This window comes from Acanthaster planci, linkage group LG10 (genome assembly GCF_054643075.1).
Source record: "Acanthaster planci isolate LZ-2023a linkage group LG10, COTS_SCS, whole genome shotgun sequence".
NCBI classification, from domain to species: domain Eukaryota; kingdom Metazoa; phylum Echinodermata; class Asteroidea; order Valvatida; family Acanthasteridae; genus Acanthaster; species Acanthaster planci.
The window spans coordinates 17,573,156-17,684,114 of NC_141786.1; the positions used below are offsets into that span (position 1 = coordinate 17,573,156).

Genomic DNA, 110,959 nt, shown 5'->3' on the forward strand with positions numbered 1-110,959 from the left:
ATTTATTTATATTATTTACTTGTATTTGTTTATTTATGTGAGTGACCTCTGCAAGTGGTGGGATCTGGGCAAAAATACAGCGGTAGACTTGCCCCTGGAAAGCGTGCGACCTTTTCCCGCTTGAATTCCAATATCGAAGAACTTCAATCAACGCCAGACCTCACGCCGGATATTAAGAACGTCCCAACTTCAAGGATCAGCGTAATGAACTAAACGGTTTCCTTAAAAATCAAGCACAGGGCGCCCTCGTCCGTTCTCGTTTTCAACACGTTTATGAGATTGATACCAGTTCTGGTTACTTTTTGAACCGCGAAAATTTTTATTCTCTGTCTAAACCTCCCTGCAGCGTTCGTTTTGCAAATTGCAGTACATGTATCACCGGGGAGGACGACAAAATAAAGCCACACTGCCGTCCATCACGCATGATCAGGTTTGACGAGCAGTTAGAATAGTTTCATTAACGCGAAAGGGACAAATACCTTTTGCTGTATAAACCAGCAACTTATCCATTTAAACCCCAGAATATGTACCGATGGCATTATATCTGGGGACTGCTTTTAACACGTTGTGTTCATTTACAAGGACAACTCTTTTTTCTCTACGTTCACGTGAATTTAAAGAAGTCATTGTAACGGATTTAATTCCAATTTAACTCCCACGTGGCTTATTGTTATAGATGTCCCTGTTCTTTGCCTCAATGCCCATTGGAACGTTCCCGAAGACGTTTCCCATTTTATTTTCTCATCCCCCAAAAGAAAAAAATTCCCGAAAAGAGAATTTGTTCCCGACCAGCCCTTATCCATGACCCGGAGCGCTTAACAAAACGACAGCTGCGTAGAGTCTGACGCATCAAACTCGTGTAGGTTTTAAAATTGTCCGCGTACTTTTTTCGCCGAAAATTCAGGAGCTGTCGTCAGGGCTCGGGCGATTCATATACAAAGCTGTTACGGCTATCCTCATCTGTCGTTACTCTGCAAAGTTCTGTGATCTGCATATACTCAAAGTGGAAGGACACTCAGTTCCTTGCGCAGTGTCATTTTAATGGATTACTTTTAATACACAATTCTTGGTTTGATATACGAGTATTTCTATATCTATTCACATGTAAATGAGTTAATTTATACAAAATAACACTGGTGTTAATAACAGCATGAACCGCCAAGGCACTCCCAGTATGCCACTTTGGGCATGCACCATCAGTTTTGCCCAGTTAAGGACCTTCATGTACATTGTATTCAAATGATATGCTTCATCTGTCATTTACATCTTTTGTGCCACACACCACATTTGAAACCAGCTAAGAGTCTTTGTTTCATTTACAATTTTAATCTATTGTGTGGTAATGCCTGACCTCAGAAAAGCGTACAGCAGGTTGACACGTCTTATAATGTGCACTTAGGCTTATTTGATGTCGCTGACTAGCATGATAGCCTACGGACAGCACGACGACTATTACCCGGGTTACAAACTGAGTCAGTACTTTACGGTGGTATAACGCTTGTACACGCACAGGACATGCGTGCGCGTTAAATAATTAAAAAACAGCTCCTCAGTTAGTGGGTCTGGTTCCCAGACCAATGATGCCGAAGGGAGCTACAAGAGAGGAACATTAAGGTCGAGTTTGGTTGGTTGCCACAGTTACAGAGTTTAAACAGGTTTCCAAATATCAACGGTGTGTTGTTTTCTGTGACTAGTCGTTGTCATAATACCTTTTGTACCCGAATTAAAGACACTGTGACAATTAAGCTCTGTTCCATCAGCAAACACGAGCCACCTCGCGCTGGCTGCTACATGTATAATGTACACGGAGAATGAAACATCAAGCGTCATAGCAACAGCGACAGGAATTACACAGGCTAAAAGGGCCCCAAGGTCTATTTTGACTAATCGAGCCATATATATAATCCTCGTTCATACGCGAAGCAATTATAACTTCACGGTCTGTTCATCTAATGATTGTCGGTAGGCGCCAATCACCATTACGACGGGTACACGTGAAACGCAGCAACACCACCACAACCTTCAGACACCAACGATGAAATGCACAGACCCTACACAGTATCGACCACTTTAAACAATGCCAGACGCATTCAAACCATCACGGAACACATGCATACTTGGTAGATGAAAGTCACGTACACATGTACACTCTATACATGTAGAAACCAGAATACATTCGACAAGAACCCTTCATTGGATAAAACATCGTAGACCCACTTTTCGTGTCGCCCGCCTCGTGCTAATCACTCCCACAGACTACCACAGCGGCCCGAAACGTACATTTTTTTAAACTGCGCATGTAAAATAAACATTCCTATGGATTTGATCGACCTACGTATATACCTGTGATAAACGATAACTCAAAATAAAACACAGTAAAATGTTCAGGCCGAACTTTCATCTTTATCCAAAGTCTTCGGCGTTTATCCTTGGACCGTTCACCGCTGATTAGAACAAATTACCCAACGTATCTACATTGTAAGTTTACTTATTTATTTGGCACTGCAGCATGATTGGCCTGAATTTCCAATTAATCCGTACAGTATAAATGAATACTCACCTGCTGCATTATGATCATGTGATTTCAAATAACGTTTCCTACACAATCCAGATGGATACCTAAATAATAGTACTCATTTATGAAGGTGTACGTATTGGATCACGTAAATTACATGCACATTGATTGTGTAATGTGACATTATGCAGGGACAACTCTCAAACAATCATGCATCCATACAGGAAATTTTACGGAGTTAAAACGTCTTTCCGTAATTGTGTGCGTTGCGTACTTGATGCGTTCATGCGTTGGACTTTCATGGACACAAAAATCAACTCCATTAACATGACAATACACGTGTGCGTTGCGTTCGGCCGTCAAAATCGCCCCGGGAGCGATTCAGACATATACGCAACGATTGGCGCGAGTGGCCTATACATATATACCAATTTAAAATGTGTTTCCTTCAGCGGGACAAACGGAGATTTGATTGGTCGGAATCTGCGTGTTTCTGTAAGAACTCATTCATTCAAGAGTGCCAATTAAAAATGACTACCATACATGTACGTGCAATTTTGCCATTGTTTAAGCAGGTTCTATGTAACGATCTTGAATCCGACCGAGTCTTCAATTTGTCAAAGCACTCTCCATTAGTAAGTTAACTTTTCGTCGTTCAACTCGCGCCTGTATGAAAAACCAATCCTCGGTTCATTCACAGTATAACGCAAAACACTGGCCGTCCAAGGAAAGGGATAACTGATCCACTGCGCATGCCCTTACACAACATTAGAAACAAGAAAGTATCACCATTACTGAATATAATCTATATGAAGAAACAGAAATAGGATAAGAGAGTCCGAATTCTTGGACTCGGACCCACGGGTTCACCTGTGACTGTGTGAGCTGGCGAACGTGAGAGTGAAGCCTTTGAGGACTACAATCTTGGGGTGGGGTTTGAGATGGACTTCGGACTTTTGTGCGACTGATCATGACCTATCTTGCACTGACGTGACTGTCTTTGGAGAGTCTGGTGATGCGCATGTACCTGACTTGTGATGGGCTCAGATCTGGCTTGTGATAGAATCGAGATTAACTTGTGATAGACGTGAGTGACTAGAGACTGACTTGTGATGGTCTTGGGATTGGCTTGTGATGGACTTGTGACTGACTTGAGATGGTCTTCAGATTGGCCTGGGATAGACTTGCAACTGATTTGTGATGGCTTCAAACATGTCTTGTGCTAGACATGTTTCAACCTTGAGACTGACTTTTGGTTTTGAGGTTGGCTTTTGAGTCTTGCAACTGATTACGACTGACTGGTCTTGTTACTGGCTTATGCTAGACTTGTGACAACCTTCTGATTGACTTGCAAATGACTGAGACTGACTTGTGATGGTCTTGACCGAGATTGACTTGTGATGGTCTTGAATCGACTTGTGGTAGACCTGTGACTGAATTGAGATTTGATTTGTGATGACCTCAAGATTCACTTTTGATTAGTGACAGTATCGAGATTGAACTGCGATAACTTGTGACCAAGATGAAGTTTATTTGCAATTTACTTGCAACGATCTTAACTTTGTCTACTGAAGGGTTTGTGACCGAGCAGGGATCAGCTGCACAGGCGTGAGACTAAATCTTGACTGACTCATGATCGACTTGCAATTCACTTGTGACTGGCTTGGGAATGGTATTCGAGTGGTTTGAAAGTGATGTCGTGAAATTGACTTGATTTTAATGAAACTAATTCACGGTCTCGACTTCAACGTGATTGTTTCGAGATTGACTTACTTTAAAAGTGGACACTATTTCAACAACCTCACCACGTGCACCATCGGCACAACAGATAGCGCTGCACATGCAATGTTTGCCGGGGGAGGGCTGTCAATACACATGCAACTATGATTCAGAGTTGGCAGTCGCAGACAGGCATCTCACTAAAGAAGCACATTTTGTACAATTAAGCTACTATGCACCTAAATACACAGACATGACAGTTTTTTACAAATGCTACAGAAATACCCTTGGAGATGAATCTTTTTTATTTCACGTAGAGAGGTGCTGTTATGACAATCAGATTTTTTCGACGACACCTCCTAGACCCTACTTCTGGCCAGGCTGACACATGGGCTCATGCGACAACCTCTGAACAGCCACTGTTGCACTGTCAGTTGCACCTAAGTATCTCCTGCTTAGCTCCCTGCTATTTACACACAGCCCACAAAACGAATATCCACACTGTAGCACTGTTTTCCTCTGAACGCACTCCCCAAGCTCTTTCAGAGATCAGCAACTCCTCGCGAAGAATGCAAACGCACACCCCTTGCTCACCTGAGATATTTCTCTTATCCTCGTACGAGGGACTGTCCACATTCTACGAGGTGGTTGGTCACCTTGACGTGGGAGGCTTTTGGCAACGGGCTGCAACGACACTGGCAATGAGGTTGGAAGTTGTTGCCAACCTTTTGCAGAAACTCTGCAGTGTGATCGCCTTGTTCCCATTCTTCCTGCTTCTGTTATTCTCCAAGTCTCTGCACCTCCTACACCCAACTGCAAAGGGCAACGCCGTCACAGAAACAAAGTCACCTTCGTTGTAGTCTCCTGTTTCACTTCCCAAACATACAAATTCTTATCCACGCAGCTTCCACAGCAGCACCATTCTTCTGCGGCCAATGGCTCACAGTTTTGAGAGAAAGATTACAGTAATAATTCACAAGGTTAGATAGATGACTCTTTACAATATGTACATTGGCCATTTCAACTTCAGCTGTGCCGATAATTTATTCCCAGAAATGGTGAGGCCTGAGTACCTTTGGTGCCCTGTGACAAACCCCACAACCTGGGAAGTTGCCCCGCAACTTCCCCAAGCACTGCAGTCCGAGGTTCAGATGGGCACTGTAGATACGCGTATGTGATGGGTGCATCTACAAACCCAGGACCTCGTCAGGTTACCCTCTGCTGACTCCACTCTGTCCACAGATTCAGGTGAGACCTGTGGAGCATGCATGGAGCAGACAGCACATGTAATGAAACATGTCAGTGACCTGCATGTACAAAAGGAGTACCCTTGGTTATTGCTGCTCTGAGCCCACTGGAAGAGATGCCTCTGCCAGCTGCAGACTGGTGTCTTTGAACTACTCCTATCAATCTGCCCAAGGCCCTCCGGGATCCAGACCTCAACCATGGACATGGCACTCTGCCCCTACGACGCACTGGCCAGTGTCGGGTCCTCAAGTATCCTCCCGAGGCGTTGCTCCAACTGCACAAATGTGGGGCGAGCGTGTTTATCCAGGTGCCAACAATCATTCATCATGGTGTAGATGATCTGTGGGCAACCGGCTGGCTTCAGGAGCCGCTTGCCCTTACGAAGGAAAGTCTCTATCTCCTGGATGGAAGCATTTTCACCTGCTTCATTTTTGTACCTAATACAAAAAGAACAAATAAGAATATGATCCAGTTTGTTTACATACAAAGGCTTTCCATAGTAGCCATCTTTCAAGGCAGTTCTCTTGTTCCACAGTGACACCTTCTTTGTACATATTAAACCCTGTAGGACAAAAGCACTGGCCTGCAAGATGGCAGCCATGCAAACCCTCTATTAGTGTTTTGACATGCATGATTGCAGTATAATTATATATTATTGCCAATGTAGAAACATGAGGGATAGTATAAAACTTCATGAATATAAGAATACCAAAAAAGATAAAGAGAACAAGCTGCTTGTATTAACAGTGACTGGGCTTACTTAGGTCGTTCGCCGTAAGAGAACATTTCCCACAGAAGAACCCCGAAGCTCCACACATCACTCATGCTGCTGAACTTACCATGGCCCCAGATGCACTCAATGGCATACCTATGTAATAAAACAAGAAAACGGGACCACACTCACTGAACGCAATCATGTTTCGGCCATCTTGAACTGAAAATGAGGCTACTTTTCCCGAGGGAAACCAGAGAATAAAAATATTACAGCAACAAAATAAAAGTTTATTACAAATTTGCACTAGTTTACGTTAAGAATGACTTAAGTGACTTAAATACATGTATATATCTAACTATTCTTAACCACATTTTAAAAACCAAAAGGGAGGTTTGGAACTCCAAATAGTGAGACACCACCACATTTAACTCACTTCACTGAAAAGGATAGATTCAAGGAACAAGATCAAAAATTCTCTGTAAATAGGGTCTACCCGGTTTGTAAGCATTGTCATACATGTGCACCCACCACTAAATTGCAAATCCCCATTAAACACAAAAATTGCCATTACTTTCCGGTTCCATGGTTCAATGTAACGCTATGTGCAGTGGGCGTGGTTCAAAAGGAAGCGGTATCACACTGCCACCCATATTGAATTGAGAGTGAGGCTTTTATTTTGGGAGCCACCCACAATGAATTGAAAGTGAGGTTACTGCGTTTTTATTGCAGGAACCAGCGAATAAATAAAAGTTTGTGTTATGCTGATGAATAATTTAAAGTTGTGATTAATTTATCTCTAAATAAGCAACATTCAAAACAAGCAGAAGTGATGCCTGCAACCCAAAATAGCCTGGCACCATCTCATTCAGCAGATTACACTGAATAAGATAGACTCTTGGAATAAAACCAAAACTGGTTTCCATGGAAATAAGGTCTACTGATATTTACTGTGTTGCACACAAAATGTTGCATACATATTTCACCAGTTGAATCCTGGATATCTTGCAACAAAATTGCAACTATGTGAATAGGCGTTGAAGCGTCTACGCAAGGCAATTTTTCATACAAATCATCTTTTCTAAATGAGTTGTATTTTGAATTTTTGTTTTACTTTTTTAAAAGGTACATGACATGTTAGTGTCTTTTTGGTTTTTCTGCAGATGAGTATACCGATACTCTTGAGCAATACTGCGATGTCATCTCTCGAAAAACAAGTTTAAACGTTACGTTGATTTGTGTACATAAACATACTGACATTCCTTCTATATTTCGCTGGCCTAAATGTCCTCCTTGTTGATGATTTGCTGCACATTAAAGTGCTCAACGATAGACCAGTGAGTGACTCTTTCTCCAAATGCTTTCAGTGAGCAGATTTTGGTTTCAAAACAAAAAAACCTGTAAAACGAACAGACATCACAGCAACAATACCCCAAGTGGTCTTGGAAAAGCATGAATGATTTTAATATTTGAAGAAAGGTATATTGTTTACTATGCACGTATACTTCCCACAGCGATGTTAAAAAAATCTCAGGCACAGGAGAAGAGAATCGTGTTGTGTAATGAATGTATGACAAAAAATCTATTGCTTGGATAAATTTGAGAAAGATACTGACATGAATACAGGAAGCTGTCTATCACGTCCAGATGTCTGATAGTAACCCTCGGTAGTGTACTTCCGGGCAAGGCCAAAATCACTAATCTTGACCTCCGGTTCTGTGTTAACGGACGCATCAGATGCCACGAGGACGTTACGCGCTGCCAGATCACGGTGCACTACGTTCCTTTCTCCCAAGTATGCCATGCCCTTCAAAACATCAAACAAGGGATCACAAATACAAATGTTACGTTCCTTGAAGCATCCCACCAAACCTCTCAGGGTTTCAGGCTCAAGAAAGAGTCCTGAGATGGACATTCAGAGACATTCAGTGCAACACACGTGACCTGCTCCGGGAAAAGGCGATGAAAGTTGTGGTGCTCTGCCTTTCTACACAGCGGCCCATTCAAAGTTGAGAGGTTGAAACTTCTTTTTTGGTCAGAAAAAAAACATCTTTGGTCAGGATTTGTGAACAAAAAATATCTGGAGGGAACATGTTGGTTGCTAAAAAGATTGAGGGTGACTGTTCTCATCCTATTTAGACTCAACTTTTTCAAAGTCTGTTTTCTCAGTTATGTTGAAGTTTGTAGAATTTGGAGAAATAGCAGATCAGTATCTCCAGAAGGGATGGTCTGTGCTGCTCTGTCATATACCAAGTATAAACTTACACAGGGGCTTTCCAGCCCTGTATATCAATCTTCCCCCGCCACCTTGGTTTTAAAAAAGAGACCTTTTTGCAGAGCAGGACACAAGTTTTGGGGAATGGTATGCGATGAAATCCGGGCAGTGAATTGAAATGCAATGTGCACAGACCGATTCTGCAAGCAACCCACAAAATGTGACCAAACAATACATGCATGCTCCACTTCAATGTCACACAGCATGTTTCAACCCTGTTCCCAATATTTTGGTCACACTGCGTGCGAATACAGTTTGGTACATGCTGGACGGGTTCCCTTCCATATATGATGGCTGGTACCCACCATTCATGAAAACAAAGTACAGGTATGACGGTTTTGAGGATGTATTATGTCAATCTTTGAGGGCCACCGCACACAAATCCATCAGTCGGTGGAACCAATGTTGTGCAAAAGTGGACATTAATATGCAAAGAGATGCCATGAAAAATTGAGATCTTTCTTTGAACGTGACGCACCAAGAAAACAAGGCACAATTTATACAATCTCAGTTAACAAATATTGAAGCTTTCTGAAAATGAACAAATGAGGTTCAATTTCGGCCAGCCTTGGAACATTTTAACGAAAGAATTATCTCAGTTTTGGTCACATGACCTTGGCGGTGACCTCACATTCTCTCCAGGTGGAGGGTATCCCTTGGTCCAGGAACCAGACTAGCGTGTATGCATATTGGCATGTTAAGGTCGCGGCTACGATTGGCCTACGAATGGACTCGAGGTCACATGAACCACTTTACCTGCGCTACTTGCTGCGCAAAAGTCAGCATCGTTGCCAGGCTGACTACTTTGTTGCCAATCTTCTTCTGTTCTAGGAATTTATTGAGCGCTCCAAGGGGGAGATACTCCATAACGAGACGCAGAGGATTGCCCAGTCCGGCTAAGTATGTATAACAAATCAACACAACATATTGAGGAATATGAGCAGCAATTAAAGACAACTCACTGTAATCATGGCGCACGCTCGAGAGATTATTGCAGTTGAAAATAAGTACAAAGGTTCAGGCTAATTCATTTCCATAATATCAAGTCAATGAATGAAATATAGCACAAATCATACAGCAAACTAACTTGGAGATGGTGTAGGCAGTGCTATTAAACTTGACTGTTCAATACTTTCAACTTGACAATCGTTCAACAGTCAACACACTGTCCAATCCTTCAACAGTCAACACACTGTCCAATCCTTCAACAGTCAGCATGACTGTCAAATCCCCAACAGTCAACTCGATGGTCCAATACTTCCCACAATCCAAAGTCAGTCGGTCATTGGACAGTCAACATAGCTATCCAATGCTTCTAGTCACTATAACTGTCTAATCCTTCAACTGTCAACTTGACTGTCTAATCCTTCAACAATCGACATGACTATTCAATTCTTCAACAGTAAACATGATGGTTCAATCCGTCTCACAGTGATCAAAAGTCACTTCCAACAGTGATCAGGTAACTCAGTCATTGGGCAGTCAACATCTTTCCACAGTCAAAATAACTGTCCAATCCTTTCAGTCACATTGAATGTCCAACAGTCAACATGACGGTCCAATCCTTCCACAATCAAAAGTCATGTCAGTCATTGGACAGTCAAAAAGGCTAACCAGTCCGGTGACTGTCCAATCCTTCAACTTTCTACTTGACTACCTGTCTGATCTTTCAACAGTCATTTTTGACTGTCCAAACCTGCAACTGGCAACATGACCGTCCAAACCTTCAGTAATTAAATCAAGACTAATCTTTTTAATAACAGGTTTCCCCCCCAACACCGACACATATTAAACACTGTATACTCGGTGCTTTTCAGAGAGCTTATGAAGAAATTCACAAGTTTCTTCAAGTGGGACTCGAAAATACAACCTCCTGCTTGTAAGTGCAGACGTCTTAACCACTTGACCACCAAGCTTGCCCAAGTTAGCTGGCTGGTCCTTGGCAGATTTAGCAGTGGGTACTGTGAACTATTTCAAGATGCACTTTTCTCCGGGGAGATGTTAAATTTAATTCCAGTTTTTGCTTTTACAACATCTCAGACTAAGGGCAAAAACCTCGTATTTAAAAATGACACCTCCCTGATGCAAGGGCAAAACCTGTAAATAAAGTTAACATCTCCCCAAAACAAAGTGCATTTTGGAAAAGACTAGTCTTGGTAATAGTCAGAGACAGGCTTTGCTCATTGGTAAGAAGGTTTACTGGTACCCACCTTCCATGACCCCTAGCACCTTGACAATGTTCTTGTGGTTAAAGCTGGACAACTGTGCAATCTCCTTCTCAAATTGTTGCAGTTCTTGCTCATTGGCCCTGTTTTCTTTGATCTCCTTGATGGCCACAGGTAACTTGTTCATGGGCCCTCGGTTCCAGTGGCCGAAATACACGAACCCAAAGTTACCCTAAGAGAGAAAAAAGACACCCTCAAATATTCATCCCACGAAGTTACTCTAAAGATGTACAGTGATAAATGTGTCCCTTGTGGCTGTCAACAAAGAAAGCCTCAAGTATTTCTCCCTCAACAGAAAGGAAGGTGTAACTCGCTTGCTTCAGCTAATCCATACTCCAATTTTAAGAGAGGCCCATTTGGAGGGGTATACGAACAAATATGAACAAAGTCCAAAATGATAAACTGCCACAATATCAATCCGACCTGACTACCCACTGTTGTTAAAAAACGAGGCTTTACAACCAAATGTTACTGCTCTAAGCATGCTGATAATACATGACAAGAAACATATGATTTATGTCACAGCTTCGGCATGTGTGGCTGTGGAAAAAAGAGGGTTTGGTCCAGCTGGCTTGCACAGTGTAGTGGTCTAGTAGATAAGGGAAAGAATAAGTATTGAGGATGTCCCTCGTTTGAATCCTGGCGAATACATTTTTTAATATTTGTCTTTCATTTTTCTAGTCTGTTTCCTGTTAGAAAAGATCAATTTAGCAAGGTTATTTTACTTACCGCCTAAATTTGTAACGTTGAATTTTGTTTGTTTTTCTGCTGCATCAATGCATTATCGACTGGAGTCCAATGCATCAGTGTGGCTCCCATTTTAAAATTATGCAATAATATATTACTGGCACAGTTTAACACAGTATTTTGCTTTCAAAGCCTCAGTTGGCAACAGCACCATACAGTGGAGGATAGTCAGATAGGGGTACTCTCGCGGCTCAGCTTTCCAGCCCTGTTTCTGTCCTCCCAAAATCTGCCAGTGTCTTAAATGGCCTGTCGACATGACCTTCACGACTTGGCCAGCATTAGACACAGGACTCAGAAGATGCAAAGCCAAACAACAACTGGAAGCAGAGGCCACCAGCATGACAGAAACATTGTTCCTTTGTACAGATTATTCAAATGCCCAAAGCCGTGACTATTTCACCTCTTCACTTTGTAATTTCTTTGGTAACAAAATTACTGCTATTGTCAGCACTCACTGGGCCCACACTCATGACCTTCACAAGACCACACAAGACCAACACGAGACCTTCAGTCTGAGTTCAAGCCACAAGCTGTTCAAATGAACTGCAACAAAAGCATTCCTTTGTCACTATTCACCCTGTGACTTGTGCCTGTTCTAGTACCTGGTCTTGTACCTGGTCTTGTTGTAATGACCTAGACTACAACACTGACTCATGGAACAGGTTGTTGTGATTTGTGTTGTCTTAAATGCACTGAGTATTGCACTCTGGTGAGGGACAGTCAGGTTAGCGTTGTGGCTCTTTTCTTGCCCTCTATCTCTGCAGCTCAAGTTCAAATTTCACCAGTCCCCACCTGCTTCTGTGGGTGTTACCTGAACATTTCTGAATAGTCTTCTTAATTAGCCAGATTGGTATCTAAAAAAGTCAAGGTCAATCAGGAACAAAGTGTTCGCATGAGTTGACCTACAGCTGCGCTGACAGGGAAGATTGGGCTGACTGTTCCCCCAATGACCTCAGTTTGGGCATGCACTGTTGGAATGCCAAACAGGATCAGTGTCACTTCATCCTGTAATTTAGCCAGAACTCGCTGTTGGATGAACAGAAATAAGTAAATGAAAACACGATTAAGTACATGTATATGCCACAGTGACCATGTACGGGTACTCACTTCCCCAATGGGCGGTCCTATTATCTCCAACGTTCCCATAGCAATCTTTTCAATTCCGCTGAACTTCATCAACCGACCGCTGCTTGGGTAGATGTCCGCCTGCAGAAGTCAAAGCAGTAGAAAAGGTGTGAAAACGTTTTTCCCTGTGTGAAAAGGTGTGAAAAATATTCTCCTACTTCAAAGAAATGGAATGAAAAAGTTTTTTCAAATATGCCAAAGGGTAAAAAAAATTTTTACCACTACTTGTTTTCACATTTTGTGGGATCACATACATGTATGAATTCCCCGGGAAGAGAAAAAGTGGAAAGATTTTCCATTCTAAAGTATAATTCTAATTGCAAGCTACTGCATATGACACTGAAAACATCAAAGTAAGAGTTTACCTGGTTGGAGCTTTGGCCTGGGTAAGTTGTCATCAAATCAATGTCAGCAAGGCCTGCAAAACCAGACGCTACAGGTAAGGAACAAACACACAAAACGTCATTGGTACAGAGACTATCAGTGCCTGTGAACAGATGAAGTTTCACCACTTTCTACGTATAGTCAATATAATCAATCACTGGAGTGGGGTTTCCCCCTTACCCGTCACTGGATAGTTTCAAACCTTCACTATAACCAATCACAGGTTTATGGTCTCTCTCCCATTTCACCTTGCCAGGACTATCATATCAGTGCCGACGCACAGACCAAGTTTCAGAGCTTTACCAATCACCAGATGCTGGTCCCTCCCAATCAACTCATTTACATCTGGATCTACGGTGGATTGATACAGTGAAAGACTGTTGCAGTATGAGCCTAGGATGAACCAAGAGAGGGTGCAATTTTCCTAGCAACAGGGGTACAAAATGAATACTCCCCATCAACCTAGCCCTTTTCAACCGATGCGGGGGTGCTTCTGCTCAAGGCAGATAGGCACACCAAAGAGAAAGAAAGCTAGAAGACTGGCAACACTGGTGAAAGTGGTTTTCAAGAGCAGCCTTGAAACTTGCCACTGATGCAGAGGTTGCTGTCCACTGTTGTTTTAACAAAACCAGTGTTTCTGCACAGGTACATGTAGGTACGACAGCTTTCTACTTCAAAACATACACCAAGTATGATTTCAGACTTGCTTTCCACTGCATTTGTTGTCTCAAAGGAAGACAAAGACTTTGGCTTTTATCTGCTTTTTGGGGGGGTTTACAAGGTCTTACAAAATGTTTGGGAGGGTGGTGCTAGCTCCCGAACCACTTCGATGTAATTGTAGTTTGAGAGTTCTGTATGTAACCGTACGGTGCATTGCATTGGAAAGTCAACACCGTGAGTGGAACAAGGGAATTTTGTGGGAAGAATTCATTTTCAAATTCAAACTCATGTTTCTTGAGGCTTGAAAATTACTTCCATTTGAGCAAAAAAAGGTGCGGAAATTTCACTTGTGGGAAAATTTACGAAAAACCTTCCCCACTTTGAGAGAGGTTTCTCAAGGTTTCCGACATGAAAATGAATACCCGGGGAAGACGGAAAGTGTTGAAGGAGAACTTCCCGGTCCGAGGTTGACTTTCAACTGCAACATACTGTGCGCCTTGATGCTGACATTAATTGGTTCAGGTTTCTCAACATCTCGCCCACCTTGCCAGGAGATGTCCATCAGTTCCTCGTCGCTCCCCCCGCTCTGCTCCCCTTCCGAGAAGTCCTCCAGGATTGGTTCGGGCCCGTCTTCCTCATCGCCGAGCACCTCCCACTGCATGGCAGCCGCTTCATCTCCTTGTTGGATTTCTAATTGGGGCGACACACCATGAGGGGAGCTTGGTTGACTCACAACAGGGTACATGGACAATGGCATTTTACACAATCCTCAGTTGGGCAAGGAATTCCGGGACAGCTTCAGTCTGTTTCAATCATCTCATGGTACATGTGTTTTCACTCATTAAAGTATAAACAAAGACATGATGCTCAAACAATAACATGACCAATGGGAGAGTCTGAGAGAACAGTCCTAGTCATTTCCTAACTGCTCCAACAAAATTATTATTAACGCCATTTTTCAAAACATTTCATTACAATTTTCAGGAAGAAAAACACGTCAAAAGAAGCATATTTTGATTTTGATTTCATTTTTCATGTTCTTTGGGGCCTAAAGAGAACACAAATCTTACTACTTTACTCCTAGTGCCCGGTACATGTACATGTATCAACTCAGCTCAGGAGAATGGACGCGACTTATGCCCCTGCCTGTGGCTAAGGCATTAGTCATGTTAGTCGCGTCCATTTTCCTGAGCTGGTCTTAAAGGAACCAGGAAATGAATTTTTCTTAGAATCACTTTTTGTGTGTCTCTGTACTCTTCTTCCATGAATGAAGACTGTTTGGCTTTCATGAACAGAATGGTGCACTTTTTCAAACATTAAAAATTGACCAAACATTTCTGGACAAGTGAGGGCGCTTTTGCTCTGATGTAAATCCAGGAAGACATGGTTCAGGTTGCATGTTTTCATGTTCCAATTGTGAATCCCAAATTTGCTATCTGGGAACATTTCTGTGAAAAGGAATTTTGCTGGATTATTGCCATATACTTACACAGCAATAAATTGCCCCCCCCCCAATAAAATCTGGCATAACAGTGGTTGCAAAAATCTAGAAATTTTCTGTGCACAAATCAGTGCAACACTGAAATTCAGTGCCTTGGATGACGCCATAGTTCTCCTCATGAATATGCAAAATAGCATTAGCATCAAACAAAAAAGCACCAAAGTATGAGTTAAATTTGCAAAACAAAAATTTAAAATGAGTTTAATTGAAGCCCAACAATGCAATTTTAAGGGTTTTAGTAAAATGTATAAAAACCATTTCTATTTTCTGGTTTCTTTAAACGAGTGTTTAAGACCAGCCAAGCACATATTTGTTTCCATTCATAAATACCTTTTTATTCAGAGAGTCCAAAGAAGTCAACAAACGATGGATTTCCGAGGATTTTGTTCCAAAACTTTACGTTCATTTTCCCGAACACCCCTATTCATTATATGGTATATTCCTTTGAAAGTTGTCCAATGGAAGCCTCTTCAATGAACTAGGTACGTGAGGCGCATTGTGTGCACACAGACTCCTGACCAATCAGATCTGATTACACTGTTTCATATCCAGGTGCCAAGGTGTGATTTACCCAGGGGGCATTATCTCTTCTCAGTGGGCATTATTAAATGTTAATACATGGTCAAGTGACGTGCTTTGACCAATAGGAATACAGTTCCTGCTGATGCATTTCGGAATATTCTTCACAGGCCCTTAACCCTAAATATCCAGTATCCATCAAATTCCAACAGCAAGTTTTACTAGATTTTGGCAGCCTTGGTTCCATGCCTGATGAACTTCTTGTTGCATTTTGTTGGACTTGGTAACAAAGTCCCAGGGTGATGGTGTTGGATTTGGTGTAAGTTGAGACACACAGGGATCATTGTGTGCAGTGTCTGGCTTGCTGTACCAATTGTTGGACTATGCTTGATTTTGTCAGATTTGGTACTGTTTCAGTGCAAGTCATCCTATTCTGCATAGACCCATCCATACCATATCACTCAAACTCCAACGGAGTCATCGTGTTGGAGTTTATCAGGTTTGGTGAAGTGACCTGCATGAACAAGTACATACACAAGTACATGAACCTGTTGAAGTTTGTTGGGTTCAGTATGCTCCCTAATGCAAGAGCCTAGGGGGTTAGGATGAACTTGAAAACAGCATATTTTTAATTATGATTAATTAATTTATTAACCCTCCTATGGTTTTACAGCACAAATGTGCACAGATGCCCACAGTCACTGGTGAGCATGTAGTTTCTATATGGAACTCAAACATGCACAGGTTCAGTGTGTACACAGTAGATTGCCAGCTCAAAATGACCCAGGGTCTTTTGTGCAGTCCTCTTCACTGCATTTGGTTTACTGCACAATGATGCACATGAAACAGTGAAGCACAGTTCTTAGGCAGCACAAAAGTGCAATCTGATATTCCTGTGAGGGACAGTTAGTGCAGTGCACAACACGACACAGCTGTGCTTCTTTGAGGTGTTTACCAAATGACCCAAAGAGTGACTTCAGCATAGGAGGGTTAATTTATTTCGCTGCTGTGACACAGCATGACAACCCAGATGAACTCACCCATGAAGATACGGTTCAGCTCCATCATGAGGTGCTTGAAGGTGACACGGTCAGAGGGAACCACGTGCCAGCAATTCTTGATGAGAATGTTCACAGGCTCCAGGGAGTGAAGATTCAACGGTGGGAACTTATGCTGGGTGTACAGCTGAAGGACCTAGGACATGAATAAAACATAACAACTGTAGTGGGTGTACAGGTGCAAGACCTTGGATGTAAATAAAAAAAAAACTATGACAGGTGTACAGATGCAGGACCTACGATGTGGATAAAACACAAACACCTGCAGCTGGTGTATAGGTTCAAGACCGAGGATGTAGATGGAACAAACCTATGGTCGGTGGACAGATGCAGGACCTATGACATGGATACAAGGAAAACACCTGCTGTGGGTGCGTACGGTACATGCACAATGTAGGTGCACGAACTACACATGTACCGTAGAATGCGGATAAAATTAAAAAAAACAATGGTGAGTGTACAGGTGCAGGGCCTTGGACGTGGATAAAAACACGTGCAGTGGGTGTATAGGTGCGAGACTATAATGTGGATAAAACAAGAAACCTATGGTGGGTGTATAGGCGCAGGACCTAGGACATGAATAGATAAAAAAACCTATGGTGGGTGTACAGATGCAAGACCTATGACATGGATAAATTAAACACCCTCTGGTATACAGGTGCAAGAACTAGGACGTACATGTAGATAAAACAAAGAAAGAGAAACAAGTGGTTGAAACAACCTTGTCCAAACAGGTTTAATATTTGATTTTTACATCAACTAGTTCCGAAAGCAACATTCAGTTAATTTCTTGGGACAAATGCCTTTCACTAAACATTTTGTTCCAACGCTGTCGGCAAGTGGCCATGAAAAATTTGGCCCGCCGCTCACCTCATTGTCCGACTTGTCCTCAAACGGAATCTTCCCGTAAGCCAGAATCTGCCAGAGGACCAGTCCAAAGCTCCACCGGTCGCTCTCCAGCGTGGGCTCAGCATTGGCTCGTATCAGCTCGGGAGGCAGCCAGCGAACCCTTCAAACGAGACGTTATAAGAAGAATGTTCTCAGAAAACTGAAGAAATTCATCACAAAAGAGATGAAGTCACTCAATTTTTGCCCGAGTCACATCTTGGATACGTTCAATGTTACAAACTTGTCATCTGTGAGCTGTGGTGCTACTCACTGAGCACCGACGTGAATCACATGCACAATTATGAGTGTAAAAGACATCAACCCTAACCCCCAAGGCCCTTTTTGCTAGGGGGCCCTCCAAAATCCTCCAATCGGGGGGGGGTGAAAAAATTGGATTCTCCACAATCCTCCAAAATCCTAACAACTTTCTTGAAAATGTTACTTGGAGGTGTGCCTACTGCATCAAAAATCCTCTGGCAATTCCTGTCATTATGTTGAGGCAGTGTGAATGGCATTCTTGAGCAGTGCGGTTGATTCAAAAGAACTATCGAGCTGAAGTTATGGATGACTACGCAAAAAAACACAAGGTCTCAGCCACGACCTTCACTCGTGGCATCCTTTGCAATAAGCCATACACTTCTGCCATTCACCCTCAATCCTCCAAAATCCTCCAAAACTGCCCGAAGGATTTTTTGAGGATTGGGGAGGATTAGGGTTAATGCGAGAACCAGCTGGTTCTAGACGTCAAGCTTCGGTACCCTACACATGTATGTCAACCAGTTCAACTCTGACCCTGTGTCTTTTGATTCATTTGTTTTTCTATATACTGTTAGTCAGTCAGTTTGTCTGTCTGTCCATCTTAGAATTTCAGTTTCCTCTCTGTTGGCAAGCCATGGTAATACTTGCTCAACATGGCGTCGCCCACTTTGACCTAGACCATGTCCGGTTCGTCTGTTGATTCATCTGTCAATCATGTCAATACTGTTTGTTGGTCACTTTCTCTGTCTCTTTATCTTACCATTTCAGTTTCCTCTCCATGGGCAAGCTGTGGTAATACCTGCTCAGCATGGAGTCACCCAGTTTGACTCTGACCCGAGGAAGGCCTCTCACCACCAGGGTATTGTGGGCCGATATACTACCGTGAATGATCTTCCGTGATTCCTGACATGATCATGGAAAAACAATTCCTGTCTTCAATGTTTCAAAATACCAAGAACTCACTCACTGATAAATAACCGACTTTCTGAAAATAAAGTTAATCAATTAATCATGATGCGTGTTCAGTTTAATCCACCACTTATATGTAGCAGCACCACAGCTTGATCCAAAAGCCTGCGTGTCTTTCTTGGCACTTCAGTGCATTCCATTTCTGAAAAACAGTCCAGTGAAAGTTGAACTTTACAAAAACTATGGTTATGAACATCAGATATTGTTTTGACTGTTAACTTCCCAACAAGCAAGACATACAGTGAACATGACTACCATAGGCGTTAACCACTACCAGCCGGGGACTCCGAAATCGGAGCCGTATGGTTTATATGGGTGGCCGGGGTCTCCGAACTCGGACAAAGGAAACAGGGCCCTGTAACAAAAGACCGTACTCCGAACAAAAGACCAGGCTGCTGGGCATTACCGGCATTTTTCACTCTCAAAAGTGGTGATAATCCAGCGTTATTTTGAAACCTTATACCAGGGTTTGGGGTATTTAGAGCAAGCGGATTACCACCGGGGACAAAAGCGCTCCACCACCGCAGCGATGAGCCACACAGCACCGCTGCATGCTAATCTGGCCCCTATTGAAAAGAGGTCAGCAGTGCACTGAGCCAGGTTCGTGAACAAAAGACAGTTGTATAACACCGCACAATCTGGGCTCTGTTTACAAGGCTGCAGGCCTGGCTGAAATATTCAGGCATCAATGAAGGTCACCCGTCAACTTAGAGCAGTGCCTAAAGATTACTCCGTGCGGCTATAAACGACTGTTAAATGGAATGATGAATTGTTGAAGGATTTTGAAAACGGAAAAAATGATAGTCATGCCGGCCCAGCATCCTCAATGTTGAAAATTGCCCCGGCACGAAGTGGTTAACATACTATTACAAACGGAGCAAACTGACTGGAAAGGGATTTGAACCAGCAACCTCCTCAATAAAGTGCAGGTGCTCTACCAATTGAACCGCCAGGCCCTATGTTCACAGTTTCTCCGATCTGTCAATATCTGTGCTCAAGGGGCTCTAGTCAGAGGCAGTAAAACCTGAAACATTGTATCCCTGGGTATCGTTGCCCAAAAAACAGGGATCACTCCGACAAGAGTATAAGTACACGCTGCGAACATCTTCTCCCTTTAAAAACCATTTAAGCATACATATATCATATTGCTGTGAATTTTCCTGGGCTGTTTTTTTTTTTTTTTTTCTCGGATCGTCCAGCCCTTCAGTGAGATTAGCAGTTCATGAAATGCCCATGAGACAGTTCCTTTGTTGAGTGATCAGTACAAAACAAATCACCATTTAATCCCCTATAAGCCTCGAGCTGGACCAAAAGAGGGGGCTATTTCCTTAGGGAAGGCGTCCAAAATATTTTTATCGGTGCACTGCGATCTGCTTCCTTGCACCACACAGCACTGCACGGCACCTCACTCCAGCCGCCCGAGACCTGCTGATGCACCGCGCTGGTGGGAAACATGCCCAGCAAGTGTGTTACAGCTGAACGCAGTTCATAAACACGCTGTATAAACTTTCAGCGTGCCGATGTTTTAAGGATTTTTGGTACATCATTTTCATTACAAAAAATCATGGAAAATCTTGAAAAATCATGGTGTTTGCCATTTAGTGTGATTTTGATGTCTGATTTTCTGAAACCTTGCTTTTTTTCACTCTTAAAACGAGTTATTTTACCGCTAAAGAAAAGTCTTTCTCAATAAATTTGAAAAATTTTTTTTATTAGCTTGTGGAATAAATACATCAAGAATGCAGTGTGCATTACATAAAACAGCCATTAAAAAACCCAGAGACGTCCCCCAGCCAACCGCATCCCAGTCACCGGTGCCCATCGAAGACATCCCCCAGCCGACCGCATCCCAGTCACCGGTGCCCATCGAAGACATCCCCCGCCAACCACTTCCCAGTCACCGGTGCCCATTGAAGACATCCCCCAGCCAACCGCTTCCCAGTCACCGGTGCCCATCGAAAACATCCCCCCGCCAACCGCTTCCCAGTCACCGGTGCCCATAGAAGATGGTCTTTGGCCAGCCGCTTGCACGTCATCGCTACCCATCGAAGACGTCCCTTGATCACCCACTGCCCAATCTCACAGTCAAGGCGCCCAGCCTTCGGTCCGGTCTTCCCGCATCAAATCTCTCCTGTTCTCTATCTTAGAGCAAGGCCAGTAGCGTCGGGAAGAATATGAACTCATAAAAAAAGACTTAGCTTTGATAAAGAGCCACTTGGGTTTGATATGCACAAAGCCGAGCCAAAGGTGGTAGCTTTTTCTGACAGCGAAGTGCTGATAGGGTGGGACGGGGCATCTTATCATGACATCCACTCAAAGGTGGCAGGCCCTAAAGAGTTGGTACTGAAGCTATTGTCAAAGTTGTTTACAGAAGAGAAGCTTGCCAGGAGTAATTATCATGGGGGGGGGAGTAGTCTGCAAAGGGGGATTGTTGTCCATAAGGTTTCTCTGAAGCAAAACGTAGTGTTCCAGGCTGTACTCGCTCAAGCACGACGAGAGTTTCCCCAAGGCGACAGTGGGGGAAGGGTACAGAAAAACCCTCACTGATGTTGTCAATGGCAAATGTTGTAAACTTGCAACCAAACTAGGCATATCAACTAGGGTTTCTTCCCACCTCTAAGACTGTATTTGCATCTCATTGTCTCCTCTCTATAGGTTTCTCAAGGGTTGCCCGGTGTAGTGCCTAAGGCACTTTTGAGAAATCCTTGGTGTCATTGCTAGAAATGACTGATAATAAACATCGGTAGTAAAGCCCTTTTGGATTAAATGTCACAGCAACATGGTATGTTAAAGGATTTTTAGGGGAAAGATCTTCACAGTGGAAAAGTTTCTCATTAAAACAAATTGCTTCTGACCAGCAGTGCCATTTAACAGAAAACGTGAAATGGTAATTTGTATTCGACTGCACTACTGCAGAAGTGCATACCAGATATTCCAGGGCGTCGATCAGCTGGACAGCAATGGCCACTTGGTGGCTGGCTCCTATCATCGCCTCCTGGCTGCGGAGGTACTCATCCATGGAGCCGAACGGCGCGTAGGCCATGATCAGGCTGAAGCCTGCCCCAATGCCAATGAACTTGATGATGGACTGGTTGTTCCAGGACGACATGACGTCCACCGACTGGCTGAATTTCTGTGACAGGGGGAGAAAAGACGACTATCGAACCAAAAGATTCTCTGAAATAGTTTGGAGTCTTTCGGCCACGAACCAGACTATACACATACATGTGTGAAGACAGGCAGAAAAAAAACCCTGTTCTTTTCCATTTTTAAAAGTAACATGTCAGTGGCAGTATGTTTTAAACTGATCTTGAACCTATTACTAACCCGATTTTGGAATCCATGGAGGTACAGTTTGTCCTCACGTATGGGTAATTCCAGAAATTAGGGGTCCATTTTGTTTCGTGCCCCTGTCACATCTGACATACATGATTTTGTAAGCTCAGAATACATTTTGTAATTTCCAAGAGTGATGAATTAATGCAACTTACCTGCCAAACAAATAGTTACAGTTTGAAATCAATCCTGGTGATATTGCCATGTCAAGAAACAAAGGTCAGATGTAACAGGGACACAAAAAGACACCTTTTTGGACCCTAATTTCTGGAATTACCCTTATAAGGTCAGGTAGCAGGCCCACAAGAGATGCTAGTTCAACTAGTCTGGTTTCCTGACTTAACATATCCCGTGTCTTGCCTACATTTGTAGGTCAGAAGGTCCTACCTGTTGCACCTGCTGCGAGGCATCCTTGTTAGGGCACTTAATGGCCACCTGGATCCACCCTCTGTCTCGCTTGCGGACCTCCCCACGGTAGACCGAGGTGAAGGCTCCACCTCCCAGCCGCTTCCACCGCCGGCGTTTGGAGATATTGTCCTGCTGGATCCACTCTATCTGCGGCTCAGGGGGTGGCTTCCGTGGCAACTCAGGCAGGGCTGACAGGTCGCGCAACTGGAGACACTCATCTGATAAAAAAACACATATGATGTACCAACGTCAAGGGCACTGTTCATGAGATGACAATTTTGGACACGCCCCGGGTGTTTTCGGACCGTCAAGGAACCCAAGCAGGGGCCAAGGCCCAAAACTGTAAGGGACACGATCCATCCTTGCGGGAGACAGCAACACAGCACAGCTGGTGGATGGTCTACACTCCTCTCCCACGCCGACTTCCACGCGGTAATAACATTGATGGCACGAAGGGTTGTTACACCATTTCAACAAAAGCACCACATAATCAAATGGAGTGATTAACCCTCCTTACGCTGTAACAGTGGCAGACAGTCAACAGTTCCTTGTACATAATTTGTCACGGTACACAGACACGCAGGTGATTTGACTGATTTTGACTGATAGGACAACTTTGTCCAGAACGCATCTTGGCATAGAAGGGTCAATCACAATTGAAGGAAGACATGGAAACTCCAAGCCCTGACACACACCAAAACTCTTGATGGTGGAGGCTAGATTGAAAAGAGCCGGCTTGCGGGTACACCTTGTGAAATTAATCTCTTCTACAACAGCGGTGGTTTTGAGAAGAAACCGTGAGTGTATCCACAAGCCAATCCCTCACTAGCATGTTCTTCTCTGTGTAGCTGATTCTGTACCATCTTAAAGTCGGCGCTCCACTGCAGTTCTCCTTAGGACAACCGGAGCATCATGGTCGAAATGCCGAGTTCAGACTTAACAGTTCCTCCCGCAACTGCCACTCGTATTAGCCTCAAGCTGGAGCACAAGAGGGCACAATTTGTTTTAGCAACGGAGGCTCCTTTGGTCGGAGTTGTACTCTGCTGGTTCACGAACGACACTAAAGTGCACGCATTGCTGTCGCATAGCTACCAGTATCAACAAAATGAACACCCCCAACTAATGCAGGTGATTCACAACAGTGTCCCTCAAAAGAGTTTGCAATGCGATGGCCAATCCACTGTGCGGAATCTGTCGACCCTTTCCAAACGCGCACTGGGTCGACGGATTTCGCGACTTGTGATAGCAAACTCTTGGACGCGTGCCAGCGGGAAACGCCCGCATTGTGGCTCTTCTGAGGGGGTGCTTCTGCTCAAGACGGACAGAGTACCGAATGACATGTTTTTGAACCAGGAAGTGCAGTGCCAACGAATGGAACACGCGCCCATGTTGGTTCACGCGCTGGTTTTCTCGGTAATGCCTTTACACCCATAATTATGAGCATGTTGTGTCCACTTCAGTGTTCCATACAAGAGGCTGATTTCACATGGTGTACCCATAAAAGCTTAGAACTCTTCGACACCTACCTCTAGATTGGTACGGTATGGCTTTGATGAGAGGCCCCTCTATACAGGCACAGTTCACTGTGCAGTGGTAATAGTCTGCTAATGCGCGGACATCGGGGAAAGTTCGTTGACCAGGCAAACCAACACAGCCATCTGGAATCCCAAAAAAACAAAAAACCAAAAATACATGTATTTATGCACTTTTGGGGATACAAAAAAATATTTGGGTAAAACAAGGTCCTTGGCAGATTTTGAAAAAGAGTCAACGTGCTCGATACCTGACGTCCCCTCGGCAATGCAGAAAAATGCGTCATTTGATACCAAATTCATTTCGGTCACAGATGCATCCACCAATGTCCCGGGCACGTTTCAAGACCGCTTGTCATAACTTTTAAAACAGGGGCTGCGATCTCTAGGGGTAAGCATTTCTGGATATTTTTGGAACCGGGTACCCGTTTTTTGTCAACATCGGGTACCTGGAAAAGAAATCACTTAATAACAAATGGCACTGCGCACGACCCTGATGGACCATGTGCCCAAAACAGGGCTCTTTTTCGTACACAGGAAGCAAGCAGCACATTGTTCTAAACGTCTGGGTTAAATTCTCATACCTTTATATCAAACGAAATTGTTACCTCTAGTTTGCAAATTGTCTATGTAGGTATATTAAAACAGGAAATAGGAAAACAAAATTTTCACGAGGAACATCAGAACAGTCGACAGAGCTGCAAACCGGGTTTTTATATCAACTGGCGGGTACCCGGGTACCCAGCACAGGCCTAGCAATCTCTTCCAAATTTTTTGGAAGATGAAAAAAAATTGTCAAAAATTATCCACTTTTATGCACATTTCTTTACAAATGTCCAGTAACCATGATTAAATTTAAAAAACCAAACAAATTCGACAAAACACTTCTTTTCGTAATAGCCAAAATTGACCATTCCTACCCTCATCGACATTGATCTTGTAATTCTTGATTTTGCCATCTAGTCTTGCAGTCAAGCAGTAACTGGAGAAGTCCTCGGGGTTCTGTCGGATGAGGTAGATGCCATCCTCTTTGCCTGCCGCCTCAATTTTCTTTTTGGCAAAGGACAGTCTGACAACACAGGCAATTTGTTAAAAAATTGTTTCACTGTTATTCTGAAAAAAAAATTGGGGCTATCATTTAGCCCCTGATAAACACGGGTACAGTCAAATCTCGTTAGTAAGGGCACTGTTAGTACAGCATGTTGTTTGTACAAGGAAACTTTTAAACGCCATTCCTTAACAAGACAGTAACAAGCAAAGTTACTGGAGCCTCTTATTAAATGAGGTTCAACTGTACCCATGGCATCTATAAAGTTACCAGTGAATGCTCAAATGTGGATGCATGAAACACCTTGAGGTAAATCTAAAAAAAACAAACATGTGCATTGTACATGTACCAAGTATACATGTATATGTACATACCGGTACAAGGCTGCAATCTATCACACATAAAATTGCAATGTACGTACGGCAGTGAAGAGCGCGTTCATCACCAATATCAGATTCACTGAATGCCAACTCCCATTACACAGGTACATGTATTCAGAGAGACATGTTTTCCATTTGGCCTTCTTTTTCTTCGTCCTCAACTGAATTCTCTGTCCATGAACATTTGACCTCACCTCTATACAGAACGCAAACCCCGCCCTTTCATAAATTCTGCGCACCCACCCCCTTTTTAGCACACGCTGAATTCATGACTAATTGTGTCAACAGCTGCCTGCTTCATTTGAAGCCTACAAAAGTCACTGCGATGCAGCATAAAACCTTTTTATGCCTGGCATTTGCAGAACAAAGTAACAGTATACATGTACATGTACCGGTACATTGAGGTAGTGAGCCTCGAGCAGGACCAAGAGAGGGCGCAATTTTTTCTTAGAAATGGAGGCTCCTTTTAGTCGGAACTGCACTTCACTGGTTCACACCTGACTACGACATGCACAAAGTATGGTCGCGCCACCTCGTGCAAAATGAACACTCCTCTGACCAACATGGCTCTTTTAACAAATGAGGCACTGCTTCTGCTCAAGGCGGATTCAAGGCACTATACATGTAGAGGCCTTGCGTGGTAGCCATCTTGCAGGGCTGTTATTTTGTTTCACAGGAAAACCATCCTTTGTGCAAGCCCTGTGGAACAAAAGCACTGGCCTACAAAATGGCCACCATGCAAACCCTCTGTAGGGGTTGATTGTGCAAAGGAGAAATTGTGTTGCCCGTTCAAGAACAAAGCTCCTGCCCTGGAAGCATGGTCTCATTTTGGGGCACGGATAGTGGGGGGATGGCCCGGGACTTACGGGATTGGTCCATGACACCTGCTGTTGATCAACTGAACAAGCGAGGGCGGTGCACACTCCTGGAAAAGGTAGTGATAGTGGTCGATGAGCAGACGGCAGTAACCGTCAATGAGGGAAATCAGCGACTCTGCCATGAGCTTGCTCTCTACTACAAATTCCTGTTGGGAAAGAAGCAAACATGGACATGGACATGTAGATCATGTAATGCACTCACACATGAACAAACCTTTTTGATGTATGTACATGTACATTTGTATTTCAAACAGAAATCGGTTGCACATACTCCATACACTTTGCGTCTCACAGCAAACAAGTGTACACCTGTGCAAGCATGCATGCATGAGTTCCCGCCAAAGAACTATCACTGTTGCTTCTATCATGATGCTGCCATTTCTGTCTTGTTCCCCATGGACCCATAGGCAACAGTACTGGTAATTCAACTTCACACAAAGGAAACCGACTCAATTTGGTTACATTGGTTGGCTTGGTTAAAAAGCAAAATGGCCGCCCCATGACAGAGGCTCACAATGTACCGCTTTGTACGAAGGCAATGTGGACATCTCTTGTTGTTGCACCGAGCATATTATGACAACTACACTGTACATGTACATGTGTCTGCAGAAATGTTGGACATGAAGCAGACTTTTTTTTTCCTACTGAAATTCAGAGGCTTTTCAAAGAAACATTGATGATTGATAAAATCTTAACCCTAAAAGAGCCGGAATCCATCCCCCCTCAACATTTTTTCCGATATATACATTTTTTTTTTCAGGAGTTGAGCCTTTAGGAGTTTTTAGAGTAACTCTTTGCGGTCATTTTGAGACCAACTTTGTGAAAATTGGCCACACCAGTACATGTACATGTATCTACCGTTCTTGCACAGCGCGCATCTTTCCAAGACAAGTTGGCCAAAAATGTATACTTTTATCCACTGAGGTGCTCATCGCATGCGGACTTACATGTAAGCCCTGTAAGCATACCCTACAAGAAGTTGATTTCATCTGGGTCAAGAGGGGTGCAGGTGGCCAACTTGTTATAGAAGTCTGTGACTACGGAATAAGGTTTGTGACTCCCAACTAGGGGTTGTGATGACTGACTAGGGTTTGTGACTACTGACTAGTGTTTGTGACTACTGACAAGGGTAAGTGACTCCCGACTAGGGTTTGCAAATCCTGTACAGAGGGTCGGGGGTTTGAATCCAGTATACTGTAGCTACTGACCCACAGGCACCTTGTACCGATAGCCTTGAGCAAGTCACTTCAGCCCTGGCATCCCTCCCTGGAGTACATACGGGCACTTTCGTAAGACCACTCTCATTTTGCTGCAACTTGTACGGGCAGCCACCGTTTGCAGAAATATCACCTTTTCGTTGGTTTCCTACTTTACCTCCAATTCATTAACTGGTACCGGTACAGTACAAGTGCCAGTACGTGTACAATGTTTTATCTGGTGTATACTGACAGCTGCCCGGAATTGTTCACAACTCGGTGAATTATTCTCTTACTTTGGCACTGACGGCCAGCCATAGTTTTAGCAGCCACTTGTAGGAAAAACATGACTGGCAGCAGGCCCTGTCTATAAAGTAAATGGTACCGGAAAGGAGGGGGGAACCTACGACCGACTAGCATCCCATCCAGGGGCGCAGAGGCATACCAGGTACCTGCGTCTTACCGGTACATGTAGTTCAGTCACTCAGTGGTATGGAAAGTGGAGATAAACACTGCCCTGGCGAGCAAGATAATCCGGCTGGGAATTGCAGGCTTGATTGATTGTCTCACTGAACGCCCCCTGAGGGAAGCCCTCGGGGAGTTTACTCATATCAAAACTCGCATTATGCAAAACGAGAGCTTTAATTTGCTCAAGCTCCCAATGTACATGTACGTGTACGGTCTTGGCAATTTGCCAAGGAATGTACATGTATAAAATGAAAAGTGAAATTCAATACAGATACATGTACGGTAGCTCTGCACCACTGATTGGATTATCTGTTTACATTAAATTCTGCATTCGTAACCATTTAGACGTGTTTGCTTTTATTTCATTGCACAAGAGATGATAACCAGCACGGTTTTAAAACCTGTGTGTTGTGCTGAATTTTTGAACATGTAATAATTTTAACGCTAGCGGGAACAGATCTCCATAGATTTTCACACAAGTAGGAAACAAGTTTTGTACCCCAGGAAATATGAATGTGAACGTGATAACCGGTACAAAAATTTTCCATCATCCATCCCCAGTCCAGGTGTCGAGTAACTTTCAATTTACACGTAAACAAATAATGCAGAATCTCTTCCAGTCATTTTTATCACTGGAAACATACATGTACAGTGTATTCCCTAGGCATGCTACAGGTAGGTGCACTTTCATTTGATAAGGTAAAGCAGGAAGTGGCCTTAATACAGCAAATTAAAACAATCTACAAACCGGAACATGTGTCGCTGAGAAACCGTGATTGATGTTACGTGCGCGCCATTTACAAAATCAACAGGGAAGTGACAGTTGGAAAACTGTGGCACAGGCAAAGCGATACAGCAGCTGGCGCGCCCCTGGGATTGGCAGATTGACCGGTGAAAGAAGAGAGTTTTACATCGCACCCGGACTCGAGTCCCCCTTTTGAAAGGACTCGGCTCTCTTTGGACTTCAACTTGGGGCCAAAAAGACATGAGGATTCGGCTCAGGTCCAGCACAGGTCCATCCACCATTACAACTGGACGAAATGTTTGCGTCCTAAAAAATTAGTGAGTGAAGTGCAGCTTCCAAATCGTTCTTTCCCATCTTTCCTGGGTTGATACATGTACATGTACAGTAGCTCAACCAAATGTCCCTCATCGAAAAAAAAAAAATTGTGAAGGATATTAAAGGATACCAGTACCCTATCGGTACCTTGAAAATTTCTCCTTTTTGAACAAATTCAAAAACTCATTTCCTCTAATTCTTGTCAGGTACATGTACCATTTAAATACCCCACAACCACAACGAAGGTTCGGGGGGGGGGTTACTTCCTTTTGTTCTGATATATCCCATGAGGCACCATATAAACGCACGCACTGCAAATTACCAGAATGAACAGCACTTTTTCAACATATCAGTAGAGCAAATTTAAGCAACTAAATCGAGATCTCAATTCTAACGTAGGGGATTCTTCCCTAAAGAAGGTTCTTATGGCAAGAAACTTGACACTAAATTATGCCTATTTTGAAATAATGTATACATGTACTGGCAGTACCATGTACCCGGTACACCGGTCAGCGTTGTACGGTACATGTAGGTCTCCAGACCTGGTCTCGGTCTCAAGACCGTCTTGAGACCTTTTTTTGCGGTCTCGGTTTCGGTCTCGCCATCTTGGGAGGGCCGGTCTCGGTCTCAAAAGTCTCGGACGCCATAGTCTCAGGTCTCCCCCTCGAGACCAGTCGAGACCATAACAGAATGCGCATCTACTGGTAGCTACATGTACCATGCGTGCACGCAGTTGCAATAGGCAAAATTACCTCCACTGGAGTCAAATCTTCAACCACTGATATAATACAGCACCATAATGTTCAGATTTTTTGCAATAAACAATAAAACCGATGCTGGAATGAAGACTAGTCAATGCAGCATGATGCAACCTTGTCCCAAGTTGCTACTTTATTTCCAATCTAGGGTAGCCATGCTGCTTGACACCATGGAGATGAGGTTGTGAGAAGCAGAATTCGCACACTAGACTGGTTCCCTTTCCCTACGTAGTCTCCTGCTGAACATAGGGTTGGGACGGGAACCAGCCTGTGTGTGTGCATGCTATGAATTGTGTGCACGTGTCAAAGTGCTTTCATTCCGTCTTGTACAGTGTATGTGGTATGTGTTGTTTTAGTAGTTTCGTTACAATACATCTTTTTTGGATATTTGTTTTTCAGTATTTTGTTTACAAAAAAACAGTCTAAGGATATTTGTTTTAATGTTCACATCATATCATTTGGGACACTCGGGTTGAAAATGACCAGACCATGGTAAAAGTAGAGCAGTATCACTGATAAAAGACTTATGGATATCGTTCATTCAAGTATGCATCACCATCGCTGTGGAACTCTCTCCCACACCATATCAGAACGGTCAAAAATGAAAACGAATTTAAGTCACTACTTAAAACTTACCTGTTTCTTTAATTGCTTTATTTCATAATATTACTGTGAAGCGCATCGAGATGTGCTATGTGATGCGCTATATAAGAAATGTGTTATTATTATATTATTATTAAAAGATCTGAGACATTCTTTAACAAATATTTGACCTATTTATGTGTGTGTGTTTATGCTAATGTTTTCATTTTATTTCTTTTGTACTTAATTGTACTGCCATATGTTTGTCTCTATTTACCTTTTGGTAAAAACTAAACATTGGTTTACGGTTGGTCTCGGTCTCAGTCTCGGATGTCGTGGTCTCGGTCTCAACCTGCAAAAGTCTCGGTCTCAAAGTCCTGGTCTTGGTCTTGAAGGAGTAGGTCTCGGTCTTGGTCTCATACGCCTTGGTGTCGGTCTCGGTTTCGGGCATCAAGGTCTTGAATATAACACTGCTACCGGTATATGTTGTTTGGATTGCTTGGAGATTTTTATTGTTTTTAGTTTCGTTTTGTTTTGTAAAATGCTATATTTATATGTAGAAAAATTATAAATACATTCGCTTTTACTAAGTTCAATTCTTTTTGTCCTTTGAGAATTTGACTCTGTCCTTTGATCGTTTCGATAATACTTGGATATACCGGTATCAGTTCTTGTTTTGCTCACATTCGCAATTAACTACAGGTTATAAATTTGGGATCCAATTTTGCTCAACATGTATATACATATACATGTATGTACGTGTACATACCAATATGCGGCCATTCATTTCCTGGTGCCATTTCTAAATAATGCATGAGAACATGGGGTTTATTCAAGGACTTGGATGCTTTGGGGTTTGGGAAGCTGGGCTTTTTCCCAGGTCCATGAGTGCAGGTTTCTTGAACTTCAATGAAAAAATTACAAAGACAAAACAAACATATACCGGTACATGTATACTGAGTGTGGTTTTTGTTGACGGTGGACAACAAAGGATAACAGCACAGACCTGCACCCGCTGGGTAGAGTCTAACGTACAGTGTACATGTACATGTACGTACACATATCCAACTTTCTTTCATGTCAGACTGAAGAGAAACAAAACCAACACATGCACTAAAACTCAAAGAAATCTGCACATACATGAACATGTATCCTAAACAGGTCAACTATGCAAAGACATTGAAATAAAAAACTGCAGAAAAACATGTACCATTTAAGTACTTCAGTGCATGTACTTATGGGACATGTATCACACATGTACTGTATGTTAAAACATACACGATGTATACTGTAGATATTAGATTACATGTAACATGTAAATGTTGGAACTTTTGTTCCCCGCAGCTGCATGTACATACATGTACAGTGCGTAACTCCAGAGATTTGGGGTCCATTTGTATTTCTTTCCCTGTTTACATAAACATCTGACATATGATTTTGTAAATTCCAAACATATTTTCTCATTTCCAAGAGTGATGAATTAATGCAAATTACCTGCCAAACAAACAGTAATAGTTTGAAATCAATTCCAGTGATATTTCCGTGTCAAATAACAAAGGTCACATTAACAAGGACACAAAAATGTCACACTTTTGGACCCCTTATTTCTGGAATTACCTACATGTACATAAATACGTAGGTTTTTGACTTTACAAAACACATGTACATGTACATGTACATTGTCCTTTTGAAGCAGCGATGGCCTGGGAACAAATTTGGACCATGGAAGAGGGACACGCGTGCTCTGACACAAACTCCTTTCATAACGGTCAACTGCCTATGTACATGTAGCAGGTACAGTACCAATGATGCATAGTGTTTACTGCAGTGCATGCTGGGATCTTACCATACATGCACTGAAGGTACATGTATCATTCGCTTACTGAAGGCACCTCTCCAACAGGCAATCTTTTTGTCAGGATAGTTTAAAATCTTCTGAGAAATTCAAAAAGATTAACATGTCGTTGTACATGTATCTTCTGTAAATAGCAATAGCAAGATTGTGCCTTAAACTTTCTTGTGATCAAATTTACAATGTACATGTACATGTATACCGGTATGTAACTTGTGCACACATGTACATGTACGTACATGTACTGTACCGGTACATACATGTACATGGATGTGTGCCATTTCCCCAACTCATTGCACATGACGGTCCTGTAGACCGCATGATGAGCTGGACCAAAAGAGGGCGCAATTTTCCTAGCAACAGAGGCTCCTTTGGTGGGAGCCGCACCTTGCTGGTTCACAAACGACTATGAAGTTTACGCACGCATCGCTACACCAGCAAAAGAAATGCTCCCCTACAACGCGGCTCTTTTCAACCGATGATGGGGTGCTTCTGCTCATCAAGGGGGAATGGCTAGTGGGGCTACCGGTAAACGACAGGAAAGTGCCAGGGGGGCAGGATTGATCGAGGGGCTCCCCCTTACCTTGGGCGCGTCTTCGCGCTGCTTGACGTGGATTACCCAGTTGTTGGAGCCGGCCTCACGGGAGGCAAACATGCTGATCTTGACGATGTCCTCGAAGTCCAGCTTGAATAACTTGGCCTGTGCAGAGAGTTCAGATCAATGTCGTGAAATGGACGAGGTTTTGGAAAAAGGGAGCGGAACTTGAATTGAAATGTTCAGAAATCTACCAGCATGGCAACCACACAGGCGTGTACAATATACAGTGTACATGTACTTGTAGAGCCATCAAATTAAAACAGGGAAAACGAGGCATTTCATTTAAGTGGTGTGCTAGTGAGAGAGTAGTGTGTTTTTTGTAGAAAAAAGTACTCAATAAGCAACAGGATTGTTACAAGTGCATTGTTCAGCAGCATCCCACTTGTAAGAGGAATTTCGCTTGCCATGAGAGTAGCCTTCTGGAAGCATGGCGGGCACAATAGGAGGGCCCTATTTGGTTGGGTACAGTCTTTTGCTCCAAATTTACCCACTTCGGAGAGCGCCATTCTATTGTGTTTCCATCTTTCTCATCTGCAATAAACCACAAAACCTCAGACTTCCCACACGCCTGGTGTAACGAAGTGTCGCACCTAATTTCCAGACAAATCCGCGGAGACGCCGTTCCTGTGGGGCCATCGCACTCACGCGCATCTTAATTTGAGCGCGCGCTTGCGCACTTTGTTAAGTCACAACAACCTGTATGTATTGGTCGGAGAGGAATGTAGCACACAAGTAGCACCTGCGTGCAAACGGGATGGCCCCCGGAAATGGCTTCTAATTATTTCTTGCCAGATTGGTCTACAGACTGACCTGTAATGTACATGGAATGAATAGGATAACTGGATGCCTTTTGGACTCTACAATACATGCCATTATTACAGACGTGTACATGTACGGTACCTGGTTTGCGGGTTCGATCAATTTGACACCTCTGGCCTCGGCACTGACGGCAAACCGCTGGCCAGTGGCTGTGGCAAACTCCTCCACTCCCCACGACCTGTTCTCCTCCATCAGCGAGATGAGGAACATCATGCGGTAGTTGTGGGCGTCCCGCTCCACCCTGTCAAACTCCCCAAGGCTCTTGCGGATCTGCCGGGCCAGAGCAATCATGCAGGTTGCGTCAGAATACCAGCGGGCTGTCAACAATGGGGGATTCCGAGCGAGAGGGGGAGGGGGCTTGGGCTTGGGGGGGGGGACTTTCAGAGACGTTTGGTGACAGCAAATATAAACTCCTCTTCCGTTATTTGCATCACATCACATTGGAGCTTCTGAGCTTTCACTCAAAAATGAAACTACATGTACATGTAACAATAGAAAAGGACCCATACGAGTAGGTTTGCCAGTCTATCACTGAAGTGCTAAAGCAAGGGCTCTGACACTCAAGGCCATGGCATACCCTAAGCCTCCTCGGGTTCGAATCCAGCCTGAGAGGTACATGCACATAACACATGGTGCATGTGCCCTTGGGCAAGGCATTTTGTCATTCATTACTTCTCCCCACTAGGAATAATTGGGTACCCTGTGAGGGCAGAGATGGTTATTGTGGTTGAGGTACATGGCTATGGATAAAGCCGCGGGTTGCCGGTTAGAATCCAGCCTGGGGTCATGATGCTTGTGCCCTTAGGCAAAGCACGTTGTCACTCATTGCTTTTCCCCACCCAGGAGTAATTGGACACCTTGGGCAAAGCACACTGTCACTCATTGCTTCTCCCCACTCACGAGTAATTGGACACCTTGGGCAAAGCACACTGTCACTCATTGCTTCTCCCCACTCACGAGTAACTGGGCATCTCTGAGATGGTGCGGTGATGGTTATTGTGCAATGTTGAAATACAATATACCAGTAGCCGCATGGAGCTGTATACTCCCAAGGGAGCTGCGATGGTACATGTATTTGGAATGTTTCATGGGCCCAATGAGTTAGGATAATAATAACAGAATAATTATAATGGCACGCACGTTAATCATAGTTAAAAGCGCTACATGTACATGTATATAATGTGTATAAAACCCTGTTACCATTTTTATTATGGACAGCAAAATTATACAGTACAGGTCAGAATTTTAGCCGACACACAAACACACAAACATGCTTAGCGTGCATCGAGTCAAACAGACAGGAAAGGAGTTAACCACAAAAACGAACCAAGCTGACCCTGCATTAACAGAGACTGCCAACACTGCAATCCAATCTGCTGAGTATAAACGTGCACTCTGCTGCATGCAAACCCCAGAACAACCAGGCCTTTGTTGACCAGAGCAGTCATTTTTTTAGTTTCCTGCAATGAAAAGTGTTGACTGCAGCTCAAGTTACATGTATCTTCAAATTCCAAGGAAATGTTGTCAGTAGTTTACATGTACCTTGCAGCAGGCCTCACAAAATCATTTTTGAAGATACATATTAAGCATTTTGTTTGTCAACACAGAATCAATGAAAAAGCCTTGCAGGACACACTTTTGGTTTATGTCTGAATTGCTCCCAAAACTTCTGAATCAGGCGCAGAACATTTTCGAGCGTGGAATCAATTTTTCACCTAAGACGACTCACATGTAATTAACAGTTTTATGACAAAACATTCCTACATTAAATTAGGGAAAACTATTTTGTAAGAAATCCACAAAGTATAAATGGGGTTTGACCTCGTCGGTCCGCTAGCCAAATTTTAGTCAAGATGGCCCCCATGGCAGCACTCCCAGCATGCACACTTGAGCTGAGTGTGTTCAAAATCGCGTGAATATAAATTCGATGTCAGGTGGGGATTCTTCCCATCAGATTTCAACCTTTGACCTGGCAAACCTACCAAAATAAAAAAACCGAACTTAACGGCAAAGATCGTACCAAAATGAAAGGAAGTCGGGTCTGCATTAGCGCTAGCACTAGCGACGTGCACGCACAGGCTGCACGAAACAAAGTAGCGCCCATGTGAACTTCATAAATATGCATGTACATGTACTTCATAAATTTGCATGTAGCCTGACGTACAAGGGCCGTAGCATATCATGTGATGTGTAAGGGCTGTAGCTTTGCATTTGTTGGCGCTGTATCAAAATGAATATGCAATACACTCATTTCAATTTATGATTGGTGGTTGGGATGAAAGCGCTGGAGTGGTTGTAGTGTCGTGATTGCTTGGTAGTGGCATGGTCTCTGCACGTGGCAGCAAATGAAAAAGTCAAGTTAAAATTTGCGCAAGTTCAGTGGGTGTTTTGTAATTTACTGGAATTCTGATACAGGAACTAAATGTCCATAAAATAAGAGATACTGTACTTCATCTGTTCATTGTAAAATCAGCTTGTTATAATAGTTCTGACAGAGGGAGGGATTTCTTTCATGGGTACTGTTTATTTGTGAAAAACTTTTCGCGCAATAGGGAATTGTTTAAAACCAATCGAGCCTTAGAACCAGCAAGAAGAGCAGCAGTTTACATTTGGGAAAAAGTTTTGCTACAGTGGACTACTGGCCATTTCCACTGAAATTTGACATTTTCCAGATGTAATCCGACCGAACAACTTTCGTGATCCAAAACCAAAAGAAAACGGCTGTGATAGTGATACATATTTTGATACTTCAAGACGGTCATCTTGCCAGCTAGGCAATGCACATTCATGTACATGATTTCACTTACTCAGCACACTGCCATACAATGTAGAAACTGTACATGTACATTGTACGACGTACACGCATAAAATGTACGCGAAGCTGGAACAACGGCCCTGAATGTGCAGTGCTTCACTACACGTTATCGGTCAACTTTGCGGTCTGCGGTCACAAGCCCCGCCGAGATAATGAGGTCCGAGGTCAGGCTTATCATGCATTGGACCAGCAATGCACAATAAAAACTGCAAAGCGTGTGTTGAACAGCGTGTCAGGTTCACTGATCGTGTTATCTTGTCAGCTACAATTCTGACCTGTACTGTATTGTGCATTGTACCGGTACATGTGTACGCATGTACAATTTTTATCTTCTGAAGAGTACATGCACACGTTCATATACAGCACGTACATGTACACATGAAAATGTACACGTGCATGTACATGTCCAAGTGTACATGTACATGTACAGGTGCATGTACCCAAAAATTGGAAAGTCTGCCTTACTTTCTTTTTCAACTTCCAAGTGTCCAAGACCTTCAACTCTTTTGACAGCGACTTTGGGAGGAACTTTTTAAAGAGATTATCCCGTAGACAACGTTCAACACTGTGATGATTCTCGTAGGCGTATCGCACCATGTCTAAAACCATTAGTCCTAGTGACTCCTCCATCGAGATGTTGGGAATCCGGTTATGTAAGTAGTCGTGGCGGTACTGCGCGAACAGATAGGCCACTACGCTCTCTTCCAGGGAGGTGATGTTGCTAGGCGAGCGGGGCATGTGGAACCGTATGCGGAAGACCAGCTGCCGGTCCGTGGGCTTGACTTTGGTCGCGGGCGACAGCCAAATTCCCTGGGCCTGGTCGTAGATTGCGAAGAGGTTGGCATTGAGGCGGGGCACGCTGCACTCCCGGGAGGCCTGCCAGCACAGCGCCTCGGCGGTCAGGCCCTCACGGTGGGGCACCTGGAATGGCGGCTGGCCGTGCAGCGCCCGTGTGTAGAGAAACAACGGAATACAGCCCTGACAAAGGGGTGCCACTTGCATCTCCATGCTATCTCTGCTGCTCTTGCTATGAATGCAGAGGCCGATAATACCCATAATTCACTTGGGTGGATCAAGGATCACAAGCAGGACGCCATCGGGACTGCTTGGACGTTGACAGACAAAAATTACCACCTCAAAGGATGTTCCTTCTGTCAACAAAAACAAGATAAAAAAATATCAAAAAGTATCAAATCATACTGATGAAATGCTAGTACCAGTTATGCAGGTTTTTTAAACTGCAATTCTTTTTCTCAGTAATATCACTAAATACACTGATAAAATCATCCACAAAGAAATGACAAATTGTGCATGATTTGCCAATACATTTCCCAACCCTGTAAAATACTGTCCGTAAGTACGTACACATGTGGGTCTTTATTTTAAATAGGGGGCCAAATGTGTGACGTGGTGGTCAAAATTTCAAAATTGTCTAAACAAATTCAAAACTTGTTGATATGTAACTAATAATGCATACATGCAATAAATGGAAATGAGTTTTGCTTTGAATAACTACAGACTCAATTTGTGCAGTGGTGCAGGAAATTATTTAACATGTAACAGAGAAACTATGATGGTTCTATGCATGTCATTTTTGGTTAGTAAAGGTTTCTTTTCAACTGTTGCCAATTTTGTTTTGTGTACATGCCATATTTTCTCATCACTCGTTGCTTTTCTAGAAAGGGCTTCAGGCGGCATAAAAATGGGCAAACATTTTCCCAAAAAATTCACTTTTTGGCTATTCTTTTAATTATTTTGGAAAGTTTTGCTTGGTTTAACACAGAGTTGCTTAACAGCAAATACTGGTATATAGCTTGTGCACCTTTGCCAGAGACATTAAGTGTTTTGAAGTTTTTAGTTTAAAGAGCGTTATGATTCATTTCACGTGTAACAGAGAAACTGGTTTCTCTGTTACACATGGGAAAACTGTAACATTACAAACATTAATTTACAATGCATTAGATTTTGTTGTAACAATGGCAACATTTCGTGTCTGCAGTCAATGAATAGTGATCTCAAATTAGGGATGCTCTAAAACCTGTCCATATTTCCAATGAATGGGAATTAATGCAAAGCAATTTTGATGTCATAAAGCATTACAATTGTCACCAAACATTGCACATATTGCAGTGGGTTCAACATTTGGGTTCAACATGAATAAAAATCAAAACCTTTTACAATGAAAATGTAAAAAAACTAAGGATTGGGGCTTGAAAAAAGAATTCTTGTTAAAGGAGAATCTTGTATTCAAAGTGCTGTTATTAATGAGGTTGGACTGTCAAACTTGTTGTGCACCCACTGGCCTACTTGAAAGTTAAAAACATAACTTCTTTCTTTACTGGATAATGAAGAAAATTTCAAGGAATTCAGAGTTGCAGAGATACGTGTCCTTAGATGCCGGCTCACATTTTCATTCAAGTGGAATGCAAAGAAAGTTTGATGTCACGAAGCATTTATGCCAAAAAGTTCAACAAAATCCCCACGTCCAATTTTGTGATTTGAGCTGTATGCTAATGTATGTTGATGACGTCACAGCAGGCCAGCCTAGCGGACCATTCACAAAATAGCACCAGCATGCCAGGTCGGCCAGCGTAGCACATGCGCGCCGGTGATTGTTTCCTAAGAGGTGTAATGTGCATTGCACTGTTTCCCATGTGGTCACTGCCACTGAACGTTCCGCCGCTCACAAGAAAGTCGCCAGCACACGTGTACTGACTTGACACATCACGCTGTGAATGGATCGCTAGGCCGATGGGTCATGACATCGTTAACGGACATTAGCATACAGGTAAATTTGCAAAATGAAAAATGGCGACTTCCAGCTCGACGACAAGCATTTCCGATTGGAAGGGGAAAAATGTTTCGTTTCTTCCATTACGCTCATTTTCATTTGTGAGTTTTAAGTGGCTATCGTGCTCCTGTATACGTTGAGTTTCTGGTAAATTTTACCTTCATGTCTTGCGAAGAAACCTGCATCCCGTAACTTTTTGTCACAGCATAATGTGCGAGTAACGAAAACTTCGATCGAAATTTCTCGACGATGAAAAAATGGTGGGAACTTGGTATGTTTGTGTCATGTGATGATCATGTGACAATGCATGCAGGCTTGCAATATGATCCCAACTTGGGCGAACGTTGGACAATTTTTTTGTTTACAACGTAAGGATTTTGCAAGTAACCAAAACATTTTTTGACAAGAATTGACAGGGATATCTTCAGAAACGTTTGGGATCTCAGACACAAGTTAGTAGGAGATATTTGGGGGGGGTACTCAGAGTTGATATTTTAGGTTTTTTAAATGATTTGCAACAGCTTTTTGTCTGTTTTTAACAGCCAAAAATGATTTTCACTTCGTAACAACTGGAGGAATAAAATGTTACGTTGTTATATCATATTAAGACGGCACCTGTATTCTCAATTAAAATGAATTTCATTTGGAGATCTATCCAATATCATAATTTACATTTCTGTTGATACATGTAGGTTAGTTAGAAAAGAAAAGATTTATTTGTTTGCCAGAGGTGTGAAACAGGTCACCAAAAATGTCACACTAAATACCAAACAACAGTGAGAAACAATGAGGTTTTTCCCTTGCAATTCTTGTGAAATGCATCATTTTTTTAAGTAAATAAATTGAATGTAAGCAACACATATTAATTGACAAATACATGTACATATGAAAATTAAAAGGGAAAGTGAAACTGGTCTTGTTTCAAATGGTCACGATAATTGTGATGTCCCTGAAATGCACATTGGCCCCCATATTAAAATAAAGACCCGTGTACATCACATGTACACATACAAGTACATGTACTAGTACTGTACCTACACTGTACATGTAAATATACAATGTACAGTGTACAGTACCTTGGAAAAACAACTGTTTACCAACTTCCCTAGGTATGGTTGTGGTGGCAACAGATGGTACCGGTAAATCGTTTCCTGTGTAACCCGATAACAAATGTTTGCAAACAACTTTCATTTCCTCCCAAATCACTATGGTATTTCCGTTAGCGTGATATGCCACAGAGGCGCGGCGGGATTGGAGTTTCTTTCATCACATTACGACATTCACACGGACCGGTACCCGTGCAGCATCCCCTCAAAATGTGCTGTACAGAGGCATCAAGGTATGTGTAACAGTGAATAATGCAAAATGATACTACCGATACGTACATGTACCGGTATATGCAGCCGATTCACGTCATGAAAATTGTGGGCGGAGAATACTGCCGATGAAATGAATACAGAACAATTTCTGCTGGGCGGTTTGTACATGAACATGTACTGTGATTTGTGTGCATGTGGGCCAATTCTCAACCATGAACAAAAAAAGCTACAGAAACATGTTTGCATGGGTCAGCAGGTTAAACAGCATTGGCCAAACTGTTGGGAATTTTGTTACACATACATGTATACCAGTAATTACCGGTGCTTACTTGAGGATTGACAGGCCTAAAACCTTACTAGTCAAAGGCAAGGATAAGGCTGGCTTTTTCATCTTTCAACATTGTAAAGTACAAGTACACGTACCGGTATACCATACACATGGAGCCCTTCTTTCGTGACAAGGCCAAAGAGGTTATTGGCACAGTGGCCATCTTCCCCTGTTTTTGATCACTAGGATCACACAAGAGCAGACCTTTTGTGCATATCCCCTGTGTGTGTAACTGAAGCAATGACTGCCAAGATGGCCGCAGTGCACAACCTCTATTGCGCTTAATTCGCCAGCATACATGTACACATACATGGCATTATCTACCCGGTACAATGTACCGTATTGGTACTCTGAGCGCTTGATGAGCAGATCTCCTCCACCAAGATGTAAGCCAGGTCATCAATGGGAGTATCGGGTTACTGAGTCACTGCTCACTGCTGGCATTGTTCCAACATTCCCCAGACTAGGCGATGGAACCGACAACCACGTATCGATTGATGTGCACGAACATGTACATGTATTTCAACAATCTGTAACTTGGCTTAAGACAGACCATTTGACAAGTCACTTTGTGATAAAACTTGCAGCTGTGATTGACGGGACCACATCCACCTGCTGTAGGCCTACATGTACATGTACACATGTATGCAACATGTGTCAGTACATGTTCATGTACAGTGAATTGAGGCAAGGAATCTCTTATACATGTACACTGTATAATGTACATTTAACTATTATAAGGAAAAGCTTACCCCAAATCACGAGGTACAGTACAGCAACAGTGTCTTTAGTATGGACGATTGAAATTGTTATGTTCACGTGAATTTAAAGAACTCGGTGTACTAAATTTTATTCAAATTTACATGTACCTTGCAAAAGGCTCATACATGTACATGTACTGTAAGTCTAACCTCAAAAGGAGAAAATCATCACACTTTTCCCATCCGGGAAAATGATTATTCATTTTGCAAATGGTGAAAATTGTTCCTCTAGTGCGGGGAAATACATGATTTTCTGACTTTTCTTCCCCTCTGTCTGTCTGTCTGTCTGTCTGTGAAAAAAGGAAATTCACAACTTTTTTAACAAGTGGAATAGTTTTCACATCTTTTTACACCAATAGGAAAATTTGCCATGTACAGCTTTTTTTATCACAAGTGGGAAAGATTTTCACCTAAAACGTGGGAAAACATTTTACAGGTTTATTTCACAAGTGGGAAATTTGATTTGAATGTGAATGGGAATTCTTTTAACACTTTTCTCCGGTCATTTTCACAGGGGTAAGTCCCAGTGTACTCAAAACATGCACGGGTAGAATTTAAATGAATGTCCCAGATATGATCAGCTCATTTTTGGCCAAATTCTGGAGGGATGGCTCACCACCTGTACATTTTTATTTCCAATCCTTCAATTCATCCTACCGTACATGTACAGTACATAAAGGCACTGCAGGAGTCATTTCCCCCATAAATTTAAGTTTGCCACGTACAGTACATGTCCCGCAGTCTGGTGTATGCAAAGTCATGCGCAGAATTCCTGCCAAACATTTCAACCGGTTTTACTCATTTGGGGGACATCCTCTGTGCTGCAGATTGCGTGACTTCTGATCCAACTATAGGTAAACTAAAATTAAAAAAAAAAAGATGAGGAAATGGCAACCGCCCAGTGATCCTTCACACTGCCTCTCAGTTGGTGATTAACTGGACAGGTCCCTCCCAGAATAAACCTGCAATGAAACACCGTATGCATACCCTACCGTACACACATTACACTTTGCCCATGTCTGTACTAATGTCACTGAAGAGGTGTTCAAAACAAAGGGAAGCTACTGAACATGTATGTTCTTCTTTGGTTTCGACATGGTTTTCGGTAGTTTGGCAAACCGTACAACTGTACACATACATGTACATGACATGTACAGGTGTATGAATGCGTAGTGTGCGGCAGTGGATTTGGGTCCCAGCAGCTGTCCATGTTGCCGCTCTTAGTTATATTCCACCACTCAAGTCAAAATTCATTCTTCCGAGAAGTCGAGTCAAAAGTCCTTTTTCCAGCTAGTGCTAAATGTAACAAGTCCCTTTTCTCCCCACGTTTGTACAATGTACCGATATGTATGTCAGTCAAGTCATGTTTTCATTTTTTCCCAAGCCAAGTCCTAAGTTATGATTCCAATTTTGTACACGTACATATAAGTCATGATACCGCTACAGGCACAATGTACATGTATGCAATGCGGAATGTACCGGCGGTACATGTACATGTAGGTATTGTACATGTAGGTTTCTCATGCTCTTTACAACAGTGTACAAATGTACATGTACACATGTATGCAAACCGTTGTATTGATGTTCCAAATAACGAGAGTTGATGTACATTTGTATCCATAATGTGCACTGTACAGTATACAGCAGCTGAAACTGTTCCTTATTTCTGGAATGATCAAAACTTTTGTTCCTGGATTCAAATTCATATAAAACCACCCCACCCCCAAAACAAACAGCAACAGCAAAAAGCCCACAACTTAATAAGGAAACGGAACGCAAAGGTGCATGAATAATACATTTGTGCTTCTGTGCAGGGACTGCATTATTGAATAAATATTGCAATGATCCGTGATGTTTACACAATGCATGCACCTGTACAGGTCTGTACATGTACCATACATGCACATGATATAGTACGATATAACCGTACATTGTATTTTCCAAACTGTGACCGCTACTACAGCTCTGTCCGTATCAACCTGATGAATACAATGCTCTGTCTGCCAGACATGCTAGAGTTTTTCTGCTGACTGCACATGCACTATGCACACTGTAAAACCTTCAGCATGTGTACATGAAACATGACTCTGGCTGATGGCATACAGTGCCATACTTACTAGCCTCGGTGCATGTATGGTATGCCCAGGGTAGCAAAATTGCTGGCTGGCTGAACTGAAAAAGCACTCCCAGGGCACACGTACATGTACATGTAACTGTAGGAGCATTATAGTGTGAAGTCAAATGTACCATACATGTACATGTAAAAATATGTACAGCAACGGTACATGTACAGGTAATAGAGAGGTACATGTACCGGCCCATACATGTAAAGTACTGCACACTCTACAAATTTCTAGCGTGCATACCGGGTACATGTACATGTTTCCGGGGAACTGTGCAAGTAAGGTCACTCTGTGTACAATCTACAAATGGGTGTGTACACATGTACAAGTACATGTACATGTATGATGTACATGTACTTATACATGTATATGTACAAGTATCGGCACATGTACATGTACCTTGTAAAAAACAGTGCCACTCTCTTTGGAAAGTACCCGGTAATTTCTCGGCCACAAAAGTTAACACACCTGTGCATGCATGTACATGTGCATGTACGTACAAAATGTTACTCAATAACTGCATCAGTTCCTATGTACCCTGGTATGTACAGAGTCTACAGTATATGAATCTCCTCACTGCTGTACATGTACTGTACATGTACATGTAGATGTTGTAAATCACTTGAAAACAAAATTTGCCTTGCAGCAGCAAGCACACACCCCCTGGTACACTGTACATGTACACGCACCGGCACATGTGCCGGTACCTGTGTATGAACACGTACGGTACACAAATGAACAAAATGCTATGTACAATTTGTACCGTGTAGAAGGCAGCCGTCGGTCCCTCCAGTCTCCACTGTACACTTGAGTATCACTATGTACATGTACATTATTTAGGCTTTCAACCCCTTCGCGCCGGGAAGCGGCTATAGCCGTCATCAAAATTGAGATCCTCAGCCCGCTTTTCAGCTATTATTCTCGGCCCACGCTCGAGCGAACACGGTGAAAGAAGGCAGACCCTGGCTCTTGTGTATATGGTAATTGTCTTTGTGTGTAGCCTCGAAATGAAAAGACCGAATTCGCATCATAATCACCAGCTTCACAATAGTCCCCACTTTGAAAAGAGGCAACGGGAATGTGGAAGGGTGAGTAGAGCCGCATGCCACCGAACAATCAGCCTTTTCACCGTGTAATTCAAAGCGTGCAGAGCACGCAGGGCCACAAACCGAGAATTTGCAGTTTGGCAGGTGGCCTTCGTGGCCAAGCGAGGCTGGAATTCTTGGAGTCAGCTTTCAGAAAGAAATTCCCCTCGTCAAGGGGTTTTAACCACCTGTCCTGAGGACAAGTGATGTACATGTATCGCCATGTACACATCTGTACCTTTTTTAAATAAATAATAAATATAATAAAATGAACAAAATGCAAATTAGCTCCTTCAGACTAATACAAATGCTTATGTGTAAGGACACAATACTGGCTAACAAAAATGGGACACATAGGTAAAAATTCAATCTAGTGAAAGGTGTTTAATTTACTTTTAAATTATGACAATGGACCACCCTCTATCAGAAAATAGCAATGGGAAGATAATCGGCCCAAGAAATTTTCTTCCATGCAGTGCTTTCTGTAGAGGGGGGCCTCATAAGTTAACGTTGGTTACGGTGTCCACTTTGCAGTCAACCATGCAATAATAAAAGTCAAAGAAAAACAATGTGGAGTTGTATTGTTGTGGTTAAGCTTTCCCTCCTTTTTGAAAGTCATCTTTAAAAAAAATGTTAATTGTTCCTAATTTTACAATATCTTAATAAGGTGGACACCGTAACTAACGTTAACAAGTGTACTTTTTCACACACAACAATTTTAAATGATTTGCAGTTTGATGACTTGAGGAAAACAGCTGGTTGCGAAGCTTGCAAGTACTTCAAAGAGGACATTATCATTGACAACCAAAGAACAGATACCCTCAATTTCAAAGATCTTTGTCCTGTAGTTTAACGTTTGTTACAAAAATGACACAGACACCAAAAATTTCGAATCAAAGCTAACATTTCATGTGACAAGTTTATTATGACTTGCTTTACTGGAGCCCTCAAGGTAGTTGCCTCACCTTCAGAAAATTGCCTATGTTACTATGTGCAGGTGTTAATACATGCACATGCTTTTTCATTTCTTGGGAGCATCTCTGTGATCTACATGTACATATCTGATAAGCCACTTCAGCCTATTTTTAGATGCCCTATATGCATGCAAGAAGGTTGCACATGAGCTTCACAGAAGTTGAAATCTTTGACATTGTGAACTTAAGTACATGTACATGTGTATGCATATTTAAATGTGCACCATTTGCAACATTAAACAATTCTGAGGAACAAGTAAATTGAGTCAATGACTATTTTATTTTTCATTCTAATCTTGTTTCTTAAAAACTGTATTTCATTGTGGAGGCTATACACTGACGATCCCATCTGAAGAACATGGCACATCTCATTAAATGAATTTCACTTAATTTATTCAGTTCATGCCACCTGGGTGACTCATCTTTGCTGAAAAACTGATGAACTTTTGACTACAAACCTTAGACAAACCTCTGATGACATACTTAGACAAAACTTCTTTTGGCAATAAACGCTTAAAAATACTTATTGGCATAGACACTGTATAGTGCATTAATTTTACCTACTTCTTTGCTGTCCAAGTGAAAGTAACGCAAAGATGGATCTGGAATAAGTGAACTTGGATTAACAACACACAGAATGAATTTCCTGTTAACGGTCAGATCTTTTTCCCAAACAAAATTTTGCTTATTTTTATTTGGACGATCCATGCAGTATATAACTGCCAGTTCATCACTAATGATGCGCTTGATGGCACCTGGATACCATGCATCCTCAACTGCGACTACAACTATATCCCCTGCAGTGAGCTGGCGATCGGCAGGCTCTTGTGGGGTCCTGAAATTACAGAAATGGCAACAGGAATGGTTGAAATTGAATAATCTTTGATTTAATTACTACTAAAGCTTCTTTCACAAGGACATGTGAATCTACAGACATATAATCTGATCCAACCATTGAATCTTTTTCTCCTTTCTGGCTTCTGAAATAAGATAGAAGAAAAATAAAATGTAAATAGAACAATTTTTTAACATAACCGGCAGCGGCTTGATTTGTAGAAACATAAAAAAAAAACTCTAACAAGACCCCAGGGGTTCCACAAAGGCAAAGGCATCTGTGTAAACATCACTTGCCTACGTGTTACATCAACTTCGCTCCATTTACTTTTAATTCACTGCGAACTCGCCCCCATACTATTGGATGACAAATGGGGCGAATTTTAATACGAATGGGGCGAAGTCGAAAGTGCCGGTGTGTAACGAACGTGAAACACTGATGATTTCGTGAACTTGGCAAGGCTATTCTTTAAGTTTGTTCATTTTTGTGATGGACTTAAAAGCTTAAAAGCTTAAAAAGTGTAAATTATTTGTCGTTTTGCAATTTCAAGAGGGACTTCAGATGTTTACTATTTTTTTTTCTTCCGTTCGTTAAACATGGACACGATTCACACGAAACCATCCAAGCGGTCCGCTACAAAGCCCAAAAATCACCCATTGACTATCCATTAAAATCTTCCCTTTTACAATGCCATCTGACCTCTTTTCACAAAAAAATACAGAAAATAAAATCTATTTAAGTTTATACAAACCTTTTGGCTGCTCTTTTTCCGGATATTGGCTGCTCTTTTCCTGATTGTTGGAGGGAAAGCTGTCGCGCGCAGCAACTTTCTCCGTTCGTTACAAAGAGACGCGTAAGCGGCGCGCGGTGGACACGGTGCTTAAAATAGCTATATCTCGGAAAAGACGTAATCGAGCCTAAAACAATTGACCTTTAGGTCATCCATGCAAGGTACCATTGCACGTGTACGACCACTAGTCAGACTGCGTTGATCACCAGTTAAAACATGTGGACATTTTACGTTACAAAGTGGACACGAAAATTATAGCGATCGATGTGTTGATGTTTTCTCATCCTCGGGGGTAATTATGGTCTAGCACACATTTTACACGATGTTTATTAAGCTCATTTCGAATAAAAATGGCTTTTACAGGTAAGGGTGAGGCTTGTATATGATGATTCTGGCCCTTTTCGTCATGGTATGGTGTGGTGGACACGATGTGAAACGAACGTTAACGCAGGTTCAGCTGCCATTTTGGAGCGTGGATTTATTTATTTTTTTTTTGTAAAGGGCCAAAATATTACTTCATTGCTTTACTCAAAAAATATGACCATTGTGATAAAATACGTGAGCTATAAGTAAAGTAGTTGAGCTCATTAAATTTTGTTCAAGCAATGTCCCATTTTTGGGCGCCATTTTGAACTAAAATTTGCTCTTCAACGTGAATAAAAATTATAGACTCGCATTTACACTGAATTATTTATCTTTATTTATCTCTCAAATACATGTACAACTATAATCTCAAGCAAACATACATGTAGCTTGAAAATGGTTACATCATCTGATAAATTAAAGTTCATTTTTTGCATCATGAAAGTTGGCCAGTATTGTGACCTTACACATATATTTTTCAATGGATGTACGTGTACATGTATTTTAAAGCACCTAAGAAATAACTTTAAAAAATGGTATAAGCCACGAAAAAAAGAGCGCGAAATTGACGGAAAATGATGAGACAAGTTTGGCTCTCTTCATTCTCTTACCGTTTAAAATAACTTTCACTACACCAGCATACCGGTATCTGCCAGGTCTTACACTGTGTCTTTCGACCATCGAAAAATCTTTAAGTTTGGCTGCATCAAAAATATAAAGAGTACAATATGTTTGTTGCCAACGTCATACTTGACAGAATTTAGATGACGTTCAAACATACTGACAACAAATACATGGCAATTTAGAATGCAAAAACGCTGTCACAGGTAGTGCTTGACAATTCCATAAGTGATATTCATTTTGCCACTTATTTTGGAGATATCTCCGCTGAAAATTAGATTTTCATCATGAATCACATCTTATGTCTCGGATGTCCTTTTTTTTTTTCAAATGTCATTCAGAATGACCAATTTTCTTTCGCTAAACCTTGGTCCACAGAGAAAAAAACCCGGAGCGTCGCCATTCTGTGGAGGGGCTCATGAATATTTGGGCGCACTATCTGGGTTGACGTCAAAGGTAAAACCGGCCACGATGCAGCGAAACGTTTTTCGAACAGCACCACAAGAGAATGACAAAAGCCGCAAAATCGCCACAATCGGTATTTCGGACTGCAGTTTTTGGAAACCTGAAGAAAATGTGATCGGTCCAGTCATAAAAGGATGATGATTTAGTGGTGTTTTTTTGCCCCTTTTCAAAAGCTTGTGTACATGTACATCGATTTGAATTTTACTCACTCTTTTTTCGCAGTTGATTTTTTTTACTCTAATGACAGAATTGAATGACGTTCACGACCGCCGACTTCGGAACCCGATTAATTGTGAGAGGTACTTTTTAATTTTGTGATTATGGTTTTAATATGTGAAAATATTATCACCTTTCACAACATGTAAATCTGTGTAAAATAACCTAGGGGATTATCACTCCTCGGTAAATTCTATTGGCTCGGATTTCAAAAGGTTGTTCACGTCCATCAAAAATGCTGACATTCAAGACTTAAATTAATAAACTCAAATTAAGTTAGAACATGGACACGGTCATCAGTGTTCCAGATACATGTATCAGCCATGACTTCCCTCATTTCATCAGACATTGGGAATTAATTCACTGCCGTTCACTTCAGGAAAAATGAGCCCCCAAAGCTGAATATTATCTAATGGTCCATATTTTGAGGAACCTGCCTTTTATAGATTTATTACTGTCCTGTAGCCCCAAAGTTTATCAGTGGCAGAAATTTGGCTGGGAGTTGACTGGTACAGCAGGGTTTAACACTGCTTGGAAAAAGCAGGCGTATTTCAATCCTTGATAAAACTCCCCTCAACCCTGGAAATCCACGCCCACCAAGGGCCCCAGAGGTTTGAGAGTTATAGCAGTAAATCTGCTCTCGGGCATGTCGGGCTTAATCTTAGCAACATTGCGGTACTATTGTACTATCAGGCATCTGCAGACCTAGAGTTTCAAGGACATTGAACTGTTCAAAATATAACATAAGTTTGACACTCTTAATACCCAGCCTTACAATAGAAATGAATCATACTAGTCGCTGGGACCCTCAACATGCAAAGTGTCCATTTATAAAGAATGTTTTCTTGTAAATGGAAATAAAGTTCACATGATACATGTGTTGGCCCACTAGTAAGTACCAGGTACCAGTACATGTGTCCAGTGCAAAAGATCAAAGACCCAAATTCAAATGTACATGTACACCTCCACAGGCCTAAAATGGGATTTGCGTTCATTAGACAGTGCATTTAGCGCCAGGTACCGGATGAAGTGACAGTGCAAACAGACAGACCTGTACGTACATGTACCGGTACGTAAGAAGACAATAAAGTGGTCAGTTTAGAGGTAGAAGGTAAACCCCGGATTCCAGGGAAACACTCGGAATCAAGCAGGGACTGAAAACCCAATCCAGGGTTCTCCCCATGTACAAACTTGCATATCAGACCCGATACGCAACTATTTCTGCCCGATACCCAAACACGGGCCAATAACTTCAGCAGTCTGCGCTGAGGAAAACCCAAAGGAAGCAGCCACCTGCAGCGGGTATTTTTTCTTGCCAATATACAAGAAAAGCCTCGTTTATTTTATATAAAGACCAAATTGTTTCATATTTTTATGACATTTGTTTCTTTTAAGCTAATATTTTTGCTTTACAACTGAATGGAGCTCATAGTTTCAGGTCTGATCAGCAAAACGGAAAGGTGGAAGCATGTATTAAAATTCACACTGAATAAACAGGTGTTTATATCGTTGATTAAACAGCCACCACATGTTGTTGCATGTCTGAAACTTGAAATGACTCCTTTTGTCCTTGTTTGTGCCTACAGGCCTAATTAGTGGTCCAGAAAGGAAAACTGGTCATTTCTTAAAATGCCAATATCTAAAATTTAAAAAAGAAATTGAATTTGTTGTGTTTTTTCCTGATAAAAGGTACTTGAAAAACCCAGGAAATGCTCTAAAATGTAGCTGAGAGCATCTATAAAGTCCTGAAATTTTCGGGGCCCTTGGTTGGGGTCCGAACCCCAAGCCACGGCTTCGCAAAATGTTGGTAAACCACAATGGAAATCCCCCCCCAGTTTGGAAAAATCCTGGGGAGAACCCTGCAATCCACACGCAGACTTACATGTACATGTAACGGTACGTGGGCAGTATGTACCGGTACATGTACCGGTAGGTGGGATTCGAACAAGGGGCCGAGGGGAGGAAGGCGAGGGGAAAGCCACTACACTACTACAACCTGTAATAAACAGTGTTCTATTTACACTCTTGCACCAGCACTTCTGCATGTACATGTAGGGCTTACCAGTACTTTATGTACATGGTTTGTGTTTGACTTGTGGGTTTGATCCAATGTCAGCAGGCTGGCCACATCCTGTGGGCAAGCCTGGGACCCGCTGGTTGGACACCACCACAACAGATCATAACCAGCTGGGACTTGACCTCAAAACAGGGAGAACTATTGCCCTCATAGAGATCGCTGGCACATGGCCTCTATGCCCTGTGGGTCAAAGGTACATGTACACTGTATATATGTAGATGGTGACTACCAACATGACTGACCACTGGGGGGAGGAGAATGATTTTGAAAGTGGGAGGGGGACAGTTGATCAGGCACACAAAGAACATGTACAGTACATGAAGGTTGTTCCATTGAGCCCTGCCCTATTATAGGATAGGACCTGCAAAAATGGGAAGGCCAGGCCCCCCAGTCAAAAAAGTTCAAAGGGCCACTGACACCCCTGACCCACTGCCAAGCCCCGCCCCCACCCCTTCTGCCACCAGGTTTTGGAGGCCTTTGGAGGATTGAGGGTTGATGTCCAAAGTGATTGGCTGATTGCGAAGGATGCCATGAGTGAAGGTCCTGAGTTAGACCTTGTGTTGTTCCTGCTCGGTCATGCATAAATCCAGCCTGATATTTCTTTTGAATCAACAGCCCTGCTCAAGAATGCCATTCGCACTGCCTCAACACAATGACAGCTCTAGGATTTTGAAGGCACACCTCCACTTTTCAAGAAATCTTGGAGGATTTTGGAGGCTTGAGAGGGAATCCTATTTTTTCCCCCAAAAATTTGGAGGATTCTGGAGGATTGAGGAGGGTCCCTAGCAGAAAGGGCCTCCATGTACCTGTGGGGGATAACAGGGTTAAGTAGGAAATCTTCATGAAACAGGGGACGAAAGTTCCAGTTTCTGAGTGGGATGTTCTTGGCACTGTGTGGTGACTCAAAGTGTTCATGGGCAGGTTCACAATACTCCCCAATTTTTCACCGGTTTTACTGAAATAAATCTGGAAATGACAGGTCATGCTACACATTTACATTTGTGAACACAACTGGATTGCTGTTTCTGAAATTGGTGGAGGTATATGTACATGTACATGTATTATTAAACTACCGCTACAATCTTCCCTAAGATAAACTGATCATGCAAACCGGTCCGATGTACCAGTAGATTGAGCGATTGCGCCAATATCAACCAATTGTGTCAAACTTGTACATTACTTGTAGGCCTGTGCCGGGTACCCGGGTACCCGGGTACCCGCCCGTCGATTTCAAAACCCGGTTCCATTTTTCCGGGCCGGGTACCCGTAAAAAAGTAAAGTAAATAAATTAGGAACAAACATTCATGCATAAAATGTCTGTGAAATTTCTTACTGAAGAACAGACTTCATGAAAAACCACTGTGCCGATGAAAACCCGGTCCCGCGGTCATACATGAAACTTGAATTCTGAGATCGACAGCTAATTTTGTTACCCACTCCGCCCATTGTACCGCAAGTCGTTTTCCTAGTTCCGGAATTTCCTAGTTCACAAGAGCGAAAAAACCACTAAAATTCACGGGCGATAGGTCACTCGCTACGTGTGATTTTAAATATTTCTTTGAATTGAATAGTCATATAAACCTTTGCATCTGATGTCTGCTTAATCAAAATGACTTTTTTAGAGTTTCCGTTTTTGTAATTTACCGAAAACTGCAAGCTTTTCCCCTACTCTCGGATCGCGCGGCGTTACCACGCAAAGTCGTTGCGAACTCAACTACACGGGCGCAGCAGAAATGTACGTGACGTAATGGGTTCGTCAACTGTGCGGCGCGGGGAGGGTAACGTTGATAGCTCACTGTACAGTTGAAAAGTCGAGTCAAACCTTACGTAATTTCTACCTTTTTAATTCATTGGAATTCTTATTTTTCATCTAATTTTCTCAAAATTAAAAGATTCTCTATTAGAAAAGCAACTTTTTACAATGGTTTTGGCTGAAAATGGATTTTTCGTATGGTTACTTTTTATTTGTGAAGACGTTTTTGTCTCGATCCTAAACCGATCCAGAACTAGGAAAGGTGTCATCGTCACTTTCGTCGATCGATCCTGTGAGTCCAAATATAAAAGCTTAGATTTTGAAAAAAATAATTGAAGTATATATCCAAAACACAAAGTTGACTTCTGACCATATTTCAATCGAATTTGAGGATTTTTAGCTGCAGTCGTAGTGAATAATTTTCGCGATCCGGAACTCGGAAAATGACTGTACCAAACCTATATGACCAAGAGACCAAAGGAGTTTTGTCTTATGAGGGGGTAGCGCTGTTGATGTACACTTGCATGACTGTATTTGTAACTACAATGTATCAAACCCTGTCGGCTTAAATGACTTTTGTGCGGAAAAAGTAGTGCTTACTCTTTGAATTAAGAGTATTTTTGTCAAATAAAACAATATGAATGAAAATTACTTTATGTCGGGATTGACGACGAAGCGACAGCGGACTGTGTTATATTCCAGCGGTACTGGGACTCCACACGGCGTGCGGTAAGTAGCGATCACGCACAAATTGTGCGGTTGATCGGCCTCTTTTTATAATCAAAGCACTACATGTGCGCTACAAACCCAAAGAGTCAGAGAACCAGTTTAGTTAAGTTTTATACCAAGAAATATTCCGTTTCAAAATTATTTTTAAATTAAAGCAACTTGAATTTCCTCAGTGATTCAGCGGAACTGTGGATGAGGAATTGACCAAAAGAGCAGGAATGATGTTTTTTGTATGAACATGTACTAAAGCATTTCAAATCTTAGTATTTTTTCACTCGGGAAAAAAAGGAAATGTTGACATGTGCAAGTCATAATACAGTCGGCCAATCAAATGTCACTTGTCGAAGTACTTATACATTAAAATCTCGACAACTGATCCTCAGGGTAATGGAGTTATCCTGAAAAAATATTTATTAAACTAAACCACTTCATCGTGGTACGTACCTTCGTGTGGCAAAACTTTCGTATCGTTAGTCATTTAACAACGTGAAGCGCTGCTATTTTTTCACTTGGGCTTCCCTATGTGTGGTCACATGACCTTTCTTTTTACGGTCACATGGCCGCTGTAGTGTCAGCGATTGGACTGCCTGAAGGGCACTACAATTGGGCCCGCGTTGCAATCAGGTTAGTTTCAGCGTCTTGAAAGCCAGGATTACACAGTTGCAGCTACGTTGATTTATAATTATGCAACGTATTGGTCCTTGTCAGAAAAGAAATGAACTTGGGATGACTCGTAACCCTATATAGACTTCCGATACTTTTAACGCCGTTTGAAGCATTTTGGTGGCCTTTTTTTTTTAATTTGACTCTTCAAAATAAGTGGATGTAATGGTGTGGGCATTGTTCGAGTTATGGTGGTATTTTTACGGTGTCGTACATAGCACTGATCTGGTCCGCACGTGACACGACCAGCGCTCACCATTTGTGCACGCCACATGCGTTCCGCGTGTACGTGGTCAAGCAGCATCCGGGACATTTCCTTTGAGCGTTTGCAGGTGCGTGTATCATGTAGGTGGTTTGCAGCTCTGTTCTCTTTTCTAACGTTCCCCGTGAAGATTTGTTTTTCTGTTTCATACACCCACAAAAAAATTGCAAACTGAAGGTAACAATTTCGTTTGATAAAAAGGTAGGAGAGATTAACTCCGACGTTTAGAACAATGTTTTGCTTGCTTCCTATGTACCAAAAAGAACCGTGTTTCGGGTACATGATCCACCGGGTCGCGTGCAATGCCATTTGTTACTAGGCGATCTCTTTTCCGGGTACCCGGGTACCCGATGTTATTAAAAAACGGGTACCCGGTTCTAAAAATACCCGCAAATGCACACCCTTAATTACTTGTACATTACATGTACAAACATGTACATGTATGTACAACATGTACATGTAGGATACATTTTAACATGTTTTAACTTCAAGATTCACCCTGGTAGATGACTACATGTACATGTACATGTACATGGATGACATAATCGGTTTCCCACATAATCATGCTCAATCACATCAATAACTACATGAATAGGGTTGATGTTGTGAAAAGAGGGTAGGGCTTTGACTTCTGGGGTAAATTACAATGTACATGTACCGTATGAGGGGAAATGTGAGAGTTTTAATACGACACTGGCATGGTGGATTTTAAATTTGCATGGCTGGTTTACAGCAGAGGCACACATCACAACTCGGGAACTCACTTTTTACATGTACACGTATTGGGAGAAGTTCCTTTATTCAAGGACAAGAATTAGTCCCCAGAAGGCGGGAATGCCCTCTAAACGGGAACAGTTTTCTTTTCAAGTGGGCTTGGGAATCCTACCGTTGCCCTTTTAATGCCATGATCGGATCCAGCAGAAAACAAAACACCTAAGGCAGCCGTTAAAAAAAAATTCTAAACCTCTCTAGTTTGCAATGTACATACATGCATATGTAATGGGTGAGGAAATGATTACATGTACATCAAAATGATTTTTCTGAACTCAATACCTTTATGCTACATGTATACACAGTTAATCAATTTACTGACTATGAATGGAAAATGTGGTAGAAAAAGATCATCACACATAGTGTACATTGTACATGTACATGTACAGTACATGATGATATATCTAAAGCATGTGGATATGTTTGACCTGCAGGAACAACAGGTCCACGTGAGAACAATGCCCCCTTTTAAGGAGACATTCTCTCCAGGGGACTGGTTTTGTCCCTAAAGGGACATCTCCCAATACAGGGACAGTCCCCGAGTTGTGAGGTGTGCCTCCAATGCACTGGTTCATCAGTACAGTAGGCCCAACTGTCAAGACTAAGAAATTCACATTTTCTCACAATTTACAATTTGAAATTTAAAAAAAAAATGGGTCAGCGCGATAAAGAAAGCATTTGAGGGAGCGGTGACCAGTTTTACAAGATAAAAATGACCAAAAAATGGAGTCCCAGAATATAAGAACGTACTAGCATGGATTTTCCCTGGCATAACCGGTGTACATGTATGCATGTCGCCGTCAGCCATCGTGCACCGCGTGTAGGACGGTCACTGACATGGCGGTGGGCATGCATACAGAACTACACACTGTGAATCTGTGATGACCCGTCCTCGTCGTTTTGCCCCACTACCCGTGAAAGTTTCTCCTGAAAATTTGCACACATAACCGCTTATCACTTACCAGGATACTTAGACATGCTGAATCGTCATTCCGTCCGTCCATCCGGCCGGGCTTTCTTGACCCATATACCCCGATAGAGGACTAGGTGGCAATTACGGACGGCCTGTGGGTGGGTAATTCGATCAAAATTGGGCGTACACGACCTGACACAGACGATCCACACGGTACGTACGCGCACCTACATATGGGGCGATAACATCCAATGCATTACTGATAGCCGCGGCAGACAGTTTTGACTACGGCTAGGCTGAAAATACATGCGAAATTTGCTCATTGATAAGGAAGCCACTGGCATGACTGGCTAGCGGCTGGTTATGCCACGCGTGTTTTGTGCATGCCACCGTGAGGGGGCGTTATCGCAACGAAGCAGCTGCAACCACAGGGGTGCACTGAACTAATTCAAGCTCCATTGAAAATAGTGTAAAATCAACCAAGTTTGGAGCCCCATGGCAGGCAACTGAAGTCCCTGAGGCCTCTCAAACAAAAAACAATGTGTTGTTTGGTCCTTCAGATTCCATTTGATTTTCAATTTTTAGTAGGTTAACCAATGAATTTTCAATTATCCGCCCAAAACAAACTCACCCCCCCCAAAAAAGTGAATGTTGCCAAGCCCTCCCAGCGGCCAGTTTTCAAATGACATCCTCACCTTCCTGGGGCTCTTCTGACTAAATTTCAATCCCATTTTTGTCTGCTTTGCCCCCAGATGGGTGCCCCTGAATCTACAGAGATGATCCTGGGCCATACTGACACAATTCCACCATTTCTTGGCCCAAACAGACCCCTCTTTTTGAAACAATCTCTGGGGGGTACTTTTTCTGCGCCTCAGCCTGGCGAAGAATTTTCCTTGAATTGGGACACTGCACCCATAGGGGTCCAGTCCACTATTTTTTCAAGCCCCATTGAAAACAGTGTACAATCAGCACCGTTCAGGGCCCAATAGCATGCACGCCAACATCCCTAAGATTTGTGAAACACGAATGAAATTCTTGTCTGGTCACTTATCGTTCAATTTCTTTTCAATTTTGTATGGGTTAACCAATTACATTTTTAATCATTCCCACAAAACAAAATCACCCCCAAAAAAGTGATTTTTCCGAAGTCTGATTGCAGCCATTTTTCAAGTGGCAACCCACAACTTTCTCGGGCACTTTGGACCATTTTTCAACCGTAGTTTTTAGCCCTTCTGCTCTCATATGAAAGCTCAAAGACCCAGGGAGTTGATCCTGGCAATGATTTACACAATCTCACCATTTTGGGGGCCAAACAATCTCCTTTTTCAAAAGAAACTGTGGGGGGCACTTTTAATGCTAATGAGCTGGTCAAAAATTCTCACTTGAATTAGTGGTCTGCACCCATAGACAAAAATAACCTAGGGCCTACATCTACGCGCTTTACACGATTCCATCAAATCGTTGGATTTCTGCGCGCACGCGACCTCATTAATATTTTGTGATCCTACAAGGTGTTTACAATGAGACACGCCATAATCAGGAGGGATCATAGAGATATTTTTATAAATCATGGGGTATTTCTTTCACAAAAAGCCCCAACCTATATGGGCCTGTATTGGATAGAGGCGGGGGCACATTCAGAGCTGAGTGCATATAGTCTTTTAGAGGTATCTTCGGGGAAGGCTAAAAGAAAAGTGAACTTCTGGTCATAATGTTGAATTTCCAGTGGAAGGAGGAGGCCAACCTCTTCCGGAGAGTCAACAGGTGGCGCTATTTCGGTCCGATTTTGCACTGTTTTCTATGGGCGCGCGTATTTGGTATAGTGCGGCCTAAGGGTACTTTACCGCGGCCAGACATCAGGTCAAAACGCGGTAAATGTGTCCAAAGAGCAATACCTGCTCTCCCCCTTGGAAATTCTGTTTCCCTGACTGAATATGTGTCGCCCAAGTGCGTGTCTCCGTGCAACGTCAAAGCATCCAGACTGTAGAAATATCTATTTTGGAAGAGGAGCTCTTTTTTTAGCCAATGTCTTCCCCCTGACCAGACGAAATCTATGAGACGGTTTTGAAGCTCAGTAAGAATATGGTCAGGAGGTGAAAGACAGGCAATGATACGAAGAATTTGAGAGGTGGCCAACTGATTTGCAATAAGGACTTTGCCCTTATAAGATAGATATTTTGAAAGTCCCCTCCACCGGGCTAAGGCTTTAGTGAGTTTATCATGGCATGCTTGCCAATTAAGCTGGAAATAATTATTAGTATTTCCAATTTGCACGCCAAGAAATTTCAAACCTCGATTGTTCCAATTAAAATCAAGAGGATGATCTGTCCTGGTAATCCAGGAGCCTGCCCAAAGTCCCTGAGATTTCTGGTAACTCAAAGAAGCAGCTGAAGCTCTACTGTACATTTTGCAAGTTTCTTCCACAACAGAGAATCCAGCATTATTGCTAACAAAAACAGAAACATCATCGACATAAGCAGAGACAGCAATTCCAGCGCTTGTCTCTGGTAACGTAAAACATTTATTTTGCAACTTAAATCTAAGGGTGTGAAGGAGGGGTTCTATTGCAATAGTATACAATAAACCAGAAAGCGGACAGGCCTGTCGAATTCCCTTTTCAAAAGAGGAAGGGCACGTAAGTGACCCACAAACTTTCAGAAGGCTTTGAGAATGATTGTACATGAGTTTAACATAAGAAATGAACTGATTGCCAAAGCCCATAGTTTCCATTGTCTTCTTGAAAAGGTAGGCATGATCGACGTTATCAAAGGCTTTTTTTTCTAATCTATATTTAAGATAGCTAAGGGAATGTTATGGTAGTTTGAATATAACAAACCGTCTCGTATCAAATTAACATTATCATAAATAGATCGACCGGGCACAGTTTTGCTTTGACATATGCAGCACGGTATGAGACGGAGAGAACCCCCCCCTGCTTTGGGTTGGTCATTGTCTCACAGGAATCTGGGGAATTCGTTTCAGACATCTTGGGGGGATGTGTTAAGTAACAATAGTCTGAAATGTGTATAGGGATTGGACATGTTAGAGGGGTACCCCTCGGTCTCATTTCTTGCTGGGTATAAGCTTTGATCAATCTGAATAATATTACCGATAACATCTTTAAGTCTGTTAGCAAGAACTTTGGCAAAAATCTTATAGTCGGCGTTAAGTCGCGAGACTGGCCGCCAGTTAGAGATATCCAGAAGATCCCCCTTTTTAGGAAGCAGAGTAATTACAGCTCTGCGACAGGAGACAGGCAAGAGGTTTTGGTGTATAGAGGCTTCAAAAACAGTAAATAGGTCCTCCCTAAGAATAGGCCAAAAAACTTGATAAAATTCAGACAAGAGGAGGCTCAATCCAGGAGATTTTTTTTTACTAAGCTGCTGAACTGCAGCATCAAATTCTTCCATGGTGACCGAACTTTCACAGTCTTCGAATCAGAAGAAGCCAAAGTAAGAATGTCATCTAAAATAGTAGTCTGAGCATCCTTGTTGGTATCTACTTTCACTCTACAATTTTTTGTAAAAATTGCGAATATGACATTTAATCTGACTAGGGTCGTCAGTAACATTACCAAATGGAAGACGAATTTTGTTAATGCTTTTAGAAGCGGAGACAGAGTTTTCTAAGTCGAAAAAGTATGTAGAACAAGTATCGATCTCATTGCTATTTTGAAAACACATTCTCGTAAGAGCTCCACGAGCCTCTTGTTTAAACATCACGTTGAGGGCATCTCGCTGTTCTTTAAGAGTTTCAACAGTTTCCGGTGTGAGGTCAGGCGAGGATTGCATAATGTTGATGCTCTCTTGGAGAGATGTGATCTTAATCCTCTTTTCGTGAGCTTTTTTACGAGCATACATCTGACTTACTCTTTTGATGTGTGATTTGCCCATGTCCCACCAGCTGCAGATATTACTATAATCTGACTTGTGAGTCTGCCATTGACTCCAGAACTCTTTAATACAGTCAACGTAAAGTTTATCTTCAAGTAGAGAATGTTAAAATGCCCAATAGGCGCTACTACGGTTTTGATTGGGAGAAGTATCAATATCAAGTGTGACAACAGAGTGATCTGAAAAAGGGCAGGGAAAATGCCACAGGAACTCATAGAAGACATTATATCACATGGACCATAAACGGTCAAGTCTAGCTTTTGACATGAGACCAGGTTTAAAAGGATTGCTTCTAAACCAAGTAAACTGACTGGCACCTGGGTTACGTTTTCTCCAAATATCACAAAGATTAAGACCACAGCAAATATTTTGAAGAGTAACGGCAACCGAACGTCTCGTTTCAGTGTCATTACGAAACCTGTCGAGAGAGGGATTAAGAGTGCAATTAAAGTCCCCACAAAATAAAATTATTCCATTTTCTCTTTGCTCACAATGGAGTTGAATCTCTCTAAGAATATTCAATGCGTTATTGTTATTTTGAGGAACAAGAATGTTGTATAAATGAAACTCAATGTTGTCAATTTCAAGATGACTATAATTATCATAACCAAGTGATATAATCACATGAGAATGAATATTAATGTTATCATTGACTTTGATGAGAGTAGTAACACCAGTTCCATGATTATGACCTTCATTGCAAAAAGACGTATAAGGCCACATACTCCAATACTTGTCATGAGATTTTAACCAATTAGTTTCCTGAAGAAAGATGTCATTAGGATTCTTACATGAATCTTTGATGTACAGTCGAATGGCAGTGTTTTTCACTGAGGACGAACAGCCTCCAGTGTTCAGTGATAGTAAAGAAAGGACCATGACAAGAAGGAAAAGCTGGTAAAAATGACGCATTCCCGGGTTTACAGAAGAACAGGATCATTAGGATCAAGTGTCTTGATCAGCTTCCGAATTCTATGCTGTGTCCTCTTTTGGACGAGGGAGCTATTGCGAGGAGGCTTTAGTTGTTTGACAAGCCCCGGGATGTTGTTCGTGAATTGTTTTGCTATTTCATCCGTTTTTTTCTTAGACTTAACAGCTTTGAAGAACTTTATAAGTTCTTGGTTGGACAGTGGTCCTGCACTTTTAGGTAAACTCTGCTCTCTAATTTGTTGGGATTGATCCATGTCTTCCCAAGAAGCTGAGTCTGTGCCGGATTCTGCCCCTTCAGTTACAACTAGAGATTCAGCAGGGGAAGAAGGTGTTCGTGGGGTTGCTTCAGTGGCTTGAGTTGAGTTAGGGGTAGCTAAAGTCATGGGAGAGTCGACCTGTCTAGTGATTTTTCTTGGAGGGGATGGTGTGCTTAGAGGCACGAGATTGTCGCACTGGATGAGCAGGGAATCCCCATACGGAAACAAACTGTGGAGGCTCAAATGTTGATGAAGATGTAAAGGGTTTGTTAGGAGCAGTCGAGTCAGTTTTTGTTTTACTTTGATTTGCTTCCTGATTTGGAATACTCTTGTCTTTTGGGGGTACTGGGTTTTCTTTGGCCGGTCTCGATACAGGACCATCCGGGTTATCTTTAATTGTGCGGGTTGTTGACGGTACAGACGAGGTACCTTGCGATTTCTCGCGAGATGCCCAGGGATTTGACGTTTCCCCGCTTGCATCGGATGTAGAGGGTAGTTTTGTGCTACCAGATGTTTGAGGCCTAGATTTAGGTGGGTGTTTCGGGTCAGACTTGGAATGATGGAAAACCGGTGGGGGATTCAGAGGATTGTCGTTACTAGATGATTTCTTCTTACAGTTTTTGCTTATTATCCCGCTTTCCCCACAATTAAAACATTTAACAGAATCGTTGGATAGAAACACTCTGTAGTTGACATTGTTATAGGCAATCTTCACATGATCTGGAATAGTTATGCCAATACCAATAAGAACATGCACTTGTCGTCTGAACGAATAGACATGAGACAGCTCTTTGGTCTTGATACTGAGAGGAATCGGCTTAATGCGTGACACAACCTTGCAAAACCCAGAAAGAGTTTTGGTGAGCACATCATTGGGTATCTCGAGATAAACATTCGAAAGTATTAGGCATGTCGTTGGCGGTACCAGGGGAGAGACTTCAATAAAGTTGTCGTTGTAGTTCAAGCCAAACGGAACAGCATCCTCAACATCTCGTCTCGACTTTAGATAAATGGCTGCCCGGCCATTAGAGATACGCGATGCTGAGACTACGGAATGAGGGTTTACCGTGTCACTGAAAGCGTCCACATAGGCGGCAATAGGGACATTGTCCTAGACTTTGAACACTACACCATTATCCCTTGTTATGTTATCAAACGGGTCTGGATCACTGATCATGGAATTTGGTGCCCTATTGGCTGTTGAGGTTGAAGGACCATTATCAGAACGCTGAGCTTTATCATGACCAGCCATGGCGGCCAGCCTTAACCCAACGAGGGCCAACGCCCAAAACCAAAACGAGACATAAGTCTCTTACAACAGAGAAATAAGGTACAAAAATTTATCAAAAGAGAGCTATAACAGTAAACTAAGAATCGAAGAATATGGTTTGGAACAATCGAGGTCTAAAACCGAAAAAAACTCACGATTTATGGAGATCTCGATGGCAGCACAGCCCGCTGCAAACAAACAAACGAACGAACGAACAAACAAAAAAACAAACACACACACAAACAAACAAACAAACAAACACCCCAACAAACACCCCCAACACCCCAACAAACAAACAAACAAACAAACAACCCCCCCAAAAAAGAAAATTGCAGGAAGTTAGCCACGACCTGAAACTTGAAAAATGGCCTCTCTGTGACAATCCCCTTGGTGGGGCACTACATGTATAATACGAATCGCCCATTATTGTTTTCCTATAAGCTAATTCTGATATTCTCATGATGGTTGAAAAAAAAAGACTGACAAAAAAGTGCTGCGAATATTTGGGAGGGCAACAATATTACAAGAAATCCATTGACCAACTTTCGTGTCAAATGTCTAGTTTGCTTTATGTGGTAGACACTGGGTGTTAAAGGACCATGGTGCATCACTGTATCGTTCTTATGGACTGCACGTGTACTATCCCACAGTATGTGTCCAGCATACTGAACACACTTACCAAGGATCCCAACGTAGCCCTTTGCCCAAAAATGGCTCTTTGCGACACGTTTGAAAGAAATCGCTAGAAAGAACTGGTTTTCGTTGCAACTCGCCTCTGCGCACTTTCTCAATGACAGGTATGAGATGGCATAATCTAGACGGGTCAAACGTCTTATACATTGCTCCAGTGTAGATTACGTTGCCTTTATACCGCCATTCAAAGTATTTGGAGTACAAATCTGGATGATGGTCCAACATTTTCAAATAATCTGCCAGTTTCTCCATATCTTTGAAATCTCCGACATAGATAAAGGAATTTGGAGGGAGTAAGTTTTCGTAGTCTTCCCGTCGAGCACCGTACACGATGGGGACCACGCCCTGCATGAGAGGTTTTTCCCAGGCTTTTTCCGTGATGTAGTCCTCGCATTCAGAGTTCTCCAAGGCCAGATAGAATTTGTACTTTCGCACCAGGTCCACGGTGCATTTGGGGGACGTGCGGGGTCGACAGGTAAGACTTCCGCAGCGTCCGTAGATGTCAAGTGGAATATACCTCTGTAGCTTTCTGACAAAGCTTAACCTTGGCCAGGAAGTGACTCCACAGTTACTAGCGACCCAAAGAGCTACCTTCGTCTTTCCTTGCACCCACTCATCGGACGTTTTTGCCTCATGTGTCATTGGTACCCCGGGCTTGTAGAATCCGTACGGGGTCGTAATCTCTGATGCCCGATGGTAGGTCCACACAGCGTTGGCAGTTAAACCCGTCAGCTTGGGCTCCTTTCTTCCCGGAAAAACTGAGGTGCGTGGTGACTCCCACGAGCAAAACACCCAAGCCTGGTCGGGGTTCATGACAGCAGGAAGACCGTGAGATGGAACTGAGTTCATAAAGATGTGGAAGACGACAGCGTCCATTCCTGTGAAGTTATTTTTCTCGTTACCAAAAACAACCTCAACAGTGCAGTTCCTGTCACACGGAACGCCGGCTGTTAAATTCTTCAAAATGCGATTGAAATGAAAGCTGTTACCTTTTCCTTTGACCAGAGCACCTCGTACATCGTACAGTTGAATCTTATACCTACAGTGCTCCTCAGACGCCGACGTGAACTCGCTTATTTCACCAAACCTGTTGAAAGTGTCTTTTGTCGTCATGATGGTGCGGCCTGAACTTTTCCCATCGGTGACGTTTGCATGGCTGCCAGCCCAGCCAGTAAAACGTTGAGGTGCCAGCCCTCGGTAATCGGATGCTGTCTTAGCCTTCGTTTCGAGTCTGGGTAAAATGTCCATCCACAGTAGACCAATGATTAGAAGGATGAGGAATTGTAACATCTGAAAAAAACAGACAAAAACCTGAATGGAATGGAATAATATAATTCATTTTATCACTGTAAGATAAAATACATTATTCTTAGGAGATGCACATTTTTTTTCGAAAAGCGCCGTCCAATGACTGCAGTGTTCTTAAGTGCAACCTCGTTCCCATGGGTGCGATCTTTCCTCGCCATGCAGGTTTCTACCATACTCTTTGCGATCTTTGAAGTAACACACACATAGCCCACGGAATCGAGGTTGACTGAAGTGACCTTATGAGGTCAGTGCCTGCGAGTGCATTAGGGAGCAACTAAACCAGTACGGCGAGGGTGTGTCTTGAAATCAGTGGATAATGTAGCGAAGGGTGCACCACTAAAACTACATTCCCATAGACAGCAGTGACAAATCCCCATACTTCACAAATATTTTAAAAATACTCACAACTCTCACCAAAAGCAGACCACCCCTAAAATGCAGAAAATGTCCCTCTCCAGAAAAATAGCCATTTTGAAAAAACCACCCCTCGGCAAAATGGCTCAAATAGTGCCACTTTCAAACCCGATTGCCTCCGTGCTCAGAATTGGAAGCCTTGACTCCTGCCCAGAGGTTCAGTCTCATATTTCTTCAATTCCTCAGTTCCATGGCTCTCAGGACCCTCTAATATAGAATATTTTGAGTGTATAACTTTTATTAATGAGCTCGGCGGACATATTTCTGGCCTTAATACGAGGGTGCACCCTTTAAACCCACACACCAGCCACGAGGTGCTAACACGACCAGCGGAAGAAATCGTGCAGACTCATGACATAATTATGCTGAACAATAATAAGGGGGCGCCCTAGGCCCCTATTTCGGGGCAAATTGGATGCAATCGGGTTTGAAAGTGGCACTATTTGAGCCATTTTGCCGAGGGCTACTTTTCTGGACAGGGACATTTTCTGCATTTTAGGGGTGGTCTGCTTCTGGTGAAAATTTCTCAAAAATTCATTGGTCAACTCCCCGAAAATTGAAAGGAAAATGAAAGAGGACATGTGGAACATTATTTTTCTGTGCATCCTGAACACCTGTGAGAATTGTGAGTATTTTTAAAATATTTGTGAAGTATGGGGATTTATCACTGCCGTCTATGGGAATTTATTTTTAGTGGTGCACCCATAAAAGGCCCACGCGCAGGCAGTGCGCCCTTGGGGGAGCGGGTTAGTGTAGCGGTTCTTTCGTTTGCACCAATGAGGCTCGCTCGGGTTCGAGTCCCGGCTTGGCCTAGGCCTTAAGCGCATTTGGTTTCCAGTCCATACTCGCTCTCGCAGGTTTTGTCCGGGTACTCCGGTTTCCTCCTGCCTGTTAAACTGGACCTTCTTCCTAACTCCGTAATGTGATGCTGATTAATAAAGTGCATGAATAAACGTACAGTTATTGGCGCAAATAGCCCGAGTTGCTGAAAGCGCCATTAAAACAAAACAACATCAACAACGAGCGCGCGCTTCGTCTCTGTCTGGCAATACGTAGTACGTACGGCACTTCGGGCTCTACGTGACAGCGATCTTCCGCGGGGATTAGTGCTGTAGGTGTAAGCCGGCTTCTTCAGACACTAGGGGTGAAGCAGTACTTGGGCGGCTTCACTGGATTGTCCCCACCACTATCAGCCCTGTAATTAATTAATTGCCAGGATTGTATTGATCGCTTAACGACTGTTGTAAATCATAATTATACAGGAATCACCTGAATAGGAGAACATTTGATTAATAAATAATTAGAGCTAATCTTGAATCCAGCATGGGTCACTGTATCAGTTGATCTTGGCGTAGAGTTCCCCCCGGCCAACTTAATATAAGGAAAAGCCCGTCGCCATTCTACCTAGTGTTCCCAGAGATAGCTTTGGCGCCTGGCGGTAGACTGCCTCCGAACGGACGTGCCCCCCCGGCCGCCTCTTCAGCCGCTCGTTGGGTCGGCCGAGGGCAAGCCTGAGGCTCCGTCGACGGAGACCGCCACAATAATTTTCATTTTGAGACATGTTAAACATTGTTGATTAAGCCAGCTGGATTTGGCTTTGGTTAGCCCCATAGTGTCAGAACGATTTCGCCGTCCGACTGCGCCTAGTTATGTTTATACCGGAGTCTTTCTGCTATAAGCCTAACCTCTGTATTTTATAACATTTTTCAGCTGGTGGTTGTGATTGCAACCTCCATGCCCTGTTACTGGATTACAGAGTTGTAATGACTCGAGTCAGTGACTTGACTCGAATCCGACTCGAAATACATTTTTGGCAACTCGACTCGACTCAATTCCCAACAGGAAAATGATTCGACTGAAGTTACTGTGAGCAAATGCCCAGACTCGACTCGAGTCCCTCATTAGCAGACCCGACTCGAAAGCTGATAACACTCGAGTCCCCAAAATAAGAACACAAAAACTACTTTCATGACTTAAAAAGTACGTGCCGGTTTATAATGTTCTTACCATGTGTTATTATCACAAAGAGTAAGATGTCTTGTGACCGTAATGCAGAAACGCTGAGGTAAATTTTCAAATGCCCCCAAATGACTTTCAGATGTTCCGCCGATACATCTGTCATTCCAGCAGAGTTGTAACGAGTAACCAACGTTTGTGACTTGAGTAGAGTCGAGTCATTACTAGTCATTGAGCCAAAAGTGGGCTCGAGTCAAGTATTTAGCTCGAGTTAATTCGACTCACCATATTAAACACAATGCGATGAATAGAGAATTAAAGGGGCCGACACCGTCTTTGCCCTGCGCTGGACCCGCTACAGCTTGGCCAGTCCTTCAGAATTTCCATTATTAAAATGAAGGGAATTAATTTCAATGCAGCTTTGGTGAAGTTTTGCATTGACTGGGACTGACGGAAAGCACGCTGGTCCCTCAGCGGCTGGCGAGAATGGAACCACATTCACAGGGTGGACCAAGCTCTGATCCACTCGTGCGGTTTTGGCGACACAGGTCTTGGTTTAGGTGTGCAAGTTTAGCGATGGAGTGTGCATCAACCACCAAGGCTCAACAGTTTAACCAGCGCAGCATCAAGTTGGATTCGTTCATGTTGACCGTGAACAAACTGAGAATCGGTGGGTTTAGCATGGCCCCTGTCATGCACTGATACAAATAAAACTAATTCGAACAAACCGGAACATAGCACCTATAATTGATAGGCCTATGAAGTCCTGGGGCTTAATTTGCTGCAGACACAACTTTATGCCGCTGGACGGGCTGTTTTTATAGAGGTTGTTGTCACTTTTTTGTAATGTCGTTCGTTATTACACCATGCTGTTGGGATGTCAATGAATATTGTCATATTGAGGTAATAGAGGCAAGTTTTTCACAGCCTGCAGTTATTGTTCACTATAGGGCCTAAATACATGTAGGGCCTACATACTTGACGTGACTGAAATGATTCTGTTTTTTTAGGTAAAAGCAGTAAAATCTTTGTCCACATCGGAAACGTTTCAGCCAATCTCCAAGATATTGTTGGGCTTTTCATCAGGCCTCGCCCCCCCCCGAAAAAAGCTTCTTGCTTGAATGGTGTGAGTGGTCGTTGCCTGAACAGCCTACCCACCTCAGCTGTGAATTGTTCCTTTTAAGTAGACAGCAACAATTAATATCTGAATAAATAGATATTCATTATTTTAATGTACATGAAGGGATGGGACTGGATTGGACCACACGCACGCACGTATAATACGTGCGTGCGTAGTAAACTAAAATTGTGCGGGTCCTTTTATTCTGGAACCTTCAGTTGGTGAGTAAGAATGGCGCCACCACGCCACGGTGGTTGTTTTCCAGAAACGTTCTGCTGGCCGGATATGGATACGTACGGCATATACTCGACGGATGGTAGTGCGCGACAATTCCTGGTAGGCCTAGACAATTTTAACTTCTTTCTTGAAATCATAATCTTACGTATTGCTTTTTGATTGCAAGAAGCATCTGAGAGTTATGGTATGGAAGTAGAGGTATTAACAATTTCCAAAGCTGTTAATTTGAAGGAAGAAATGTGTTTTGATTTCGCAAACATGGCGTCTTCGTTTGTCATGGTATGAAACAATAAGCCATTTCGATGTTTCGGGCGCGAGGAATTCTGGGATTGAATTTGGATAAATAAAACTCACATGGCATAGTCAGCTGGGGTTTTGTGCATGGGAGTTGTGCAGAAGCCGCGGCGCGAAGATCGATCAGCCGTGCGAAGTATACACTATATGGGGGGTGATGTTCATGAAGAAGATTTTCATCTGTAATTTGTATTCAATTCATACAGAAGCTTCTATCAGAAAGGTACACGTAGGCCTATATTTATGGCTGTTGGAAACTGCTTTCCCAATTTAGTGATATTGCAAACATTTTAATTGTTGGGAAATCCTGGAAACTCTTCAAACTCCGCTTTACAGTTGTTGTTCAACACAAGAAAAGTTGGGGGATAGGCCATCAGCTGAACCCCTAAATTCTTTCATTTCGTGCAAGCAACTGCGGGAATAGATTTTCTGAACAGAATCAAGTACATAAATTACCAGAGATGACAAATCAAAAAGTTCTCCGCAAGTTATCCAAGTTTTTTAATAATTCAGGTGGAATTATTTTGCCGTCGAGGAAGCTTTATGTGCAAAATTCGCCACATTTAAAAATTGCTCGCGAATGATGTAATCTGACCACGTGATGCGAACTGTCCACTCCGAGACCGGAACAAAGGTCGTGGGTCATGACAGGAAGCAGTAAACATGACGATGTCCGGCAATGCGGACGGCATGTGCCTTAACGAAAATAATAATATGATTAGTAAAGATTCAGAGCACAAGCAAGATGGTTTAAATTGTATTTTCTCTTAAATTTCTTTTCAGGAATGCTTCAACAAGCAGCAGAGAGAAAAAGAACAGAGAATGTTTTGATACACATCCTGAAGGGTAAGCTGTAGACAGTATTTGATTGATGTGTTTTCTAATTTTTACTCGTGTTAAAAATATCTCGTTTATTGGGGGAAAATAAAACAATTTTGGCCTCGTGTCTTTCAGTACCCATGATCATTATTTCAGGCTCCCTTAAAACTTAAGTTCATGTTCATAATCCTGGTGAATAATGCAGACAGTAATGAAGGAAATCATTTTTTTATTTCATTGAAAACTGTGATATAAACCACCACTTGTGGTGATTGGAAACCAGCACTTGTTCCAGCTCCATTGTGCTGTGGGATCCTCATTTGAATGTCAACACAGTCAGACACTTTTTTATAACTGCTGGCTCATATCAATTCTATCCAAACCTTACAATATTGGCAAGTTGAAGTACGTACATGCAAAATTTGTTGTACTCGTAGTTATCTTTCTCGCAGGGCATTCTGCTCAGTTGCAAGTAAGTGCCTGCATATCACCAGTCTGACTCATTGAATTGTACACGCATAATTCCACAGTCACTCCTTCCTTTTTTTCCTTCCATTTTCTCAAAATAGGTTCAAGGGGGTGTAATGGGAAAATCTGTTTGGATGAAGTGAAAGTATGAAAAGCGGTTACTGTCTGTACTAAAGGGGTGAACTTCAGATGGAGCACCAAGAGGCCTATGAGATGTTCAACAGAGATAGTGATTGATGGCCTGGAAATCATGAGTATGTCGAAGATTGATCAAATGTTTGTGACGGTGATTATGAAGCATGACGGAACTGATCTTCAATCGCAGCAGTATGACAGGTTGACAGTTATTCAAATTGCCCAGTGCTTACAAATTTGACTCTTTATAAAATGTTCAAATCAACAACTACATGTATTGACATTGCATTTGGAAAGAGGTGTTGCATAGGCAGTCTGTGAAGAGAAGGTGTTGCATAGGTATTTTGTGAGGCCTACTCTTAAGCTAAGAATAGTCATGCATGTACATCAATAGAAAGTAAAATGAGCTGTTTGAAGGATCATGTGCATGATCTATCTCATAAATTCACTCTTTCTTCTGCTCCAGTCATGTCATAGTAACTTTTGTTCTTGTCAAATATTCAACCATCTAATTTTAACTATTTCTTCTAATACAGAAGTGACAAGTTGAAGTACTGGCTCAAAAGAAATTATCCTGAGCTCTGCTCCCACAAGCCTTTAGGGAGAAACAAGTGTGAGATTGTCAATTCCTCCAGATTGTCATCAAGAAGTTTGGCCGAATCTCTGGAAACTTCAGAGTATGATTCATGAACCGACATGTCAGAGTTGGAAACTGGTACAGATGCTCCCACCTCTTCATACGCTGTTACATGACAGGATGACTCTGTACTTGATGATTTTTGGTGGATAGTAATGAGAAAATGCTCCCAGGTTCCAATTTGCAGCCCTCTTCAGCGTTGTCTTTTCAAGGAAGCACAAAGCATCTTGATTTCATAGCTGTCCTGTTCATTAGCGTTGTTTCCTTTACCATTGCATTATGCAGTTTTATTTATACATAGAGCATTATATCTCAATTAAATGTGCCCTTTTGGTAATCAATTTAAGTAACAGGTGAGATTAATCTTTTTGGGGATATTTGTCTAAATGCCTTGCTTCATAATCTTATGGCCCGTTCCAGATAATTACACCAAAGTCTGAATTACAGTAATTTGAATTGGGAATTGGAAGTTATTATTAGCACTAAATGAATGGCGCTTACAAAGGGGGCCTCGGTCGGAAACATAATTACATTAGGGGTACAATGAGTGAAGTTCCCTACATGTACATTGTGTTTCCCTTCCGTCAGCAAGTTATTACATTTTCATCTCCATTTTGGACATCACAGCCCCCTGGTATCTGTACCGTATAAAACTAATTAACTCTCCTTTTGCATTTTATTTTTCTTTCTAATAAGCCAAATTGTGAAATCTGTTGAGACCAGAAAAACAATGCTGGTATCTACCAGATAAAAAATACTTTAAGAAAAAGATAAAAAGCCTTTCTGTGGTGTCACCTGACAAAAGTCATGTGCTGTCTTTTCTTAATTTGTCACATATAATCTTTATACAAAATTAAAATTTTTAATATTAAAGGTTTGACGTAATCGCAGTTTTCTAATTTGAAAGTTGGAGGTGCCCAAACAAAGCCTTAGAAGTGCATACATGTACATGTATTGTGCATTATAGCATACAAGACTATGGCAGAATTTAAGATGGAATTACTAAAAAACTGCAGGTCTTTTCGGAGAACTTCTGACAACGTTTGGGATGTACAGAAACTCACATTTATGCATTCAAAAAGTATTCTCAGCGTTGCTGGAACGGAACTCGTTTTTTACAGCCTGTTTCTCAGTCTGAGCTGACGGCCTAGGATGATTCAATAGCCCACCCCCACCACAAAAAGTGGGTGTGGGGGGGTATATACCCCCATCCCCCGGGATTTCCACCCATGCATGTACTACATATAGTAGTACTTATGTGTTTTTTTTCCAGGTTACTCCAGAAGAGTCTACACTACAAATGGACATGAAGTTAGGCTGGTGCTAACGTTTTTTTTCCCCTTGCAGAGGTCTGTCCAGGTCGATGTCTTTAACCCTAACACTCCCAAATCCTCCAATTTCAATATGATTTTACATGCACCCTGGGGGTTAGGGTTAAGTTGGCCAGCTTCAGGTGTGCACCGGAATATGAACTGCTGTCTGCATGGCAACACCAATTACATCGCAGCTGAGAGATTTTTACATAGTAGTTTGTCTCATGAGTATAGGCCTACAATAACGCTTTCTTTTGACCGCGTTGATGCCTGAGACGCACGGCGTGTACAGTTCTGTCAGTGTTTTATATTATGGCTATCTGTAGGCCTATAATATGCGCTGTATTCTCTGTATAGTTCATTGACAGATTTGGCTTCATTAAATATGGTGTTTTTCTACATCGAACCCCAGCTCATGCGGTGTCCAAACATTCTGAGACAAGCATGCCAAGGAAGTCGGCAGTTTTTTTTAAATGAAATGGAATAGTTTGCATCTATATCTCACGAGCAGCGGCGTGGTGGGGGGGGACGCACCCATGAAATATCGTCGCCCCCAGTAGCGCTCACCTTCATATCCTAATATAATCACGATTATGTACATGTATATGTCCAACATCCAGCCAGCCCCCCCCCCCGCCGTTGTGAACGTCCTTCCAAATGGTCTAGAAACCGTAACAAATGCAGTTGTGGCAATACTAGCAACTGTTCGGAAAACTTGCGCAGGCTTCCATTTCTGGCGAGCTCAACGACTGTCTTCATGTAAGCCTGAAAGCGGGGATCGACGACAGTATTCATCTGATTAGATGCGCAAAGGGGATATTTAGACAAAACCAAAGAGAAAACCTTACCAGTCTGGACATGTGTGTATTGGTGACCATGATGCACACTGGAATAGTCCGAAACTTTGGGGACGCCGCGTAATATTCTGCGTCTGGTGCCATCAATAAACGACTGCTAAATCAGATCTGCCGTTCGCTGGGGCTGCTGATGGCAAGACGTGTAGCCTATTGTCCCGATGTTTGTGGCTGAAGAGATCTGCAAGGAGAGAAAAGCAGGCAGGACAATTGGAGGGGGTGCTACTGAAGAAGGGAGGTAGAGCATTAGGTGATTTGGTCCCATGCATGTGGACGGGAACAATTGCCCCACAAAAAGGAAGGATTTCTGGGACTATTGAAAATACAGCGGAGAGTGAAGCACTTTCTAACAACCCAAACGTAGCAGGAGCACTAAAAAAAGAGAGAAGCTAATGAGGCCACAAACGCGCTGTTTTACTGTGAGGTTCTCAAGGAACGAAAATATGTACATCTGAATTTTATTACGTAATACGAACATTGCCCCCCCTGGTGTAAGTGCCCACCCCTTGTCATCCCCAGCTCCACAACCCCCCCCCGCTTCCCCTAGTTCCCAGCATTTAAAACAAAACAAAGGATAATATTCAATTCCGCCGGATCGTCCAAAAACTGTGTGGCACATAAACATTATTCAACACCCATTATAAATTTTAAGTTGTTTGTGTTTTTCTAAAGAGTGAAAGGTGGACACCTTTCCTCTAAAATGCATTTACTCCAGATATTCCTAAGAATCTGCACGTTGTTTTGAATATAATTATGCAACAGTGCATACATCTTCTAGGAAAATGTAAATAATTTCATTTATTGCAATTGATTTGTAGATTGTCATTGTCATTACCCTGCTTCTGGAGTATAAATTAAGTGCAATCGTAAAGTTTTCCTCAGTTGTCATATTGTGAACATGGCGAAAACTACGGAGCTGAGCGATTATCTCCGCATGAGCATTGCAAATGCCCACAAAGATGGGAAAGGCTATAAGCTATTACCAATTTCTATGCACTGTAGAGAGCATCATCAAGAAGTTCACGAAATTCAAAACTGTGAAAAGCATCGGCAAGCAAGAACGGAAGCTGAAGGTGCCTTTTCTTCTGGTTGGGAAAGTGTGCGACAAGGCCCTTTCCAACCCTAAACAACAGTCAAGGTACTTCAGGACAACTTGGGTGAGATGGGCACCAACGTTTCAGCGCAGCTGCAGACAATCCGCTGCACACTAGAAGGGCTACATGGGCCATGGTCCCAGAAAGAACCCCCTCCTTACAGCCATCGAAAAGGTCAACTCACATTTGCCAGAAGGCACCGGGACAAGGATCAAAGTGTCTGGTCGTCAGTTCTGTATTCAGACGAGATGAAAAAGGAGCAGTTTGGCCACAGAGATGTCATTTCCTCTAGGCTTGGTCAGCTTACACGTAAATTACTGCGGAGTCAAATAATCCGACAGCTCGTTATTAATGCTTAACATACCTCCGGTAAAAGACTCCTAATATAAAAAATTATTTATAGGCCTATAGTACAGCAAAGAAAAATGCAATATTCGAATCCTGCTAATTGCCCCACTGCCTGTATGCATTTGAAGCATGGAAAAACGGAAACGACGCCTGAAAGACTCAATGAAAGTCGGGTCGCGTGAGTTAACGTTCGGTTTGTTCATGTTGTGCATAGCGTACCAAGACTGCAAGCGGAGCTCTCACATGACACTTACCAGCAGCAAAGCTTTGCAATAACGAGCCGTCCTCCAAGTTTTAGTGACATGTAGGCCTACTGCAATCCTTTGGACTTTCTTGACAACGGCGATATACATGTATGTCATGTTTCCGTCCCTATACTTTAAATCCGAATGCTCGCACGCATACGTACTGAGCACTCTTTTCATGGGCCAATGGCCCCACAACAAAATACCTTAGACTACGGTGTAAATGAAAATACGCGTCCAGGAATTACTATGCCATGACAATGTGGTGGCCCGTTTGGCGTGGTGTGCGCTTGTTACCCTCAATTCTCTCGGCCCAGAGACAGCCTTGGACAGGGGACATAATACCTACTAATTTTACTGTCTGCCTGAGCATTTAATGCACATGAAGAGATGGCTTAACGAATCACCCCAATCATCCATGCACAGACAATGTCCAACGCATCTTTCAACCATTTGTACCGGGGCCACAATCCAACTACGTAATTGTCCATGCGGTACAGTGAACAGTAGGCCTACATCATTTTTAACAGCTCCGCTGAAATCCTGAGATAGTACATCATGGGAAGGCGGCATCCCTAGCTAATTTATTCCGTAAAGACGACGAGGACATCCAGCAGTGTGATGTCTTCCTTTTTACTAGTTAATTCATTCCGTGAAGACGACGAGGACATCCAGCAGTGTGATGTCTTCCTTTTTACTAGCTAATTCATTCCGTGAAGACGACGAGGACATCCAGCAGTGTGATGTCTTCCTTTTTACTAGCTAATTCATTCTGTGAAGACGACGAGGACATCCAGCAGTGTGATGTCTTCCTTTTTACCAGCTAATTCATTCTGTGAAGACGACGAGGACATCCAGCAGTGTGATGTCTTCCTTTTTACTAGCTAATTCATTCCGTGAAGACGACGAAGACATCCAGCAGTGTGATGTCTTCCTTTTTACTAGCTAATTCATTCCGTGAAGACGACGAGGACATCCAGCAGTGTTAATTATACATAACGGTTTGCCCGTACCCAACGACTATTAATAAGCACTGTATGCCCAGTAGGTAATTGTCCATTCCGGTACAGTGAACAATAGGCCTACATCATTTTTTAACAGCTCCGCTGAAATCCTGAGATAGTACATCATGGGAAGGCGACATCCCTAGCTAATTTATTCCGTGAAGACGACGAGGACATCCAGCAGTGTGATGTCTTCCTTTTTACTAGCTAATTCATTCCGTGAAGACGACGAGGACATCCAGCAGTGTGATGTCTTCCTTTTTACTAGCTAATTCATTCCGTGAAGACGACGAGGACATCCAGCAGTGTGATGTCTTCCTTTTTACTAGCTAATTCATTCCGTGAAGAAGACGAGGACATCCAGCAGTGTGATGTCTTCCTTTTTACTTGCTAATTCATTCCGTGAAGACGATGAGGACATCCAGCAGTGTGATGTCTTCCTTTTTACTAGCTAATTCATTCCGTGAAGACGACGAGGACATCCAGCAGTGTGGTGTCTTCCTTTTTACGATGTCGTCTTCCCATGATATATTATCTCAGGATATTGTCATTTCCATTCCAGGATGTCTTCATCCTGCGATAAAACATCTCATGGTGTCGCCGTATTGCCTGTAACATGTCGTCATCCTGAGATAAGATTTGTCAGGATCCCGACAAGTAGGATGGCACTTCCAGAGCTAAGTATGCTTCAGTGTTAATTCGTGCATTTGATACTAGACGCCTCGACTATTGTGACAGTCTTTTGTACGGTTTGCCAATAGCACAGATATGATGAGATAGCGAGTCCAAAATGCTGCAGCTAGAATTCTTACGAATCCACCCGCCAATATCGCATCACCTTCGCCAGTTACCTGTTTTGTACAGGATTAACATTAAAATCACTTGATTAACATACAAAGCAATACATGGTCTTGACCGTAGACATGTTTACAGGATCTTGTCAGTATGAAGGAGGAGTCTAAATATCATCTCAGGTCAGTAAACAACGGCCTTTTATTGATTGAGTTATCCTAGTGGTACAATGTTACCCATACTTGGTGACAGGGCACTTGCGATGGCTGCTCCTAAGTCATGGAATGCCATGCCATGGCACAAAAGGAGCAAACAGAGTTGCCGTTTTCAAATGTAGAGTTAAAACTTGCCTTTTCAAAGATGTATTGCATGATGATGTTGCACCGCAAGGTATTTGAGTTTTATCGGTTTTATCCAGTAGGTATTTTGATTTTTAGCTTTAGTGCAGGTTTAGCTGTGATTTTCTCATTTTAGTGTCTGGTAGTTAGCTGTCTTATAGCGTAGGTAGGATTAGAGGCGCCAATTTCCGGGGAAGATCGAGACATCTCAGATGCCAGCAGGGGTTAGGTCCAGGTAGAATTACGGTATTCTCCCTGTTGGCGGAACAGACATATCCTCATGATGCGGTTTGGCGCTGCTGTGGTGATATTCATTCATTACTTAAATATCCATTTATTTCCCGAAGTTGAATGTGCACTGCACTGTTATAAATTATAAAATTTTAATTATTATCATTACTATCAGGATGTCGGTTCACGTGCACCCACATGCAAAAATCATGAGTACTGTGTTATAATGGCAAATCATGCTTTTCGAAAAGTATGTGTTAAAAATTCCACAGTGCAAAACTTTAAGAACCAAACTTTGAAGTGTGAGTTTCTCATAAATCCACTCCAAAAGAGTAAAAGCTACTTTCAAAGAATGAACACCGCTCTGGAGTGAATGCCTGTCAAGTTTGTAAAAATCACTCCAAAAGAGTGCGTCGATTACTCCGAAAGAGTGAAACAAATACTCTTAAACAGTGAAATAAACTCCACAGAAACTCTAAAAGAGTGACGATTACTCTAAAAGAGCGAAAACCACCCTGGAAGAGTGAAAACCGCCCCGAAAAGGTGACAACCACTCCATAAATGAGTAGCAGTTACTCAAAAAGAGTGAAAACAACTCCGTAAAAGATTGGTGGTTGCTCTATAAGAGTGACAAACACTAAGTAAAAGAGTGGCGATTACTCTACAAGAGTGAAAATCACTCAGAAACAGACTAGGGATAACTCTTCAAGAGTGAAAACCACTCCATAAAAAGAGTGGCGGTTACTCTACAAGAGTGACAACCACCCCATTAAAAGAGTAGCAATTACTCTACAAGAGTGAAAACAACTCCATAAAAGATTGGTGGTTACTCTACAAGAGTGAAAACCACTCAAAATCAGACTGGGGATAACTCTACAAGAGTGGAAACCACTCCATAAAAGAGAAGCAGTTACTCTACAAGAGTGACAACCAGTCCATAAAGGATTGCCAATTACTCAACCAGAGTGCAAACCACTCCATACAAGAGTGGTGGTTACTCTACAAGAATGAAAACCACTCAGTAAAAGAGTGGCAATTACTCAACAAGAAGGAAAACCACTCAATATCAAGATTGGGGATTACTCTACAAGAGTGACAACCCCTCCATACAAGAGCACTGCCTTTTTTAGTGGAGAAGTAAGGTGATCAAGGAGATTTGAGGTCATCGTGAAGCTGAAGATATGCTTTGAATTTCAGTTGGATATTTCGTGTGAAGTCTGAACCACAAATTGTTTTGATTTGTTGGAAGGAAATCGAGAAATTCGTTTGGATTTTCAAAAAATAATTATGGATTTGATTTCTTGTTATTCCTAATAAAACCATATGATATGAATTAAAAACACGTCCGTAGGAAGAAACTCAAAGAAACTTTTATGTTCCTCGGGGCGCTTGGGCCGCTTATTCACACCTCGTACATCTTTAGCATGTCTCAACACACTGATCACAAACTACACTACTTTTTACAACGGCCCCGTCTCCAAGTGCGTGGTGTACAAACCTACTACACCGAAGGCAACGGGTCTCACCGGCCGACTAGTGGTTCCTTACTTGCGCCCTCTACTGCCATCCGGCATAATGTAGTCCATCTTTGTTTACTTTTCATTGCATGATTCAAGTTTATTTTATAACATTTTCTGAGTGATTTTATCTTTTATTAGTTGAGTTTGTTCATTCACTATATTTTGATTTGAACTTTACCTCTTTTTCTTTCAGTCTTAACATTACTTTTGCCCGTCTGTCTAGGGTGATAAACGACCCAAAACTTTGGTTTTGCAGTTGCGCTGTTCCTGCTACGTGTTACAATGACATCAAAAGCTGTGTTATAAAAAGAGTTGCGACATGGGTGTCTCAACTGTTTGCATAAAAACGATGGATTGTGCATCAGTGCTCAAGGACAATTAGCACACGATAGCTTCATGCTGTATTGCACACATGAATGAACAGCCATTTTGGAAGGGCCATTTTTGGACAGCCATTTCAAAGTCTGATGTTGGCGCTACACTCTCTATTATGTACAACGCGGGTGACATAACAGCAAAAGCCCCCTCAGTCGTAAGGAAAAAAGTGGGTGATATGAAATGCGGGGGTAAAGTGCATTTTTAGTACAGCAAACTGAAAAGATTTCAAATAAGTTCAATATTTTAACATTGAACAGGAATAAGGAATTGCACTTAACAAAAGAGTGACCAAGATAATTCATTTTTTATAAAGGCACACGCCCGCCGCACTGTGGACACTGACCTCATGTAAGGTTGCAGAGCAGTAAACAGCGCTGCCATGCCACGCACAACTGTGATTAATACTACCAGACACAAAATCAGGGAAAAAAAATCACGGGTTCCTCGGGTGTTCAAGACCAAATTCAGATTGAAGCTTATTCCCTCATATTCCCTCTAATTTTTTCGTGGCTTAACCGATGACTTTGGAAGATATTTTTTCTGCGGACACCCCTGTAAGCAGTTGCGAAGCCCGTTGCCATTACAATTAATGCTTTCATCCCCACTGCAAAATAGGACAATCTGGGGCCCTTTTTCCGGTATTTTTAGAAATGCAAGCCAGCAGTCCTGCTGATGGACTCCATCCTGTTTTTACATACCATCCATTTTGCGTACCACGAAATGCTCTATGAACTTGACCTTTTTCCTGCAGGCAATTTGGAGCCTATCCGCTCCGAGCGGAACAAAAGAGGGACTGTTTTTCAAATGAAACTGACAGTCCTTTTGGTACCAACTCAACGCGAAGGCGCGCAAGTTGACTGCGCCTCTGACGCGGAGCACGCTGAGTTCACGCAACAAATTTATTCTGGAACGTATGGTCTTTGCGTACACGCAGAACGCGTGCAAGAACCTGGCTGTAACCATCTATCATTCTTTCGCCGATTGGGGTGCAATTGACAATAAAAAAAAACAATAAATCTACTGATTCCCTTTCTGGCATATGCAATACCTATGTACAGCATTGCAAAAACCTGTAATCGTTTTCAATGCAGTATAAAATATTTGACAATGTAGTTGCAGGACATGTACAATCCCAATACTACTTCTTTTGATGTGGTACATTCTCATTGTGGCATCCTACAAGAAAATAAAGGTTATTTACGAGTTTAAGGCCCCATCTTGATCTTACCCTGGCTATAGGGGCTCTATGAGACCTTCACACAAGTACAACTCCAATGCATTATTGGTGGTTGATTATAAAGGAAAATTAACTTGGCTCAATGTCATTCCATTGACATAATTCATTTTAATAGAAAATAACGAATAAGCTCTGTACAAATATTTTCCAATTTAAGATTCCTCTTTATTTCGTAGCATTTTGAAGAATGACCCTACATTGTTCGTCTGGGTTCCCTGTTGCCTGTTCCCGGCTGCTTGCCGAAAATGGGCTGCGTGCGCAGGAATCTAAACAATTTCAGTGAGTCATTGTACAGTTTCCATGCAGGAATAAAAGACCAACCCGGACGTTGGGTGGGGAATACAGGTCACTTTTATACAAAAAAGGTGCACCCTTTCCCACAAGTCGATGAAAAGGAATGGCCTTGCTGTAAAAACACCTCATCATTCAGGCGAACTCTGCCGTGACACCCTGCTTCAGTTCCAAATCTAAACTGAAAATTTTTGTATCCGTCTGGCAGTGGCCAAACAAAATAATTTAACAAAGCATGAAACTTGCAGTTGCACAAAAAACTATCGCTGTCGCTCCCGTTTCAAAATATACCGTGACACACTTAAGGAAGATTGGTATTATTTTTGTTTCATTTGAAACAAATCCTGAGCTACCCTAATTCTGTTACCACTTTTGACCATTCCTAAGAATCCAATAACATCGTTTCCTATCATTGACTAAGCTTGATAAGAGAAGCACAGGCCATAGAGGAGGCTTAATTACCGGAACCCAAAGTTTGCAAATTGTAAGTACACATGGCTTTTCTGCGGGAAAGTCGGATTTCAAGTGAAATGAAATATTGAAGTCAAATTAAACAGACTTATTATTATATTTACATCTGCTTGCCGGTGTGTTTGAGTGTATTTGTACGTTATAAACAATAACAGAACCATTTCGTTCAAGGAAGCTGCTCTCTACAATTGTTAATCGAATAATACCAAAAATAAAAACAATGTTCTCGGAAGAGCATATATCCCCATCACACCGGTTTGAGTTGTAAGTGCTGCCTTTAACAAACCAACGACATGGCAATTACAAAATGCTTATTGGGCTGTTTCATTCCACACGTGGTTGTTTTCATTAGTACAATAATCACTAAACACAAAGCAACATGAGAGTTTTCGTGTTTTTGATTCAGGTAAAACTTCTGGCAGACCCTGAAAGGCTTTTTCACAGCTCCATTAAATCGCTGTCAACAAATTACCGTATAATTATGCTAAATTCACCACACACGTATGCTTAACTGAGCAATCGCATTCAGCACGATGGATCTGTACGGTGTGATGAGTTTCTGTACAGGCCTTTTTCAGCCCCACGACTGGATTGTGCTAAATGTAAACGATACAACCACGTGTAGACCGCCATGGCCACGGTGATTGCATACATTCCAATGGCAGCTTCAACCACGTACATGTACAAGCACACTTGCGAACACTGCATGCTTGACAAGTTTTTTTGTGGAATAAGTAGGTTACCATCACAACAGTATCCACCTTTACCATCACAACACATCAAACAGTGTAGGCCCAGCACGATCGTGAATGGCACATCACAGGAAAAAGGTCTGTAGGCGAAAGGGGCCATTCGTAGTTTTTCTCGAATCTATTAATCAATACGACAGGGTTCATGGTCCCATAATCATGCTCCCGTAGTTGTTCTTTATTCATTAATTAAGCACCCGGAGAAAGGAAGGAGCCAGACTATTTTACTATCATGACAGGTATAGCCCTGTTTTAAACAAAATAGCCATGAAGGAATAAATCCTTAATCTGGAACCTTCCCATCGGAGTACAATGACAGTAATCTGTAATTTGTCACCATAACATCATCTTCAGTGTCACGCTTATTAGGTTTGCAGACTTTTTTTGTTTTTTTTTACGGAGAATGTCTCGCTCTCGATTCAAGATGGCAAACTCCTCAAAAAAGTACAACTCAAAATTTCTACCCTGAAGCTAAGCCTGACACTCTTCAAAATGATGACGAAGTGTAAAGGTAAAATACCTTTGTCGCTGTTCTTCCTGGTACTCAGCACTGGTCTTCTGAAAGGTCCTGTGGAAGGACTTCAAGAGACTTGGGGAAGAAATCATGATCTACACGACCTCTTCGACTAATCAGACCAAAGCTGCTTTAAAGGGCTGCTGCAGTAAATGTCTTTGAACACAAACCTTCAAGATGCACCTTTGTGCCTCAGTTAACCTTATTTTCAACTTTTATACGTATTTTCACAATCGTGAGCAAAACTGTGACGCCATCCTATGAAGAAGACACGATAGAACTTTGGTTTGTAAAGAAAAATACCTGCGTTTTTGTAAATCTTTCTGGATTCTATTTTCTCCATTCTTTGTTGATTCATTGCTGTTCGTATATGCATAACAAGCATAAACCCCTTTCTCAGAAATGTTGTCAGTGTAAGTAAATTCTAGGTTCACAATATTAACAAAAGACATGACTGAAATTGAAGTTAAATTTACCTTTTAGACATACACCAATGCAGAAAAAAAACGAAATATTTTCTACCTATTCGAATACACACGTGCTCAATACAAAACATGTTTCAAGTATTGATGGGCACAATAGTTGGCAATTGTCGTTAAGGTTTTTGGTTTGTATTTTTTATTTCTGAACATGTTTCGTATTGCTTAGTTGAAACTTTCTGAACATGTTCACAGGTTTAAGCCAAGTTGTGTTTACTACGAAACACACTTCACAGAGTGAACCTCAGTCCAAGTCAAAAAACCTTGGGACATTTACTTTTCTCCTGTGCTGCTTTTTTTTCAACAGCACCGACTCGGCCCAAATCCAGATCAAACCAACCCAAGTTGTAATATTTCACGACATTTGCATAATGCGCTTCAATACGTTGAGCGCAGTCTCTGTGGCCCTCGGGAGACGCACACCACGTGCCGAGGTGTTCCTGAATTAATAATTTCTCTTGCCAGCAGAACTCAAATAGCTGAAAGTTGGTGACATTTTCGAAGGGTTTGCAGAAGGCAGGCAGGGTGCTAACGTACCGCTTGGCGACGCAGTATCCCTGTAGCAACGGGTTGGGAAGCTTGTCGTAGTACCCTTTGTGTATGGAAACCTGAACATCTGGTACAGTCTCACTGGGTTTGATTTCGAAACCAGGAGGGACATGATCCTTGTTGTATGATTTCAAATCATTGTTAACATCTAAATGCCAGTCATAACGATCATGCTCAAAGTAGAAGGCGTAGTTCATGATGACGTTGACAGGGCTGAGATTATAAAGATTTCGAAAAGCGTCCTCGAAGCGAGTTACCTGCAGAGAGTGATAAGTAAACGGTGTTTGATTGTTTTTCTGATTTGACCAAAACCATAATTATAGGCCTACTAGCACTGTAAAAATAGATGCCTTTTGAACTAATTCTGGGATAGAATCAAGTCAGTGGCCATTACCCAGCATCGTAATCAAAGTAATAACTAGTTTGACTTACATTCATATGCCGTGATATGTGGTTCCTGCAATTAATGATGGTATCTCGCCAAATATAGACAGGAAAGTATGTCATGAAGTCCGCCACCATCTGCTTGCCAATTGCACGTTCTGTTGTTTGGAACCAATTGAGATCATGTAGTCTTTTCCAGTCTTGAGTGATGCTCACCACCCGTAGTCGTTGTCCCTTGACAATGTTTTCGGGGGTGACAGGTGTCGTGAGTACACCATCTGTGTCAATCCAAGCAATGATGGAGGCGTCGATGAACAGATCCATCATGAAACTGCTCCACAGCTGCCGCCCATAGCCGAGGCCTAGACGCGACTTCAGTACGGTCTTATGGTCTTGAGGTAGAGGCTCGTATATGACGTTAAACTTGAAGCCTAGTTCGTGCTCCTGCTGGACCAGCCTAGCAGCAAACTTGCGGTCGCCTTTGGAGCCCTTGTCCAATATCAGACTGATGGGCCCAAGTTTTGGTGACCAGAACAGCACAGCAGATCGCAAGAGGTCGCAAAAGAGACGCTTTTTAAACTTCACTGTGCTTGTCATGCGGATGGTAAGAGTGATGGAATGACTCTTTGTTACGTTCAAATCGGGCTCTTTTAACACATTCGTTTCAGCTGTCGACATAGACACAGACCGATTTGGGAAAGCCATCTGACGTTTCGTTGACGGAGCTCTTATGTACTGAACACCACTAATTGAAAATCTTTGGTTCAAGGCTGCTAAAACGATTACTAATATGATCAGATAACCAAGGAATGCACTCACTAACACCCGCCCTCGCGCCATGTCGATGTTGCATTTGACGTAGTTTTAGGTTCATTGAGAAGATACTTTCTGTAGCCGGGACGCGTGACACGTCTGCGTGGGAGTGGGTGGACTGGTACACCGATTGTAGGTCATCCTACGTCAAAACTTTTGCACTCCTAACTGCTCGTCACTACGGAGTCTCTGAGCGGCCAGATGATGAAAACAAATTGAGGACACCAAAATAACCTAAATTCTTCATTTTGTGGGCCTAAAAACCATTTAGTGTACTCGAAATGAATCATTTTCTACCCAAGAAATAAATCATTTTGTGTGCTCGATGTCATTTCTGATATTAATTTTCACATTAATTTAAGTGTAAAAAAGGTTTCAGAAAGTACATGTAAATATGAAAATATGCATTTGGAATCAATGACTTGATGTTAACACAGGAAGCTCTTGCATGTGTATGGCTACACCGATAACTTTGAAGCCTGTCAAGTTCTGCCAAATCATAATATGTTAGAATTTCCTCTAGCTTTCTACAAGATTTTACCGAAGTCACTTTGAGTAAAAGCAAAATATATTTTTAAACTTGCAGAACTGGGGTACCGGTCTTGTTCAAGAATACCTGTTTATGTTAGTGGAGAAGTTAGGATTTCAGTATTTGTCAAAGAAATAGTGATGGCATTGTGCAAGTAAGATACTTTTTTCATCGTTGAAATCAGTGTTCCAGTTATTTTTTGTACAAATGAGGAAATCGTAAAGAATGTGACACAACGACACAGGGACTTGGACCTTACTTATCCCTACGTTACTTATCTTATGAATAACTACTATCATTTTCTTTGCTCAAAATGAAGCAGCATTGCAAAAACTCTGGTGTTAAAAACAACACTTATTGGTGTTATCACATGGCCACACCAAAATGTGGTACTTTACTCCAATGGCATTACTTTACATACCTGTAAGTGTTACAATGCACTGAAACGTATTAAAAGTAACACAAATCGTGTTGAAATGACACCAACAATTCGTTGGTGTTTTTACAAAGTGACAAAAACTCCGAAATCAAGCCAAACGGACAATCCAAGATAAACGTGTTTGAAAATACCAGCCTTTTTCAATACACATTTTGCGGAGGTGTTCATTTACAACATCGTTAGCACCCATGTGTACACACACAGACTCGTGTAGAGATTGGGTATATTGTCTCTATCTTTACCCTGCTAGCGATGTGACTTTTTGTCACTTTGTGAAAATAGAGAAAAACAGAGACCAAGGGTTTGTTAGTTGTTTCTTTACGGTTGCTAAATTTTAAACAACATTTTGCTTTGAAACTCTGCCAACTTGTTCTTCGGATCAAAGGAAGTAAAATGGTATGAAACCTCCAGTCTACATAAAAAATTATCGATTTGCAGGGTTTTGTGTATAAACACTGACGAATTGTAACACCGCCGAAAAGTGTTGGTACGGCTCAGAAACTCCAGATCAGATTTTGTTTGCACTACAGCAATGGGCCACACAAGGTTCCCATGAAAGGGAATTTTTCAAAGGCGTTGCCAGTCCTGTTTATCAACTTCTGTGGCGCGTGACCGTGTACTTTCCTGAGGCTCATAGTCTTTGTTATTGCACTGTAAACTTCAACATGCCCCGAACCGCTGGAATAGTCAAGGCAGTTTGCATGCTTTTCACAAAGGTAACAGGCCAGGAAACATGACTGACTTTCATAGCCCGTAACTCCCATGTTAAAGCAGATGTCTTAAGCCCAGTTGGATGAAGGTTTATCCCTGCAATGTTTGCACCGGGGGAATAGATATTGGGTCCTCTCCCCACTTTCTGGTGGTGGTGGGGGAGACTTTGACATTTCTTGCAAACCAACAACTAACACGTATTCAGAGAGAATATACAAAAGCTTGAAATTCCGCCATTTTCATGAAAGGTTAAGGGTGAATTCCACCAATTCAAATCCCATTGAAAATAGTGTAAACTCAGCATCGGTAGGGGTTCTATGGCATCCATACTAACATCTCTGGGGTTTCTGAAACAAAATGAAATTATTGTCTCCTCCCTAACCTTTTGATTCTTTTCACATTTTAGTTGATTAACCAATAACATTTTCAATTATTCACTAAAACGAAATAACCCCAGAAAAGTGATATTTCCAAAGTCTGCATGCAGCCATTTTCAAGGTGGAATCCCTGTGCTTTCTTAGGCATTACATAGGACCAGCTTGCAGTCATAATTTTTTTAATCCATTCTGCTCTAATTTGGAAGCCCAAAGAACCAGCGAGTTGATTCTGGCAAAGTTTTACATGTACACAATGTTACCCTTTAGGGGGGTCAAGTTTTCTTCTTTTCTTGTTCAAACGAAACTGTGGATGTACGTGTACTTTTCATGCTCAAGGGATGCCACTATACACGAGATGTACGTCTTCACAGTGATTAGCTCCTCTTACTATCTTGCGGTGCCCGGCACACCCACCCAACCCAATTGTTCAATTATTCAGGGCTGGAAAATTTTGATAAATTTGCCCCTATCCCTCCAGACGGAGAACAGATCTTCTTCGGCCCAAGAAACACGAGCACCCCTCTTTTACTTGTTAAAACTGTATTTTATCTAACCAGAAACGGTACATGCTGAAATTTAATTATTTATACTGGAAAGGGTTATAAACTGAGTTCACGGAGATAAACTAGGGTGGGTGATATTTGAGATTGAAATACTATTCTTCAGAAGGAATTTTTTTGAATTAAGAGTATGATTGTGATGCAGTATCACACACAATTGTATGCAGCTGCATGATCCCCCGCAGTGCATAAAACATTGATATCCGTTTTCGTTTCACCAAATGACATGTACAAATTTCATACCCCGAACATTTACCGCCTGAGTACTGAATAAAGTCCATTCGCTTGTTGTTTTGTTCTTGAGAGAGCAAAATTGACACTTTAAAGCAAGTGTTGACGTTTTGACGTCCTTTAAACGCCGGTAGCACTTCAGAACGCGTTGTGGTGGTAATGCAAATCAAAACACGTTGTGGAGTTCATTTTATGAACAAAGACGTGTTGATGCGTTGATCAGTTCATAAGACACAATGACATTATTGGGTGTTATACGGTTCGTAAGTGTGACGTCACTTCATTTTAAAGCACGCCCACTGCACACGTGCACTGCACATAGGGTTACATACATTGATAGCCATTTACATGGAACCGGAAGTTAATTCGCAACTTCAGCGATCATCCAATGGGAGCCTGCAAATCGTGGTGCGTCTGCCTTTGTGACGAAGTCACTTACAAACCGGATAACAAGACACAAAAGCACGCTGATTGGGTGCTAACACTTTCTGAACACCAAAATATGTTTGCTTCCAGAAACGAAGTAACGGGCGTTGGTGTTTACAATGTAGAGACCTCAAGGAAGAGATATTAATATTAGGAAACAATATTAAACGATATCAAGAGATTCTTACATTCTTGGTATGAACAAAATATCGGTGTTGTGTCTAATAAAACATACGAAAGAGTACATGTACATGGATATCGTAACAGAAGAAACGGTTTCTCATATATTGTATAAAGTCACATAGCGCCCCCTTACTCTTTTGAAGTTCCCATGGCATGGTACGTCATTCTCCCACAAACCCCTCATCCCTTCCGATTTCCAGCATAAACCCACCCCCAATCCCTCCAGATTTCCAGCATAAATTTACGCTACTGGTTGGCTGAAACAGATCAAGGTTTTGCGGTTACTTGATACAATAATCATCTGCGCATTTCGCATGAACGTCACTCAACACATGCAAACAGACAAACTGCCTAACAAAACTGCAGAATCTGGTTGACCTGTGGAATTATTCCTGCTATTAGCTGGTCTCCATCTCTTAGGTGAATTGTTTTGCTAATTGCCGGATTTGATACTGTCTACTTGAATCGTATGTTCAAATTTAAGTTTCAAAATCACCTTTCAGGATTTTTTAGCCTATTTTCAAGGCATGATAAATGCATTTCCCCTTTTTGGCTTCAAAATAAGAACGGACTCGTGAAAGTTACACAAAACCTTTCACAAAATGTGTGGACTTCTATTCTCGGCCATTTAAAATTCAATCAATCACTTAAAAATCACTCATGAAGGTCAAGTGCTCCGATTCCACCTTTTTTACCCCATAATGAGAACTGATGAATGAAGCTATTGAAGCTATTCGTTTAAGGCAAGACGATATCTCGTCACAATAAACTCTTTCCCTTCTATAAGTTGACAACAAACCACATTTCAAGAACGGGTTCTATTGGAGTATCCGCTCGCCTTAAAGGAACCAGAAAATATAAATATTTCGATAAATTTTACTAAAACCCTTGAAACTGCATCTTTGGGTTTCAATTAACCTTATTTAAAATTTTTGTTTTGCAATTTTAACCTATATTTTGATGCTTTTTGCTTTTTATGCTAATGCTATTTTCATATTCATGAGTAGCACTATGGTGTCATCCAAGGCACTGAATCTCAATGTTACACTGATTTGTGCACAGAAAAATCTAGGTTTTTTAACCACTGCTATGGCAGATTTCAATTTTCTTTGACAATTTATTGCTGTGTAAGTATATGGCAATAATCCAGCGAAAGCTTTTTCACAGAAATATTCCCAGATAGCAAATTTGGGGTTCACAATTTGAACATGAAAACATGCAACCTGAACCACGTCTTCCTGGATTTATATCAAATCACAAGCGTCCTCACTTGTCCAGAAATCCTTGGTCAATTTTTAATGTTTGAAAAGTGTACTGTTCAGTTCATGTCTCTTAAAAAAATGTCAAACAGTCTTCATACATGGAAGAGGAGTACAGAGATACACAAAAAGTGATTCTAAGAAGAACTCACGAACATGGATCCAGAAGTTCAGAATTTATTAATAAAAACACACAACTATGCAGCGTTTGGTAAAGCAGTGTTTTTACCACCCGTTAGCTGTCATCCCATCCGTACAGTTTTACCATGGATTCCAACCGTCTACGACAGAATTTGGCTTTTCTCGGCACGTTTGAAAAAAATGGCTCGACAGGACTGGCTCTCGCGGTAACTCACCCCGACGCACTTTCTCAATGATTGGTATTAGATGGCAAAACCTTGATGGGTCAAAAGGACTATAGAAAACTTTTGTAGTACTGACACGCCCTTTATATTTCCATTCGAAATACTTGGCATATAAGTCTGGACGAGAGTCCAACAGTTTCAAATAATCTGCCAATTCTTTGACAGTGTTATAATCCCCGACGTAGATGAAGGAATTGGGAGGGAGAAACTCTTCGTAGTCTTTCCGTGAAGCTCCATACACGATGGGGACCACGCCTAGCAACAGCGTTCTGTCCCACATTTTTTCGGTGATGTACTCCTCGCATTCAGAGTTCTCCAGAGCCAAATAGAATTTGTACTTTCGCACCAGTTCCTCGTTGCATTTGGGTGATGATCGGGGTTCGCAGGTGAGGTTACCGCAGCGTCCGTACATGTCAACCGGGATGTAGCTCTGTAGTTTCTCAACAAATTTTAATCGAGGCCAGGAGGTGATTCCACAGTTGCTTCCCATCCACAGCACCAAATCCGTCTTTCCTTGTACCCATTCATCCACCGTCCTTGTCTTATTAACCATAGGCTTCCCATGTTCGTAGAATCCAAACTGTGTAGTGATTTCCGATGTGCGGTGATAAGTCCATGCAGCGTTGGCTGTAAAGCCTGATAAGCTGGGTACATCAATTTCTTTAATTCGGAACTGTGGAGCAGTACTTATGTACGGTGTTTCCCAGGAGCAAAAGACCCAAGCCTGTTTGGGGTTCATGCCAACAGGAAGAGACCGAGGCGGAACTAATCTCAGGCAGAGGTGAAAGAGCACAGCGTCCATTCCTTTGAATTTTCTCTTCTCATCACCAATAGTTACTGTCACGGTGCTGTTCCCGCCGCACTGGACGGAAACTGGGATATTTCTACGGCCTTTTTTTCTCGGTGCTATGTTCCTGAAGGTGTCGGATCTCTCCTTCAGTAAGATGCCTTTCCTGTCGTAGATTTGCACTTTATAATTGCAGGGATCTCGGATCTTTGAAACCAGATTGCCCATTCCATCGAACTTGCCCACTGTATCATTAGCTGCCCGTGTGAAGATGCTCGACCTGGGGCGGGTGTTACCTTTGCTTACTAACAGAGGTGGTTTGGGTGGTGTCCTTCGATAGCTGGGGGAACTGATCACTGTCTTTTCCATCGCCCGAAGTCTGATTACAATGTCTACTCCAATCATGGCAACAGCTAGAACAGTCAAGAGTTGGATTCTCTGAAAAGTGAAAAAACAAAGAAAACCGAAAACTTCAGAATAACGAAGAAAGGGGGAGGGCTGTTGCTTGATCTCAGCGAATATCTTACATCGAAGATGTAAAGGTTCATCCGTCAGCATCACGTGGAGACATTCATTTTAGCAATTATATTTTGAAAAATGCGTACATTAACCAAGGTTTAGGTTCAAACTGTGAAATTTGAATTCACTTGAGGGTAGTAAGCAAAGTTTTGCTGTCGGTACGTTTACGCGAAGCAATATGCAGTCGTGGTCAAAGGTGTACAAAACCTGTACTGCATTTATAACAGATACAAACTAACAGGTTACAGATTCTGCAGCTCAACAAAGAATAGTTTGCTCTTTTTACGTCACAATTGGGCTCTTTCTACAAATGGATGCTCAAACTATGGCCGGCCTTTGGTGCGAAAATTGAAACAACAATACACACAGTGGTAACACTCCCATCCAGCACCAGATGGTGGTACACGTACAACTGAGTAATAAATACAAATCCTCTTTAACATTAACTGGGCAAATAATTCGTTTGGAACGAATTGGGAATAAAATTGATAACAATTAAAGGGTGTTTTTTTTCGCAAACTTTGGCCGCCCATACAAATTGTAGGCAAAATATGAGTGGTTCATTACGAATAGGCCAAGGCGAGGAAGGAAAAGGCTGACTTAGAAATTATGACACTCGGGCCTTCACTTCATGGGCTGCATAGAAATATCTCTAGCAGTGCAAGTGTGTGCTCGTGTCCGTCAAAAACAAGAGGTGAGGTGATCGGGTGGCGACAGTAGTTTGATCCTTTTATCTGTACCGTGTGCATTATATTGAATCTGATATGTTGCGCATATATTGGACTCAGGCTTTTGCTGAGTGTGCCGAATGTTTAGGTCCCCGGCCATTGGCCCTTAAAAACTGTACCTTAAAGGCCGGATTGCGCGGCCATGGAAAACATCAGCCTGTAATTATCATTCTAATTTCTGTCTCACATCCCTTATACGGGTCCACCCGATATTAGTTTTATCGACGAAATGTTCAGATAACGACCCGAAAAGAGTGCGCCTCTGAGGTAATGGCATACGACATACAACACCGCAACTTAAACCTGCAACTTTTTTACTTATGCCACTGGCTTGAATCACACTTGCTGTAAACATGATTGGAAGCGTAGTCTACTAGCGAACGCCCTCTGAGGGTTGTACCTTTAAAGTTGATGTTAGTCGACTGATAATGACACTGTCACAGCGCAAAATACATGTCACCTGTTGCATTTCCTTCTTTGAAATACGATGCAGGTAGGGACACACTACCTCGCCTATGAGTAGGTACAAAATAGGCAACGTGCCTTTCGCGCGAGTTGATACCATTTACATTGACCGCTTTTATATGTAAGTGTAGTAAATCATCAGTCGAGATTCAGTTGTTTGCTGCTGGAGGGATAAAAGACAATTACATTGCCATGACCTGAAAACCTGTCAATGGAGAAGATATCATCCTGTCCAATGACGTAGATTTGTTTTCTTCATACACCATAAGGAAGATTGTTATATCACATACTCTGAAAAGTAAAACCGACTTAGCAATAGGCCTAAAACAATAATCACTCTGCAGGGCAGTCCGTAACCAAGTACAGAGAGAGAGAGAGAGAGAGAGAGAGAGAGAGAGAGAGAGAGAGAGAGAGACCAACCGATAACCATTCACTTACCAGTAGCCTAGCCATCCTGTCTACTGGTGACAAGAGGGAAACTGTCTACAGCTGATCACCGACAGAACTCGAGTTTGATCTTTCCACTTGATAGGAAAACTATAAAATACCATATGTATATACGCTTAGTATGTAGACAATGTTTACTGGCCCGACACACCTGCAACCGTGGCTGACGCGTGCACTAAAACTGCGCGGCGCCAACTATGGCTGTTGCTGTCTGCGGGTAATTCTTTATGGCAGTGCAGCGATGTAACAAAGACCATTTTGCACTTCTCCTAAATGTAAATATGGACCCATTAGGCGTACGAATATTTTCTCATCACTAAAAGTCCCTCTCAAGGTAAAGTAAAGAAAAGTTGAAAGTGAAGAAGTTTGCAGCAGCGCAGTTTTCGAGTTGTGTGATTCGTTGAAGAACAATTGTTTCTGCTCAACGTTGTAGCTTTGTTCGTGAAAAACTCTACGGTGGCCCATTAACGACATGTAGATGTTAACTCTCAACATATATCCACCTTCAACTTTGCCATATGAACGTTCAACCTTCAAATGTGCGTGTTGTACAGTTACTGATACTGAAATGTGAGCGTTGCTCCTTTGCGATGTGAAAATTCGATCTTGGCCGTGAAACCATACTCGACATCGACGTTGTACCATCAATATTCGCAGTTTGAGCGGTCATATATTGACCGTCAGCCTTCAACTATGCCTAACATAGAATAGACGAACGATGCTTCTTTGACATGAACGACTATGGCCCTTGACTTGTGAATGAAATACGGTGTTATCGTACGATTAATCAGTAAAAAATTAGGTTTCACATGACGACGTTTTCAGGTTACGAGTATTATTGATTCCAGGACGAAATAGTTAATTCATGTAGTATTTACTTGCAAAGCATTATCTGGGGGAAGTCTGTGATTGTTTACCAGTTTTGTAGTAGGATTCACCTTTGCATGCTAATAGTCGACAATTTTTCTCTGTATTCTTAATTAACATATACACAACGTATTATTTGTTTTCATACAAATTTTGATTCTGCTACAGTATAGTTTTTATGCATTTTCGAAAGGCAGTGTTTTGATTAATTCAAAGGAAAGGGGTAAATCATCTTCAAACATCTTCATTTTTATTTATTTCCCTTGAGCTGCTTTTAATCGTCTTTGAGTTTGTAGCAAGTAATTTGGAACGCAGCAGGAATCTGATTGGCTTAACTCTTTGCAAATCAATATGCTATGGCACTGATTTGCCAAACACCTCTGCGGTCCGGGTTCAAATCCCGACTCGGTCCACATGTGGATCTGCGAGTGCCTAATTCCGTGGGTTTTACCCAGATGTTCCCTTGGGATTTTCCTCCCACCTCTAAAACTGCAGCTGTTTCTCATTGTCTCCTCTCTACAGGTTTCTTCAGGCTTGCGAGCTCAGTGCCCAGGGTGCTTCTGAGGAATCCTTCGTGTTATTACTAGAAATGATTAATAATGACAATGTAATAGTTTGAAGCTTCCACCAGGCACTTAGATGCACACAACTGGTTTTTGGACAGTGATGATGCTCGTTACATAGTGGGCTGTAGGGGAGATTTATGACTTTCAAAAGTTCGCAAAATTTAAATTCGTGATGTTAACGTTTAACATTGAACTCTGAACAATTGACGTTCAGCGTCCCCATGTTGATCTCTCCGTATGTTGGCGTTGTGGGTGTTTCATATTGTCCGAAAAGCCATGCGAATGACGTCCAACTAAAAATTCAGGCATGTCCCGAGTAATTACACATTGCACTGATGCAGTAAAGATTCAAATTAATGCAATAAGCCGCCATTAAGTGCCTAGCTGTTACAGCAGCGAGTTATTGGACATGCTTTACCATAACACGTGCAGCGTAGACTGTGGGCTGTTTAACGGTAGATTTGACTTTCAAGTTTGCCAAAGTCATGCTCTTGGTATCAGTGTTGAAATGTGAAAATTGAACATTTCTTCATCGATCTTTCCCAGATCTGTTCCTGCAATATAGGTGTTTGATCTTGTCTGAAATACAGAGCGCCCCCACATAAGGCGACATTGCACTGGCACTTATGTGGGTATCTTTTCTTAACACGCTTAGCAAAATTAAATTTGTGACATGGAACGATAATCGCATGAATTTCAATATGCTAATGATTGCTCGAGTGAAGACACCGTCCTTAATTAAAATGAACAAGGGCCGTCGTTGTCATGCCAAAAGGGCATCGTTCATCAATGCTATCATGCAGAGTAGAAGGTTGACGGTGCATGGATACATTACGTCATGGTGACGAAAATGCACGGCTCAAATTGCAAACGTTATCAATACGGCGTCGACAAAGAGCACTGTTCAAGGTTAATAAAGCAAAACGGGAAGTTCCACTTCGCAAAGGTGCAAAGCCCACGTCACAATGGAATGGAGGAACGTTGGTATGTCGAAGGTCGAACGTTGAAATGGCGTCACCAGGTCACCGTCCTTACTTAAAAGATAAACCTCTGTGTTCATATCGCAAACACCTCATAAAAAAGTTGAAAGTAGAAAACGAATGCGGTTCCCATTCTGTGAATAAATGCAGGGCCCACTGACGTGCTGAATGGGCATAAGCAACGGATCAGTGATTTCGGTATGAATGGGCGTGCCACATCTGCATCCCCGAAGGCACTGGACAATAAACTTACATGCTAAACAGCACAGAGACTGACGTGTACACCAACGCAAAAGACTGTAAATGAAAGTATATCCATTCAACCTTAGAGGTTGAATTAAAACCAGTTGGGTCCAAATGTTTATATACACTCGAACAAAATTAAGTTAACTCTCGTTTGAAACTCTTTTCTAGACAATGATCATCATTCGTTCAATTTCACTAACAATTTCAGTATTGCACCTTTATTTCTATGAGAGGTTTCTGGACAGGTTTCCCCACTTTGGATGACTTTATTGACAAGTTTATTTACGGTGAGACGTAAGTGGTGGATCACAAATTCCATTCCGGCACATTCGAAACAAGTGACACTGTTTCATTGCCTGTAACTACCGGTACATAACGTAAGTCAGTCTTGTCGAGCAACCATCAATGAGCTTCTAACAATACTCTGAATGGGTTTCAATCCATTCTTTTTAACAGTATTGTAGATTTTTATTGCATCCGGTAGGTGGGTTCCCTCTCGAACATTCTCATATTCAATTCTTCCTTCAAAGTCTCAGTAGGCTACTAATTTTTAACCTAGGTTTTGACTAGGTCTTTGCAAAACGTCAACCTTTGTTTCTGGTGGAGCCAGCCAGAAACTGACTTGGTAGTTCACTGCAGGTCGTTGTCATGCTGCAAAGGTCCAGTGACGTCCGAGGTGTATGGAATTCCATATCTGCCGTCGCCCGTCGTGCGTCGCATTTTGCTTTTTGTTGTGTCCCAATTCTGCCATTTACCAGTTCCAAACATGCCATTTTCCGTCGTGCGTCGCCTGTCGTGCGTCGCCCGTGTTTTTTTTTTGTCACGATTGCGCAGTGGTATTTTAACTTTGACCCTTGATCGTTTCACATGTACATGTCCTTGTTCGATCGATCCACCATGCCTGACTCTCATTTTAGCAATAGAACTAGAAGATGTACATGTATTCGTTTTTGCAGTTGCGCCAAACTCCAATTGAAAGAAGAAATGATATCCTGACATCGGTTAAGTAACGTTTATATGAAATAATACCATTTTGGTTACATAAATAAGTTAACACAATAGACTTTTGTTAGGGTAGATTGCTTTTCTCGATAACTTAATTACTCTAGACGTAACTTTACTCGTTAACAGCCTGACTTTAGGTCTATAGCCTATGTAATATTTCTGTCTATCCCTGCACGATATCCTATAGAACGGAATGTAAATAATAGATTATTTACAATGTTTGATTCCTTAATAGTTTTCATAAGAGACGAACTGATTCAACATCATTTTGAGGGCGGGTATACCTATGATGAAATCTGCTGCATACTCCAAATTAGACATGACTTTAGTTGCAGGTTGGCTCACAGAAGTCTTTTAAACAGTAACGTTACTTGTTAGCCCCATAAATAATGCTGATGTGCTGGACAACCTGTTCTCATTGGTCTATCCACCATGGCATACACACCCACAAAAACCAACACGTCATATTTTCAGAAACTTAAACCAAGTAGTAATTGCCCCCTAACAATACATTTAATAAACAGTTTGTTATCCACAGCACGTCTAGTATTTCTGGATTTCAAGGTGAAATTGAGAGGACAAGATGGAATGTCTGTATCGGTTGGCAGATTTCTTCCTGGAATTTGTTGAAAACAAGTCGGCACATTTTTAGAGTATGCAAATTAGAATAACACTGTGGATAAGTTGGCCGGAACATTTTTGCTGAAAATGTTTTTCCCCAAAAAAACACTTGGTTGAATTCTCAGAGAGGTGATATTTTCTTGTCAAGGAGCAGGGGTAGTCTAGCATTATTGGAATTAATTATGTGACTAGTATATGCTTTGCAGGTGGGATTTGTACTTGCCTTATTCGGAAAAGATCTTCAGAAGTGAATGGAATCATCACATTGTCATTTGTTAAACCCCGGCTTTTGCAGGTCCTATGCAACTCATTTGATGGGCGACGTACGACGGGCGACGCACGACGGGCGACGCACGACGGCAGATGTGGAATTCCATACAGGTGTAACATTTGAGAAAAGTGTTTCACGTAACGGTTCTTTTCAGAAAATTTCAAAGTAGTCCTTCATCCAGTTGCCACCCATCACAGTGCGCCTGGGCCACTTGGCATCAAAACCCCCAACATCATAATGTTGCCACCAACATCGAGTTCCATCTAATCTTGGGTGTTCTTCGGTTTTACCATCCCTCTTCTCTGACCCAACGTTTTGCAGGCCATTGTGGTCGCATAATTGTATCTCGGTTTCATTAAACAAGGACATTCCACTAGACGCCTTCACTTCCATTGGAACTTTTGCTTTCGTACATTTTCGAAGATCCTCTTCATAGTGCTCCGAACCCCTGGTGGTCGGTTGGTTTGAAAGTTCAACCCCCTGCTCGTTGCCATTTTCTTAGGGGCTACAACGTAAAGTTTTGAAGCCCCACTTAACAGCATAAACTAAGTGTGGTCATAATGTTGCTTGGACAGGACAAAAAGAGGATCAAGGAGTTCACCCAAAGCGACAAATACAGGACATTGTGGTAACTCCTACCCTACCAAGTGACGTACATGTATATCTGCACCGAAATTATGGGATGGGGGATAGGGAAAGGTGGGGGATGACTTGCCCAGTCATGAAAATTAAAAGGGCAGGGGTGGGGTGACGCTATATGACTCTATAATTCTAGTCAATATTCCTGACATTGATTTTTACATCTGTACTACGCGTTCAGAATGGCATTTATGGCTTTCATTTAACTATTTTCCTTTTGAGTGATATTGAAAGCATGTCAGTCCTCGGAAGTCTGAAAAAAAAATCTTCACACTCGGCTTTAATGTTTTGCTCACCACAAAAAGTGGGGGTGGTTTAAGAGCCTACCCCTTCCAAAGTGTAGGGGATATATATACACATGTACCCTCCCCCCTCCCTGGGATCTACCCCATGACCCCACCCTTCGTAGTGAAACAATCCTGGATCCGCCCCTGGGTATAGTAGTGTAGGGGTTGAACCCCAAATTTTGAACTTACCTTTCATGGGGGTTGGTGCTTCTGTTGGTGATGCTATCCCTCCGGTCCTGAGAAAACATGTCTTTCTTTGCCTCCTTCGTACTGGCTCTGGTGGAAATTTGACCTGAATGCGAAGATTCGGGTCCTTTCATCGCCCCTTGAGCACTACCTGATCGATTATATAACAGTAACAATACGCAAGGGGACCGGGACACCTTACATGTTACAGAACTCTGTTCCAGACCATTGTTGTACTCCATCCCAAGCCAGTCATGCAGCAGGTCACCTTAGCGTATGTTAACTTTTGGCAAAGTGTTCTTGCCCCGTACTTAGTGCACTTCTTAGGAAAGCCATCCGAAGTAACATGAAAAAGACTAAAATGGCATTTAGAAATGGAAGGAATGATAATTGTTGTAGAAAAAAATAGAGGTAAAATGGAAGCCAACTGCATTCTCCTCAAAAATTCCCATACATTTAATGTATGGAAAATGTAGGGACTCTACATTCTATACTGATATTTCCACTAGCTTAAACCTCATTGTTGAAAAGCACGCGCACACAATGGATGGCGCTGTGTCCTCATACCCGGTTTTTCTAATGGAGATGCGCTGTACCTAATCACCGGATCGCTCACAAGACAAAATCATGTCAACCAATCGGGTGACCACACTGGGGAGCCATTACTGCAGCAGTACCACGCTCGTTTGCAGGTTGGACGCGCGCGTAACATGCCACCATTTGCCAGGTTCCACCAGTGACTGTTTTTCAACTACTGTTAAGTTTTGCCTGGCACTCACCACAGCCATTTCTGAAGCCCTGAGATCGAAGGCTCTTCTTGATCTATTATTTCCAGTGCTGACTGAAGCGATTGCAGATACTATCAGCAACGACATTCATAATGCTTTGTAGCTGGAGTTACAATCCAGGGATGCCAGAATTTGTCAACTCGAGCAAGAAGTCCGCCATTTGCATGATACGATCACGCACATGAACAGTATTCAAGGCGCAATTGTTTGATTGTGCACGCACGGCATTCCTGAGACGGCGCTCCAACCTCAATTGGAGTAATCATCTTATTTATTTGTGCAAATTGATTTCTAGAAACATAGGAATTATAAACAAATTAAAATTTCTTTCTATCTTGTGTTCTTTTCAATATTTATAATGCTCTTGTATTACTATATATTTCTTACGGTACTCTTGCCTTGGGCAAAGCTTCTGTTTATCTATTGAATAGAATCCTGTTTTTACAAAAGGCCCTTAGAATTATTAATGGTGTTCGTAGTCCTTCTAATCCATTATTCTGCAACCACAATACCGTAAAGGTTCTTAGATTTATCTAGTCCAGCTTGACTCCTTTAAGAAAAAAAGAAAGAATTACCCAAGTCATTTCAAAATATGTTTACTTTAAACACTCAAACACATATGTGTCACACCAGGTCTGTGTACGATTTCCATATTCCATATGTACGCCTTTCTCCGTCTTTTAATTCTGTTTCTATTCAGGGTCCAAAATTTTGGAATACCTTAAGTAATAATCTTAAATCAATTAAAAATTTGTCGGTCTTTAAGAAACAACTCAAAGCTTGGCTTGTAGAAAAACACCGATTAGAGTGATTAAAAAATTTTTCATATATTTCACTGTAATTGTAGTTATTTCTTATTGTGCTTGTTAGCCTCTTGTTGACGTCTTGTCCTGCCGTCAGGTTTGTCTTGTCTCCTTTTGTGTGTTGTGTGTATTTGTCATTTTAAATAATGTGTACTTCTTTTGTCATAACAATCATATAAATGTAATTAGCACAATCTACATGCACACAATCCCAAGGGGGTACCCGGTTTACAAGCCCTGCTTTTTGGAGACCTGCTCCACTTACTATCAATTACTTGCGTCATTTAAAAGTGTTAATGAATTCACTGTTTTGACAGGTGTAAGTGGAAATAAAATGAACTGAACTGTACTGAACTGAACTAAGATAACTATACTGGAGAAATGTGCCTAACAACAGAAAAGAATAGTAGCCAGCGAAGTGTTTGAAATGTAATTAATTAGTTTAGTCACATACTCCACTCTCCACCACCAGGCTACGCTACCGAAGGGGAATAAAAAGAAGACCAAGATGGGTACGTAAACAGGCGCATCAGTTATTATTGGTTCATGTTTTTTATGCTCTGTAACAAAAACCAAGACACTGCAGTATCTGTTTTGAGATACAACGCACCACAAAATACCAACGCAAAAGTAAAAGCAAATCAATGTTAATTGATTATCTCATTGATTGATGAGATAAAATCTACTTTTCTTACGTATTGCCCTTTGGAGAGGAAGGGTTACTTCACAGATGGAATAATAACTGGATAGAATTATCATAAGAACGGTCCACATCTTTATCCGTCGCATGCACAAAGCCGAATACAATACAAAAATGGTTGATTACTAAGTTAAATAAAACCAAAACTGTCGAATTAAAAGTGATGCAGTGAAATCGTTAACATGCAGATATTTTAATTGTCTCCTGGGCTCATTTTAACCTGATGTTTAATTTTGAAGTACCATTTTAAAGGCACTACGGCTCGACTTTTTATTATTACGCTCACGCAAATTGGCAGATTGGTGGGCTAAAGACAACTTTAAAGCAAATCGGTTGCCAACATTTCTCCCGGAAAACTTTCTACTTCGTTTTATCTATTTTTAATTTTACAATAGTAGGCAAAGTTCCTCTACGAATATAAACAACAGACACATTTTGGGTCCGTTATAATTTCATCAGAAAACCCCACGAACTTTTTTTTGTCTTCCTGCCGTAACAACACAATACAAAACGCCCTCTTTGCAAGGAAAAGCAAAGAAATTGTCAACTATTCCGTCAAAATGGCACTTTCCAACGGAAAAAACCCTATCAGAGCCGGGAAGCGGAATGCCCAGCGGCACTTTTTTCCTGATATGGCTGTACTGCACACTTGTACGCTTCCAGCCTTCGGACTTTTTAGAAACATCTTGTTGTCATTTTGACGGCAATTTTGTGAAAACTGTATTCCCCTGCTACACCCATTTTTTCCACAGACGGGTCAGCAAAAAAGGTACACTTTTCCAATGACGTGATCAATGTAAGAGAGCTGGCACGCGTGTGACCAAGAACTTAAAAAAAAACGAAACAAAATCAAACGTTGAACAGACCTCAAACTACACGTGTACTTTTAATGAGTGGTGTCACATGCAAGTTTTTGAAGTACTAACCATTCATTCACTGCAAAAACCAGGGTGTTAAATTTAACACGCCCGGTGTTATCAGAGGACAACATCAACACTTTTCACTTATGTTAAAAATTTTGATGTTATTTGGTGTTACTTTTAACACTTTCCAGTGCACTGTAACACTACTGTACAAAGTAACACAAGTGGTGTTAAAGTAACACCCTATTGTGTGGTCATTTGATAACACCAAATTTGTTGATTTTAATACCAGAGTTTTTACAGTGCTGAATAGTTGAGTTCATATAGGGTGTAGAACCCACATTCTGGTTGTGAGCTGTGTAAGAGCAACCTAACACTGTCAGGGTTGTGTTAGTCACGTTATCTCATTTAACACTATCACATTATGGTTCGTTTAATTCGAACTGAAATGCTTCATCACATGAAACTTTCTCCCGCCTTGCCGCTTTTTCGACCCTGTGAACTCGTTGCAAATCCAGGTCATACCCGGCACTGTAATGCTTCCTGAAATTCTGGTAGTGCGCTTCGATGCGTTTTGCGCAGTCTCGGCGACCTTTCCTGAGTGAGCACCACGTGTTAAAGTGATCAGTGTTAACATCGAACACAAACAGGTGGAAATTGGGAATGTATCGAAACCGCTCGCAAGCAGCCGGAAGCGAGTCAGTGTACCGTTTTGCGATGCAGTACCCTTGCACCAATATGTTGGCAGACGCTTTGTGATTAGTGACACGCACCTCCGGGACCCTCTCGCTAGGTATGATCGCCAAACCGAGAGGTGCGTCTTTCCGGATACCATCGAGATGCCAGTCGTAACGATCGTGTTCAAAGTAATACGCGTAGTTCAAGATGACGTTGACAGGGCTCAATGGGATTCCTTTTTTTCCAACGGGTGCATCTACCAGCTTACGAAAGGCGTCCTCAAAGCTAGACACCTGCAAAAAATTGTGAAGTTTTAGTTGTTGTAAAGTTTAAAAACTCGTTTAGCAAAACAAGACCACAATTAAGACAATTGAAAGGAACGTATACCTGGAGCACGAATGGGTAAGTGCCTTCCGTTCTATTACACTGCACTTCAAAAGATATTTTTCACTATCAAGGATTGAAATCGGCATACATATAATGTGTAACAGTTTGTTATGTTGGGTATGCATTGTGGAAGCAGATTAAAAAGAGATTCTGGCTATGTGGAGCGAATGATATGAATGGAAAGGGACACGGAATTCCAATTAATAATTTCACGACAGTAACCCTTTAACCTCCATTGCTTCTGCCCTCTAAGGAGCTTCAATCAATGTTCACCGAACATTTTTTGAACACCGAACGTAAAAAGCTTACAGTTGTCTTTTCCTTTTCTCTCAAAATGACTACTGCCGCCTGGCTGTTTCTTTCTATCTGGACACCAGAATTACGAGATTTCGTTCTCGACCATTAAACTAAGGTTTTCCCAAGATAACTACTTACAAAAGCCCAATTGCCATTCTTTTTTTACCAGAGGAATTCAACAGTGCATATCTAAATTTAGACGAGCACCTTTTAGGGGGAAGGCACGTTATAATCACCAATAGTTAATTGCACTAAGTGCAGTCTAAAAACATAAATCTATCTAAAATGCATGGCTTACTTGCATGTGCTTCACAACATGGTTCCTGCAGTTGGTTATGGTATCTCTCCAGATGTAAACTGGGAAATAAGACATGAAATTTGACACCAGTGTTTTGCCCATGGCAGTTTCAGTCGTTATTTCCCAGGCGTATTCCCTAATTTCTTTCCAGTCGGTGAAAGTAACCACTCGCAGTCGCTGGCCGTTGAAGATATTATCTGGAGTGACGGGCGCAGTGAACATCCCATCCGCGTCTGTCCAGGCGACAATGGACGCCTTGATGTACATATCCATGAAGAAGCTACTCCATAGCTGTCGGGCGTACCCTTGGCCTCGAAAACTCTTTAAGATGGAGGGATCATTGGGAAGAGGCTCGTAGTGGAAGTCAAACTGGAAACCCAGCTCGCCTTCCAGCTGACGCATCCTGCCAGCAAACTGGTGATCGGCTGCGGATTCCTCGTTTAGTATCACGCTGATGGGGCCCAGCTTCGGTGACCAAAACAACGCAGCAGATCGTAAGGCATCACAGAAGAACACTTTCACCAGCGTTGGTTTCACTTCCATGCGGAGAGTAAGTGTAAGAGTGTGTCCCTGCGTGAAGGTCAAGTTGAAATCGGCACCCCTCCCCCTGTCGACCGTATCGGTAAGACGATGCCGGAGAGCCGACGCCCCAACAAGTGATAGCGGAGGTCTCACATAACGCAAACTCCAGCCTGAATAGTCGCTTACGGCTATGAAAACTAAGACCAAAATGGTCAGGCCTACATAAACGACAGTGCTATTGAGTAAAAAGCGGCGTTTCGTCATAATTAATACTCTGCAGTGGACAGTTCAGTTTAAGCCCACACTTCGAGTTAAACACCTGCATGAAAATGCTGACATGGGCTCGAGGTCGCTTCCTCCTGAAAAAAAAAGCATCAAAATTCTACCCTTAGGGTTGTAAGTGTTCTACACCAGATTTAAGTTTAGATTCGACATGTGATATTTGCTTTTGAATTTTTGGTGAATGTGTTGATGTAGTTTTAGGGCTTCTAATTGCTTTACGCTGATGTCGATCGATAAGTAATCTGTCGCCGATTCATTTGCGCAAGAACTTGACCAATGGATGGATGGAGCGTTAGATCACCGATCGATCAAAAAACAGGACCGTTGAACATACACGTGCGATTTTCGATTATCGCATATGGAAAACTTGATTTGGGTGCACCCAGTGGCATGACCACGCACTTTAACTTAAGTGAATTTGAGTATTAAACTTCGCGAAAAATTTCTGCAAGCCATGGGTACCAGCGATTTCGCTTCAAATGTACGGAAAAGTTAGAGCAAGTCAAGGGTTTTACGTAATATTCCATTAACTTGCCTGTTAAATTTCTAATCACATTGGCAGTGCACTTAACGGGAAATGCTCCGATGACTCTCAGGTATCGCTTGTATTCCATAAATTTAAGGGATTCTTTTAATACTGCAGTCTTCCAATGAATGACTAACTTGAGCATACCTTATTATTGTAAGAAATGAGATTCGTTCAAGTCTACTGCAACTGCATACAATACGCAGAAATTCGTTGTACTCATGCAATATGAATATGAAAAAGTAACTAAAACTTACATAATCCTCTCAGAAGATTTCCGATAATGTCAAATTTCCAGACCAAAACACAATCTACACATTCGGTGGACAGAGGTATGCAACCCACATTTCGGCACACCATAATGTGAATATCAGACTTCCAACTTCACCGACGTGTCCCCATTAACATACACGATGTTGAAATGCTGTGCAAACCTACTTGAACGCCGATGTCCAGTAAACCGACACATTCATTCTAAACGAGTCAGAATTCAGTCGGATTTCTTACTTGAACCCACAGGATTCTACATACGAAACTGCATGTGAATGACTATCGTTAAACCCACTTAACCCATTAAAGCCCACAATATTCACATTCACATACAAACCTTTGTGAATGATGAATATCCAACTGACAAATGATGGAGGCATGTTGATACCAGCATCGAAATATTACTTATTTAACGTGTATTCGCCGTATAAACGCTGACGAATGTCAAATAACCAACTAAGCCTAAACGTTACCTGCGCGGCATTATATGTCAGTGTTGTCTATTATTCATAACGTCAAGCTAACTCCCCAAAGATGAACTTCGTCATGGGCTGAGCCTAGCTCTTAGCACAGTCGTTGGGGAAATGGCTGACGAATACCGCGTTTACTCTGTGTTTCCTTCTGTGGCAGGTGAATACTTGACAAGCTACGCTTCACTAAGCAACGTGTGTACACATGACCGGCAGCAGCTAGACACGGTACCCACATACCACACCGTGAATTTGGGCCTGTTTGTTTAACATGGGTCTGAAACTCGATAAGTGACCCTAACGCTGGTTCGCACCATTCAAAAGGCGGGTTCCGGCGTCAGTGTACCAATGAAGGATCAACCTGACCAAGAGACGACGGCGAGGCTGAAATGTCATCGGACAGCAAGCCAACGTAAACTTGGTCAGCGTTGGGAAAATATCACCAAGTATGCAGCAATTTCAAGACATGACGTCATCACTCTCAGTGTATATCGGAAAGACTGATCGCACTCTCGACGATCAAGGACTGGCAACATTCACCGTCGTGTGGGACAATGCCAGATTCAACCATGCTGCTCTTGTGCGTGAATGGTTTGAAGCTCAAGCCAGATTTACCAAGATCTTCCTGCCAACGTATTCTCCCTTCCTAACCCATTCAAGGAGTTTGTTCTTCGCCTGGCGCGTAATCCACGTGAGAGAGTCACTCTTCTTCCAGCTGTGGAAGAAGCACGCGATGACGTCGACGAAGAGGCGCGTCAATTACTACGTAGCAACGAACCTATCCAAAAGCGTATTTAAAAACATTGGCTCTGGCTACTTAAAGTCATTAGCGTAATGAGCAGCGCCCAATACATCTTCCGTGGACGGTTGCACCAAGACGTTCGTCTGGGTTCAGCTGAATTGCATATTTGCATATTTGTATTATATACAGTACACGTGCGTACGCAGGTACGTACTAGGTCCTTGAGCGGCTAGGACGCTCTGCGCTGCGAAGAATGACGAATGTCTTGACCAAGGCTAAGCAAGAAAAGGTGGCCTGGCAGTGACAGAAGTGATCGCCGTGGTCTTCAATAAAGCATTACGCGAACTACTTTTCCATTTTCGAACGCAGTTGCCTCAAAAATGAAAACTTTTGTTGGAATTGATTGATCAGTTTGTGGTTTGTATTGTTGGAACGACGTTGAATGCGGATATTGAAATAAAGAGAGAAGTCATATAATTTTGAAATGCGTATGTTGTCATAATTTCTTCTGTTTCCCAGTTTCTGTCAGTGGGCGTTAGCGATCTGTTGAAAGTGTGCTCGATTTGACAGTGGCGTAAGATTTGCAAGACGTTTCTAGAATTGGAATGCAACCTTTCATTCTTGGCATGATTATTTGTAGTTCAGGCTGACATACGCAGTGTATGTTTTCAGGAAGGGGGTTGTTTCTCTTTTTCGTTTAAATTTCAGTTTATTGTTGTTGTTTGTTGTTTAGTGTTGTTGTCGTCGGTGCTGTGTCGCTGCAGTTCCAGCGCTTTGGATGCCTTCCTTAGATATACTCGGTTTAAAGCCCTCGTTTAATTCGTCTGCTTACCTGTTTGTCGAACATAGGAAGTCTGCATGCAATCTACAGAACTGTAGTAAATCAGCACAGCACAGGAACCGTGCAGTAACCGTTGCAAGGACCGGACTTTTACGTAGGGTGTGAGCTTTTTTCACACACAAAACGTCCACTCTGTCACACATTGGATAAAAAAGAAACGACCTTGCAATGTGGTTTCCTCTTTCGCACTTCCTAGGATGTGCCATGATGCTGTCTACAGGTAAACACAACCGGCATGCAAAATATTTTTATCGCTTCGTATGGAGGTTTTTCACGTGACGTAACATGACGGGCAAAGGCATTTCAGGAAGCGCACAATGTCCGCCAGAATGTTGAAGAATTGGCAGGCGCGCACGTTTCCGAGCACATTTGAAAATTTGTACATTGAAACTTGACCGTAAAACTCACTTGACTGAAAATCCTCCATAGAGAGTAAACGAAATTACAATATCCGTATGGCATCTAGCTTAAAGATCCGTAACCCAGTCTTCCCCACTTCAGGATATGCAGCGTCGAAGGGTAACAAATCCCATTTCTAAACAACTGTGAGTAAAGTGTACATTGCCAAGCAGAATTAGACCTCATTACTGCGGTGGCATACGGTTGTGGACAGTATTAGTCTCATGATGTTAAAGTTCCGTTAAATCACAAACCCGGACGGACACTGAGATCCATTTACGTGGGGCGAATCCAGGAAGTTGTCGGGGGGGCCTAGGCCAGAGAGGTTTTTAATGTCTCATTTTTCTGAACAAGCAGAAACGATGATGAAACACTTCCGGTAAATGACAGGCATAGTTTGCAATAGTATCAGTGCACTTACTTTTGTACACTAAAGTTATTTTTAGAATTGCCTTCTCCATTTTTTGTTACCTGTTTGTCTACATTGATATCTTGTAGTTCACCGTTGAGAACTTACCAAACACATTCGTCTAATTACATGTACTTCTGGGCACATTTGTTGTTCAGGTTAACATTATACCATATTGATGATGAACCCTACAGTAGTATGCCAATAACGCAACCTAATTTTACCGGCTTAAACAACCAAGAACTTGTGTGTGATGTCCTCGGTGTTATAGGCTGCACTCACATGGACGAAAAGTCCTCCGTCTGATAGTTTGGGAAGTATGCCCTCCAATTTGCAGTGTCTACATGTGTGCACTGATATTCCCAAACAGTCGTGGGCGTTAACAAAAGACTTAATGACCGTCCGCGATTCCTAATACGTCCACGATTGCCAGACGTGTACAAAACATATTAGAGGCCTTCCAAAAAAAGCTTAAGTATGAACAAAAGAGGACAAGAGGAACGTCCATGATTGCCCCAAAACACGTTTGTTGGTTGAGAATCCATGTGTGTGGGTTAGCCTGTAGGCCTATGTCACGGATCAGTGAACTGACGCAACTGTGTGAACCTCCACGATCCGTCTGCTGTATGGCTGCACTGTTTTGCTATTCAGACACAGTTTTTCTCGGGGGCAGAGTCGTTACACACGTACGACTCCAACACAGAATTTACAGTAGGTTTGCCCGTCCAGCTAATTTTCCACGCAAACATGTCGTAACAAATAGGTCTACCGGCTACCAGGCTTTCAAGGGACGCCAACTGTGCTTGTACACTGCAACCTCGACATGGCACCGGGAAAGATATTGGTGAGTGGATGGTTTGCATTTGTGATCATATTACTGGTGGTTTTCACGGCCTTAAACCGCGGATCTCCGAAAAGCAGTGTTCAGTATCTGAGACCTCCGTCGCCCAGACGCCACATGGCTTTCCCGAACCGCTCTGCGTCTACTGGTGCCACGAATGTGGTGAAAGACACCGATTTGAACGTGACAAAAAACCATACCCTCACTCTTACCATCCGCATGACAAGTGCACCAAAGTTTGCACGGCGTCTGTTTTGTGACCTCTTGCGATCTGCTGTGCTGTTCTGGTCACCAAAGCTTGGGCCCATCAGTCTGATAATGGACGAGGAATCCAAAAACGATCGTAAGTTTGCTGCCAGGCTGGTTCAGCGCGAACACGAACTTGGCTTTAAGTTTAACTTCTTGTACGAGCCTCTCCCTCAAGACCATAAGACCGTACTGAAATCGCGTCTAGGCCTCGGCTATGGGCGGCAGCTGTGGAGCAGTTTCATGATGGATCTGTTCATCGACGCCTCCATCATTGCTTGGATTGACACAGACGGTGTATTCACGACGCCTGTCACCCCCGAAAACATCGTCAACGGACAACGACTACGGGTGGTGAGCATCACTCAAGACTGGAAAAGACTACATGATCTCAGTTGGTTCCAAACAACAGAACGTGCGATTGGCAAGCAGATGGTGGCGGACTTCATGACATACTTTCCTGTCTATATTTGGCGAGATACCATCATTAATTGCAGGAACCACATATCACGGCATATGAATGTAAGTCAAAATAGTAATTACTTTCATAACGACACAGTGTAATAAACACTGACTTGATTCTATCGCAGTCCAAAACCATTTATTTTGCAGAGAATGTAGTTATGGTTTTCGGCAGAAGTCAGAATAACAACCAAACGAACACCGTTTACTTATTACTCTCTGCAGGTAACTCGCTTCGAGGACGCTTTTCGAAATCTTTATAATCTCAGCCCTGTCAACGTCATCATGAACTACGCCTTCTACTTTGAGCATGATCGTTATGACTGGCATTTAGATGTTAACAATGATTTGAAATCATACAACAAGGATCATGTCCCTCCTGGTTTCGAAATCAAACCCAGTGAGACTGTACCAGATGTTCAGGTTTCCATACACGAAGGGTACTACAACAAGCTTCCCAACCCGTTGCTACAGGGATACTGCGTCACCAAGCGGTACGTTGGCACCCTGCCTGCCTTCTGCAAACCCTTCGAAAATGTCACCAACTTTCAGTTGTTTGAGTTCTGCTGGGTAGTAAAGAAATTCACTCAGGAACACCTTAGTACGTGGTGTGCGTCACCTGAGGGCCACAGAGACTGCGCTCAACGTATTGAAGCGCATTATGCAAATGTCGTGAAATATTACAACTTGGGTTGGTTTGATCTAGACTTGCGCCGAGTCGCTGCTGTTGAGAAAATAGCGGCACAGGAAAAATGTCAATGTCAAAAAGTATTTGACTTAGATTGAAGTCATTTTCAGAACAACTGGTGTTATGTTGTTCAATAAGGATTCGCTCTATTACATTATAAGATCCGATATATCTGGCTCTGAAAACAGTATAGAGTAACGTTTTATAAAAATCCAAAACTGCACACAAAAAAGCTTCATAATAGGTTTACTCTAGAGATCACCTTGTCAAAGTGTTTCAACTTTTATGGATGAAATGGAAGCAATTCTTGAGAAAATTTCTTCAGAAAACAAAACGTGTTATTTGCTTTGGGATTTTAAAATAACGATCTGAGATTTGAAGCTCACAATCAAGCACTCAAGCTACTAAGTTTGCTGTACTCTTTTACTTGTCGTCCACTAATTGATAAACCAACTCGGATTACATCCAGTACTGCAACCCTGATCGATAATGTTTTCACAAATGATATTGCTTTACATAAATCAGAAATAATATTATCAGATGTAAGTGATCGCTTGCCTATTATTACATTTGGCCCATGTATTACAAAGAAAATGAATACAACTACATCATAATATTGGAAAAGGAACACATCTGAGCAGAATATTCGAGCCTTTATAAGACAAGCTGAATCAGTTGACTGGAACTCGGTTGTCACTGCAAATGACGCTAACGACTGTTACTCCTAATTTATAATAAACATATATGACATTATGTGTTCCATAGACCTACAACAAATTAAAACCAAAAAAATACTCCTGCCAGTCCCTGGCTCTCAAAGGGCATACATAAATCATTACGGCGTAAACATAAATTGATCAAAATTTGAAGCCGTATCGCAGGAGACAGGACCGGATGATGGCTACCCCTGTCATACGCCGTCCCATACAATCCATCGTATTTACTGAATTGATACACGGGCAACGTGCGCTCTTGCCGTAACCCTTCGCCTGAGTGCACACCTTTGTTCCGTTCATAATGTGCACAGGTTTGGGCTCAGTGAAACATCGACGGTATTCGTGCAGTCAACGCCGTCAGTGCTGGTACGTACCCGTGTGTCATTGCAGCCAAACCTATCGGATTAAAAACCACCACAGGAGTCTATGAAATTGAGGAACGCTATATCAACTTCATGAGAGTATTTGTGCAGTCGACACTCAGTGCTGGATATATACCTGCATTCTCTTCATCTTGCGCCTCGGTGTGCCATTGCAGCGCAGACTAAAAACCACCACATGACTCTAGGAAATGGATGAATGCTATACCAACCTCGTGAAAGTATGGTTGGCACTTTTTGAAACACTTTA

The 110,959-nt window shown here is 42.2% G+C and overlaps 6 protein-coding genes and 2 long non-coding RNA genes across 12 annotated transcripts; 2 read left to right on the forward strand and 6 right to left on the reverse strand.

The window, feature by feature from the left end:
- Positions 1–1,019: 1,019 nt before the first annotated feature.
- LOC110989207 (tyrosine-protein kinase JAK2-like) lies at positions 1,020–56,601 on the reverse strand. The gene is made up of 20 exons (XM_087142062.1): positions 56,422–56,601; positions 36,999–37,684; positions 33,800–33,988; positions 32,885–33,001; positions 26,374–26,531; positions 25,000–25,148; positions 24,074–24,205; positions 22,527–22,765; positions 21,730–21,936; positions 18,595–18,737; positions 17,559–17,697; positions 16,671–16,824; positions 14,154–14,300; positions 12,932–12,999; positions 12,549–12,647; positions 10,680–10,866; positions 9,226–9,365; positions 7,811–8,001; positions 6,243–6,350; positions 1,020–5,919 (listed from the first exon to the last, which is right to left on the reverse strand). The coding sequence occupies exons 2-20, from the start codon at positions 37,587–37,589 to the stop codon at positions 5,700–5,702; spliced, it is 3,378 nt and encodes a 1,125-aa protein (XP_086998188.1). The 5' UTR covers positions 37,590–37,684; positions 56,422–56,601; the 3' UTR covers positions 1,020–5,699.
- On the reverse strand, positions 45,827–51,639 carry LOC147797906 (uncharacterized). The gene is made up of 2 exons (XR_015426987.1): positions 47,501–51,639; positions 45,827–46,749 (listed from the first exon to the last, which is right to left on the reverse strand). It is a non-coding gene; the product is annotated as an uncharacterized LOC147797906 (long non-coding RNA).
- Positions 56,602–62,855: 6,254 nt separating the features above from the next.
- LOC110990197 (3-galactosyl-N-acetylglucosaminide 4-alpha-L-fucosyltransferase FUT3-like) lies at positions 62,856–74,940 on the reverse strand. 3 transcript variants are annotated; one of them, XM_087142762.1, is made up of 4 exons: positions 74,667–74,940; positions 74,249–74,297; positions 72,965–73,151; positions 62,856–64,705 (listed from the first exon to the last, which is right to left on the reverse strand). In XM_087142762.1, exons 3-4 carry the CDS (start codon positions 73,055–73,057, stop codon positions 63,398–63,400), a joined length of 1,401 nt encoding a protein of 466 aa, XP_086998888.1. In that variant the 5' UTR covers positions 73,058–73,151; positions 74,249–74,297; positions 74,667–74,940; the 3' UTR covers positions 62,856–63,397. The 3 variants fall into 3 exon arrangements, with proteins under 3 accessions (XP_086998888.1, XP_086998886.1, XP_086998889.1); XM_087142760.1 differs by having other exon boundaries at positions 74,249–74,381; XM_087142763.1 differs by lacking the exon at positions 74,249–74,297.
- On the forward strand, positions 68,434–72,522 carry LOC110989206 (uncharacterized). Of its 2 annotated transcripts, none has more exons than XR_002599578.2 (4): positions 68,434–68,549; positions 69,528–69,590; positions 70,133–70,367; positions 70,703–72,522. It is a non-coding gene; the product is annotated as an uncharacterized LOC110989206 (long non-coding RNA). The 2 variants fall into 2 exon arrangements; XR_002599577.2 differs by having other exon boundaries at positions 70,133–70,285.
- A 5,355-nt stretch (positions 74,941–80,295) lies between the features above and the next one.
- LOC110990208 (uncharacterized) lies at positions 80,296–84,509 on the reverse strand. The gene is made up of 2 exons (XM_022255082.2): positions 83,643–84,509; positions 80,296–83,467 (listed from the first exon to the last, which is right to left on the reverse strand). Exons 1-2 carry the CDS (start codon positions 84,432–84,434, stop codon positions 82,916–82,918), a joined length of 1,344 nt encoding a protein of 447 aa, XP_022110774.2. The 5' UTR covers positions 84,435–84,509; the 3' UTR covers positions 80,296–82,915.
- A 3,722-nt stretch (positions 84,510–88,231) lies between these two features.
- On the reverse strand, positions 88,232–92,878 carry LOC110990202 (core alpha-(1,3)-fucosyltransferase-like). Its single transcript, XM_022255071.2, has 2 exons — positions 92,425–92,878; positions 88,232–90,712 (listed from the first exon to the last, which is right to left on the reverse strand). The coding sequence occupies exons 1-2, from the start codon at positions 92,437–92,439 to the stop codon at positions 89,384–89,386; spliced, it is 1,344 nt and encodes a 447-aa protein (XP_022110763.1). The 5' UTR covers positions 92,440–92,878; the 3' UTR covers positions 88,232–89,383.
- Positions 92,879–99,534: 6,656 nt separating this feature from the next.
- LOC110990207 (uncharacterized) lies at positions 99,535–106,206 on the reverse strand. 2 transcript variants are annotated; one of them, XM_022255080.2, is made up of 3 exons: positions 104,989–106,206; positions 102,916–103,796; positions 99,535–102,226 (listed from the first exon to the last, which is right to left on the reverse strand). In XM_022255080.2, the coding sequence occupies exons 2-3, from the start codon at positions 103,699–103,701 to the stop codon at positions 101,678–101,680; spliced, it is 1,335 nt and encodes a 444-aa protein (XP_022110772.2). In that variant the 5' UTR covers positions 103,702–103,796; positions 104,989–106,206; the 3' UTR covers positions 99,535–101,677. The 2 variants fall into 2 exon arrangements, with proteins under 2 accessions (XP_022110772.2, XP_022110771.2); XM_022255079.2 differs by having other exon boundaries at positions 104,853–106,206.
- A 1,685-nt stretch (positions 106,207–107,891) lies between these two features.
- On the forward strand, positions 107,892–110,163 carry LOC110990206 (uncharacterized). Its single transcript, XM_022255078.2, has 2 exons — positions 107,892–108,985; positions 109,151–110,163. The coding sequence occupies exons 1-2, from the start codon at positions 108,200–108,202 to the stop codon at positions 109,709–109,711; spliced, it is 1,347 nt and encodes a 448-aa protein (XP_022110770.2). The 5' UTR covers positions 107,892–108,199; the 3' UTR covers positions 109,712–110,163.
- Positions 110,164–110,959: the final 796 nt, after the last annotated feature.

Bases quoted from the DNA above. Each gene is read 5' to 3' on its own strand.
- LOC110989207 (XM_087142062.1), bottom strand. From the start codon at position 37,589: ATGGGTATTATCGGCCTCTGCATTCATAGCAAGAGCAGCAGAGATAGC. The intron at 26,532-32,884 runs GTAAGGGGGAGC...CTTTCCCAACAG, and splicing joins AGCGCGAAGACGCGCCCAAG to GAATTTGTAGTAGAGAGCAA. The intron at 17,698-18,594 runs GTAAGATAAAGA...TCTCGTTTGAAG, and splicing joins ATGGAGAGGAAACTGAAATG to GGTTCGCTGGCTGCCTCCCG.
- LOC110990206 (XM_022255078.2), top strand. From the start codon at position 108,200: ATGGCACCGGGAAAGATATTGGTGAGTGGATGGTTTGCATTTGTGATC. The intron at 108,986-109,150 runs GTAAGTCAAAAT...TACTCTCTGCAG, and splicing joins ACATATCACGGCATATGAAT to GTAACTCGCTTCGAGGACGC.
- LOC110990207 (XM_022255080.2), bottom strand. From the start codon at position 103,701: ATGACGAAACGCCGCTTTTTACTCAATAGCACTGTCGTTTATGTAGGC. The intron at 102,227-102,915 runs GTAAGCCATGCA...AATTTTTTGCAG, and splicing joins ATGTTGTGAAGCACATGCAA to GTGTCTAGCTTTGAGGACGC.
- LOC110990197 (XM_087142763.1), bottom strand. From the start codon at position 73,057: ATGGCACCAGACGCAGAATATTACGCGGCGTCCCCAAAGTTTCGGACT. The intron at 64,706-72,964 runs GTAAGGTTTTCT...TGTTTTTTTCAG, and splicing joins ATACACACATGTCCAGACTG to ATGTTACAATTCCTCATCCT.
- LOC110990208 (XM_022255082.2), bottom strand. From the start codon at position 84,434: ATGGCGCGAGGGCGGGTGTTAGTGAGTGCATTCCTTGGTTATCTGATC. The intron at 83,468-83,642 runs GTAAGTCAAACT...CACTCTCTGCAG, and splicing joins ACATATCACGGCATATGAAT to GTAACTCGCTTCGAGGACGC.